The sequence below is a fragment of the Mesoplodon mirus genome (assembly GCF_964341445.2).
Source record: "Mesoplodon mirus genome assembly, chromosome: 3".
Classification (NCBI taxonomy): Eukaryota; Metazoa; Chordata; class Mammalia; order Artiodactyla; family Ziphiidae; genus Mesoplodon; species Mesoplodon mirus.
In genome coordinates this window covers 114,849,176-114,956,635 of record NC_138978.1, presented here as the reverse complement: position 1 = coordinate 114,956,635, position 107,460 = coordinate 114,849,176, and the positions used below count along the sequence as shown (strand labels likewise).

The 107,460-nt window shown below is 41.7% G+C and overlaps 3 protein-coding genes and 1 long non-coding RNA gene across 6 annotated transcripts; 3 read left to right on the top strand and 1 right to left on the bottom strand.

Annotated features, from left to right (window-relative positions):
* The first annotated feature begins 34,761 nt into the window (after nt 1-34,761).
* On the top strand, nt 34,762-88,343 carry OTUD7B (OTU deubiquitinase 7B). 2 transcript variants are annotated; one of them, XM_082613428.1, is made up of 13 exons: nt 34,970-35,055; nt 50,538-50,752; nt 64,908-65,057; nt 68,942-69,130; nt 70,995-71,222; nt 72,696-72,797; nt 74,317-74,444; nt 78,933-79,045; nt 80,715-80,842; nt 81,150-81,299; nt 81,880-81,994; nt 82,962-83,046; nt 84,278-88,343. In XM_082613428.1, the coding sequence occupies exons 3-13, from the start codon at nt 64,973-64,975 to the stop codon at nt 85,484-85,486; spliced, it is 2,532 nt and encodes an 843-aa protein (XP_082469554.1). In that variant the 5' UTR covers nt 34,970-35,055; nt 50,538-50,752; nt 64,908-64,972; the 3' UTR covers nt 85,487-88,343. The 2 variants fall into 2 exon arrangements, with proteins under 2 accessions (XP_082469555.1, XP_082469554.1); XM_082613429.1 differs by lacking the exon at nt 50,538-50,752 and having other exon boundaries at nt 34,762-35,055.
* A 3,377-nt stretch (nt 88,344-91,720) lies between these two features.
* On the top strand, nt 91,721-100,167 carry MTMR11 (myotubularin related protein 11). 2 transcript variants are annotated; one of them, XM_082614638.1, is made up of 17 exons: nt 91,721-92,033; nt 92,393-92,483; nt 92,926-93,047; nt 93,272-93,287; nt 93,955-94,097; nt 94,566-94,644; nt 94,771-94,906; nt 95,143-95,230; nt 95,390-95,478; nt 95,564-95,688; nt 96,150-96,216; nt 96,406-96,476; nt 97,012-97,178; nt 97,475-97,648; nt 98,051-98,233; nt 98,665-98,958; nt 99,261-100,167. In XM_082614638.1, the coding sequence occupies exons 1-17, from the start codon at nt 91,968-91,970 to the stop codon at nt 99,405-99,407; spliced, it is 2,058 nt and encodes a 685-aa protein (XP_082470764.1). In that variant the 5' UTR covers nt 91,721-91,967; the 3' UTR covers nt 99,408-100,167. The 2 variants fall into 2 exon arrangements, with proteins under 2 accessions (XP_082470764.1, XP_082470763.1); XM_082614637.1 differs by having other exon boundaries at nt 93,272-93,332.
* On the bottom strand, nt 97,547-100,883 carry LOC309800500. The gene is made up of 3 exons (XR_014293466.1): nt 100,841-100,883; nt 100,565-100,690; nt 97,547-97,620 (listed from the first exon to the last, which is right to left on the bottom strand). It is a non-coding gene; the product is annotated as an uncharacterized lncRNA (long non-coding RNA).
* A 91-nt stretch (nt 100,884-100,974) lies between these two features.
* Nucleotides 100,975-105,507, top strand: SF3B4 (splicing factor 3b subunit 4). The gene is made up of 6 exons (XM_082614639.1): nt 100,975-101,061; nt 101,549-101,677; nt 101,931-102,473; nt 103,007-103,213; nt 104,729-104,902; nt 105,104-105,507. Exons 1-6 carry the CDS (start codon nt 101,028-101,030, stop codon nt 105,289-105,291), a joined length of 1,275 nt encoding a protein of 424 aa, XP_082470765.1. The 5' UTR covers nt 100,975-101,027; the 3' UTR covers nt 105,292-105,507.
* The last annotated feature ends 1,953 nt before the right edge of the window (nt 105,508-107,460 follow it).

Below are 107,460 nucleotides of genomic sequence, written 5' to 3'. Positions count from 1 at the left end.
AAATTTATTTATTTAAAAAAATGTAGATTCCTGGATCCTATTACCCAGAGATTCTGACTTAATAGATCTGAGATGGGGCTGTAGAAGCTCTGCTTTTAATTAGTACTGCCTGGTAATTCTGATGGGTGAGGTCTCTGGGCCTCCTTTTGAGAAATATTGTTTCAAAATGTAGTACTAAGAGATCTCTGAATTCCTTACCATAAGGCCTCAGCTGGTGAGAAAGATGAATGTGTAAAATGACCCTTAGAAGGCAGAACAGGGTGAAATGAACGTTGGGGACCACAGGCTGGACAAAGCTTGCTGATCTTTAGCTAAATTGATGGCGCCAGTCTTGGGGGCAGTCTTCCCTGAAGTGGGTGCTGGTTCTCTGGGCAGATATATGGGAGGGGAGGGTGGGAGGAAAAAAATATATACTGCCAACAAGTAGCTAAAAAGTAACTATCTGCTTGTAACATAAGAAGAACTCTTGTAAATAACTTTTGGGTTGAAAAAAGCAAAATTGAAATTGAAGACAATACTGAGAACATTACATAGCAAATCCTATAGCATACAGAAAGTAGTATTAAAAAAAAATACATAGCTTTAGAAATGCACTTAGAAGGCTTCCCTGGTGGCACAGTGGTTAAGAATCTGCCTGCCAAGGCAGGGGACACAGGTTCGATCCCTAGTCCAGGAAGATCCCACATGCTGCAGAGCAACTAAGCCCAGGTGCCACAACTACACAGCCTGCGCTCTGGAGCCCGTGAGCCACAACTGCTGAGCCCGCGTGCCACAACTACTGAAGCCTGTGCGCCTAGAGCTGGTATTCTGCAACAAGAGAAGCCACCACAATGAGAAGCCCGCGCACCCTAACAAAGAGTAGGCCCTGCTCGCTGCAACTAGAGAAAAGCCTGCATGCAGCAGCGAAGACCCAATGCAGCCAAAAATAAATAAATTAGAAAAAACACCAAAAAAACTCTATACTGTCCAGATTACACCCAGAGTATCGACTTTTTATAATTAGCAAATATTCATGTAATTTTTTAACTAAAAAAAAGGAAAATATATGATAAGGCCTGAAATCTGTGAAATAAGATGTGAAGTCTGTTAAAGTAGATACTTATTACCCAACTTTCAAGATTTTGTTGCTGTCATCTTGTCTCTCATTCTATTTGTTCCAGAACGCATATGTTTTTATTGCCATTTTAGTGGGGTTTACACAAGGTAAACACTTGAATCCACTGTCTATAGTCTTTTTCTTCAGATTAAAAAATGAGCAATAAGATAAAAAAAGATTTTATTTTAAAAGGGAGGTGGTAGTATTTTGTGCTACTTGTTGAACATTTTGAGATCTATTCTACCACGGACAGCTAGCATACATTCTTAGAAATTGATCTTCAGTATCACTTTCATTAGATAAAATTCTGAGTTGACTGGACCATATCTGACCTAATTTTTGCTAACTCTTATTTTCTCATATATGCTTGAAAATATGCGTAACTAAAGAAAATACCTAATGTAAAAATTAACTATTGTCTTTTGTGTCTATAGGATGAATATGAGCAGTGGAAAAGCAGTTTACCATTACTTTTTAAAGGCCTGGACCACAGAGTATTTATGTAGCTTTAGTATAAATCTACCTGATGAATAATTCAATTCTAGGAATGAATTAAGACATACATGAGCTCAAATGATTCAGTTTTATGGCTGTTGTTGTTAAATTGTTGTGGGGCAAATATTTGTTAAGTAAGATGAGTTATTTCAATCAATATGAAAATCACCCTAAAGCATATCTTAATTTCACAATATTTTTCTGGATTCATTCCCTTGTGGATTATTCCATTGAAATGATTTTTCTTATATTCACCATAGCTTTATTTATGATCATAAAAATTTCAGCAGTGGAAAAATGATTGATTACATAATGATGGCTGTCCTCCTTGGAATACTGAGCAGTCATAAAAGTTATGATGAAGAACACACTTACATGGTAAATTCTCACAAGAGAACAATGTGTGAGCAAGTAGCAGGCAAAGTTATTTCATGCGGGAGGCAGTGTGATGTCATGAAAAGACACTGACTTTGAGCCCAAAGCAACCAAGGTTTCAACCTCAGCGTAACCCCCTCACAAGTTGTGTGCTTGGCTCCCTGGACCTGTGTCCCCGTCTATCCAATGGGATATTGTTAGCTACTCTGCAAGTTTATTGTGAAGATGAGAATTAAACCCCTACCTAGCACTGCCCTTGGCACACAGTGATAACATTATTTGAGCACCTACTACTATTGCAACCATAAAACAGACTTAAACCTAAGGGAGATAGTAGAAACATACAAATATGGTAACCCCAGTGCTAGGGATATGGTTGGTATGTTGCTTTTCTAGAACTGGAACCCAGGCAGTTGACAGTTCTGTGTAAGAGGATATTAGATGTTCTAAATGTCACTGTATTTTGTAAGTGAAGGCACCCATGCCACACACACCTGCACCCTGTGTTCCTCTCTCTGAGGCTTTGGCCTCAGGGACTCAGGCTGCCTTTTTCTTCCCCAATGCAACACCATTGGGCTCAATCTCTTCCAAGCCTAGCTCTGGATTGGAAGACTGTATTTATCATTCCTCCCAGACTTTTTCACTTAAAAATTTTTATTACAAACCACTTTGGGGAGTCACAAAGAGCAAACACTGGGAAATTACAAAGCACATGAAGTTCTTGTAATAGTGGCATTGGGCTATGGCACCTGCTTCTCTTTGGGATGGTAACTCAAGGGTGGAGCTTACTATAGTAAGCTGAATAATGCCCTCCGCCTGAAAGATTTTCTTATTAGCATTAGGATACTTGGAACTTGTGAACATGTCATGTTAGATGGCAAAGGGGCATTAAGGTTGCAGATGGAATTAAGGTTGCTAATCAGTAGACCTTAGTTAGCAAGAGTATTGCCGACAATAGTAGTTGGTGACTACTATAGTAGTATAGTATATTGGTGACTATAGGAGTTGCAAGGTTAAACTATTTTCAAAAAATTTTTAGACATAATGTACCCTTTTCCCCCTCTGTTGATATTACACTGATGGTGCAAAAGCAATTGTGGATAAAACTGTTAGTCCCTTAACACAAATTAAGCAAGGCACCAAACTATACTATTTGTAGTCATTATATTCTTCACTGCCAGGCAATTGCAGAAATAAAGAGGGGAGAGGGGAGGAGAGGAGAGAAGGAGCAAGGAAGAGAGGGTGGGAAAGAAAGGAAGGAGGGAAGGAAGGAAGGAAAGAAGAATAAGGAAGGAAGGAAAGAAAGAAGAAAAAAGAAAGAGGAAAGAAGGAAGAGAGAAAGCAAGGAAAGAAAGAAATGCCAGTTTCACTTAAGACTGCTGATGAAGCAGGAAATTTTATTTTATAAAACTTCGACCACTGAGTACATGTGTTTTTGATATGCTGGGTGATGAAATAGGTGAACATAAGCACTCCTGCTGTATACCATGGTATGAAGGTTGTTTTGTGGAAAAACATTTCTGCAATTGTTTGAATTGTGAGTTGAACTACCCAGTTTTTTTGTCATGGAACACCATTCTACTTGAAAGAATGTCTGACAGTCTATGGATATTGAGACATGGGTATATGGCAGGTATTTTCTCAAAAATGAGCAAAGTGAGCCCATCACTTCAAGGAAAACAACTGACCAAATTTGTTGCCAATGATAAAATCTGGGCTTTCAAACAAATACAGGAATCTGGAGAAAGTTGTATCTGCCATTGTAAACTTGACAGCTTCCCACACTTAAAGATTTTCTAATGAGATTATATTCATAAATGTAATATATTGATATTATACAATGAAGTGTGTTAACACTTGGAAGATCTGCATAATTCAGTGGCTCAGTATTTTTCAAATGACCAGTACAAAATAAGTGCAAGATAGAGTAATGGGTTTTAATGTAACAGAGTGTGAAAAATTCATTGATATGCTTTCAGATTCCATATTGCAACTAGCCTTTTAGAGACTACTACTTGTTGAGTTTTGGTGTAGTATCAAAGAAAAATATCCACAATTATTTGAAGAAACCCTTGAAATATTCCTCGTTTTTATAACTATACATCTGTGTGAGGCTGGATTTTCTTCAACTATTTTAACCTTTTAAAATAACATATCCCAACAAATTGAATGGAAAAGAGATATGAGAGAGAATCCAGATGTCTTCTATTAAACCATATATTAAAGAGATTTGCAAAAATGTAAACCATTGCCATCCTCCTCTATTTTTTTATTTTGAAAAATATAGTTATTTTTCTTAAAACGTTGTCTATGTTAACATATAATGGGTTTATTTTAAAATGAATTAATAAGTAGTTTTGACCAGATGGACAGTTGAGGTATCAGTATGGTAGCACTGTGTTCAGGAAACTCTTATTTGACTTAAAAATGGCCCCTAACTGCAAGAGTAGTGATGCTGGCAATTCAGATATGCCAAAGAGAAGCTGTAAAGTGCTTCCTTTAAGTGAAAAGTGAAAATTCTCGACTTAATAAGAAGAGAAAAAAAAGTCGTATACTGAGGTTACCAAGATCTATGATCACGTGCAACAGAAATGACACACTTACAGAGAGTTGGCCTCATCCTCGAAGTTTCTGATGTTTTCTCCAGCATTTGCTAAATAGGTAAACATTTATAGAGCTCAAAACTTATTACAAGTTATTTTAAAGGTTTGGCGGATACAGATTTTCCACTTGAACTGGTAGTGTGACCTCCAGTTAACAAAGCATCTCAGCTCATGAATCTCTCCTGCCACTCATCCTGACAAGTTGGAGAAGAAGAGGCTGCCTACAGATGGTGTTTCAACCATGTGGTTGACAGAGTCTTGGTGCTCCGGCTGGGTATCAGGCCTGAGCCTCTGAGGTGGGAGAGCAGAGTTCAGGACATTGCTCCACCAGAGACGTCCCAGCCCCAGGTAATATCAAACAGAGAAAGCTCTCCCAGAGGTCTCCATTTCAATGCTAAGACCCAGCTCCACTCAATGACCAGCAAGCTACAGTGCTGGACACCCCATGCCAAACAACGCAAGACAGGAACACAAGCCCACCCATTAGCAGAAAGGCTGCCTAAAATCATAACAAATTCACAGACACCCCAAAACACACCACCGGATGCGGTCCTGCCCACCAGAAAGACAAGATCCAGCCTCATCCACCAGAACACAGGCACCAGTCCCCTTCACCAGGAAGCCTACACAACCCACTGAACCAACCTTACCCAGTGGGGACAGACACCAAACACAACGGGAACTATGAACCTGCAACCTGTGAAAAGGAGACCCTAAACACAGTGAGTTAAGCAAAATGAGAAGACAGAGAAATACACAACAGATGAAGCAGCAAGGTAAAAACCCACCAGACCAAACAAATGAAGAGGAAATAGGCAGTCTACCTGAAAAAGAATTCAGGGTAATGATAGTGAAGATGATCCAAAATCTTGGAAAGAGAATGGAGAAAATACAAGAAACGTTTAACAAGGACCTAGAAGAACTAAAGAGCAAACAAACAATGATGAACAACACAATAAATGAAACTAAAAATTCTCTAGAAGGAATCAATAGCAGAATAACTGAGGCAGAAGAATGGATAAGTGACTTCAAAGATAAAATAGTGGAAATAACTACCGCAGAGCAGAATAAAGAAAAAAGAATGAAAAGAAGTGAGACAGTCTCAGAGATCTCTGGGACAACATTAAATGCACCAACATTTGAATTATAGGGGTCCCAGAAGAAGAAGAGAAAAAAAAGTGACTGAGAAAATATTTGAAAAGATTATAGTTGAAAACTTCCCTAATATGGGAAAAGAAATAGTCAATAAAGTACAGGAAGCTCAGGGAATCCCATACAGGATAAATCCAAGGAGAAACATGCCAAGACACATATTAATCAAACTATCAAAAATGAAATACAAAGAAAAAATATTAAAAGCAGCAAAGGAAAAGCAACAAATAACATACAAGGGAATACCCATAAGGTTTACAGCTGATTTTTCAGCAGAAATGCTGCAAGCCAGAAGGGAGTGGCAGAACATATTTAAAGTGATGAAAGGGAAAAACCTACAACCAAGATTACTCTGCCCAGCAAGGATCTTATTCAGGTTCGACAGAGAAATTAAAACATTTACAGACAAGCAAAAGCTAAGAGAATTCAGCACCACCAAACGAGCTTTACAACAAATGCTGAAGGAACTTCTCTCGGCAGGAAACACAAGAGTAGGATAAGACCTACAATAACAAACCCAAAACAATTAAGAAAATGGCAATAAGAGCATACATATCGATAACAACCTTAAATGTAAATGGATTAAATGCTCCAACCAGAAGACATAGACTGGCTGAATGGGTACAAAAACAAGACCCATATATATGCTGTCTACAAGAGACCCACTTCAGACCTAGGGACACATACAGACTGAAAGTGATGGGATGGAAAAGGATATTCCATGCAAATGGAAATGAAAAGAAAGCTGGAGTAACAATTCATATCAGATAAAATAGACTTTAAAATAAAGACTATTACAAGAGACAAAGAAGGACACTACATAATGATCAAGGAATCAATCCAAGAAGAAGAAATAACAATTGTAAATATTTATGCACCCAACATAGGAGCACCTCAATACATAAGGCAAATACTAACAGCCATAAAAGGGGAAATCGACAGTAACACAAGCATAGTAAGGGACTTCAACAGCCCACTTTCACCAATGGACAGGTCATCCAAAATGAAAGTAAATAAGGAAACACAAGCTTTAAATGATACATTAAACAATATGGACTTAATTCATATTTATAGAACATTCCATCCAAAAACAACAGAATACACTTTTTTCTCAAGTGCTCATGGAACATTCTCCAGGATAGATCATATCTTGGGTCACAAATCAAGCCCTGATAAATTAAAGAAAATTGAAATCATATGAAGTATCTTTTCCAACCACAACGCTATGAGACTAGATATCACAATTACAGGAAAAATCTGTAAAAAATATGAACACGTGGAGGCTAAAAAATACACTACTAAGTAACCAAGAGATCACTGAAGAAATCAAAGAGGAAATAAAAAAATACCTAGAAACAAATGACAATGAAAATATGATGACCCAAAACATATGGGATGCAGCAAAAGAAGTTCTAAGAGGGAAGTTTATAACAATACAATCCTACATCAAGAAACAAGAAAAAAATCTCAAATAAACAACCTAACCTTATATCTAAAGCAATTAGAGAAAGAAGAAAAAAAAAACCCCTAAAGTTAGCAGAAGGAAAGAAATCATAAAAATCAGATCAGAAATAAATGAAAAAGAAATGAAGGACACAATAGCAAAGATCAATAAAACTAAAAGCTGGGTCTTTGAGAAGACAAACAAAATTGATAAACCATTAGCCAGACTCACCAAGAAAAAAAGGGAATACACTCAAGTCAACAGAATTAGAAATGAAAAAGGAGAAGTAACAACTGATACTGCAGAAATACAAAGGATCATGAGCGATTACTACAGTAACTATATGCCAATAAAATGGACAACCTGGAAGAAATGGACAAATTCTTAAAAAAGTACAACCTTCCAAGGCTGAACCAGGAAGAAATAGAAAATATAAACAGACCAATCACAAGCACTGAAATTGAAACTGTGATTAAAAATCTTCCAGCAGGGCTTCCCTGGTGGTGCAGTGGTTGAGAGTCTGCCTGCCGATGCAGGGGACACAGGTTCGTGCCCTGGTCCGGGAAGATCCCACATGCTGCGGAGCGGCTGGGCCCGTGAGCCATGGCCGCTGAGCCTGCGCATCCGGAGCCTGTGCTCTGCAACGGGAGAGGCCACAGCAGTGAGATGCCTGCATATGGCAGGGAGAAAAAAAAAAAAATCTTCCAGCAAACAAAAGCCCAGGACCAGACGTCATCACAGGTGAATTCTATCACACATTTAGAGACGAGCTAACACCTAACCTTCTCAAACTCTTCCAAAATATAGCAGAGGGAGGGACACTCCCAAACTCATTCTATAAGGCCACCATAACCCTGATACCAAAACCAGACAAAGACGTCACAAAAAAGAGAACTACAGGCCAATATCACAGATGAATATAGATGCAAAAATCCTCAACAAAATACTAGCAAACAGAATCTAACAGCACATTAAAAGGATCACACACCATGATGTAGTGGGGTTTATCCCAGGAATGCAAGGATTCTTCAATACACACAAATCAATCAATGTGATACACCATATTAACAAATTGAAGGAGAAAAACCATATGATCATCTCAATAGATGCAGAAATAGCTTTTGACAAAACTCAACACCCATTTATGATAAAAACCCTCCAGAAAGTAAGCATAGAGAGAACTTACCTCAACAAAATAAAGGCCGTATATGACAAACTCACAACCAACATCATTCTCAATAGTGAAAAATTGAAACCATTTCCACTAAGATCAGGAACAAGACAAGGTTGCCCACCCTCACCACGATTATCCAACATAGTTTTGGAAGTTTTAGCCATAGCAATTAGAGAAGGAAAAGAAACAAAAGGAATCCAAATCAGAAAAGAAGAAGTAAAACTGTCACTGTTTGCAGATGACATGATACTATACATAGAGAATCCTAAAGATGCTACCAGGAAACTACTAGAGCTAATCAATGAATCTGGTAAAGTAGCAGGATACAAAATTAATGCACAGAAATCTCTTGCATTCCTATACACTGATGATGAAAAATCTGAAAGAGAAATTAAGGAAATGCTCCCATTTACCACTGCAACAAAAAAGAATAAAATACCTAGGGATAAACCTACCTAAGGAGACAAAAGACATGTATGCAGAAAACTATAAGACACTGATGAAAGAAATTAAAGATGATACAAATAGATGGAGAGATATACCATGTTCTTGGATTGGAAGAATCAACATTGTGAAAATGACTCTACTACCCAAAACAATCTACAGATTCAATGCAATCCCTATCAAACTACCAATGGCATTTTTTACAGAACTAGAACAAAAAATTTCACTATTTATATGGACACACAAAAGACCCCAAATAACCAAAGCAATCTTGAGAAAGAAAAACGGAGCTTCAGGAATCAGGTTCCCAGACTTCAGACTATAATACAAAGCCACAGTAATCAAGAAAGTATGGTACTGGCACAAAAACAGAAATATAGATCAATGGATCAAGATAGAAAGTCCAGAGATAAATCCATGCACATATGGTCACCTTATATTTGATAAAGGAGGCAAGAATATACAATGGGGAAAAGACAGCCTCTTCAGTAAGTGATGTTGGGAAAATTAGAACACTCCCTAACACCATACACAAAAATAAACTCAAAATGGATTAAAGACCTAAATGTAAGGCCAGACACTATACAACTCTTAGAGGAAAACATGGGCCGAACACTCTTTGAGATAAATCACAGCAACATCTTTTATGAACCACCTCCTAGAGAAATAGAAATAAAAACAAAAATAAACAAATGTGACCTAATGAAACATAAAAGTTTTTGCACAGCAAAGGAAGCCATAAACAAGATGAAAAGACAACCCTCAGAATGGGAGAAAATATTTGCAGACGAAGCAACTGACAAAGGATTAATTTCCAAAATATACAAGCAGCTCATGCAGCTCAATATTAAAAAACCAAACAACCCAATCCAAAAATGGGCAGAAGACCTAAATAGACATTTCTCCAGAGAAGACATACAGATGGCCAAGAAACACATGAAAGGATGCTCAACAACACTAATCATTAGGGAAATGCAAATCAAACTGAAATGAAGTATCACCTCACATTGGTCAGAATGGCCATCATCAAAAAATCTACAAATGATACATGCTGGAGAGGGTGTGGAGAAAAGGAACCCTCTTGCACTGTTGGTGAGAATGTAACTTGATACAGCCACTATGGAGAACAGTATGGAGATTCCTTAGAAAACTAAAAATTGAACTCCCATATGACCCAGCAATCCCACTACTGGGCATATACACTGAGAAAACCATAATTCAAAAAGAGACATGTACCACAATGTTCACTGCAGCTCTATATACAATAATCAGGATATGGAAACAATCTAAGTGTCCATCGACAGATGAATGGATAAAGAAGATGTGGCACTTATATACAATGGAGTATTACTCAGCCATAAAAAGAAATGAAATTGAGTTATTTGTAGTGAGGTGGATGGACCTAGAGACTGTCATACAGAGTGAAGTAAGTTAGAAAGAGAAAAACAAATACCATATGCTAACACATATATATGGAATCTAAAAAAAAAAGAAAGTTCTGATGAACCTAGGGGCAGGACAGGAATAAAGATGCAGACACAGAGAATGGACTTGAGGACACAGGAAGCGGGAAGGGTAAGCTGAGATGAAGTGAAAGAGTGGCATGGACATATATACACTACCAAATGTAAAATAGATAGTTAGTGGGAAGCAGCTCCATAGCACAGGGAGATCAGCTCATTGATTTGTAACCACCTAGAGGGGTAGGATAGGGAGGGTGGGAGAGAGACGACAGAGGGAGGGGTTATGGGGATATATGTATATGTGTAGCTGATTCACTTTGTTATACAGCAGAAACTGACACACCATTGTAAAGCAACTCTACTCCAATAAAGATGTTAAAATAAATACATAAATAAATTAATTAATTTAAAAAAGTAAAAAAATAAGTAGTTTTGAAATATCTCAGTTTTAATTTTTAATATGGTAAATATCAGTAGATATAACCCACATAATAAAAAAACTGTTTGAAGTCCTCAATAATTTTTTAGCGTATAGTGTTCCTGAGACCAAAAAGATTGAGAGCACTGAAACAGAAGTTTAATATGACATTTTTTTAAAAGTTTTTTTTACATGACATTTTATTGTGTGTTGCTCTTATGAAGAAAGCTGCTAAAATTAAGTATGCAATGAACCTTGTTATTACTCTAAGTCATATTGACATTTTTTAAAGGCCCCTAAGTAAATTAAAAAAATAAAATATGTTATTTTGTACAAGTCAAAGCTTGCATTTATATTTATATTTTTGGCCTAATCTAATGCCATAACAGCCCCCCAAAATTTATAGTAAAAACCTTAGGAACTTATATACAAGCATTGGAAAACAGATTTCTATATTATTCTGACAGAGTCCTATTATGCTAAAAGCCAGAGGGCTGAGCCGCTTCAAATGTTTGCAGAAATGATTTCTTTTTTTAAAGTAGCTCTGTCAGCTGGAGAACAGAAAAAGAACAAACTTGCTGAATGAGGATGGTTTGGAGTAGGCCAGAACTCCTGTCATAATTCTGTAATTGGCATTCCTGCTGCCGCTAGGAGAAACCTAATTGTGTGGGAGATCTATAAGGCTGTCATCTACATCTAACTCAAAGTGCTGATGTGAGTAATTTTTAAGTTCTAATGCAAGTATAGAACTGGTTATGACCTTAATGGAGAGCAATGACCATGTGAGATGTTGTGTTTCTTGTTATCCTGCAACAGACGTCTGCAGTTACCTAATCTGTGAACTGATCACGAGGTCTCTTCATTACGTTCCACAGACTTATTATCATCAGCACCAAACTATATATGTGAAATCCTTTTGAGAAATTAAAAGCATTTAATGGAAGAGATTTATTTTTGATAACAATATTCTTAGAGACATTTTAGTATAGTGGTTTTGGAGTTAGACTAGCAAGGCTTGAATTCTGACTTTGCCACCGATAATCATGTAACTTGAAACGAGTTTCTTTAACCCGTGTGACCCTCAGTTTTATCTGTTATAATACTTAAAATAATACTTATCTCCTGGGCTACTGTGAAGATTACTGAAATTATATTACAGCCCCTCAATAAAGTGTGCAGTAGATGATAGCTGCTGTTATTAATGATTACAATAATAATTACACTGATGGTAATTTCATACCATAATGACAGAGGTTAGGAGAGACTGAAGATATTCCATATCTTACTCCTATTATTTACCGCTGGCAAGTTCTTTGAGGCATAGAGACATCTGGGTAATGTTGATATCAGTTAAGGACATAGCTAAGATTCTTATCTTCTTCTGACCATTTCACTTAGTTGTCTGGACAGCAAGGAAAAGAATGAGGTTGGCCAGCTGGAGGAAAAAATATTTTGTCCTCAAAGGCCATGTTTAAAAGTTGCTTATTATTGTTTAGTAGACCTTTTCTGGGAAGTATCAATAGCTGTTCAAGGAAATGAGCCAGTGGAAAGGTAAAGCGGTACAATATTTTGGTCAGGCAATTCAGCAGTATGTATTAAAGATTTTTAACCCAGCATTTCTATTCTTTAGGAAATTTTTCTAAGGAAAAGAGACAAGGATGTATAAAAAGATATGTGTTTATAGATGTTCTTCACAGCATTATTTACAATAGTGAGTTGGAAACAAGTTAAAAGCCTAACAATAGAAACAGCTTATGTAAAGTATGGCTTAGTCATAGAATGAAAGAATATGTAACTGCTAAAAATCACGTTGGGTATAAAAAGCTTAGCCAGTAAACTAAATGTGTGAATCATCTGAGTATGAGACTCTAGCAAGTGGTGAGGACAATGATAAACTGGAGAGTTCGTGCACCACTCTAAGGCATTAAAATTCAAATTATAAAACAACATTTTTTGGCCAAAAAAGGGTGAAGTCTGAATTCTGCCCATAAGTTTACCAGCTTGAGACACCTACTGTTGAAGAATATTAAAATGTGGGAAAATATTCATGGCATACTTAAAAATTTTTTTACTTTACTGAAGTGTAGTTGATTTACAATGTCATGTTAATTTCTGCTGTACAGCAAAGTGATTCAGTTATACGTATACATACATTCTTTTTCGTATTATTTTCCATTATGGTTTATCACAGGATACTGAATATAGTTCCCTATGCTATACAGTAGGACCTTGCTGTTTATCCCTTCTATATCTAATAGTTTGCATTTGTTAATACCAAATACCCCATCCATCCCTCCCAAACCCACCTCTCCCTTGGCAACCACAAGTCTCTTCTCTATATCTGTGGGTCTGTTTCTGTTACCTAGATAAGTTCATTTGTGCCATATTTTAGATTCCACATAAAGTGGTATCATATGGTATTTGTCTTTCTCTCTCTTTCTTTTTTTTGGCTGCACTGTGCGGCTTGCAGGACCCTAGTTCCCTGACCAGGGATTGAACCCGCGCTCCCTGTAGTGGAAGCATGGAGTCTTAACCCCTGGACCGCCAGGGAAGTCCTGTCTTTCTCTTTCTGACTTACTTCACTTAGTATGATAATCTCTAGGTCCATCCATGTTGTTGCAAATGGCATTATTTCAATGCATGGTATACTTTTAAGTGACAAAAGCAAATAAGAAAAGTGGTATAGTAAAGGATGATTCCAATATTTTTTAAAAAACATGTTTTTATAGACCTATCCTTTTCCTGTCTGTTGGTTGGTCTTATCTATCTGGAAGAATATTTGCCAAAACAACAATAGCAAACACTTACATAGAACTTACTATTTGCCTCGGATTGTTTTGAGCACGTTATACATGTTAACTCATTTAATCCTCAGGGCAAAAATAGATTCTATCACTATCCCTATTTTATAGATGATAAAGCTGAAATGCAGAGAGGTTAAGTAATCTGCTCAAGGTCACACAGCTAGAATGTAGTAGAGATCGGATTCAAGCTAAGGCAGTAGAGTCTGGGCTCTTAACTACTATGCTATACTAACACAAAAAAGTTATGATTTCTTCTCTGAGATTTTTTTTGTGTTTTTTATTTTCTTTATGTTTTTTGGTAGTTAAAATGTCTTCCATAAAAAATATGTATTTTACATTAGAGAAATGCAGATCAAAACTACAATGAGGTATCACCTCACACCAGTCAGAAAGGCCATCATCAAAAAATCTACAAACAATAAATGCTGGAGAGGGTGTGGAGAAAAGGAACCCTCTTGCACTGTTGGTGGGAATGTAACTTGATACAGCCACTATGGAGAACAGTATGGAGATTCCTTAAAAAACTAAAAATAGAACTACCATATGACCCAGCAATCCCACTACTGGGCATATACACTGAGAAAACCATAATTCAAAAAGAGACATGTACCACAATGTTCATTGCAGCTCTATTTACAATAGTCGGGACACGGAAGCAATCTAAGCGTCCATCGACAGGTGAATGGATGAAGAAGATGTGGCACATATATACAATGGAATATTACTCAGCCATAAAAAGAAATGAAATTGAGTTATTTGTAGTGAGGTGGATGGACCTAGAGACTGTCATACAGAGTGAAGTAAGTCAGGAAGAGAAAAACAAATACTGTATGCTAACACATATTTATGGAATCTAAAAAAAAATAAAATGATTCTGATGAATCTAGGGGCAGGACAGGAATAAAGACGCAGACGTAGAGAATGGACTTGAGGACACGGGGAGGGGGAAGGGGAAGCTGGGACGAAATGAGAGAGTGGTGTAAACTTATATATACTACCAAATGTAAAATAGATAGCTAGTGGGAAGCAGCCGCATAGCATAGGGAGATCAGCTCTGTGCTTTGTGGCCATCTAGAGGGGTGGGATAGGGAGGGTGGGTGGGAGGGAGACGCAAGAGGGAGGAGATATGGGGATATATGTATAGCTGATTCACTTTGTTATAAAGCAGAAACTAACACACCATTGTAAAGCAATTATACTCCAATAAAGATGTTTAAAAATATGTATTTTATAATGAGAAAAAGCACAATATTTTATTAAAAGTGCACATTTATTGCCTAAGTGTGTGCTCCTTTTGGCTTCTCTAATTACTGTTCTCCATTAATGAAAATTAGTTTGTCTGATTTGCTGGCTGAAACCTTAGGCCCTGAGGAAATAAAAAATAGGACAGGTAAATTTTATGGAGGTGAAAGGGAAAGCACATCAGTAACAGGTTCTTTGGGACAGCAGAAGAGCATTGAGCAAGAAAGAGCAAGACTAGGTTAATGAGGAATGCAATGCGGGTGGCTATTGCTGGAGAACAGTTTTGTTTGGGCCTGCCCCTATACCTCATCTAAAATATGTTACAGTGCTCTTCCATGTCACTTAAAATTTTCATTGATGTATTTAACAAATAATCATTAAGTTCCTCCTTGCTAGACACAATTGAGCACACAATTAAAAATTGTTTAAGGAGTCTATACCTTAGTAAGTGAGATTAGGGAGTACTAGAAAATGATCACTACAGTAAAAAGATACTATGTACCTTGAGAGGTCAAAGTGGAGAGAGCTTTATTGTATTTTTCCAGCTTTATTGAGATAAAATTGATATATAACTGTATAAATTTAAGGCATACAAGGTGATGATTTGACACACTTATATGTTGCAAAATGTTTACCACAATAAGGCTAGTTAACACCTCCATCACCTCACTTAATTACCATTTGTGTGTGTGTGTGTGTGTGTGTGTGTGTGTGGTGAGAACACTTAAGATCTACTGTCTTAGCAACTTTCAAGCATATAATACAGTATTGTTAACTATAGTCACCATGCTGTACATTAAATGTGCAGGGAGAGCTTCCTTTATCCAAATTTTTTTGAGCCCCTGCCACCTATTAAGCACTGTTCTTGATACTGGGAAGATTGCAGATGACGAGACAAACACAGTTCCTGCTCTCACTGAGCTCATATTCCCACATTGAAGACAGAGAAATAATTATAACTTAGCCTAGTGTAAAGGCACAAAAAAAGAAAGAAAATGCTCCAGTTCACTTTATAACCTGGCAAAGCCAGGATATCAAAAACATACAAATTAGCACCAGAAAAGAATATTATACCCCATTTTTACTTATTAACACAGTGCAAAATCTTAAATATTAACAAATAAAGTCAATAGTGTATTTTTTTAATGAATTTATTTATTTATTTATTTATTTATCTATTTATTTATTTTTGGCTGCTTTGGGTCTTCGTTGCTGCGCATGGGCTTTCTCTAGTTGCGGGGAGCAGGAACTACTCTTCCTTGTGGTGCACGGGCTTCTCATTGCATGGCTTCTCTTGTTGTGGAGCATGGGTTCTAGGTGCATGGGCTTCAGTAGTTGTGGCTCATGGGCTCTAGAGTGTAGGCTCAGTAGTTGTGGTGCATGGGCTTAGTTGCTCTGCGGCATGTGGAATCTTCCTGGACCGGGGCTCGAACCCGTGTCCCCTGCATTGGCAGGTGGGTTCTTAAGCACTGCACCATAGGGAAGCCCAAATAGTGTATTTAAAGAATAATCCATCATGACCAAATAGGATTTATTCCACGTTTATAGAATAGTTCAATATTAGAAAGTCTATAAATATAATTCACTAGATTAATGTACTAAAAGGGGAAAGATCATTTCAGTAGATGGATAAAAAAGATTTGATAAAATCCAACACCCATTCCTGAATAAATAATACAAATTCTTAGCAAAAAAGGAATAGAAAGAAAAATTCTTAATTTGATAAAGAGTTCTTAATGTATACACAGACATTATACTTAATAGTGCAGCTTTAGAAGAATTTCCAGACAGGGGAATTCATCACTACTATTCAACATTCATTGGGAGGCAAACAAATATGAAAACATAGAACAATAAAAGGCATACAGACTGTAAAAAGAAAATTGTTTTTATTTGAAGATGACATGATGATCTACAGACAAGAAAATAAATGGGCAAACTATTTTTAAAAACACCATACACAAAAATAAACTCAAAATAGATTAAAGACCTAGATTTAAGGCCAGACACTATAAAACTCTTAGAGGAAAACATAGGAAGAACACTCTATGCCATAAATCACAGCAAGATCCTTTCTGACCCACCTCCTAGAGAAATGGAAATAAAAACAAAAATAAACAAATTGGACCTAATGAAACTTAAAAGCTTTTGCACAGCAAAGGAAACCATAAAGAAGATGAAAAGACAGCCCTCAGAATGGGAGAAAATATTTGCAAACGAAGCAACTGACAAAGGGTTAATCTCCAAAATATACAAGCAGCTCATGCAGCTCAATATCAAAAAAACAAACAACCCAATCCAAAAATGGGCAGAAGACCTAAATAGATATTTCTCCAAAGAAGACATACAGATGGCCAAGAAGCACAAGAAAAGCTGCTCAACATCACTAATTATTAGAGAAATACGAATCAAAACTACAATGAGGTATCACCTCACGCCAGTTAGAATGGGCATCATCAGAAAATCTACAAACAACAAACGTTGGAGAGGGTGTGGAGAAAAGGGAACCCTCTTGCACTGTTGGTGGGAATGTAGATTGATACAGCCACTATGGAGAACAGTATGGAGGTTCCTTAAAAAACTAAAAATAGAACTACCATACGACCCAGCAATCCCACTACTGGGCATATACCCTGAGAAACCCATAATTCAAAAAGACACATGTACCACAGTGTTCACTGCAGCTCTATTTACAATAGTAAGGACACGGAAGCAACCTAAGTGTCCATCGACAGATGAATGGATAAAGAAGATGTGGCACATATACAATGGAATATTACTCAGCCATAAAAAGAAATGAAATTGAGTTATTTGTAGCCAGGGGGATGGACCTAGAGTCTGTCCTACAGAGTGAAGTAAAGTCTATCCTACAGAGTGAAGTAAGTCAGGAAGAGAAAAACAAATACCATTTGTTAGCACATATATATGGAATTTTAAAAATATATAAAATGGTTCTGATGAACCTAGAGACAGGACAGGAATAAAGATGCAGCCATAGAGAATGGACTTGAGGACACAGGGAGGGGGAAGGGTAAGCTGGGACAAAGTGAGAGAGTGTCAATGACATATATACACTACCGAATGTAAAATAGCTAGTGGGAAGCAGCCGCAGAGCACAGGAAATCAGCTCGGTGCTTTGTGCACACCTAGAGGGGTGGGATAGGGAGGGTGGGAGGGAGACGCAAGAGGGAGGAGATATGGGGATATATGTTTATGTATAGCTGATTCACTTTGTTATAAAGCAGAAACTAACACACCATTGTAAAGCAATTATACTCCAATAAAGATGTTAAAAAAAAAAAAGAGTACCTGCCACTTGCCACAACTAGAGAAAGCCCGCACGCAGCAATGAAGACCCAATGGAGCCAAAAATAATAAATAAATTAAGTCAAATTAAATTAAAATTCAGAGACGACCATGTGGTGCAGTAAAAAGAGCAAAGACTTTGGAGAACACATTGCATTTCCTGGTTATCTGACCTAGGATGACTTACTTAAATCACTCTGATCCTCTGTTTCCTTATATGAAAAATGGGAAGCCAGAAGAATACTAATACCAAATTGCTTATCTTCAGGGACTGTGGAGCCTGAAAGAATGAATAACCTCTGCTGGAGGCAGCTGTAAATAAATGTGTTCCTAGATTTGCTTTGGGTTAAATTCTGAAACTTCTCCTGGAATCTTTAATAAGTTCTACTTATTAAAGTATCTTAATAAGTAGAACTGAGTATACTTATTAAAATACTATCTAAGCTATTTAGTAGTACAAATCTAAAGCAATCTCAAGGGATAGGGTCAAACTTCAGTTACTTCTCTGCTGGAAATAAGACTTCACCTGAGTCACAGTTCAAACATAGACCTCACACAACATTATACTAGGCCAAATGATCTTGATAGGATTTACTCCAGTGGTTACTATAGTGTAAGCCAGGCTCTTTAGAGCTTGCTGCTACCTGCTTGGTTCCTTGTGCTTAGTTTCACGGTGTCTGTGGAATTAAGGACACAGTTGACAACTGTATCCTAGAGCCTTGCCAAACCTGTTTGATTTAAACAAATAACGCTTTTGAGCAGAATGGTTATGTACAGATCACCTAATGAAAACAAGAATATCATTGAAGATTACCTACTATCTAATAACCTAATTTTTCTATCTGAAGGAATTCAACTTAAATTTCTGGTTTCATTATTTGGATATTAATATATTATTTTGGCTATTTCAGAAAGCTTTTTTTCTAGTATTTTTCCCTGTATTAAAAATGTCTGAGGACTTCCCTGGTGGCACAGTGGTTGGGAATCCGCCTGCCAATGCAGGGGACATGGGTTTGAGCCCTGGTCTGGGAAGATCCCACCTGCCGAGGTGCACCACAACTGCTGAGCCTGAGCTCTGGAGCCTGTGAGCCACAACTACTGAGCCCGTGTACCACAACTACTGAGGCCCGTGTGCTTAGAGCCCAGGCTCCGCAACAAGAAAAGCCACCACAATGAGAGGCCCGCGCACTGCAGCAAGGAGCGTCCCCCGCTCGCTGCAACTGGAGGGGGCCTGCGTGCAGCAACGAAGACCCAATGCAGCCAAAAATAAATAATAAATAAATAAAATTTGTAAATGTCTTCTGGTCTTGGCTAATTAATCATCTTAATAATTTGAACTCGTCAAATTAGTTGAGGAAGTTTCTTTTCTACTTGAAATCTCTCATGATAGAATAGAATAGAATTTATATATTTCATAGGGAAGGGATAAGGAAAAGAACTATTTCTAATTTGGAATTTTAAGAAAATGCACTTTGTCTTAGCACTTACTCTTTTAGCACTGGAGGAGACTAGTAGAGTAGTCAATTAGTTATTATAAAGAATCCTCTTTGATAAATAAAGTTGGAAATGTCCAGCTGATCACTCCTTCCTTTGTACCATTGCCCACCTTTTACTTATCTCTATACTATTGTAACTATTTATTTCCTCTGCCTCCCCTACAGAGGATAGGGATAAAGGCATAATCTTATATCCCTGGAACCAACCTATCAGGATGCCTATCACATATAGAAGGCACTCAGTACAATACTATAGAACACAATATATTTGATTTACATTATCTGAAGCCTGAAAGTTAAAGATTATTTAAGCAGGAGCTCATCACACCATTAATGGCATACACTGTATATGCATACAGTATAGCTTTGTCTAGAAATTAAATTTTTTTAATATTTTAAATTTAAATACAAATATACTTTTGATTACAAATTACAGAAAGTCAAATGGAATGAACTTAAGCAAGAAAGGGGATGTATTGGCTCGTATTGCCAAACTGAAGAAAGGGCAGGAGTCGAGTTGTTCTCATAGCTGACTGGCTCCAAGATCTTAGATATCATCCAGGGTCTCCTCATTTCTTTCTTTTCACTTTTCACCTCTACTTCTTTCTCTGTGTTGGCTTTAATCTTTTAAGTTGCTGTCACCATATTTCAAGCATAGCCTTAAGTAGCCCTGAGCTATATCCTTATGACCTCATAACCTAAGAACAATCCAACTAGAAAATTCCAGGGAGGGTCTCTGATATGTTGAACTTGGGTTATGTGTCATCTTTCTGCTAATCACTGAGGTCAAGGTGGATGGTGATGTTACATTTGAAAGAACTTGGGTCAGCAGCTCATCTCTGTGGCCAGGGAAGTGGAATATTATTATTGGCAAGTCCCTCCAATATCACATGGTTACAGTTGGAGAGAAAAAGTTCCCCGAAGAAGATAAGTACTGTTATAATCAGGCAAAATAGTAAATATTCATTGCATGGCCTATATTGCTAGTTTTCTTCTACTATTCCTTCCGATCTTCTTCCTTAGTAAAAGAATTTCTCATTTTAACTTGGCAAACGGCTACCCAGAATAAATAATATATTTACATTTATGAACTTTCTCTGCAGCTGGGTGTGGTCACATGACCAAGTTCTGGCCAATGATGTAAGCAGAACTATTGTGTGCAGTGTCCAGGAAATGTTCTAAAAGAACATGTGCTTCTTCATTTTTTTCCTCCTCCTTTTGAGGAACACTGGAAAGCTCTCACTCAAGGCCACTGTTGCTCCAGAGCTCTCCAGATCCCCTTGCAGCCCTATAAAACTCTCCCACTCTGCTTCCCCTATACTGTTTTGTTCCAAGTATGAACATAAGCCCCTGACCACATTGCCTTCTCCAATCATGTAATTCTTATGGAGGCTTCCATGTTCTTTTTTTTTTTTTGGCTGTGCTGTGCTGCATGCTGCAGGATCCCCTTTCCCCAATCAGGGATCAAACCAGTGTCGCCTGCAGTGGAAGCATGGAGTCATAACCACTAGACTGCCAGGGAAGTCCCGGCTTCCATGTTCTTATATGACTCCATGTAGCTGGCCATGCTCATTGGTCTAGGGCCAGACACAGGACTCAAACATAATATTTCACTATCCCCAACACTAGACATAATTCATTGGTCTGATGATGGGCACCAGACCCACTGTGGTTCAATAAAAGCCCTTCTTCCAGATTTTTTAACTTGGCCAGAGAAAGCTGGTCTCAGATCTTCTCTGGTGGTGAGAGCACTGTGAGACGTGTGGCTCTTGGAGTTGTTACTCCCTCTTGTGTGAAAGAAGCCAGTCTGTGCTGGGAGAGAGTAAAGCTCAAACGTAGAGGAGAGAGTAAAGCTCAAACGTAGAAAGAACTTTACTCATGATGAAGTCTGCAGAGAATCCTGGAAACATTTGAGTCCTTGGTTTCAGTCACTCCTTCCTGAGGTCGCTCATATGTTGGACCTTCCGCAACTCAGCTCAGGTTGTGGTGTTTTATAAAACTTCACTGAAGACTTGGGGTTAAAAGAAGAATTGTTGAGAGGATTAAGTGAGAAAACCATCATCAGTCTTTTAGTTTTCTGTGCCTGGCATACAATACACTCTAAAATGATAGCTGCAATTATTTCTATTTATTGAGATATTTGTTCTCAAATCGCTATATTTATGTCTTTACAATTCTTGTCATATAATGTCATTCAGGCTAAACTCCTAAAAGATCAAAAATAATTTTTCTAGCTTTTGTGAAGAACATGGAAAGCAGCATACAGATCAATATCTTTAACCCTCTTTAGTGTTCTTCATCAAGCCGTCTGTTCCTAGGCTTTATCACCTTGTACTCAAATCCCTTATCCTCTTTATTGTTCTCCTCCTATTTAAGCTAATGTCCCCTCATAAGCCTGTGAGATCCTTTATTCCCCAGAGTGCCTAGGCAATAATCAGGGACAAGCTCCTGCCAGAAAAACTGTTACCTCAGACATTATTGTTTGCTGTGGTCTCATCCTTGACACAAAAATGAAAATGGGGCCTCCCTGGTGGCGCAGTGGTTGAGAGTCCGCCTGCCGATGCAGGGGATACGGGTTCGTGCCCCGGTCTGGGAGGATCCCATATGCCGCGGAGCGGCTGGGCCCGTGAGCCATGGCCGCTGGGCCTGCGCATCCGGAGCCTGTGCTCCGCAACGGGAGAGGCCACAACAGTGAGAGGCCCGCATACCGCAAAAAGAAAAAAAAAAAAAAAATGAAAATGGCTCTGTTTGAAGGGACTTATAATTTGTGATCTAAAATAGATCATAGGGGCTTAGAAAAGCTAAGCAGGAACTAGATTTGACTTGTAAAATGGAATATTTATTCCATTGCCTTATGCAGATAAATGTTTGTGAAGTATTTTTTATTAATATGCTAAGTAGTGGTGCTCCACTGAGAAATAATTGCCTTTCATGTCTCTAGAACCCACCACTAACTGATGTGTCACAACTAGGAAGGAAATAGTTCTCAGCTAAAGTAGTTAAATTCTGTCATCACTCACTAACACGTGTAGAAGGAAGCAGGAAGTATGGATGTCACTAGGTCAGGTTACAATACCTTTCTGTATTTAAAGTCAATAGCCCTTCCTGATTCTGCTTTCACACTATACACCAGGTAAGAGAAGTCTCCCAGTCTTTTCTAGTGCCTAGTTCCCCACAGCCAGGTATCATTTAATTGTATAAACCTCTTGCCACAAAGATGGCAAACAATAAAATCTTATTGGATACTAATGTCCCTTAGCTGAGGCTCCTGCAGATAATGTTCTGGCCTTTTAGTAAAGAGACTCCTTGGGCTTTTTAGTAATAGGGCACTTTGAGGTGTTTCTTTTTTCTCTTATGTTCTTAAAAATATACCTACCATTGGACATAAGATGAATCCAATGAAATATTAGATAGCTGAATAAAACTGAAGGTAAATGGAGAGTGACTCCTGACTGACTTGCCCAGGGGACAGACTCCCATCCGTTGTTTGTGGTTTGCAGACCCTGTTTTAGAGACATGGTGATAAGATGTCATTATATGGCCTGTGGAATCTGTCTATGCCCACAAGTCTACTTTCCAATGAACTCCCAGGTGATGTACTGTTGCTGGTCTGAGAACCACATGAAGTACGTGCTCTGTTCACGTGAGCATGTGTGGACGTGGCTCTTTTACACAGTTCCAGGTACCAAGGGCTGGAGTTGCTCCCTCAGCCAGATCAGCTGCTTCAGACTTAGGCATGAGGCTTTATAGTGTTGGTTAGAGTTGAAGACTGTGGAACTAACTCTGACTCATTACTACTTCCATTCTGAGTTCCAGAAGCTGGGGCAGGGAAGCAGGAAGAATAGTTTTTTTTTAAAGAGAGAGATATGCTAGATTTTTCTTCATTTTGGAATAAGAAACTGTTGTTTCTTAACAACTGTTGAAACTGTTGAAATGACTGGGTTAGATGTTGTATTTGGTGGCAAGAGAAAGTCTAGTGTAACCACTGTGTCTATAATGTTACTGAATTTTAAATGTCCACGTTCACACCTTTTTCTCCCTTTTGCCTCTCTTCAGGAAAGCTGCTGAGTTTGCTGGCCATAGGCTTATTTTAATACATCTTATATATTCTTCATACATATTGTTGACTAATTAATAAATGGATTTCCTCATCTGAAAGTATCCATTGAGCACAAGAGCCTGGATTCCATTGGGCTGCTGCTGTCATGTCTTCTTCACTAAACCTGACCTGGGCTTAGCCCATGTTTGCTCATCTCATACCGGGGAGCTCTGGTGCTCAGTCTATTTCATTCTGTACTGGGCCCTTTTACCTCATACCTGCCTTAATCATGGTACTTGAGTTTACTGAGTTCCTGCTCTCTGACTTCATCTTCTGTTTTTGGCTCTGAATTTGCCCCTTGGACTTGATGACAAGATTTTGCTTCTCCAGATTAATAATTAACCCCTGCCAGACCTCCCTAATATAGTTTTACTCTCACCCTCTGGCTTCATTCACTCCCAGCGGCTGTGAGTAAATACCTTTCTCAAGTCCTTCTAGCCTCTGGGACCCTGCCCAAGGCTGGCCTGCCTTCCTCCTCACCCCCACTGGAAAAAAAAATCAGACATCAAAAGCCTTACAATACACTATTAGAGCAAAATAGAGCATTTCCTACTAAAAGTATATGACCCAAAGGGGGAAATCCTGAGTCACTGAAAAAAAATTGTTAGATTTTTTTTCTTTTGAGAGAAAGGAATACAAAAGAGTCGATTCATTTGCTATTGAATAAAAAGTCTTTTAATCTATGTACTTAAAAAATATGTGACTTTCCTTTTGTTAGAAGGCTGATGGAAGTGGAAAGAGGGAGACTGAGGCCAAGCAGAGGAGAAAAGGTGGGAGCAGCAGCCCCAGCAGAGACCAGATAAGGCAGACTAGGGCCAGGATCCAAGCCCTTGTTTGGAAGCTAAGAAATCAACAAGTGCGCATAATTATTTTGTTACACGAAACATGTGTAGGGAAAGTATAATTTTTAGATACAGACAATTATTTGATAGGGGTCTACTTCACCTTAGAAAAAAATTTCCAGATAAATCAGTAGCTGTAAATAAAAATCTAGGTTTGTAGTCAAGTTTTAATCAATAGCGGGGAAGCATATTTTCTCTTAAATATATAGTTCTCTAGTCCCAAGCACTTTATTTTAAATAGGGTCACTTCTAACATTCATAGGCATGGGGCAAGAGTACAGATAGAGGCCCATATACCATAAGCCTAAATATTTAAAAGTTATGCATAGAGCTAAGAAGTTATTAGATAAAATATGTTTTATCTTCCTACCTTAACAAATATATTTGCATAACAACTTGGAAGGCAAGGCTCAAATTTAGAATTATTGGACTCCTGGGGCTGTGGCCTGGGGTGGTGTGGCAGCGTGGGAGGAGCTGGCCTACTGGTGTTGGTGATCACCCTCAGGAATCTTGACCCGGAAAGAGGCCCACACAGGACCTGGAAGTGGGCTCAGGAATTCCAGATTCCCGAGCACCCAGAATGTGCTCTAGAAGTGGGTCCCAGGCTCCAGATGCGTATGTCTCCTGATTCTACAGAATCCTATGGCCATCAGAGGAAGGTTAGAATGGTACCTTTTCAAGTTCAGGGCTCAAAGCAGAGGCCCCTTGCATGAGCCCAGTGGGTGGTATAATCTGTCACCTGGGAACCACCCTTTATAATTCCTACTCTACTACAAAGCCCCTGTCTTTTGCTTCTTTTCTTGTCTACTGTCTTCCCTCCAAATACACAGAGGTTACCAACTGTTCTGCTCAGATACTAGTTTTACTAAATAGGACACAAGGATGGTATCTTCCATTATTTCTCTCTTTGTTTCCAATTCCCTCTACTAATTATCTGGGACCTTTCTTATTAGCAAAGTTAACCCAGGGGAGGAAAGAATGTGGGTGGCAATAAGTCTGGGGAAGAGACATGGCGTTTTGTTTTCACTGAGGAGAAGGCCTTAAGAATACTACTGTTCTCAGGGTTTGTGGCAGATTCCACCCCTGGGTAGAGGAGCGGTGGCCCCTGTAACAGTCACACTGGGAGGGAGGGAACACTGCTTGCTGACCACAGCTGGAGGAACAGAAAATGCACGATGGAACAGGCCTCTGAGCAGACCATTTTGAATGAAAGGAAAATGAAAAATGTCAACACCATTATCAGATAGGTATTTATTTAGTACTCATGTAGTGGGCACTGAGCACACACTGGGCCCCCGGAATACTCACAGGGAACAGGAGTCAAAAGGGAATACACATCTCTCATCAAATCATAACCCATGTTTCTGTGAAGGTTCCAGTGTTTTTGTACAGATACCAGTGAGATTCAAAGGAAACTGCCTTAAGCCCATTCTCCTGTATGGTAAGAGACCTCAGTCTCTCCTGGAATTCTGGAGGTGGGGGTGTGCCTTATGCCTTTCCTTGTTACTGATTGGTTCAATGGATGGATCGGTTCACCATCTATAGTGGGCTGTTGCTGTTTTCCACCACATTGCCCCAAGATGTGAAATGACCACTTTCATTTTCCCCAGAAAATACTCCTCGCACAGGATATTTGTGTATGTGTTAAGCTTTGCTGAAGATTTGGAGGCAATGAAGAAGTTTTATATTGCCATATTGCTTGTTCCTTTCTCTTCCCTTAAAGACGCCTTGGGAATTCCCTGGTGGTCCAGTGGTTAGTACTCTGCGCTTTCACTTCTGAGGGCTTGGGTTCAATCCCTGGTCGGGGAACTAAGATCTCGCAAGCCACACAGCACAGACAGAAAATAAATAAATAAATGAAAAAGACTCCTAATTTTCCTGATCCCCTTCCACGGGGCTCCCCTTTTATAATTTTATTTTCCTTTTTTTGTTAGAGCCAAGGACTCAGTAATGTGTCATGCCAATTTGTGGATCATCAGTTCTAGTTCCCATCCTGAGACTCAGAAGGACCAACTGAGGCTTGCAAAGGCCACCACTCCCTTCTTCCATTTCTGTGAGGGGAAACAGGCAGTGTGAAGAAATTTTTGTTTGCTATATGAATTACATCATTGCCTTTAAAAGGCAGCAGCTGTAGTCAATTTTGGTTTTAAATAACATTACATATTTTCTTTCTCAGTTTACGCAATGATCACAAAGTAAGCTACGAGCTCTTTGAATTCTTTTAGTCCCTCAGGGATGTATAGTGTCAACCACATTGACCAAAAAAAGTATTCTATAAGTATATGATAATATGATTATAATATAATAATATATGTGCAATAGAATTATAATATTTAATTTAATATTATAATATACCTATAATAATTATTATCATCATTATTATTATTGGCAGTAGGTACATTTTGCTCCAAGGATAATTGAAGGTTTTTGAACAGAGGAATGATGTGACCAGACCTTAGTTTTAGACAGGGCATGAAGGATAGTAGGAGAAGAGAGAGATGAAAGGCAAGAGACCAGTGGTGGAGTTATTTTACAGTAGCTTAGGTCAGAGGTCATGAGCTAGGATTATGGCAGTGGGAATTGGGTGAAAGGAATAGATTTAATGATTCGATGTAGAGGTATTGACAATAGATTCAGACATTAAATGAAAACTAACTTGGGTTTAAGCGGGGACACTAGTGACAAACTGAGTCTGTGGTGTAACCTAACTGTAGACGTGTGTATGTCCAGTGCTAGGGGTATCCCACAGAATAGGCCAGAGCACTGGGCTGTGCTTCAGTGTTAAGAAGTAACCACCATTATCTGAGTATTAGAAGCAGTTTGCTGCATAAGGGCCTATAAATAGTATTCATCTAGAGAAGGAGGCGAGGAGGAAACTAAAGATCAAAAGGAAGTCATGTAGGAAGCAGGAAATCAATGACAGAATGTACAGTACGGGCAGTAAGAATTGGCCCTTTCAGCTTCTTTTAGAAATGAATGTCTGTAGTCAAAGGCCACATTGTCCTTTTATAGTCTACATCACCTTCCTTTTTAAAAAATATTTATTTATTTATTTGGTTGTGCCGGGTCTTAGTTGTGGCACGTGGGCTCCTTAGTTGCGGCAGGTGGGTTCCTTAGTTGAGGCTTGAGGGCTCCTTAGCTGTGGCATGCAAACTCTTAGTTGTGGCACGCATGTGGGATCTAGTTCCCTGGCCAGGGATCGAAGCCGGGCCCCCTGCATTGGGAGTGAGGAGTCTTAACCACTGTGCCACCAGGGAAGTCCCACCTTCCTTTTTTTTTTCTGGATTAGGTGAAGGCTATGTGTCAGAGAAGGATTTGGACTTCTAATGCCTGGTCTTGCTCATGAAATCTCCTTAAAGACTATGATTGTATTTTTGCATGCCTTACACATGGTGGGTACCTAAAAATAGCAAAAGAATTCACTGAATGGTATTAATTCCCATTTTGTTGCTCCTGTAGTGGATCTAAATAAGGAGGCAAGCGTTCTGGCACTATATTCAGTATCATTTACTGGCAAGTAAGAGCAGAGCTGCCACTTGTGTGTGATCTCTGGCCCAGGGGAGGAGAAAAAGGACACTGCTTGGGGGAAGCTAGCCCACTTAAACACTGTTGCAGGGGCAGCATCCCTGATTAGCACTTGTAACCTTCTTTGAGCAGGTCTCATTTTTCAGTGCCTCAGTTTTCCTTCCTTTCTTTTCCTATAGTCAATGCTTTCTCATAATCAATGTCCCTCAGGCCTTACACTTTTCTCTTGGGTGCTCCTAGAGTACTTTACTCATCCATGGATCTCCCTAGTTCTTGGTATTGTTCTCATTTCTTCTGACCTCAGGATTTCATCTCTTCTTTGACTAGGAACGTTACCTAACATGCTAGGGTAAGGGTAACCTAAGGTAACATTTTGATGCTTTTCAAATCCAGATTTTTTTTTCCAGCAGACAAAACTATCATCCATTTACTTCTCTATGAGGAGCTGCTATGATCTGCAGGCTTGTCTACAGACCATAAGTAACATGGGAAAAACCCTAATGCTGATTCAGTTCAGTAACCTGGAAAGCGGTAGTCAGAGGGTACCTATAGTCACTCAACTATACCACTTATAGCTGGATGGTAGCTCTCCAAGTCAGGAAATAAGCACATATTTATAATTTAGAAAACATTCCTAGTGTTCAGTACACATAGAGCTCAATATGGGCCATTTGTCTCATTAAAAAAGGAGAGTTTGGTGCAGTCTCACATCTCCTATCCCTTGAATGCTCTGTCAGTTTCCAGTAGCCCGAATTTGGCCTGCCTCCCAGGGCTGACCTACTCAGGGGACAGAGTGACTTAGTCACTCCATTCCCCCGCCTTTCCTCATTGCCTCAGCCAATGTGTTGGCAGTCTAATTATTTGCTTTTCCTCCAAACCTAAGGGTGTGTCACCTGTGAGGTGGAGATGAAGCTGATCCACCTGGATGGCATTCCAATCAGGTAAGGTAGCACTTGCTCTCTTCAAAGCCTCAGGAACTGGCTTCTCTTCTTTACCTACCTGTTGCTAGGCCTCTGATGGCCTTAAACTCCCATTCTTACATCCTCAGGGGATTTGTCAGGACCAGAATAGGAACAAGCCCAAATCTTGCCAACAGCCTTGTAGTTAATGTCCTAACATAGCTCTCCTGGGGACCAGCACTTGCAATAATTGAGAGCTGATAGGTTCTATTTACAACAATGTACCTCCAGTGATCTTTACTACTTCTAGGGCCTGGAGGCAGGATCTTCTGCTTAGTATTTCCCCTAGTGTCTAATCTTAGGAACCCTTTAGAAGATGTGGGAATGTAAATGGTATCACTGAACTCTTCTCTCTTGCTGTTTTATTATTCCTAGGTTCTTAACTTAATTGATTAAATAGTTGACTGATGAGCAAATGCTTGTGAAGACTAACAGTTCAAGGCAATTGTTAGATTCCAATTGACTGGTAAAGCCATTTATAGTTTAGGATTTTATGGGAAGTCTTCAAAAGGACATGATACAGGTTGGGCCTTGAACTCTAGGGAGAAAACTTATAGACAGATGAAAGGAAGGTGGGTAGTAGCATGGTAGAGTCCTCTAACCGGCTTGCTAGTGCTGCTTGCATGTCTCTTCCCGACTCTGTGTTCAGTGACGTCATATTAGTGGCATGAAATTATCAGGAGTAGAAATATTTACACAATGGAAATTGGTAAAGGCTATAAATCAGGGCCTTTTCCACCTGGAGAGCTGGTTGTTAATATTTACCATTGATGTAAAGAAAGCAGAACACCATTGGAGAGATGGAAATTAGCAAGTCACATTCTGGAGTTAGTACTAGACTGGGGTCAGATTGTACAGGGCAGACTGAGGAATTTTGGCTTTATCCTATAGATATCGAGGAATTGTTGATGGCTCTATATTAGCTGAGATGCTTTTTGTTACAAGCAATAGAAAAACTAAGTTCAATATTGTTTAAACAATAAGGAAGACGTATTCTTATATAATAAGAATTTCAAGGAGGACGGCTGAGGGTTGGCTAATTCAGCAGTTCACCCAAGACCCAGATTCTTTTCATTTTTTTTGCTCTGCCATCCTTAGTATGTCACCTTGTCCTCCAAACAGAACAGCAGTTCCAAATCCAGCAACACTCAGCAGCAAAAGAGAATCATTTCTTATTTCTCTTTGTCTCTTTGTAGGAGCAAGCAAGTCCATCAGATTTCCTCAAATCTCACATTGGAGAGAATTTTATCATAGTCCTAAACCAAGTACTGACAAGGGGAATGGAACCCCATGATTGGTTTAGATCCATCAGTGTTTCACCCATCTCCCTCCCACTCAGCCCCCACCCCTCCACTGGAGTCAATCTCCCCTGAAGCCCATGGTCACATAGAGAAGGATGGCTGCTTAAACATGATCAGGATTCTATAAGCAAGGGAGGGGAAGGGGGATGGACAGCGGTTAAGCAAGCAACATGTTGCTACAGCTTTTGAAAAGAGAGAAAATATCAGTGAAACATTTTAGGAAGCATAATCTAGCAATGGTATGCGAGCAGATAGAAGGCCTGGAAATAGACCCAGTTATATTATTATGAGTCTAGATGTGACTCTATTATAAAATAGAGTCTGATATGTACTACCAAAGCAATGGTTCTCAACTGCCAATTCATTCATTCATTCACTCAATAGATATGTAATGAATGACTGCCATGGGTAAAGCATTATGCTAGGTACTATAGATAAAACGGTGAACATATCTGGTGGAGCTTTTTAACTGATGAATCAAATATCGATGAAATAATCTACAAGTAAATGTAAATTTATAACTTGGTTAAGTGTTATGAAGGAACCCAAGATGTTTGTTTTCTACTTTTTAAATTGAGGTAAAGTTCACATGGTGAAATGTGCAGATCTTAAGTACACAATTTGATGTACATGTGTAACAGCTACCTCATCAAGATATAGAACATTTCCATCACCTCAAAAAGTTCCCTTATGCCCCCTTTCTATTCAATCCCCACTTCCCCCCAATATGCAACCATAGTTCTTTTTTTTTCTTTAATAAATTTATTTATTTATTTTTGGCTGCCTTGGGTCTTTGTTGCTGCATGCAGGCTTTCTCTAGTTGCGGTGAGCAGGGGCTACTCTCTGTTGCTGCGCGCGGGCTTCTCATTGCGGTGGCTTCTCTTGTTGCGGAGCATGGGCTCTAGGTGCACAGGCTTCAGTAGTTCTGGCACTCGGGCTCAGTAGTTGTGGCTCGCAGGCTCTAGAGCGCAGACTCAGTAGTTGTGGTGCATGGGCTTAGTTACTCTGCAGCATGTGGGATCTTCCCGGACCAGGGCTCGAACCCATGTCCCCCTTCATTGGCAGGTGGATTCTTAACCACAGTGCCACCAGGGAAGTCCCTGCAACCACAGTTCTGATTTCTATCATCATGGTTACTTTTGCCTGTTCTTGAATTTCATATAAATGGCTTCTTTTTCTCAACAAATGATTTTAAGATTTATCCATGTTGTTGTGTTTAAAGGGAGTTCATTTCTTAAAAATTGTATTCCATTGTTTGATTAGTGTATTTGTCATTTCTCTGTTGGTAGACATCTGAGATGTTTCCAGTTTGGGTTTATTATGAATAATGTTGCTATGAACATTTACGTAAAAGCTTTTTGTGGACATCTGTTTTCATTTCTATTGGGTAAATACCTACGAGTGGAATTGCTGGGTCACAGAGTAGGAAAACGTTTCACTTTATAAGAACAGTGGATATTTTTTAAAAATATAGATTCATGGTCCTCAGTCCTAAGAATTCTGAGTTAGTCATCTGAGTTTCCTAGGCACATACGGTATGTAGTTTTTAAGACTCCACAGAACCACTGGTCTAAATTATAGTGGTTGTAGTGGAAAGGAAGTTATTTTGGTTTGATTTTCTTCTCTACCACAAAAGCATATAAATGCAAACAATTGCCGGGTGGCTTTTTTGTTTGTTTTTTGTTTTCCTGGTTAGCTGCAAAATAGCTTTCTCTGAACATTTCCCCCTACTCTATCCATTAGCCCAGGTGTTGAAATAATCTCTCCTTTTAGTTTCTCTGCTGAAAGGCAAAGCTCTGTTTTTTCTGCTCTTGCTTAAAGTGAAGTGAAAACTCAGGGAGCTCCTTGGAGTAGCCCTTAGAATTGCTAAAATGAGTAAACAGGCCTTTAGGGTGGAGGAGAACTTTGTACTGAATGGCAGATAAGGCTGTGTGGCCCTGTGTATACTGGTAGTGTTTTCTCTGCTGTTTTTACTTTCCTTCCTGTTTTTCTACCTGCCAGCAAAAAATAATCACCTGTGTTCTGACTTCCCACAATGACACTGACAGTTGCTTCTGAGCATTTAGCATAGTGACAGCCTGAATGGCTGCACATCACTACAAAAGAGGTCCCCTACTTCTAGGCAGAGAACTTGACACATAGGAATAGGGAATCACTTAATGGATTAGGGGCTGGCTGAGCTGGGACCAGGACCCAGGTGGCCTGGCTCCCAGCCCGGCTGACCACACTGCTACCCATACAGCCTGGGCTGACCCAAAACAAGCAGCCCATTGAGCAACTGCACAAACAACAATGAGTGATGGATGGTCACAGCAAGAAACAGGCACAAAGCAACTGCAACCCCATCACTTCCTGGCCCCTAAATTTCCAGGCAAGCCTATAAAGTGTGGTCACTTAAATGAGTTTGACCAGCAACTTGGCCCAGCTTTCAAATTTGGAAACTTTTTGTAGTCACTGCCAAAAGTAAAAGTCGGCCTTGTACTGAGGGGTGGAGAGGACCTTTGAACGTCATACTTGGTCATAATAAGTCTGCGGTAGTGGAGTTAAGACTAGAAAGACATAGTTAACAGATGGGCATAACCTGGTCCTGGGAGGGCCTTGGTGAAACAAGGCAGCTTTAGATTTTTGAGGCTCCTCATCTGTGGACCTTTCCTCCTACCTCAGATCTAGCTGGCAAGGGATGGGTGTGATCCACGGAGTTCTGTGACCAAGTCTCATCCTACTCCTCCTCAAATTTGCCACTGAACAGTATCCAAAATTTGTAGTCCCCACATGCTTGTCCCCCAAATGCCTCTGCCTGCCAACCTGTATTGTTGGTCCTGGATGTGCCTCATGCTAGGTACTCTGACCTGCTTGACCTTGGTATAGCCCTAGGCCCTAAATCTTCAACTCTAAATCCAGGATATTCCCAAGAGATACAGTTGTCTAGGAAGTTTCTTGTTTCAGATGTCAATTTTCTAGTCTTGAGCTGGATAATTCTAAAGTGTCTATGCTCCCCTCTTTCCCTTTAGAAACTGAAGACTTCAGAAAGTAGTGAGGGGACAGAAAAGTTGACTGTAATGTTTGTTTTTAAATAGGCCTAACGGGCACAACATTTTGAAAACGCAAACCAGTTGCCACAATGTTAGGAATCTGAATTAAAATTTAGCATTTCTTGGGCTTCCCTGGTGGCGCAGTGGTTAAGAATCCGTCTGCCAATGCAGGGGACAAGGGTTCGAGCCCTGGTCCGGGAAGATCCCACATGCCACGGAGCAACTCAGTCCGAGCGCCACAGCTACTGAGCCTGAGCGCTAGAGCCCACAAGCCACAACTATTGAAGCCCGCGTGCCTAGAGCCCGTGCCCTGCAACAACAGAAGCCACCGCAATGAGAAGCCCTCGCACCTCAACGAAGAGTAGCCCCCGCTCGCTGCAACTAGAGAAAGCCCCCATGCAGCAACGATGACCCAACACAGCCAAAAATAAATAAATAAAATAAATAAACTTTAAAAATACTTAGCATTTCTTTGGTCAGATTATAGCAGGGGCTGGCTCCGCTTTGTGTTTGTCATAAAGAGGTATTTATTAAATGGCTCTTCTTACTTGAAACTGTCCACGTTCATCTAATATTTATTCATTCAACAAATATGGAAGGTCTGCTAGTGCCAGGCAAGGCTTATGTTCCCATAGCCATAGGTCCTTGTAAATCACACAGCACATATGTGAGTTCTGCCTTATACAACACAGTTTTATGTGTTTTACTAAAGCGTAAGACCCTTGGTGCCTGGAATTATGTCTTATTCATTTTTGCGTCCCCAATATCAATGAGCACAGTGCCTCGCACGTAGTAGGGACTCAATATTTGTGAATTGAACTATGCTACAGCATAGTTGTTGTACAAGGCTGTTAAAAGGTATTACCAAAAAAGCACTACATAACTTGTTTTGCTTGCGCTAACAGTCTAAGGCAGATATGTCAATAGGGTATCATCATTATGCAAATAAATAAATACTGAGTATTTACAGAGAAAAGTATTCGATTGGCCAAAAAGTTCGTTCGGGTTTTCCCCTAACATCTTTCACTATGTTCACTGCAGGAGTGAAGGAGGGAGAGTGCTTAACTGGGTGAGATTGGTCTGGAAGAAGTGTTAATTTTCCTCCGGTCAGTCCAGAATGATCGTGTAGAGTAACTAGAATTTCAGTCTTCTCATTCTAAGTATTTTCATCCCTCTCACCTTTCTACAACTACCCCGCCTCTTTCTGCTTCTTCCCAAAGGGCTGTGTCCAACTGACTACACCTCAAAGTCTCAAGAGTCCACCCAGTAGCCCTCCAGCTCCGGTTCAAGAACTCTCCAGAACAGGAGCTTTAGGTACACGGGCCAGGAAAACACGGGGTCACGCGCGGGGCAAGCGCCAAACTGGCCGTAGCTAGGGGAGTGGCGCTAAGGGCGGGGCTGCTACGGGGTGGGGCGGGGCGGGGTGGGGCGGGAGGAGGCCCGGGGGCCGCTTGGGTGTCACCACCAACCCGCTCCGGCCGGAAACTGGCGCTTGTTTCCGGCCGGACGGCCGAAAACCACCGATCCTGAACCAGCAACCGGAGTCGAGTGTGGAGCAGGCAAAAAGCCACTGGGGGAGGCCAGTCCAGATCAGTCCCGTCTGGCTCCAGCTCCTGATCCTGTGCGGAACAACAGCCGCGGTCTCAGTCTCTGCCACCGCCTCCGCCTCCATCGTCGACGGGGGAGGGGCCGGCCGGACCCCGGGGTCACAGCAGAGGAATGAGGAGAGGCAGCCGGGCCCCGCGCTCCGCCCCGGCCTAGGGCCTTGCCCCGGGAGCCGCGAGGGTAACGGAGCCCCCGCCTTGTCACCCTCCCCCGTCTGCTCCCGCCCCTCCCGCCTCTTCAGACTCCTAAACTCTGACCCTCTGATCGCCACTGTTCCCCATCTCCTTTCTGATTATATTTCACCCTGAGCCATCTCCTCTCGGCACCCCCTCTTCGCCCTGACTGTTCCTTGCTTGGCCCCAACCTTTCCCCGGTTACTCCTCCCTTTCACCTGCGTCCCGCCTTCCCAGCCCCCCTTCCCCGTTCGTGGCCTCCCTTCCTCAGCTGTGCTGGGCAGTTTGGACGGTCCTCCCTTGTCAGCTAGACTTTCGGGGAGGGATGGTGGAGTTTTAACGTGGCTAGGAGTGCAGGGTACTACCCTCATTGTAGGATAAAGTTCATTTTAAAGTCTCAATATAAAAAAAAGGAAAAGAAAACAAGCTGTTCTCCCCTATCGATAGCCAAACTGAGGTGCTTCCAGTAATGGAGGAAGGGAGCGAAAAAGAAGTGTGTGTGTGTGTGTGTGTGTGTGTGTGTGTGAGAGAGAGAGAGAGAGAGAGAGAGAGAGAGAGAGAGAGAGAGAGAGAGAGATTGATACTAGGGCAGGCTTATGAACTTTAGAAAAAAGAAAAGTTGCCATGAGCCGATGGAAACTTTAGAAGCTGATGATGAGTAAGCCGGGGGCTGCGTGATCTCACTCCTCTTCTCATAATTACTAGGTTAACGGTGTGGCTCCGGTCGGGATGGAACGGGATTTGTTTACTGGGCCGGCGTATTTTTAGCTTGTCGGCTCACAAGGACCAGCGCTCTGAGTCTCTCTCTCCGCCTCTCTCTTCCCCTCCGTCTTTCCTTCTCTCTCTTCCTCTCTTTTTTTCTCACCTCTCCCCCCCCCCCCCCCACGGTCTAGATAGTCTCTCTGGAGCCCAGGTGGCTTCTCTGGGCACAATACAGATATAAAAATTAAGTTCAAAGAAATTTTCTGTAAGAGATTCTCCCCAGCTCTTCAGGGAGTTTTCTTTTCATGAATGCAAAGGCAAAAATTAGTTGACTTTTAGTACATATATGTATAAAATACTTTCTAGAAAATCCGAAACGGGTAATTGTTCAGTCTTTGGCTTCTCATACTGTATATTTAGATCTTAGAGGACGCAGGATCCCTTTGTCTTTCAACCTATTTCTAAAGTGGGAAAGGACAAAGTAGAGAGAAGAGGTAGTGATAAGGTGGGTCCAAAAGGGTAGCTAGTCCTAAATCTTTTAAAAACATTTTCTATACTGTATAACTTTAAAAAACAGAAACTTTCTTTCCTAATAAATGAGATTGCATTCTTGATGGCATGGAGAAGACAGCAGGGGCTTATGCTGGGTGCCTAGGGAGAATCAGACTTGTAATTAAACATTTGCTGTGCATAATTTACAAATGAATACATTATGGGCAAACAATTATACTCTTTGTCCTCATTGTTTTTCGAGCCTTTCTTTTAAAGGTTAGTAACCAACCTGCTGTGCTAGTCTATTGATATTTTGAAGGCTGGACAGAACTGTAAAATAAATGAAATTGATGTTGCTCATCTGGAAGCTGAATACCAGTCTGTTCTAATTTCCACTAGCTACCCAGCATGCCTCAGAGCACCTCCCTGAGTTAGTGGCCAGTTACTATGTACTTAGAGATTACAAATGAATACACATATTAGCTCATGCTAGGAATAATTGAAATGATAAATACGCTGAAGAGATTTTCCAAAACTGAAATAGATTAGTTTTCGATTTTTTCCATTTCGGATTATCAGCACCTTTCTACCGATAATCATCCATTAACATGAATAATTTAGAGTTGAACAGATATCCACTTTGGACAGTACGCATTCAAGCAGGAAGGAAAGATGGAAGGAAGATAGTTTCCAAACTATTACTGTTTTTGTTGTTGTTGTTGCCTGCTTTGACTTATCCCTTTCATTTAATGCCAAAGACTCCCTTGTGAAAAAAAAAAGTAAACCTTTGCCAAAGAAAGGGCTGTTTACCGACTTGTATAAGGCAGGCTGACCAGTAATGAATGTTAATTACTAGTTGGACTTTGTGTACTTAGTTACCAACAACGTGGACATTTTCCTGAAGCTTTATTTCGTTAATCTCTTTCTTTTGGGACTCCTATTGAAAATGATTTAATTTGAAGGGTAATATCTAATTTTTAAAAACCACACATGCTGTTCCAGAGTCTGTTGACTATCAGTATTGTTTTAATTTATGGGTTAGTTCATGCCAATATTAGTGATGATATCTGGCAAATTCAATTCATATCTGTATTTAGCAACTTCCCCTAGTTGAACTACACATGTTATTCCAGGGGTTAGGGGTGGGGATTGAAGGAGTGAATAAACTCTAGGAATAAGTGTAGGGCAGCCCAATAGCCCATCACTGTTTTCAGTTCTCAGAAGGCTTTGTTTGGAATTTTGAGATTCAATATATATGTAACCAAGTGAATTATGCTGGAATAACTCAGTATTAAAAATAAGTTTTCAGACTGTTACGGGGGCACTAAGTGCCACTTGTTGAAGTTTTAGAGCTCCTGAATGTCTCAAGCATGCTAAGTATGCTGGCAGAGGACTTTATAAGGGAGCACACGTTCTCCTTATGCCAGACATTCATCCCATCAAGGGAAAAATCCTGAAACAATGCTTTGAAGTGTGACTTCAGCAGTATCTTTCCTATGCAAACTTAGGAGCTGTGGAATGGCAGCCTGGAATCTTCTCAACAGCCCCTGATAAATCAGACAATTAAAATCTGTGTAACTAGAATGCAGATGCAGGACAGTTTTATCATGAATGCCTGAAATTAGTTGATTTTTTAATATGATAGAAGAAGGAAGTTGATTTTTTTTTTAAGTAATAAATGCTTGCTGCATAATGACTGAACACTCCTGTGGATAAGGCAGTTTCCAAGTGCCAGTGACAGGCTTTGGGGAGATATAAAAGATGTAAAAACAGGTGTTCTTGCCCTTGGGTCAAGGGTGATGTTGGAGAAGGCAGTATGTAAATGAGAAAGCAGACTATTATAAGCTTTAACATTTAAGAAAAAACATATAAACAAAACCAAGTTTAATGTGCTACAAATGAAGTATGTAGAGACTAGAAAATTCCAAGTAACAAATTATGAATGAAGTAAATTAGGGAAGATTTCTGAGTCAGTAAAATTTGAAATGGACTTGGGAGGCTATGGATTAGAGTCATAATGAGGCATGGGCTATGGAGTTAGATGATCTTGGTTCAACTTGTGGTTCTGCTTTTTACTAATGTGACCTTGGGCAATTTACTTCTCCATCCTTATCTATATAATAGGTGTGAGCATTCAACTAAATAAAATAGTTATTCTGTGTTAGGAGTAAAAGGAGATAAAAGATCTTCTGGGCAGAAAGTATAGAATGTGCAGTGTGCAAGGATGGTATGAATGACTAAGTTGTGTATGTGGGGAGAATAAATGAGAATGACTGGAGACAATGTGGGTTGGTCAAGTCATGGGTAGAGCAGGCGAGAGGGTGGAGGGGACTCAGAGGCCAGACTCTGTTGGGTGTTGATGAAAGGGTCAATAGAGTCATTGTAGGTCCTTGAACAAAGGATGGATTTAATGAGAAGTATTGAGCCCTCTGATCCAAGAACTCAGGGACAAGGAGTCAGGCACCGGTAAATTGTGACTCTCCTACTTCTCCTCTGGACCATCCTGGCCTAAAGAGGTCAGCCAGGAGACATAAGATTCATTGGAGAAATTTTTGTATTTACACACCTTACTCACCATGTTGAGCTCTGCTTGTGACTGTCTGATGTTGTACCAACCTGTGGGGAAGTCTCAAGGCTATGGCTGGATTCTCTTCAAGAGCTTATGGTAAGGGCAGTGTCATGTTTCCAGTGCATTGAACTTTCAGTTATCTCTGCTATTGTAAGGAGCACTAGTTTAGGTAATTCAGAACTTCAGAAAGCAATTTCTTGGTTTGAAAATGCATTATTTTAAAAACCAGACTTATTTTAGTGTTTTGGGGATCATACTGATGAAATGAATTGGCATTTCTAAGCCTGAATTACCTGATAGTGAGGAAAGTATACTGATGGTGAAGAAACGTCAGTCTTGAATTAAAGATTTTGCCTCAGAAATTCATAAAATGAAAAGTCCATATGAGGGTAATTAAGACTGGGCTATACTGAGTATGTTAATGAAGACCAATTTCTTTTCAAAATCTGTGTGTGTCCAATGGGGCCGCAGGCTGTCTGCCTTATTCCTAAGAGCTATTGGTAGAAGATGCCTATGTTGCAGCCTGAATAAGTCTTTACTCACAATATCTGGAAGAGTCCTACTGGGTGATACTGCATTGTTGAAGATTAAGCTGGCTTTTTTGAAGGACTTGGGCTTTGTAGAGGCTCTTCAGATATTAGCTCCTTTGAAAATCTATTAGATTTTTCCTCCTGAAGTAAAGTTGTTTGAAAATGTGGCCAATTTAAGAAAAAAAAAAAAAGAAAAAGGAATGAGGAGAAGTCCACACTTAAGAAGTAAACAAAAAAACCACACAGCTGTTCTCCCATCCTTGTTCTTTCAGTTGACTTGCTTTCCTTCATCCTTGCCTACCCCCAGCCTTCTCATAATCATTACCAAACTATGTGCTTGTGATGTCATGGGCACAGGATTATTATTTACCACTTAAGTCAGGAGATTGAAGTATTTCTGAGCTAAAATTCAGAGGTGGAAAAATCAGGCATCTTAATTTATACAGTTTAGTTCAGGATTATTTTTAACTGTGTTTTTTAGGATTATCGCTTATGCCTTATACTATAAGAAATAGTTTTTGATAGGAGAGACTACTAAGCTGTTATTTTTAGTGACCTGCTGTGAATTTAGTTCTACTAAGTGGTATGGAAGATTAGGAAAAATGACAGTTTTCTGCCCTTGAAGAATTTACAGCCTAGTTGGGAGTAAGGGGAATAGGAAGGAATGAATACCTTTTGAGCCTCTTTATGTCAGAGAAAATTTTAAAATGTGAAAGTGTATTATCATTTGCATAATACAGACCTCATACGATAGGTGTTTTGGGAGAAGAGTACTCAGGTACTCTTCTCATGTGTGATGTCACAGAGGAATTGTCACTTACTCCAGATCTCAAAAAAAATTGTATTAGGTACAAGAAATGAAAATGAAGCAAATAACAAAAAAAATCATTTAAATTTGGAGCTGAGAGGGATCAAACAGAAGCCTGGGCACAGGAGTGTACTTGGAATGTTCTTGGGGCAGTGATGAGACTGACCTGAGTTGCAGTGAATAGTAGTAAAACACAGGTGGTTAGGATGGTCTGGAGCTATGTTTATAGAGGGTCTTAAAAGGCGGGCTTATAAGTTTAGATCTTAAACAATGGAAAATAGCTAACCACTGAGAATTTTTTTATTAGGATTGTAATATGATGATATTGGGAAATAGATTGGCTTGGAGGGAAGGGAGATTAGCAGCTGGGATGTGTGAGGTGATAAGGCCTGAGCTAGAGTTGTGGAGGGTGGGTTAAGGAGGGGAAAGAGTGACAGAGATTGTGATGGAAAAAATTGAAATCAGTGCGGGCTGGATGTGGAAGATGATGGAGAGTGATCAATCAAACATAACGATGGCATTTTAAGCCTGGGTTTCTGAGACACTGACTGGGGTAAAGAAGTTAGGGAGGTTTCCTCATTTCTTAGGGAAATATGATGAGTTCAGTTTGAGATGTTTTGGATTTAAAATGGCAATGAAACATCCAAATGAAAGGTGTTCCAGTTGTTAGAGAAGAGCCTACAACTGGTGGGGAGGTGAGGGTTAATCATGCTTGAAAGTGTGGTTTTGCAGTTCATCAGCATAGATGTGGTAGCTGTAGCCAAGAAGATGAATAAGCTCTCTGAAGACTAGAGTTTAGGGAAAGAGCAGAAGGCCAAAGATAGTGGTACTGATAAATACTGCTATTCTCCACTCTTCAGGCCATCTTAATTGAGGTTTTCTGTCTCCTTTCATGTTTTCCGTTCCTCTGCTCCCCACTCCATCGAATATCCCTTGAATGTCTCTTGTAAGCGCTGTCTTAGGCACTAAGGAAGCAGATGAGTCAAACAAGATCTCAACCACAAGGGGGTTATGGGTCTAGTGGGAGGAGAGAGATGTGTCAGTATATAGATGGAATGAAGTGTGATAGGTATTGTGATAGAGGTATGTCGGGGGCAGAGTGGGGGCCTAAAGGTCAGTTCTGCCTTGGACATTCAGAGGTTGGAAAGTGCCTCCCAGAGGAGATGATATTTGAGCTGAGTCTTGAAAGATGAGTTAAGGATATACCCTGCAGATGAGAGAGGGAAGTACACTCCAGGCTGAGAAAACAGCATGAACAAAAGCTTAAAGGAACGAAACAGTCAGGCTTCTTCAGGTAACTTTTAAGTAATTATTATGGCTGGAGGACAGGGTTGGAGGGGAGGGAAGAGGCTGGAGAAGTAGGTAAGGCCGATCATGGACAGCTTTATCTTGTGCTACACTAAATGATAAGCCATTTAAAGGTTTTTAAGCATTGGGTGATAAAGTAAGTTTCATGTTCTAGAAAGATTATTTTGTTAGTGGTATATAGAGGGTGTATTGGAGAGGAACAAAGCAAAAGACTTTTAAAATAACTTTATTATGTTTATCAGTAATACGTTTGTTGTTGAGTGATCATGTTTGTGGAATCATGGAATCAGAACTAGAGGGACTGTTACGCTTTCTTAGTCTCCCTCATTGATTTTCAAATGGAATACCTGAGATTTACTTAGGATCACAGAAGTAGTGAAGTGATAGCTTGGTCTGGAATTCAGTCTTCAGTGGCTGTAATGTGGTAGGTGATTAATAAATGTTAGCTCACTTCTCTCATTCCCTCACAAGTCCCGTTGCAGTGTTTGTTCCATTCTGCCACACTGCATTGAGCGAGAAGACAGAAAGACTTCTGTCGTTGCACTCCATTGTCCTTTTTACTAGTCCAAAGTGAACAGTGGTATTTTCCCAGGTCTGACTGAGGAAGATCTGTCCTGAGAGTACCATGGAGAATAGGGACTTTGACCTGGGGCAGTTGGATGCCCTGGAGTGGAGTGAATAGGATGTTAGGATTCTTCAGCGATAGTGATTCAGGTGTAGAAGAATGTCAAGGTATTTGTGTTATTGTGTGTGCAGATGTATTTATCTCTCCTGCTAAGTTGCCTTCAAGTTTTCTTTTAAACTTAATTTTAAATTGTACCAATGAAACTTTGGTAAAAGAAATAAGCTATGATAAATTGGGCACCGACAAAAAGTATATCTAAAAAACAAGATTTGTCATTATACTTGGATTCTAAATCTTTCTTCCTCATGTTTTTAATTTCATTGGATTTTTATGAGGGTAAATTATTTGGGTTTAAAGTGCGAAGTGAGAGTTTGGATTTTGTGTTTTAGTCTTTTTTGCTGGAGAAGAACAGAACAGGATAGAGGACATCTTAGAGGTCCTTAGATTCCCCTGGGGAAAGTTGGGACATGAGGGGATGTGGAAGGATGGATGCCTTCCACTGGTAATTCTTCATCGAAACTTAACTGAATTATTATTTCTCTACTCCTTTCTCTGGGCTCTGTCAACATCTCCAGAGAAGGGCCTTGGATTGGATACTGTCCACTTTAGCAGAGCTGCCAATTCTTAATTCTTTCTCAAGTGGGCAAGGGTACATTTCGTTTTTGTTTATGAGTGTTTGGGGGAGGGGTGGGGAGAGAGGCGGCATAGAATAGCTACTCACAGTGAGTCTTTATCTGAACTCCTGTGTAACTGGAAGTTTCCTTGGCTTTGTTTTGGGGCAGATGACTTGGTTACAGGGCATTTAAGCTACGTGGGAAGGTGGTTCTCTCTCCCTTCAGTTATCTGACCTAGGATGGCAATAAAAACTTCCTTTCTGTCCATATATGTCAGCCTCCACCTCACTCTGTTCTAAGTGCCTTTTGTGCACACTAGGTGGGGGATCTGAAGGACCCTCTTCAGTCTAAAACTGAGCTTATCAACTGTTTGCTTAAAGTTTAGGGGAACCAACCTGCTCCTGATTATTTTTGTGTTAATGACTCCCCTATTCTTCCAGTCACCTGGCCCTTTCTTAATTAAAAAAGTTTGAATACTAAGATATTTTAAATATTTAGAAAAGTTCAGGGGAAAAAACCCTAACACAATTTTGAGCCCACAACCCAAATTTAATGGATATTAACATTTTGTCATATTTGTTTTAGATCTCTCACTGTCCTTAAGATATAAACTGTTAGGTATTAGATGTAGCCAAAGTCCTACTCTGCATCCTTATCCCCTTCTTCTTTCTTGGGAAATGAATCCTGTTCTGAATTGTTATGTATCATTCCATTTCATGTTTTATACTTTTTAAAAAAATGTGTAATATAGACACAAACAACATATAGTTTTATTTTGAAATCATAAATAGAGTCATATTGCATGTATATTTTTGCAACCTTTTCTCTCAACATTGTTTTTCACATTTGTGTACATGTAGATCTAGTTCATTTAATCACCTAATCTTGAAGCCTTTTTCCTCCACTGCCCTCCCCACTTGCCTCATGAAATAATCCTACCCATCAGAGTCCCAGTTTAAACCCTGTCTTCCATGAAAACTTTCCTGTTTTTTTTTCTCCTGCAGGCTGTGATCTTTCCTACTTCTGAATCCGCCTGTCATTTTATTGGTACTGATCTGGTAGTAGTTGTATATTCTTGTATTTTAGTTTATTTGTGCCCTTAGCATGGCTCTTCTACTATACTGTGAGCTCCTTGAGAGCAGATAAGTAGTTTCTTTAATCTTTGTATCCCTCAGGGGCTTGCCACAGTAACTTAAACATAGTAGGCATTTAGTCGCTATTAGTGACTAAATGGTTAATTAATGAATAAAAAAATAAAGACAGTCCTTTGAGTTGGTGAACTGTTTAATTATGAGCGATATAGTGGCCCTAATGAAAAATAAAGCTTATAAAGAAACATTCAGCACTGAAAATTATATAGAAATGCACATAAAAGTTGAGAGCAGTCAAGACTAACTTCCTGTAGGAGATGAGAGCAAACATTCCCTGAAAAATGAAATAGGAATTGATTGGTGATATCATTCCAATGAGGAAACTCCTGGGAATTGATCCTGATGGCATTTGAGGCAATGTGCTCCTGTGGCCAGACTCATTTCACCAGCTATCAAATTCTGCTATTGTCATCAAGGTCTTGACACCTTCACTGGAGATTTATATTGGCATTGGGAAAAAGTAGCCCATCTGTTCACCTTATAAATACTGCTGAGAAACAGGAATTCTTAGGCCTCTAAAAAAGAAAGCCTAAATAATGTACACATTAGTACATATATATGTACTTATACTTTTTTTTTTTTTTTTTTTTTTTGCTGTATGCGGGCCTCTCACTGTTGTGGCCTCTCCCGTTGGGGAGCACAGGCTCCGGACGCGCAGGCTCAGCGGCCATGGCTCACGGGCCTAGCCGCTCCGCGGCATGTGGGATCTTCCTGGACCAGGGCACGAGCCCATGTCCCCTGCATCGGCAGGTGGACTCTCAACCACTGCGCCACCAGGGAAGCCCTGTACTTATACTTTTAACAGCACCTTTTTTATTGATGAGACCAGATTGTATCTCAGCACAATATTTTTAAGCTTTTAATTCTGGAATGTGTAGTACCAGTATAACATTGTTTAGGCCTCACGGAAGCCCTTCCCTCCCCCCACCAGGAAGAAATTAAATGTTAAGTTGAACTATAATGAAATTGCAATTTTAGAGATAAAGTAAGTAAAATATCACCAATGGTTATTGCTTAAACTTATGTTTATGTTGTTATGTTAAACGGTTATTATGTTTAATGGTTATTATGTTAAATGGTTATTGCTTAAGCTTATACTTAATGGTTATTGCTTAAATTTAAACTGTGGTTAAACTTAACATGTCACGTCTTGATTTCCTATGGGGGTTCTGAAGAACATTATTATGGACCTTTCTGAGGGCTAATCCCAAATCTATTTATAATTCTAAAATGCACTTCTGAACTTTAATTTACAACCGATTATCTTTTGTAGTTATCTTTAGCTCAAATTTTTGATAAAATGTTCTTATTTCTCAGCACACATTTAGTATATTTGGGAAGGTTGTAGGGGAATGTGTGAAGGTTATAGGCCAGAGTACCTGGAAGATAAGGCTGAGATGAAAACTTATGCTGTCAGTAGCTACGTATAATTGATTGAATTGGCTTTAATGAGCTTACAGTTCCTTTGAGTGGATGACTACCCCACTATCCTTTCCTGCCCCCCTCATGTCTCGTCTCTAGTCTTGATAAGGGAGATCTGGTGGTGGGAAGAGAAAATTGCTTGTGGCCCTTGATTTTACTGATATTTGGAGACTTAACAGGGAAGAGGGTAAGAGCCCTCGCTCCTGGCATCAGATTCTTACCCATGGTTCCCCAAACAGTTCTTAGGATAAGAGCGAGGAGGAATGCAGAAGTCAGGAGAAAGAGCAAAGAAACAGAGTAGAGAGCGAGAGTTAGCAGAGGAACAGAAATGGGAAAAAGGGCTATGTATAAAAATTTAAAGAGGTTCTGTTTCCTCTCATCGTTCAAAACCGCTTAGAATTCTTTATAAACCTTGTACCTAAACTATATCAAAGTTGTATCCAGGCCACATACCTACTTGGAAAACATCATATATAGACGTCAGCTTTGAAAGTATCAGCTTTGTGTTCTAAAATAATTCTTTGAAAAGTTAGGTCATTTTAAATGAGTTGGTCTGCTAGTGCCTTTTGAATCATTAATAACTGACTTCAAAGGAAAAGAAAAGAATACTCTGAGGCTTTAGAATGAGTAAGTCTTGATATTTACATGAAGATATTCCCAAGTGAGGAATGGAGGCAAGACAGTGGGAAAATATAATGCTACTAACAAAAATATTTTGGATAGCGTGCTCTCATTTTAAAACTTTACTGCTCTAAGGAGTTCCTTTGTGAGTGTTTGCTTTTATCTTCTTTGAACCAGGAGCTCACCTGGCTGAGTGTTTGGACTCTTCATTTTCTGAAATTTTCCATCAGTACTAAGGACAGTATTATCTGATATGAAGAATACTTGGTCCCTGTTTACTGTCTAGGGATAGAGACTTCACACACTCCTCAGAATTCTGAAAATAGAATTTGAGAGTTAGACTTAAGATTTGCTGCATCCTAGTTTCTTTGGATGCCTAAAATAAATTCCTAGCTATTTGACACAAAGTGACCTCTCATTTTAATATTAAGTTCCTTCTCTCTCACATCATCTTTGTAATTTTTGGTAATATACTAGTTCATTATGGAAATTAAGATTGAAAAAAATCATCTATGCAGATTTCCCTTGATGTTTGCTGTCTGGCTGAGACTATAAATTCCTTTCTACTGAACACCTGCTGTGTACTGGAATTTGGACAAGATGCTCTAAGGAGATGCCAAGGAAGTGTTACCCAGTAAATAAACTAAACAAGTAGTAGGAGACTTGGCCCCTTGGGAATTTATATTCTGGGTTAAAATAGGACATAGTGTTATATATTTACACACACATATTTAGAAAAAAAGAAATACAGGCTATGTAGTATTATGTATAATCTCACATAGCATTTTAGAATGGAAAGGAAATTTACATATTGTCATCATTGTCTGGGTGAGGAAAATGAGGCCCAGGATATTTAAATGACTTGTTCAAGGTAGTTACCCTCAACAACAAACATTTTGTTAGATATCTGCCCTCTGAAAAGTTAGGCCTCAGGTATAGAAAGAGTTAAAGTCATCAAGAAGTTAGTAAGTTATGAAGACTGAACGTTTGCATAAAAAGATAAATAGTAATACAAAGTCATGGGCATTACGTGTCAAGTGAGGGGTACAGTTATATAGAGTTATACAGAAGTTTAGAGGGAGTGGGTAGGGAAAATTTTTACCCTTAGGATAATCTAGGCCTTAGAGAAGAGAGAAGACTGGGTAGTTACAGAGGGGAAACACTCGAAGTATGAGAACTTTGAGCTGAGTCCATCTTGCTTGGGAGGCAGAACAAGTAGACATAGTGTTTCACCTAGGAGAGCAATGAGATTAATAAAGTTGGAGAGTTAGGTAAATTGGAGAGGGCCTTAAATCTCAGGCCGGGGAGTTTGGTTTATCCTTACAGTGAAAAATTCCTGAGCAGGGAATTGTATATATAAATTAGTATTTTAGGAAAACTGATTCAGCCGTGTGGTGTGAAATGGAGGAAGAGAGAGCAGTTAGAGGACTGTTACAAAAGAGTCTCTACAGGGGTGATGGGAATGGAGAAAGGGGAGAGATTCAAGTGATTTGAAGAAAACTAAATAGAATTTGGTAACTGCTTTTATGGGAAAGGGATAGATGAGAACAATGCTCATGTTTTTATTCTGGGTTATAGCAGTAGGGGAGCTGGGTTTGGTTGGTTTCTGATCTACTCTCCAAAGGGATACCCTGGTGGAAGCAAGCACTGAGTCTAGCCCAACACTCAGATAATACTGAATGCAAAGAGTTTAAGTGGCTGGTGTGCATGCCTTGTAAGTAGTGGAACTTGGTGTAGAGCCCATTCTTTTGACTGTTGTTCAGTGCTCTTTCTGTTATATCATACGGCTTACGAGGAGGTGGGTCAGGTGGTTAAAAACACAGAGCAAATGCCTGGAAGTGAAATGGGAAGTTGAAGACCACATTATGATGAGGTTTAACCACAAGCTGTTTCAGTTCTGCATAGATTTTCCTTATATTTAGGTGCTAAATGTGTATACTTCTGTCAGGCTCATAATGTAACAGTGATCTAGGTTTCTTAGAGCTATCTTCTTCTGAGTTTCACTTCTTCACAGTCAAGGAAAAGGGTTCTTTCAGATTTTGGATTTAATTGCATATATTCTCTGACCACCAATTTTCAAGATAAAATAGTCCTTCCCCCTGCATGTAGTTAGGTTGCTTTGGTTACAAACTATAGGTGAAGTAGCCTCAAAGGCCACATTAGTCTTTTTGGAGGAGGAGAGTTTTGGACCCAAATCTTTCAAGCTTATTTACCCTGTCAGCAGTTATGAACAGTTTCCTTACACAGATCTTATTACCTAAAAAGTGCAGTAAATACTGTGAATCAATAGGGTATTTTTGCTAATGGTGTGTTTTTAGAGAATTGAATGGCCTTCTGAAGAATTCTTTACGTTTTGTTTTTAAATATGTAGTCAGGCATATTTAAGAAGTGACTCCTTCTTACTCCCTTTTTTTTCCCTTTCCTTTCCTTTTCCTTTCTACCAGGCTTTTATCTATCTGGTAACAGATACCTGCAGATGCAAAATAGCATTTTCTGGATCAGCTAACACTATGTATCTACTATAAGGGTCTGGCACTGTTATGTAATTTCATCAGCCAAGATTAAATATTCCTGGATTTTATGTTAGCTCCCTTGTAGTCAACATATTCCATGGTTTGGCTTCTACAATTCTTATCCCATTTTAATCCTTACCATGACTACTCTTCTTTTATAACTTGTGACCTGCCTGGGGAATAAAGGGAAGAAAACTTTGCTATTTAATAGTGAAGACCCTACCCTGAGCTGTACTAAGTGTTTTATATAATCACCTCATTTAATACTGATAACAATTCCGTAAGTTAGGTAGATATTCTTATACCTGCTCGCAGGTAATTCATCCAAAGTATTTATTACTATGTTAATAAAATATTAATTCACCAGAATATTTAGGCGCTGTTTAAGGTGCTGAGGGATATCACAGTGAATATCAGATGAAGTCTCTGCTAAGGCACAGAGAAGTTAAATAAGTTGCCCAAAGTCACATAGCAAGAAAGTGGCAGATCTAGGATTTAGGTATAGAACCGATGGATTCCAAAGGGAATGTCTGCAACAGTTATTATCAGTACAATATGCTGCTGTTTACATATACAACATGTTCTCTGTAATTGCACAAATCAAGCTATAAAAATAGGTGGGTTCCCCCCGTATTTCTTTTTAAAAAGGCTCTTGATGAATCTGAGAAAGAAATCTGCCTTGGTGCTGGCAAGCACACCTGCACAGTAATGCTTTTCCTCTCTTCCCCTCCCCTCTACCCACTCTCTCTGAACCCACTCATACCTGGGCATGAACTGGACAGTGAGACCTGCTTTGGCATTTGGATGTGTTTGTGCTTTGAGCACTGGTAGAGTTTTGTTTGTTTCCTTGACTTCCTTGCCTGCTTGCAAGTTCTTTCTTGTAGGACAATGATGAGTAATGTGTTGTTAACCTTGTGATGTGGTCATGCCAGTTGGAATATTTTTTTCTTTTTCCCTTGGTTCTTTCTGATGAGTATGTGACTCTTGGGTCACACTTGCTTTTCGCAGTTCATTCAAATAGAGAAGATTTTCTGTATTCAGAGGACTAGAAAATAGTCTCGAGGTTGAGAAGACTGTTAATATTCAATGTCTTCTGCCCAGCTGAAATCCAGTTTTGTTAGCATTTTAGGTTTATTCTTTAGCAAGTGTGATCCAAGAGAATACTTGTTAGATTATGGCCATTATCACCATGTGCCATATCTGGAATGAGTGGTATTCTGGAGTTAGGAGCTTAAAAACAGGCACAGGGAGTTTTTTCATGAGCATTACCTAGCAGAAAGCATTAAAAGATGCTTAAGTCTGTGAGAGTGATGAGCTAAATTCCAGTAGGAGTTGAATTCTAGGGATTAATAAGGTGGGATCAAGGCTGTAAGTGTCAAAACTATTTAGTATTGGGGATCCAGTCAATTTAGTATTTGGATTCCAGGAATATCTGGGCATGGCTCATGAGGTTAATGAGATGATTTATGTGGGTGTGTCTAGCCTAGTGCTTGATACTTGATTTGGTGCACAATAAACGTTAGTTAAATCTTAAAAAGGTACTTGAATGCTGAGTATTATCACTTTGTCTTCCTAGGGCAGCTTCCTCATCATTAACTGTTCCTTCTTTAGAAGAGTATTTGTTGAGCCTTTAACTGTGGGTAAAGCATTTGGGAAAGGGATTGGGGTAACAAAGATTTATAATATCAGATTCTTGCTGAGACTTAACATTTATAAATTGAATCAGTTAGGCCTAACATTTAAGGGGGTATTTGTGATTTTGCTTTGCTAGAGTCAACCCTTTGCTTTTTTGATAGAAATAACTTCTTGGCTCTTTGGTAGAATTAAAAATGCTTGCTTTTCAATTCCAGTTAAACTGGGTTTGATTTTTGATAGTTGCCTATGATGTTTCCTTTTATCCCCTCTCCATTTTTTTTAGTAAATAAGATAATATATTTGAAAGTGTTTTGTGAACCACAAAGCTAGTGGTTGCTATCACCACCACCATCATTACTAATAATAACATTAAAAATATTAATGGAATGGGATTCATTTTTACAGGGGTTGGTTTCCTGGATTAATTTCAAGGAGAAGAACTCAGAGGACAATGGGATATTTGTCAGGTGACTTGTGTACTAATTGATTCCTTTTGTAGTTTTTGTGGAAGGGAGAAGGAGAAGCAGAGACCTGACACCCTGAAAACTTGGCCTGGTGCTATGTCTTCGTGAAGGGTTACCTATACTACTTTGATGTGCTCTGTGGTGGCAAGAAAATTTAACAGGATTTATCATCTGTTTGACCGTAGAGGCTTATAGTACATTTTACTGGAAGCATCTGTCTACATAGAAAACAACTCATCCCAGTTTATTGGTAAGATCAACCACATTCCTATATTATGGATCTTATAATGAATAACAAAATTATGTTGGTCCAGGATAGTATCTGCCTGGCCTCCCAGTGTAGGAAGACTGAGGAAACAGTGCCTTTGACCAAAATATTTGGTTAGGTGTTATCATTAAAAGCCTTTACAGTCGACTTCTGATGATTGGTGTTCTTAGAGAAGAACATGTGATTTTTATAATCCAAAAGAGGAACTTGTTCAGTAAATTTTGAAAAGACCTCTTACTTTTAAAAATTTCCTTGCCATCCTTTTCTGTCTCTAGTGCCTGGCACTCAGTAAATCTTTGTTGAATAAAGGAAGTTAGCTGATACCGATCTTAGGGTTTTCTCTGGAACCAGCCCATTAGATGAACTTCTAGAAAGCAGGGATAATGCCTTATTAGTTGATGCATGATGTGTCCCCTCCACTTAGCAGACTGCCTGGCACTGAGCGGGTCCTTCATAAGTGCTTATTGAATGATTGAGTCAGGAGGTTAAAGTTTTCATAAGGGGAGAGTTGCGTGACCTCGGTGCTGCTGTGCTGATGGTGGCCCTTCCTAAGAGGAAGAAGAAATGTAACTTTTCTGCAAATAAACGTGAATAAATGTGAATGCGAGGAAAGTGGTTGCTTTGATGCTTCCAGGCATTTTACATTTTTGGACAAGGAGAAGTAATGTGTTAAAGGTTGGTGCTTTCTCTCTTGGTTTTTATGTTTTATTCTGTTCAAAATTTAGTTATTGCTGTGATTTCTTAACGTATGAGAAGTGTATTATAGCTTCAAACTATCAATAGAAAAGAAAAAGAAAAAATCTCTCCCTATGTCATACATAATTTTATAATTTTATAAAACTTAAATTTTACAGAACTTCAGACCTTAGGGATATAGGCTAGAAGAATACAGTATTTTCAAATCCATTTATATTTTTAGTGGTGACGATCAAAACAAAAATGATGATTTGAGCATGTTTTCATGATCTTCTTTATAGATGATTTCCCTTATCCAATATGGTTTGCTTAAGTGATTAAACTTCCCAGGTACACATTTTTTTCTTTGATATACATCTGTAGAAGTAAGAGATTTATCTGGGTGGCAGGAGGAAAAGACGTTTTCATATATCAATCCACAGTGCAGATTACATGGAGAATTGAAAGTTATCAATATATATGAAGTCAAGTGAAGATTTCTGGGATGGGAGTTAACAGATTTATGTTCTACACACAGTTTTCTCGCTAGTTAGCTGTGTGGCTTTGGGCAAGTCACTTAATCTCACTCACCTGGTTCTCAGTGTTCTTATCTGTAACTTGAGGGCATGGAATGAAATGATCTCTGATATCCTAGTTCTAAAGTCCATAATTCTAGAGTGCCAAACAAGGAAAATAGACTGACTTTCTGTACCTTACCACCAGCCTTGTTCCACATAAGACCTGAATGTGAAATGTTAATTATGTACATATTAGAAGGGTATAACCTATATTCCCAGGTAGACTAGACTTGTCAGATTGTATTATATGCTTGTAACTAATTTTACGTGCATAAATATGAGGCTTGCTTGCTTTTTTAAAAAATAAATTTGTTTGTTTGTTTGTTTGTTTGTTTATTTTTGGCTACATTGGGTCTTTGTTGCTGTGCGCAGGCTTTCTCTCGTTGTGCCGAGCGGGGGCTACTCTTCGTTGCGTTGCGTTGCGCGGACTTCTCATTGCTGTGGCTTCTCGTGTTGTGGAGCATGGGCTCTAGGCACGTGGGCTTCAGTAGTTGTGGCGCACGGGCTTAGTTGCCCTGTGGCATGTGGGTTCTTCCTGGATCAGGGATCGAACCCGTGTCCCCTTCATTGGCAGATGGATTCTTAACCACTGTGCCACCAGAGGCTTGCTTGCTTTTAAAAGAGAAATTATTATCACAAAAGGTACAACCTATACAAGTGAAAGAGACCCAAATAATGCTCAGGATACCCTGGGTTGGAGTTTCTGCTTCTTAACTCTAACGTGGAAATAGAAATAGGTGTGTGTTGGCAGGATTGCTGGGGGATGGGGGGTGTGGCTAGAAGACAGTGTGGGTGAATGTGGATAGTAGTTATAAAAGCAAAGTATTAAAGAGTTCTTCAGCTTGTGGACTTTGCATGGCTAGACTGATTTCATTTTGCTCTAAATCCCTGGAGAACTGATATGAACCCTGTATTCAAATTCAGAATATGTAGGTCCAAGCTCCTTGCTATCTGGGTATCACTCAAGCTTTGTAAGCTTCTCTCTGTGTATGTGTTTTCCATCAGAAAAGAAGGGATTAAAAATCTCAAAGGGTATATAATTTTTAAAATTGTTATTAAATGAGGCCATATTTGTGAAAGTGCTTTAAAAACAAAAAATTACAGTGAAAGAGAAGCTATTCTTAGTGAACAGACAGCTGTACAAATGTATTTGTTCATATAGACCTTTATTTTACATATCTGTGGGGTGAATGGTGACATTTGAAACCCGTGAATATTCACCAGCCTATTTTAGGTATAGATGAGCTCTTAGTTAACCACACACATGGACTACCATGAATAATTTAGAACCACAGATATTTGTTGGGCATCTACTATGTGCCAAGCAGTTTGTTAGGCCTGTTTAGAATTTTTAAAAGTATAAAAGAAAGGTGCCAAGCTCAAGGACCTTAATTCTACCTAGAATGTATCCTGTCCTCCAGCCTTACACATCCTAAAGACTAAGTTTGAGAAACTTCCCTAACCCATCAAGGTGAACTACTTGCTCCCAAGACCTCTTCCTACCCCTCTGGGCACTAAAACGTGTTTAGATTTCTCACAGCAGACTGGAGTGCCTTGAAGGTAGGACTCTGGCTTCTCCTTCATTTGTATCCCCAGGCTGTGGTGGACCCGGCTTGGTAAATTTTGAATGAATGACTGTTAGTCAAATTGGCGAGGTAAATATCCGGAAGGCCAACTAATATGATAAGGCAGTATATGATAACAGCAAGTGCCAGTGAATTTTTCACATATTGTACCTATGGGAGTTCAGTGAGGTTTAGATATAGCCAGGAAAGATGGAACAGTGGAACTTGCAGATGGAGAATTAAAAATAATAATAATAATAATAAAAAGTGTCTTTCTTTGAACTGAATTATATCATTTTATAAAAGGCAAATTACATTTTCTAATTGAGGCTTTTATAAAAATTAGTAGTTGTATGCTGAAGGAAGTTAATTTATCAGAAGGAATTTACAAAGTGAATTAATTTCCTGTGGATAACTAATCTCAGATAGGATAGTAATTGGAATTTTTTTCCCTTCTGCTATTTCTTCCCTTGAATGGAAGTTCTGTAATTGACAGTGAAATGACCAGTAGTTAGGAATCAAGAAGGGGAGAGAAGGTTGTCAGCTACTGAATATTTGAGGGTTGATTCTAGAGAGATAGTGTGTTTTGCTATTAGACTAGCTTCTGTTGATTTGTAGTATTTATTTTTCTCTCATGTCTAAAGTTCAGTAATGAGAATTTTTAAAAATAAATTTATGTATTTATATATTTTTTATTTTTGGCTGCATTGGGTCTTCATTGCTGTGCGGGCTTTCTCTAGTTGCGGTGAGCGGGGGCTACTCTTTGTTGTGGTGCACGGGCTTTACATTGTGGTGGCTTCTCTTGTTGAGGAGCACGGGCTCTAGGTGCACAGGCTTCAGTAGCTGTGGCATGCGGGCTCAGTAGTTTTGGCTCGTGGGCTCTAGAGCACAGGCTCAGTAGTAATGGCACACCAGCTTAGTTGCTCTGCAGCATGTGGGATCTTCCTGGACCAGGCTTGAACCCATGTCCCCTGCACTGGCAGGTGGATTCTTAATCACTGCACCACCAGGGAAGTCCTATTTTTAAGGGCTCAGTAGAACTTTTGTTTTTACAGGCTATTCTTTTAAAAGTTGAACTTATTGAGAATCAAACCTTGGGCTATCCTTGACCTTAGCTGAAAGGAAAAAGAAAAAATTCATTGTGTGTGGCAAATAGACATACTGGTCTGGATCTAAAAAAAATAAACATTAACATGGTTTCTGTTTAAGTTACTCTTGTGCCAATATTATAATAGGCTTTCTCTGTGACTGTCTCTGCCCTTATTTTTCCAAAGGTCACTTCCATTGTACAAGCCTTCCAAATTATTAAATTTCCCAAATAACTGTAATCCAGGGAGCCTTTTATCAGTAGCACCGAAAAGACAAATACCAGTTCATAAGGAGTTCTCTGTGAACTTCTGTCTCATTTGTATATTAGCATTTGGCTATTTATGGGATTTGTCTCTTAGAAATTTATTTTGCTGTTTGTAGCCTGATAAAAACTAGAAACTTTTTTTTGCAGTATGCGTGCCTCTTACTGTTGTGGCCTCTCCCGTTGCGGAGCACAGGCTCCAGACGCGCAGGCTCAGCGGCCATGGCTCACGGGCCCAGCTGCTGCACGGCATGTGGGATCTTCCCGGACCGGGGCAAGAACCCGAGTCCCGTGCATTGGCAGGCGGACTCTCAACCACTGCGCTGCCAGGGAAGCCCCAAACTAGAAACTTTTGAAAAGAAATAGATAAGTCTTGTTCTGACTCATACACATAACCAGTTGTAGTGATAAAGTCCAGGGGCCAATTCTTGAGTCCTTACTGGTGTGTATACACAATAGCATTGTTTTGGGAGTGGTAACTTATATGATCGGGTTAAGTTTTTTTCTCTTAAGTTTGTTTTTGGGGGAGAAAATAGACATTACCCAAGTATACACTGTAGTGGAGGTAGAAAACATCTCAGAATTGTGCAGGGTGAGTAGGATTATTCCTTCCAATAATCAAAAAAATAGACATTGTGCATGAGATTAGGTGAATATTATAGAGTCTTTGAATCTGGAATGAGGAGAGTAGTAAGGTGGGGAGATAGGGCTGGTAGATAAAGGCATTAGAATTTCGGTCAATATGTGTGAAATTGCTGTTCCTGGAGATCTGGGGATGAAGGAGCTCTTTAGCTATGTCTGTACCTCTAGGAGAGGACAGACATTTTTCTTTTGCTCTTTTTTTTGAGGGACCATCTGGTAGAGGATGCAAGTAAGGGAGTTCCCTTTACGACGTTTTCTTGAGGACTTGAGGAGTTGAAAGACACTGAAATGGGAGTCATAGAGCATGTACAATGTGTATATGTTAAGACTGTGCCTTGGAAACAGTTGTAGGACTGGAGGGTTTGGAGAAGTAGGGGGAGCTTCTGAAGGAGAGATACAGAGGCTGTGTTGGGCATACAGTGGAGTGAGGCAGAGGCAAGAAAGCAACTGACATGTTTTGAGGACTTACTGTGTGCTAGGCACTGCCCTAAAGGCTTTTCATATCTTAAGTTATTTAATCCTAACGAGAGGTCTGAAGTGTAGGTATTTCCCCCAATTTAACATGAAGGAACAGAGGCACAGAACAGTCATATTACTTACCCATGATTGCATCACCGTTAGTAGTAGATCAGGGATTTGAACCTAGATCTGTCTGAATCCAGAGCCTATTCTCTCTCTCCAGGTGGAGTTGAAAGGAGTTGAAGCAGTGAGGGTGGACTTTCACATGGTGGACTGCCTGTGTTTGCTCAGTCCTCCTCCCTGGACTAAGTGTGATTTAGTGCAAGTGTCTGGTCTTGGGAGTCAGATTGGCTGGACTCATAAAGATTCTGGTTCTACCACTTTTTCAAACTGTATAACCTTGGGTAGATTATCTAACCTTTGTGAGCTTTAGCATCTCCATCTATAATATGGAGTTAACAATACAGACAAACCTCTAAGAGTTGTTTGGAAGTTTAAATGAAAACAATGTCTAAAACTTTAACACATATTACTTCCTTTTCCTTCTTTTCTTCCATTTAGACCCATCTTATTATCTCTGGGTTATAACATTTAGTGATATATAGGTCTCTTTAGTATGGAACTTGGTCAATTATTTTTTTTTCTAAGAAGGTTATATTCTGTTTCTTTCACTTGGAAGGATGTATGTTAATTAAAAACAATCTGCCAATACAGTCTTTCATCTCTCCCGCCCACCTAGTCAAGAATTGTGTGAAAGTCTAAGGGTTTCTGTCCCTTCTCTTTCTCCCTGTCTGGATTCCTTGGGACTGACATCATAGACGTGGAGGAGTTGCTGACCTTTGAAAATTCTTGACAGTCTTGAATGTTGTGGTTTTCCAGTGAGTTTGGGGAGGAGTTGGAGAGTACTCAGACACAGCTGTAATGCATCAGTGGGACCAGGAGAGTGGGTATAGTGTGAGAATGTGGACACTTCGGGGGATGTTGTAGATGAGAGAATGTAGGGTCAGTAGTTTCTCACGCATTTTAACATAGCTGTATTATCTACAGTCAGTATTTAATTTTAAGTCACTTTTCTCTGTTACTACGTAGTTGGGCACTCAGATCATGCAGACTGGTTTTAATATTAGTCTGAGCTAAATGTTTAGGGAGAGAAATCTGTTGCACATAAGATCATATTACAATCTTAAGCAAATGTGTTTGAGATGAGCAGCGTTTACAATACTGTAAACACTTTGAGATGACTTGCCTGTTTACAACACTGATTATCTGATTATCGACAATACTGTTTTGTGTGTGTGTGTTTAGTGGGATACTGTACAAGTAGAATTCAGATCATCTGAACAAAAATTGAATACCTACCAGGTGCTTGGATGCTAGGAATACAGGATGAACAAGACAAGATTCCTGCCCTCAAATTGCTCATGGTTTAGTGGGGAGACAGACATGTAAATAAACACAAATACTGTGCAGTGTGATAAAGAATATGATAGAGGTAGAGTACAAGATGTAACACCAAGGAGGAAGCAGGCACTTTAGCTTGAGAAGCCAGGGAAGATTTTGCAGATGAGGTAGTACTTAAGTTAGCCTTAAAGAAGAAATAAGAATTCACCTGTTAGGCCAGGAGTCATTCCAGGCAGAGGGAACAACATTCACAAAGGAACTGAAATGTGAAGCACGTAGTATATGCTTGGGGAACTACCAGTACAAGGAGGGGAATGATGGGAGGTAGATAAGGCTGGAGGGTTAGGTAGAGCTAGATCATGAAGGGCCTCGTTTGTCATGTATAGGAATTTGGATATTAAGCTTTAGTCACTGAGGATCCAGTAAAGAATTCAGAGCAGTGGGATATAATACTATCATATTTGTATTTTAGATTGATCAGCCTCTACAAGCAACCACTGTGAAAAGTGGCTGGAGAGAGGAAGAGGGAGAAATTAGGAAGCTACTTACTGGGGTCCAGGTTATGAACATCTGAAGGTGTTGGATGGATTTGAGAATTTTTTAAGGTTAAAATTAGTAAACCTTAGTAAAGGACTATTTGTGAGCGAGAATAAGGCACAAGAGAAATCCGGGGTGGTTCCCAGGCTTGTGACTTGAGTGATAGGAGGGATGGTGGTACCACTTGCTAGAAGAGACAATACCAGAAGAAGAATAGCTTCTTCTTCAAAGGGTGGGGGACAGAGATAGAGAATGGGCTCATGTTTTTATGTGCTGAGCTTGAAGTGCCTATGGGATTCCTGGGTGAGTTGGAAAGAGTCGGGGACTACGAATGCATTTTTAAAAATTAATGAATGCATTAATTAATTTTTGGCTGCATTGGGTCTTCGTTGCTGCGCACGGCCTTTCTCTAGTTGCGTTGAGCGGGGGCTACTCTTCGTTGTGGTGTGTGGGCTTCTCATTGTGGTGGCTTCTCTTGTTGTGGAGCATGGGCTCTAGGTACACGGGCTTCAGTAGTTGCAGCACATGGACTCAGTAGTTGTGGCTCATGGGCTCTAGAGCGCAGGCTCAGTAGTTGTGGCACATGGGCTTAGTTGCTCCACGGCATGTGGGATCTTCCTGGGCCAGGGCTTGAGCACCACTGCACCACCAGGGAAGTCCCTACAAAGAGATACTTTAGATAAGCAGTAAGGAGGATGATGTTAATCTTATCTATAAGACAGTGGTGCCATTGTCTTTCTATAGACGCCCATTTTAGTAGGTCGAGGACTGACCATAAGGTGAGAAAGTAGCATCAGTGACTGTAGTCTAATTTAAGGAGTTTTGCAGGGAAGAAGAGAATAGCAGCCAGCAGGTAGGGCAGAGGAGGAAACCTGAAGGAACTCCTCTTGCTTCGTTTCATTATTTTTTCTGTGAAGTCAGAGGGAAGGTCATCTACCAGGAGTAAGGGAGGTAATAAGGTTTTGGTGGGAGGCTCAGAGAGAATGGCAAAGGTGTGGGGTAGTAGCTGAGAAGACTGGTGAGGTACCAAAGTCAAGCAAAAGACTGCAGTGTTTCATTGAAAGGAATGAGATGGAACACCATATATCTGTAGTCACGTTGCTCTGTAGTATTATGTGATCTTGTCTTGTGCAGTAGCCCTATTTAGTAGCAGAGAAGTTGAATGTGGGGTCCATCCAGGTTGGGCCAATGAAATGGAAGGGTAAGGATAGGTTTTTACAGGAAAATAAAGTCATCACTCATTGTGTTTATGTTCAGGTAGGTAAGAAGGAACAAAGTGGAATCTATCTGTTTTTCTCAGTCTTCTCCACTCTCATCCTAGTCTAGCTCACCATCATCTCTTTTCCAGTAGTTTTCTAAACAAGTCTCCCTAAATCCACTTGTGTTCCCTACAAACTGTTCTTCCCACTGCAACCAGGGTGATCTTTTTTTCCCCTTCCATCTATAATTTCTTTTTTTTTTACGTCTTTATTGGAGTATAATTGCTTTACAATGGTGTGTTGGTTTCTGCTTTATAACAAAGTGAAACAGTTATACATATACACATGTTCCCATCTCTCTTCCCTCTTGCGTCTCCCTCCCTCCCACCCTCCCTATCCCACCCCTCTAGGTGGTCACAAAGCACCCGAGCCAGGGTGATCTTTTAATGATTTAAATCTGATCATGTCCTATCCCTGCCTACAACCCTTCAAAGCCTTCTCATTACTTTTAGGATAAAATCTCAATTTTCATTAGGGTCCACTAGGCCCTTTCTTCATCCTCATTTTGCACCATTTTCACTTCTGTGTTCCTCCTTGCCACAGAACATTGATATTGTTTCCTCTGCTAAGAGCATTCTTTCTTTCTTAGTGTGTCTCCAATGCCTACTCGTTCGTCAGTTCTTAGGTGTAATGTCACTTTCTTGGGAAAGCTTTTCCTGACTCCCTATAGGCTGTAACACTCCTCCCCCCAATATTTTTCCCTATTATGATTATAATTGTGAATTTTTTTGTTTTTTTCCCTCCATACTGGAAGCTTTGTGAGGATAGAGATTATGTCTAGTTCATGGTTGTGTTCCTAGTCCTGACCGTAGTGCCTGACACAGAGTAGGCACTCCATGAATTTTTGTTGAATCAGTGAATAAGGTGGTTAAGGAATTGGATGTCTTAGTCTGAGGTGAGGATGTCTTGAGGTGAGATAGCAGGTTTAGTAGTAAGGAAGAGCTGGAGGGAGATGAGGTTGTAGCCAGAGTAAGATGTTGGGAGTTGAAGATTTAGAGGTGGAATGGTTTCAGGGCATGGCAGGGTCCAGGACTGAGTTGTTGAAGTGGAGATGGAGGTCTTTGCATTTGATGAGATTATGAAACTCTAAGGCAGAAATGTTGGATGGATTATGCAGGTGGGGGTTGAAATTGCTCAGGAAGGTGGTAGGATTTGAAGTGAGGAAAATATAAGGCAGGTGTCTAAGTCATTAATAAACACTGAGAGATAGGCACAGCCCTTTCCTATGGTGAAAGAATTGAATGGATAAGAATCAGTGCAGTTCTGGGAATCAGTAATGACTTAGTCCCTAGGGAAGCATCATAGTACAGTAGAGAGAGCATGTGTTCAAAATATCTGGGTTCAGACTTTGGGTAACCCACCTGACTTTTCAAACCTTATACCTTTCTTTACTTGTAAACTGGGAATAATAAGCCTGCTCTAGGGGTTTTGTTGTTAATGAATAAGATAGTGTTTTGAAAGTGCTTACTTAATATTAACTTGTTAGTTTTTATTCTTGATTGCTGTCATCACTTCAAGAGGGCATGAAAGTGTGGAAGTAGGGATGAGAGGCAAAGATAGCAGCAGAAGTGAATTTTGAACAAGGTACATGACTTGATTTATTCCACTTGTTGAGTTTGTACTGTAGGGTCAGCATAAACAGTTATGAATGAATACAGGTAAAAGCAAGTATTGATATAAGGAAGAATTTAGTAAAAGAAAAAAAAGGCACTGGCTGGCTTATGATAACATTGCAGTGTTGACCTACAACAAATTTTTATGGAAAGAAATGCTTTATCTGTTCCTTTTCCATGAAAATTCCATCATTCCTGGGAGTAGATTTTATTGTTCTAGAGAAGACATCAAGGACCATTATGTGAGAGAGAGAGGGGGGCTGGTGATTTAGTTTAAAAAAGCATTTTCTAACAATTAGAGCTGTGCAACAATAAAATGGACATTGTGGCAAAGAAATGAGTCTCCATCAGAGCTTGTATTCATGTGGAGACTGGATGATTTATCTGTCAGAGATGTAATAGAAGGATTCTTGCATTGGGGCAGATATTGGTTTAAATAATCGCTAAAGTCCCACCAATTGGAAGGTTGGAGGATGTTGACTCCAGTTTAGATTTGTCTAAACACCATTCAATCAACAAATATTTGAGTACCTCTTCTGTTTCATTTGAAAGTTTGAAAGCCAGTGTTTTGTTTTCTTTTTTTTTCCTTCCTGTGTGCTGAGAGTCAAGGACTGTGAGTCTTAGTCATTACCTTGGATAGTCCCATTTGGAATTTAAGAAGCTCAAGCCAGGTGTTGGTAGTGACGTAACAAAAACTGCAGTCCTCACCTGTTGGGTGGGGTTAGGGTGGAGTCCATGGCATGCACCTGGATACATCAAATATAAGAATGGGCTGCCAAGAAGTTTGGTTTAGTGCTTCGAATTTTTGAGCAAGTCATTCTAGATAATGTTGGACCTTGAAATTATTTATTTATTAATTTTTCAGATGACTTACTCAGAATTAATTCTTTTTTTTGGAAATTATTTTTAAAAAATATTTTTTAAAAGAATATCCTACTACGTTGGCATATGAGGTCTATGATGCCATGACATTGATGGTTTTCATTGGCTTCTCTCACTCAAAAGCCTCTGGCTGGCTGGGAAATTGCCTATAAGCCTGTGGCTTAATCAACTTCTCACTTCTGCTGAGTACCTTTTTGTTGATTGTTATTTGTGTACTTACTGTATATTCCCCACATCCTTTCAGTAAGTTATTAGAGTGGCTTTACCAAGTTCCTTTTCATGTTTTTTTAAGAGAGAAGGTTGAAATTCATTTTGCATCTGTGCTCTTGGTTTTGGATTATTCATGTGTTTAAGTTATTTGGGCTGCTACCATGCCCTGTGATCTAAGACAGTGACTAAAATGGGCTTGAAGAAGGAATTCTTGTCTGTATTAGAGGAAAGGGAAACCACTCATTCATCTGTGAATTTTGAAGGAATTTAATTCTTAAGTATTTTATCTGAGGAACTAAATTGTTTAAAAACAACAACATTTTGAATTTGAGGTATCTTAGGCCAGAAGTTCTTTATGTAATGGTAGTCTTTTCTGACAGTTGTGATATTAAAATGGAAGTAAATTAGACATTGGTAATATGCAGACCAAAAGAGAATGTAAGGATCATAAGTTTCTGAGGTGTAGTGAAGTAAAGACGTTCATTTTTTAAACCTGGGAAGGATCTTAGAAGTCATCGAATCCAAGTCTAGGATATACAAGACGCAACTGACACCCTGTAAGTAATTTGACCAAAGTCACCCAGCTAATATATATAAGTGTAGGTAGAACTCTTCTGATATATGGGTTGTGGAAGTGACAGTATGTTGATGTCTCTTTAGAAAGGAGAGTTTGTAAAACTTTGAGAGATGGATTGGGACTGGGACAGACCATTAGAAATAGTGGGGTGATGTGAAAGATGAAGTACCCTTGAATTTCTCTTCTTTTTATTTTTTTTTAAATTTATTTTTGTTTTTATTTATTACTTACTTATTTTTGGCTGTGTTGGATCTTCATTTCTGGGTGCGGGCTCTGTCTAGTTGTGGTGAGCGGGGTCTACTCCTCGTTGTGGTGCGTGGGCTTCTCACAGCGGTGGCTTCTCTTGTTGTGGAGCACGGGCTTTAGGCGCGCATGCTTCAGTAGTTGCAGCTTGCAGGCTGAGTAGTTGTGGCTCGCAGGCTCTAGAGTGAAGGCTCAGTAGTGGTGGCGCACAGGCTTAGTTGCTCGATGGCATGTGGGATCTTCCCGGACCAGGGATCGAACCCATGTCCCCTGCATTGGCAGGCGGATTCTTAACCACAGCGCCACCAGGGAAGTCCCACCCTCACATTTCTGATCTTCTGAGTTAAACCTCAAATTGATTTGTTTGGTGGTGGCTGATGTGGAGGTTCAGTTAGTCATTTAATCATTTATTCATCAGGCATTTATTGACTGTCGACAGTAATGTAGATGCTGTGCTAGACGTTGCGGCTACAAATAGGAATTAAACATGTCCCTCTGCTCCTGGACCTCTTGTACTCATGGAACAGTATGAGAAGGAATGCTTTCTATTTTGCCATCTCTCTCCAAAAAAAAAATTCTACATGAAGTTATTAAGTTAGTGGCCTACTGGTTTTATAACCCACAAATCACTGCTGTTTATTTACCTTACTATTTCTAAGGAATTTAGCTAATTAGGATCTGATGATCACACCACTAAAGAATCTGTGTCTTGGGGTCAGGGGAGGTGTGATGAAAAAGTACCTGAGAATCACCCTTAGAGTTTAGGTTGTTTAGAAGGAGATGCTTCTGAAGAGACAGTCACCTGAGCCACCCTGTTGCCTTTGAGAACTCTACACTTTCGGCATTCCTCCAAAGCAGGGGACTGGTGGGTGTGGTGGGGCAGGTATGTGCCTGGTGACTTTACCAACAAGTCCTCTTTTACAGAGAACTGTAAACCTGTCTGAAGTGGCAGATTTTGGTGAGAAGTTGTTCTTCACTCGGTTATTGCTCCCTCCTCTGGGACTGCTAACTTCAGAGGAATGTGGATTGGTGCCAGGCAGACAGGTCAGGGACATAGTTTCTGCCAAAGTCAAGTCTGAAAGAAGCGATCTTTTTCAGGTGAACTTACTTGGTGGTCATTTGTCCTGAGTGGAGAAAGGCATGTTTCCTGGGTTCATGAAGTTAGTGGACAAAGATTGACCTTTGTTATGAACCTTTGGGATCTCCACTCTGCTTTGCATAATCACAGATTGTTTTATTTTGAGTAGTCTTATTTAAAAAAAATTTTTTGGCCACGCTGCTCAGCTTGTGGGATCTTAGTTCCCCGACCAGGCATTGAACCTATGCCCCCTGCAGTGGAAGCGCAGCGTCCTAACCATTGGACCGCCAGGGAAGTCCCTATTTTGAGTAAGTTTAGATATCAGTTTGCTCCTTCCATTTCCTCAGAGTACTAGACAGCTCTAAAGTTATTCAGTGTATAGTATTCATTCATTCATTCAGTAAAATGTTTGCTGAGAGCCGTGTGCCAAGCACTGTGCCAAGGGATACATGCTGGGGATACATTAGTGGACAAAACACACAAGCTCTGTACTTTGAAGAAACTTTTATGTTGGAGGAGGAGGCTAGACAGCAACCAACTAAAATAATTTCAGGGTATATCAAGTGCCAAGAAGGAAATAAACAGGCGCTATGTAAGAGAATAATGCAGGTGGGGAATTCTTCAGGGTGGTAGTCTGTTGCTTCCTTCCATTAGTTTGGATAAGCAAACTGATGGGTAGAAATGTAATACTCTAGAAAGGTAGAGGAAGAGCATTATTTGGAGTGGTATTATGGTTTTGTGGTTAATGTAGTAGTTAAGAAATTAATATAGGTGAAGTGGGTGAACTGTATGTAATGGGTGGTAACTAGACTTGTGATGGTGATCACTGTAGTGTTTATAGATGTTGAACTGTAATGCTAGACACCTGAAACTTATATAATAAAAGGAAAAAAAACTAATGTTAATGAGAAATTAGGAAACTAAATGTTACTCTTTATAATAAATTCTACTGAAATGAATGAGCTAGGATAATTAGTTTCCCCTTTTGGTTAGGAAGCTGCTGACATTGGGCTATGATCATCCCATTCCAGTGTAATTTGGGCCTTATGTGTTTATTTGCTCCTCAGGTGGAGGCCTGAATTTTGATCTATGTCCTCCCTACATCAGCTGCCTGGAAGTACTTAATGATCACATGACCCTGGACATGGACGCTGTCCTGTCCGACTTTGTCCGTTCCACAGGAGCAGAGCCAGGGTTGGCCCGAGATCTCCTGGAAGGTAAGGAGCCTTTGGGGGAGAATGAGAAGAGAGAAAATAAGATGTGATATTTATTGTTAGGATGATTTGGAACATTTAAGGTGATCAGAAAGACACTTTGTGTATGGTAGGCCTTACATTTAAGTTACTTCTCATAATCTACCTTGTGCATGACCCACCATAATTTTAAAATGCAAAATTCCCTTTTCACCTTGAATTTTTGGGTAGCTTTCTCCACTGTCAATTTAAGCTCAGGTAATGCAAGTGAAATTTGATATTAGTCCACTAAAACCATAATTTTAGATCTGTAAGACTTCCTTTTTATGTATAAATGATTAGATTTTCATATTTGGGATCATTCATGTTTTTTATCTTTCCTTCCCTAACTTGTATGGGTCATTCTATATAGAGTGGATTAATTTAATGTTTTCATTTAGCTGCTTTTGTTTACTTATTTCTGTATGTATATGTAAGTGTGAATGTTCTAGATTTTAAGGTCCTTTAGGCTTGGCATCATGTCAGTAGGATTCTTTGTTTGGAGTCATAGTTAACAGATGCTTTTTGGTGAAAATATATAATGACGCAAATAGGTGAGCCTGTGGGGGAAGGAGCAAGTTCTTAGCACACATAGGTAATTTTCTAGGTTTTCAGCCCTTAGTAAGGTGTGGCAATACGACATTTACTTAGGCACCTGTGAGAATAGTGTTGGTTTGGAAACGGAAGATCAGGGTTTAAATTCTAGTTTGCTAATTCAGTATGGCTTTGCCCTTAACTTGTATTTTCAGTTTCATCTCCTACTACCTTCTCCCACAGTTTCTGTGCTCCAGCCAGGCCTGACCTGTTTCCTTTCCCTGATCATATTAAGTTGTCTCCTAAGTTTGCAGTGTCCTTTCCTCCATTATTCTCTTGAAATTCTCCTCATCCTTCCAGATTCAGCTCAAATGCCTTCTCTTCCTCTTGTAACATGTGTTGAACACTTCTATGTGTTCAATATGTGTGAGGCACTTGAAATATATTACTTTATTCTCACAACCATTCTGCAAAATATGTTTTATTATCCCAGTATTACAGCTTAAAAACTGAGGTCCAAGAAGTTAAGTAGGATTTGAACCTAGGCAATCTGGTTTCAGAGTCTGGCTTTTAACAAGTGTGTTACAAGTTAATTCTTGCATGTCGTCTCTCTTTCTCTCACACACACCCATGTGCACACACACTCATACTATGAAAGAAAAGTTGAGGGTGCTGTGGAAGTTTAAGAGAGAAACCTAATTTGAATATAGAGTGCAGAAAGGCTTTTTCTGAAGAAGTGACATGTGAACTGAACACAGAAGGATGCACAGGAGTAGCAAGACAAAGGGTTGTAGCACAGAGTGTTTATGTAAAGAAAAGTAGCTTATACAAGGACCTTGAGGTGGGAGAGAGTTTGGCACTGATAGTGAGCGAGGTAGGAAGAGTAGTACAAGAAAGAGTGGTAGGAAGCTGGTTAGATAAGCAGGAAGCAGAATATGGGGGGCCTTTGTAGGCCATGGTAAGGTTTGTGCATTTCAGTGTGTTCGGTGGGAAGCTGGTGAAGGATTTTAATCAGGGGAGTGAAATGATTGGGTTTGAGTTTCTGAACAGTGTACTGATAAAAGATATGGAACTGATTGGAAGGTGGCCAGAGATGAAGTGGTAAAATCAGTTACGAATGTTGCCATAGTTCAGGTGAGAGGTGATGGTGACTTGGACTACAGTGGTAACAGCAGAGTGAGAAGTGGGTAGATTTAAGGTATAATTTAGAAAGAGAACCAAAGGACCTGATCCTCATTTTCTGTCTCCATCTTTCTGTCTCTTGCTTTTTCCTTTGAAAGTTAACTCTGGTTGTAGTGTAAAGAACAAATTATAGAGGGGAGGGACTAAGAGTAGAGAGACTAGGGAGCCCCCTCCCAAAAGACCAGGTGAAAATATGAGGACCTGAATTGGGGTAGTGACAATAAAAATGGACAAGAGAGAATAGATTTGAGAAATGTTCCAAGGGTACAAACAACCTTGAGAACTCAGTAGATAGTGAGGGAAGAGGAGGAGTGGGGTCTGAGGAATGGTGAAGAGCTGAAATGACTGTAGTTTCTGGCCTGGAGGGGTTGTGATGCCATTACTGATTTAGGGACTGTAGAAGAAGGAGAAGAAGCAACCTTTAGGAGGGAAGATGATGGACGTACAGTAGACATGTTGACTGTTAGGAGGACCTGATTTTAAGGACTTTAGCAGACAGTTGGAGATAACTATCCAGTGCTCAAGACAAATCATTTATTCATTCATTGGTTCAGAACAAAAGTCCTCCATTCTTTAACAAATATTTATTGAGTACCTATTATGCACTAGGTTCTAGATGCTTGAACAAAACAAAACAAGCAAAAATCTCTGCCCTTACATTCTAGCCTGAGAGATCGTCAATGAACAATAAACATGATAACCAAGTAAATTGTAAAGTACATAGTATAAGGTGTTAGATGCTGTGGAAAATGGTAAGGGGAATGATGAGGTAGGTTGTGATTTTTAGTTGGGTAGTCAGGGTAGGCCTTATTAAGAGTGTGACATTTGAGCAAATATCTGAAGGAGATGAGGAATTGTGTAGATATATTTGAGAAAGAGCCTTCTAGGCAGTAGGAATAGTTGGTGGAAAGGCTGTAGGTGGGAGCAGTCTTAGCACGTTTCTGGGAACAGCAAAGAGGCCAGTATGACTGACGCAGAGTCCAGAGTGAGCAAAGGGAGTTGGAGCAGGTGGTGAATCTAATGGCTCAGAAGTAAATTCATCTGGCGTGGATGATTAATACAGCTTAACTGGAGAATTATAATTATAACAAGAAGCATAACAGCAATGGCAGTAAATACATATATAATGCTTTCTGTATGCCAAGCACTGTTTTGAGTGCTTTCAGTTAATTTAATCTTCTTAACAACCCTATGTGGTATCACCTCCACTTTCATAGCCAGGGAAGTTGAAGCACAGAGGAAAGGTTAGAAAAGTAGGCTAGGTCATAGAAAGCCTTGAACGTCAGACAAAGGAGGCTAAACTTTATTCTGTAGGCAGTGGTAAGCCACTAAAAATTTGATTATGGAACTGAAATGATCAGAATTGTGCTGTAGAAAGATTAATCTCATGGGATCCTTTAGAGTAGATTGGAGGTGGGACACTAGGAATATAGTGATATAGGAATTGAATTAAGGTGGTGACAAATGGAATAGAACAGAAAGAAGTGTGAACAATTATGCAATATGTTATTTATTGACTAATTTAACTGGAGAAAGCAACTGAAAAATCTGCTGTGACAACTGTATCCTTCGGGTGTTTTCTTCAGCAGAGTAGTGATTCTTACATTTGAGGGGAATTAACAATTCCCTTTGATAACCTGATGGCAGCTATCAGCTCTTTCTTTAGAAAAACGCACATACCTATAACTTTGTATACAGTTTCAGGTGGTTTAGGACACCCCAGAGCACATCTAGGCTCAGAACTCTCTGGATCTCAGAATTAGGAGACCTGGGCTTCAGTCCAGCTGAGGGCCTGGTGTGAACTACCCATGACTTTGGGCAAGTAACTCTACTTCTTTAGGCTTCATTTCCTTTATCTGTAAAATGAGGTTACTAGGTCTCCAAGGGCCCTTTCAGTTCAGAGAGACAAATTCTGTATGCACACGGGGCTTTCTTAGGAAATAGACAATAAGTAAACAAAGAAGTTGTGGTATTCCAGATCGAAGTGTTATGAAGGAAATTAAAGTAGGGGAAGGAAAAGGAGAATGACTGAAGTGCACATGAGTATATGCTCGCTGGTTTTGATAAGATGCTTAGAATGATGGTTCTGTATCTTTCCTCAATTTTTCTATACTCTCAGTGCCCAATTCACTTTTTGCTTTGTGTCCTGACAGGAAAGAATTGGGATGTGAGCGCCGCCCTCAGTGATTTTGAACAGCTACGTCAGGTCCATGCTGGGAACCTGCCTCCACCCTTTAGTGAGGGGAGTGGTGGCTCCAGGACCCCTGAGAAAGGGTTTTCTGATAGAGAGTCTACTCGCCCTCCCCGACCCACCCTACAGCGGCAGGATGACATCGTTCAAGGTATTCGGGTGCTGAGGGCTGTTTCCGTATGCGGAGTAGAAAGAAAGGGAGGCAGCTGCTGACCAGTCAGAGAATTTAGTGATCTTTTGGAGATGATTCCTTTCCTCCCCCACCTCCCCAGCCAAATGATCAGAGGTGACCTCAGTCTGTCCAGATGCTGGGACCCCTCACTTTCTGCATCTTGAGTGCCATCCTGTATAAATGCCTTCTTCAAAGAGATAGAGGAAGAAGAATAACGATCTAATTGTTGAGATAAGGTACACATAAAGATAGAATTCAAAGGATCACTATCATCTACCCCTTTGGAGGACATTTTGTTAATATTTATTAGTATCTGTCAAAATTTTTAAATGCATGTATACTCTATCTCAGCAATTTTGTTTCTAGGAATTTATCATATATGTGTTGTGTGTGTGTGTCTGTGTGTGGTGTGTATCCTTTTAAATAAATACATACATACCTAATTCATAAATAGACACAAAGACATGTAGTGTAAAGCTTGAAAGTTAAAGCTTGAAGACAACTTTTAATTATCCATTAGTAGAGGAGTGGTTAAATAAATTGTAATCATCCATATTATGGAATACTTGGCAGCCTTTAGAAAGAATTAAGTAGATCTTGATGTGCTATTTTGGAAAAATCTCTAAAATCTATTGAGAAAGGTAAGATGCAGAACAGTATATATAGCATGTTCCTGTTTATGTTTTTAAAAATTATTATAAAAGTTATTTGTGCTTCTATGTGCATAAAAAATTCTAGGAATTCCCTGGTGGTCCAGTGGTTAGGACTGCGTGCTTCCACTGCAGGGAGGCATGGGTTCAATCGCTGGTTGGGGAATTAAGACACGGCACGGCAAAAAAATTCTAGAAGGATACAAAACGTCGCCTCTGGGGAAGGGATCAGGAATTTTGAATGAGAGGGACATTTCTTTGTAACACTTCAAACCTTTTGGTAGTATTTTGATTTTTTACCATGGGCATGTGGTACTTTTAAAATACCTTTAAGAAGAGTTTAAAAAATAACACTATAAAATAACTTTACACTACTTACTTTATGCATCATCCCTGGCAGATATTGGATTAAGACCTGATACCCAATATAATTTTTAGCTCTTTCTGATAGTCATTATATAACTCAAGCCATGCAAATGAATTTTAATACTATGCTGAGCAAATTATGATCACACTGGAATATCTGCTGGAGAATTATAAGTGCCATGTATTCAAAACAAATGAACTAATTTGGGGCACTATCTATATTACCGCCTTCCTCTGTAGTATGTTAAGTAAGAATTGACTGTACCTATGAATTTCTGATAAATATGAGTATCAAGAAAAGTTGTAGTAAATAATGTAAATAAAGTTATTGATGGTAGATAAGAAAGCTCCTGAATGTGTAAGATTTGTCATTAATTTTCTATAACGGAAATCCTTTTCTACATTCTCCAAGGCCCTGAAAATTATCAGAGCGATTATTTGACTCAATGTAGCCAAATGAAACTCCATTTCCCTTATTCCGTCTTCCTCCCACCAAGCAATGACTAAGTTGCCAAATGAAGGGTCCCTATTATGTTGGGAAATGGAAGTGGAAGAAGACAGTGTCGTGGAGAGAAGTTCAGGCAAAAGGGTAGAAAGAGGAATTTATATTTGGTGCTAATGTGAGTGCCTGTGAAAATGCCACTTTCTATGTTTCTCCAACTGTATTTGGCATGAGAAAGAGGGTCATGAAATTTGGTAGCCAGTTAGACTTACAGTTTTTCCCTGACTGGAAACCTTGTCAAGAGGTTTCCACTCATCACCTCATGAGTGGAAAGTTTTCTGAGTGGGTTGTGTTTGTTCTAAGGTGACTCCATTTCTCATTGCAGAAAAACGCCTGTCTAGGGGCATCTCCCACGCCAGCTCCAGCATTGTTTCCCTGGCCCGGTCCCATGTCTCCTCCAATGGTGGGGGTGGGGGGAGCAGTGAGCACCCCCTGGAAATGCCCATCTGTGCCTTCCAGCTTCCAGATCTCACTGTGTACAATGAAGACTTTCGCAGCTTCATAGAGAGAGACCTCATTGAGCAGTCCATGCTGGTTGCCTTGGAGCAGGCAGGTCAGTGAGCACTTCCTTTCCCATGCTCTTCCCTCTGCTCTCCACCTCTAGGCAGCCACGCGGAGGGGCTGGGCTTGACAAGCAGCTTCTAGTCTAAGCCTGTGATCTGATTGATTTCAGTCAAACTCGGCAGTCAGTCAGAGAGACATATACTGAGCTAGGTGCTTCTTCAAGTTAAAGAAAGGACACAAATAAGACACTTTCCTCTGGAAATTTCCTGTTTGATTGAAAGGAAACCAGATACACATGTGAAAGGCCTACAGATCAATACCTAAAAATCAATACATGAAAAAAATACAAATGAATTATAATTGGCTCTGGAACACCTTATGGACAGAAAGAACCAATGCTGTAGATGATGCACAGTGGTGATTAAACTAAGTCACATTTATTTATACGAACCTTTCCCAAAAGATTTATTTACCTTTACAATTGTTTGTCTTAAATTATATTTAAAATTTGTTAGTATGATGGGGTGAGGCAGCTGAGAATTCTGGGAAAGCTAGTCAGTTATTAAAAACCTCCCATGGAAGAAGAATTGGGTGTGGGAGGTGGGGGCACAGAAAGGAAGGTCTTGCTTTTCATTTTGTGCCCTTCTATACTAATCGTGTGCATCTATTTACAATTTTTTAAGTAGTAAGCATTTATCTGACTGCTGTGTTTTAGGCCAGTTTTTCTTTCAGTAGACTGTCCAGTAATTCAAAACAACTTTTAAGTATCATTCATAAAATATTTTCCTTATATAAGTAATGGATCAGCAATTGTAGGATGACTACAGAATTGAGACTCATTTTCTTGGGTATTTTAAGTACTTTGTCTTATTGCTCATGTCTTTAAAGTCGTACCACATACATGGTGACATGCTTACTGTCATATATGCAGATGATACTTGCATGACACTTTGAATATACGTGTTGGGTTGTTTTTCTTTTACTGATGATGGATTTGTGCTGACCTTGCTTGCTACAGTGTCTGCTGGTCTCCTGACCAGAGTGAAGAAATCAGAGCCAGACCAAGTAGCCAACACAGATTTCGACCTATGACCTAGGCCTCATCATCCAGCCCAGGGTTGTTCAATCTTAGCACTACTGACACCTAAGACCAGATGATTCTTTGTTGTGTGAGCTGCCTTGTGCATTATATTGTGTTTAGCAGCCTTCCTGGCCTCTACCCACTAGATGGCAGTAGCATCCCCCCACCACTTGTGACAACCAAACATATTTCCAGACGTTGCCAAATGTCCCTTTGGGGACGAAATTGTCCCTGCTTAAGAACCACTGATCTAACCAGTTGTGCTCACCAGATTCTGATGAACCAGATATAAGTGAAGAAGATACACAGAGTAATAGAGTGATGGTTTGATTTTAGATAGGCTTCCTAGAGGAGGCAAATTTGGAGTCTGTTTTAGAAATAGGGAAGTAGGGAGAACTTTATGCATCATCTGCTCCTCTCCTTTTCCTCCTGTTTCTGTAGGGCGTTTGAACTGGTGGGTGAGTGTGGACCCCACCTGTCAGAGGCTCCTTCCTTTGGCAACTACTGGAGATGGAAACTGCCTCCTGCACGCAGCCTCTCTTGGTGAGTCTTGAAAATGGCCCTTCATTCCCTCATAGAAAGGAAGCAGTAGTTAAATCTCATGTGAAGGACTTGATCCAACTATTCTTGATCTCACACAGAAGTGATGGCTCAGAGCAAGGCTATGTGTGTGTGTGTGCGTGCACGCTCACTGGCGCAGGAGGAGATGGAAGAGAGCCCTGCCCTGGTTTTTCAGTCTTGCTGAGAAATCGTATGGAGTACATAGGATTTAGCACAAGTCCCACTCTGAGAACTGGCCCCCAGAAGTAATGCGCAGCAGTAAGCAAGCAGTATACTCTACGTGTATGCATATAATTCCACTAAGTATTTATTCTTTTGGTATATAAAAAAGATATGTTTTCATCAGTCCCCTGTGAAACTTGTTTATTATTATTTTTTAATGTATGTCTAATCTAGAATAATGTATTTTTCTTTTTCTTTCTTTTTTTCTTCCAGTTTTATTGATATAATTGACATACAGCACTGTATAAGTTTTATACAGCATAGTGATTTGACTTACATGCATTATGAGATGATTACAGTAAGTTTAGTGGACATTCATCATCTCACGGATACAAAATTAAAGAGATAGAAAAAATTCTTTTTTCCTTGTGATGAGAACTTTTAGGATTTACTCTCTTAACAACTTTCATATATAATGTACATCAGTGTAATTATATTTATCATGTTGTGCATTGCGCCCCTAGTACTCAATAGTCTTGTAAATGGAACTTTGTACCTTTTAACTACCTTCATCCAATTCCCCCTGCCTCTGGTAACCACAAATCTGTTCTCTTTTTCTATGAGTTTGTTTTTGAAGTATAATTGACCTACAACACTGTTATACCCTGGCACACAACATGGCGATTCAGTATTTCTATATATTTCAAAATGATCAGCATGTTAAGTGTAGTTACCATACAAAAATATTACATAATTATTGACTTGTTTTCTTTAAATTGTTATACCTATTTATAATTCAATATATTATTTGCCTTAGCTTTTAAAAAAAGTCCCCATTTTCCAACCACCCCTCAAGCTTTGATGCTGATTGCCATGTGCCAGACCCATCTTATCTGCTGCTACTCTGTATTTTACTTTATTTATTTTTAAAAATTTGATTTTAATTGGCCGCACCACGAGGCTTATGGGATTTTAGTTCCCCGACCAGGGATGGAACCCAGGCCCTTGGCAGTGAGAGCGAGGAGTCCTAACCACTAGGTGGCCAGGGAATTCCCACTCTGTATTTTAATTTGTTAGACTTGGTATCACGAGTAAAGGCGTCTTGTCAGGAGTTTGAAGGATGTGGTATATACCCCACTTTCAGGTTCTCAAAGTTTCTGAACCTCCAGAATAGGAACATCTTTTCTTTCTTGATTACCTTTCCCCCAAGTCACAGCAGGGGTTTCTCTGAACCTGGGCTTCAGCCTGATTTCCTTCATGCCAGGGTCTGTGTATCATAATTAATAAGTGGAGTTGAGTCAAGGTAGGGTGTCTTAACCATCATGTTTTCTTGCCATAGGGATGTGGGGTTTCCATGATCGGGACTTGATGCTACGGAAAGCTTTGTATGCACTAATGGAGAAGGGAGCGGAGAAGGAAGCATTAAAACGGCGCTGGAGGTGGCAGCAAACTCAGCAGAATAAAGAGGTGAGGGAGCTTGGGCAGGAGAACCTTGTTTCCCAAAGTTACCTAGGGGAAATGCTCAGTGCCTACCAGTAGGAAATGTCTCCTACTTAGGTGCTTAGGTCAGTGTTACTCCTCTTGTAATCCTGGAAATGGTTGAAAATTCAGATACCACCATAGGGTACATGCCTTCTGATAGAGTTATGAGAACTGGTGTGGGGAAGTGGAGACTTGTAGAGGAGGTATCTAACGTTGTGCTTTTCTACCCGATAGGCACTCAATAAGCCTTTAGTGGCAGTGTTTTTTGCAAAATGAAATACGACAAGCTCATAGGATTTTTGTGTTGTTTTGTTTTTTTGCTTATAATAAGGCTAGACCAATTTTTAAGGACTTATGTTTTCAACCATTATAGAAATGTTAATGCATAAAAATAGTTTTGGCCATATATACCGTTTGTTTTTCGTATGTTCAGTTTATCTGTTAAAAAATTGTAAAGGCATGAGTTTGAATGGTACTTCTTAGAAGTTCAGCAGATGTTGAGTTGAGTTTAATTGGTACTTCTCAGGGGTTTAGTAAATGTTGAGGCTGCTTTCGTATAAGAAAGCAACACTGGGAAGTTCCCTGGTGGTCCAGTTGTTAGGACTCTGGCGGTTTCACTGCCATGGCCCAGGTTCAGTCCCCACCACCACGACGCAGCCAAAAAAAAAAAAAAAAACAGAAAAAAAGCAACACTGGACTGTTTGTACTTTCCACCCCTATAAACGGGCTGGGCAAAATATGGCCTGTAGGGCTTCCCTGGTGGCGCAGTGGTTGAGAGTCCGCCTGCCGATGCAGGGGACGCGCGGGTTCGTGCCCCGGTCCGGGAGGATCCCACGTGCCGCAGAGCGGCTGGGCCTGTGAGCCTGCGCGTCTGGAGCCTGCGCGTCCTGAGCCTGTGCTCTGCAACGGGAGAGGCCACAACGGTGAGAGGCCTGCGTACCGCAAAAAAAAAAAAAAAAAAATATGGCCTGTGGGTCAAATCCCACCAACTGTTTTGTTAAAAAAATATTTTTATTGGAACACGGCCTCCCCAACTCAATTCATTTACATGTGTTTGTGCTACAGCAGCAGAATATAGAAGCTGCACATTGCCCCACTGCAAAGCCTAAAATATTTCCTGTCTGGCCCTTTACAGAAAAAAGTTTGCCAATTCCCTTCCCTTTAATAATGACGTTATACAGTTAAATAAAGATAATGAGTCTTCCTATTTCCTTTTGCCCTGGTTCTCTGTCTTCTGTGTTTATCTCCTGCTCTTCATATATCTTTTTTATTTTTGCCATGTATATAAAGCTGGGTATTTCTGGCATTAATATGGGAATATCTCTTCAGAAACTTAATTTCCAGCTTCTTTTCCCTCTCTTTTTATTGCTCTATCATAACTGGCCATAATATAGAACTAACAGATTTTTGTTTGTTTCAGTTATTAGAATTTTATGTTCTCAAGATTTGAAATATGGAAGTAGAATGTGTTATGTTTCTTTCTCAAAAATAAAGAACTCAACCTTAAAATTAGGATGATATTAAGATCAGAATCCGGTCTTTGATCAGCCAGTCTGCCCCAGAAGATTCCTGAGGGAAAGAAATGCACAGGGGCAAGGCCAAGTAAACAGCATTCTTTTTTTTTTTTTTTTAAATTAATTAATTTATTTTTGGCTGTGTTGGGTCTTCATTTCTGTGCGAGGGCTTTCTCCAGTTGTGGCAAGCGGGGGCCACCTTTCATCGCAGTGCGCGGGCCTCTCACCGTTGTGGCCTCCCTTGTTGCGGAGCACAGGCTCCGGACGCACAGGCTCAGCGGCTATGGCTCACGGGCCCAGCCGCTCCGCGGCACGTGGGATCCTCCCAGACCAGGGCTCGAACCCGCGTCCCCTGCACCAGCAGGCAGACTCTCAACCACTGCACCACCAGGGAAGCCCCAAACAGCATTCTTTATTGACATCAAACCCCCTGGCAGTCTGGTGAGCTGAGCTGGACTATGTGGAGAGCTTTTTTTGCCTGAGCTAGAGCTAGCCTAGAGTTTGCCTTCCTCATTGTTGAATTCAGGCTATATCTGAACCTTAGATTTGACCACTTTAGAGACAGGAAAACACCAAACCAGATCATGCCAGCTAGTAAAGTAGACATGAGAGCCACAGTCAGAGGATAGGTAGGCCCAATTCCAGCTATATTAAGCTGTTATAGTTACTATTTTAAAGGTGAGGTTAGATTATGATGGTATTTAGCCAGGAGACCCAGAAATACTCAAGTCCTGTTCTTGATCAGCCATCTATTCCCTCTCAAAGTCCTCAAATGGAAATACATGCCTGGAGGATAGTAGATATTGAAGGAGCGATCTTTTTACTCCTTTTGCTCAGCACATTGAAAGTTCCATATGGAAACGAGATAATTGTTTTAGCTCAGACCATTCATAGCATTATAGTGGGGTGGGGAAGTGGGTGACGGACTGGGGAGCTACTTTTAGCCAGTACCAAACACCAAACAAACTAAATTGGTTTTGATTTCCCAGGCCTCCTTGTTTTGTTGTTAAAAATGGTGGTAAAACACAGTAAGAACATTTTCAGCCTAGGAGGGTACACCACCTAGTGGCTGTGTGTATAAAAACAGCAAACAAAAATAGGTGAGAGCAAGAGGGAGACAGATCCTCATGAATGTGTATCAGGGACCATTTATCAGAGTGACCAGAGCACCCCATATATAACCTGTGCATTGTTCTTTTGTATTTTTAGTTGAAAAAATCTGTGATAGAATTTTACACATTGAAAATAGCTTTGTCTTTTTTTTTATTGTTAAAGTAAAATGTGGTCACAATAGCTCTTTAATTCCTGTTAAATTTGTTCTGATACCTCTCATGTTTGCAGTGTGATTCTTTCTACTATGTCAATGTGTGTTTAAAGTATAAACTCATTTTAACACTTATATAGGCCAAATATAATTAATAATATAGAATTTCTTCCAAATCATCATATACATCCTAAAGCCAATATGGTATTTTAAGATTGTTTGTACTACTCCTTCCGCTCCTTTAATAAAAATTAATAGTTTTACTGAGCATGTATTTACTGATTACTGATCACATAGTAGGTACTAGGCATATTGCATAAAAACATGGTCCTGGTTCTTAGGAGTAGTAGTAGGAGATGGACATGTAAATACATAATTGCAACAAATTAACAGGTTATGACTTCTATGATAGAAGTCTACATAGCAGTTGAGGAGGAAGGGCACAAAGGAAGGAGTGAGTGGTTGATGTACCAGGGAGATTTAGGAAGGGCTTCATAGAGGAGTGATACTTGAGTTCTTTTCTGACAGTTGAGAAATTATTCACCAGGTGGATATGGAGTGGGCTGCTCCAGGCAGAAGGCACAACCTAGACAAAAGCTCAGAAGTATAAAACAACACAGTGCATTCAAGGAACTATGACTAATTAAACAGTATTAGAGAAGTGGGTTGGGAGCCAGGAAGTGGAGTCTATGCTATGCTTAAGGAGTTTGAACTGTATCTAATAGGTAACGACAGGTCTTAAAAGAATTTGTAGCAGTAAGCAAACATCATCAGATTTTAATTTTAGAAAAATCTTTCTGGTAGCATTGTAGAAAATGGATCATAAGAATGTATGACTGGAAGTAGTAAAACCAATTAAGGGTCCATTGCAGTAGTTCATGCTTAATAATTGTTGACTAAAGGATCCAGGTATGGGATGGGTGAAAGGAGAGGAGTCGTAGATAACCCCCTGGTTTCTAGTTGGGTGTTTGGGTGATAGTGTTGTTTACAAAGGTAGGAAAACAGGAAGAGAGCGTTTTTGAAGAGGTAGAAGTTCAGTTTTGACTGCACAGAGTTTGAGGTAGTCATGGGCTGGTGGCAGTCTTCAGTAGGCAGCTGGATGTGAACATAGAAATTAAGAGGAAATTTGGGCTGGAGAAGAAGGTTTTTGAATCCTGAGCATGTAGATAGCAGTAGATGAGATTATAGTAGTAGAAAAGATAACCTAGAAAGAACCAAGGCTAAAATCATTGACGCAACATCAATATTTTTGAGGTAGACAGTTCAGAGAGGTAAGAGAGAGTAGTGTTGTGTGAGCTAAGCGAAAAGAAAGTTTGAGGAGATCAAATGCCACATGAAGGCTAAGAAAGATGAGAACTGAAGAGTTTGCTGAATTTGGCAATTAGAAGGTAATTGTCTTTGCTAGAGTCAGTTAGGTGAAGTAGTTTGTGGGGGTGAGGGAGGGGGCATAGGCTGGAGGGCAGATACAGAAGCTAGACTGCAGTGGGTCAGAAAAGAATGGAAGTGTGAGCGATCATAGACATTCTTTCATGGATCCTGACTATAAAAGGGAGAAGAGATTGGACTTTGTAGTACAAATTGTTAGCCAAGTGGTAAGAGAATAGGGAGTGGAGTAACACGAGTGAGTTGGAATGGCTATTGCCTCTTGAACCTAGCCTCTAATTGCTTGATATTCCTTACCTGTCTTTCACACAGTCGGGGCTGGTATACACAGAGGATGAGTGGCAGAAGGAATGGAATGAGCTGATCAAGCTTGCCTCAAGTGAACCCCGCATGCATCTAGGTACCAATGGAGCCAACTGTGGTGGGTAAGTATGTCTAACTGGAGGAGCAGGAAATAATCTTTGCTGAGTCCTCAGTGTCCAAAGAGCTCTGTGCTAAGAGGATGTTAGAAGGAGAGGAAAGAAGCCATGGCAAGGGCACAGAAGGGTGTAACAGCATGGTACGTACTAGGAAATACAGGTAGTTCAGCGTTACCAGAATATAGAGTATGTGGCGCAGAATAGTAGATGAGGCTAGGCAGTCCAGATTTGTGTGTGCCATGCTAAGGAATTAAAATTGTATTCTATCCAGACTTTGGGAAACTGCAGGACAAATGACCTGGTTTCCTCAATAAATAAAGACAAAGAAAAAGGGAGAAAGAACCTAAGTTTAAAGACACTTTAGAGACACATCAACCAGCTGGAATATATGGACATTTATAAGACAGTTGGGGAAATGTGAATAATGTCTACATTATTGTTAAGTTTTTAAAGTGTGGTATTGATGGTATTGTGGCCGTTTTTAAAAGGAGTCCTTTATTTTTTAGAGATTGAAACTGAAGTATTCATGGATGAAATTATATGATGTCTAGGATTTGCTCCAGAATAATCTGGTGGGGTGGCATGGGTGTGGGGGCCATCCCTAGGAAAATATATCAAGGTCTAGGTGAAACAAGATTGACCATGTGTTCATAATCGTTGAGGCTGGGTGATGGATACATGAGAGTTTAGTATAATATTCTTTCTAGTTTTGAATATGTTAAAATTTTAAATTTTTCTATAGTTAGAAAGTTAAAAAAAACTATAACCTATCCAAACTTTATTGGACATAAGAATAATCTGGGAGGATTGTTTAAAATGCAGATTTTTGGACTTCCACCCTAAGGAAGTCCAGTTGAGTTGGACTGAGGTGAGGCCCAGAAATCTGCATTTGTAGCAAGCACCCAATGTTGAATAACATTGCTTTAGGGGGCAGGAAGCCACTAAATTGTGAGTTTGTGAGTGACGGGAGCAAATTCCTGTATTTGAGCACACTGACAGCAGAGTGGATGATGAAGCGAAGGGGAGTAGTAGTAATGGGTGTGAGCAAGAGTGGTGGGTTGCAGATAGGCCAGAGGAGACAGTTACAAGAGACACTTAAAAGATGGAATTGGTCAAGCCAGGTGATTAATTGAAGATGAAATATAAAGAACAGTAAATATTTCACAGATTTCTGATTAGGCTACTAAGCAGATGGGTGAGGCTGTTCTTCCAGTAAGTGAACATAGAAGGAGGGATTTTTGTTTCTTTCCTGTTGTGTTTTGTTTTGTCCTTTTTTGATAGGACACGGTGAGTGTGATGTGTGGGTGGTTGTGGTGTGTAAAGTGATAAGCAGGATGAAGCTACGCAGCTGTACACTGAGCTACTGGACAAAGAATTGGGGAAGGTTGTTGAACAAGATGGGTATTAAGAGAGGGATTACATGCCGATTCCTAACACTACTCTTGAACCTTCATATTTCTTTTCTTGTATTTCCCCATCTGTGAAACGGAAGTAGAAACAGTCATGGTAGCATAAAATAATCAGCTGTGTGTGTGGCAGCCTTAAGACTGGAAAACAAGGAAGGGACGTTGTTTTTTCCTCTTTGCAGAGCTGGTCTTCATGAGTCTCTTGCTTTGTTTTCTTCCCTCTCCCTTCCACTGCACCCCTTCCACTCTCTCGCCTCCTGCAACTCTAGGGTGGAGAGTTCAGAAGAGCCTGTGTATGAGAGCCTAGAAGAATTCCATGTTTTCGTCCTTGCCCACGTGCTTAGGAGGCCCATAGTCGTTGTGGCAGACACCATGCTGAGGGACTCTGGAGGGGAAGGTGAGTCAGTCAGTCCTCACTCTACCCTGAGCAGCCCTATTTGCAGAGCCTTGGGCTAAGCACTGGAAGGAAGGCAGGAAAGGGGTTATATAGACCCTTGGGAAAAAAACAAGGTATAAATTAGAACAAGGCAAAATTCTCATGAGATTCAGAGTAAAGCAGCTGAGGTTAATTGATGTGGCTTCTTAGGAAAGAATTATTAAACATGGGTTGGAATGAGAGGGGGCTCAATTGGCAGAGTGGGGTGGAGGGATTTCCCACTAGGCAAGAATATAGCCTTAATAATAATCTCCATGGTTTCCTGCAGCATTCGCCCCTATTCCCTTTGGGGGAATCTATCTGCCCTTGGAGGTTCCAGCCAGCCAGTGTCACCGCTCCCCTCTGGTGCTCGCCTACGATCAGGCCCACTTTTCTGCACTTGTGTCCATGGAACAGAAGGAGAATGCCAAGGAACAAGGTGTGGAATGCAATGTCTGTGTCTCTGGTGTCTTTTGGTCTGCTTTATTTTCGCTTCGAAAAACTGAAATGAGAGAGAATGTAGGAGGAAAGAATTAAGTGACATGCAAGCTCAGACAGTGCATGCTGATACTGTTTTACTAAGCTATAAGATATACAGAGGTTTTAAAACTAAGAAAAAAAAAGGTTTGGAGAAAAACACAGCCTGTATTCCCTGCTCTGGAGTAAAGAGCTAATACAGTAAGGTCATAGTACCTTCCAAATGATGCTTTGCTATATTTGTCTTGATAATGACTTTGAATTCCCTGAATCTCTGTTAACTGGCAAGAACATCATGGGTGCTAGCTGACTGGTGGGAAGTCATGGAGATCAGTGGCCTAAATTGTATGCTGGGTTACAAGGGAAAACCTCCCTGTTAAGTTTTTAAATGCTAAGGTAATTCACATGTTACGCACTGAGAAGTGACTGCAGTTAGAGACCTTTGGTATGGTTCAGCCTCCTTTTCACTGAAGTCAGTCTGTGTTCAGTTGCCTTCCTCTCTCCTCAAGGAGACTCCTTGATCATGTTTCTTTCCTTCCCAGCTGTGATCCCACTTACAGATTCAGAGCATAAGCTGCTGCCCTTGCACTTTGCTGTGGACCCTGGAAAGGGCTGGGAGTGGGGCAAAGATGACAATGACAATGTCCGATTGGCCAGGTGAGGCAAGCCTAGCCTTTCTGTCTGCTTTGTAGCTGCGATCTCTTCCACATACGATGTCCGATGTCCGTCTCCTGGGGACTTTTCCTCAGCTCAGAGGCAAAGACAGTCGCATCCTAGTTCCAGTGTCTTTGGGAAGATGGAGAGGAGGGAGACAGATTGGGCACCAGGACTCTTGCAGCTGCCTTTTCTCCCTGTGAAAGACAAGGGAATCCTGGGATCTCCTTATAGTATGAGGAGTGTTCTTGCAGAATCCCCAAAACAGTGATCAGAAAATCAAGATAATCAAATCACACTTCTTCTCCCAGCCCAAATGAGAAGGGTTTTTTAAATAGCTGACCAAAACAGTTTGCTCTGGGCTTTTGCCTTTCTGGAACTTAAACAGCAAGAAAAATATGTTCTCCGCCCTCCTGCCACCTCCCAGAAGTTGGCTTCCTCCTGCCTCCAAACTTCCTGTAAGAGCTTATGAATATAAAAGCTCCTCCCTTACCTCTTAGCCAGTGCCGCCTTCTTCGGGCTCCTAAAACTGAACCCAACTGGGACGGTTTGATTTAAAAACCCAGCGCTTATGGCTTTTTAAATAAGTTCTCACCTAATTATGAAAAGCTCCTTCAGAGTAATACTTACAGCAACGACAATAATAGTGGCTGCTGTTTAGGAAGTATTTCCTGGTTTCCAGACACTGTGCTGGGCCCTTTTCAAATACTATTTTAACCTTCACAGCAACCTTGCAGGATAGATATTATTATCTATACCCATTATCAACCCCTCCCTGAGTTTCAGGGAGGTTGAAGTGACTTGCTCAAGGTCATAAAGCTTAGTAATTGGTGGAGCCCTAATTCAAACTCAGTCCTGTCTGAGTTCCCAGCCATGTAGCCCTCTCCCACCCTACCTCCCAAATGGATCACACTGCTCTGCCTTTTAAAGGTCACAGTATTTTGAAATTCTTTTTTTCTCCTTTTCACAGTGTAATCCTGTCCCTAGAGGTCAAATTGCATCTGCTGCATGGCTACATGAATGTGAAGTGGATCCCAGTGTCCTCGGATGCACAGGTGAGGACTTCTCCCACCCAACCCTTGCATGTCCTCATTTTCATGTCAGGGAGAACAAGGAAATCTGGTGGTGGTTCCTTCTGAGTCTCTTCTGAGTAGTGGCTTATGATTCAAGGTTAGGAATAACTAGAAAATATCAGATAAATTCCAAACACTTTTTCTTGCCTTTCTACCTGTTAGTGCCCTTTGTTTTCTATATCTTCTCACCGGCCAGGCTCTTCTTTCTGACACTAAAACACATTCTTCAAGAAAAGTTTTCTGAACTTTTTGGTGAACTTGAGATTGTTATTACTTTGTTCCAAGCCCTCTGTACATAGACCTCTGCGTTGGGCACCAGAGGAGACAGAATAGCTTAAAGAGCTCCTGATACAGTAGGTTCTGAGGATGTTATAATTATCCATAGAACAGGAACACAGGAGCAAGGGCCAACTGGTGGACTCCAGTGCTGAATGTCTAGAACTTGAGGGGATGCAGAATGGTTAAGACTTGGGGTGGTTATTCAAGACTTCCTTGAGATTGATTTTGAGCAGAATTTGGCATAGAGAAATTTATAATAAAGGCCATTCTAGTGTCTATAGAATATTCTCCCTCCTCACCCAGAGGCCATATATTTGTATAGTTGCTCATTGTTCTAGAAGAGCAAAATCCAGGCTTCATTTTGGTATCTCCTTATTACAGAAGGGCATCAAATTGCCGGGGGTGAGATAAAAGTTAGATATTAGATACCTCTTTCCCTGGTTCATGGGAGAGCTGATGAGCTGGGGAAGGACAGTGCCCTCCTGGGTGACCCTTCTCCTGTCATGACAGCAACCCTTCTCTGGAACTAGGCAGTCACTCCAAGGAAGGAGTTCATAGGGATGTTACCACTCCTCTTCCACATGGCTAATTCCTATAGCAACAGCTGCAGGGAGCCCCGTGAGCCAGATGGATGGGCTGGAGGTACCTGGGGGCTTCCCTCAACCCAGACCAATGGGATAACTGTCAGTCACGTTCTTTTTTTTTTTTTTAATTAAAAATCATTTTTTTATTGAAGTATAGCTGATTTACAATGTGGTGCCAATCTCTGCTTTACAGCAGAGTGATTCAGTTATCCACATATACACATTCTTTTTTAATATTCTTTTCCATTATGGTTTATCACGGGATATTGAATATAGTTCTCTGTGCTATACAGTAGGACCTTGTTGTTTATCCATCCTATATCTGTCAGCCACGTTCTTGTCTCTTCCAGGCTCCCCTGGCCCAGCCTGAGTCCCCGACAGCCTCAGCTGGAGATGAGCCCCGGTCCACTCCTGAGTCTGGGGAATCAGACAAGGAGTCAGTTGGCAGCAGTTCTGCCAGCAATGAGGGCAGCAAGCGGAAAGAGAAGTCAAAACGAGATCGGGAAAAGGACAAGAAAAGAGCAGATTCTGTGGCTAACAAACTGGGCAGCTTTGGCAAAACCTTGGGCAGCAAGCTCAAGAAGAACATGGGAGGCCTGATGCACAGCAAGGGTTCTAAGCCTGGAGGGATGGGAACAGGGTCGGGGGTAAGCAGTGGCACTGAGACACTGGAGAAGAAGAAGAAAAACTCACTGAAGAGTTGGAAGGGTGGCAAGGAGGAGGCAGCTGGGGATGGGCCTGTAACTGAGAAGCCCACATCTGAGTCTGTTGGTAATGGAGGGAGCAAGTATAGCCAGGAGGTGATGCAAAGCCTGAGCATTTTGAGGATTGCAATGCAAGGGGAGGGAAAGTTTATTTTTGTTGGAACCCTGAAGATGGGTCACCGTCACCAATATCAGGAGGAGATGATCCAACGCTACCTTTCTGATGCTGAGGAGAGATTCCTGGCAGAGCAGAAGCAGAAGGAGGCAGAGAGGAAGATCATGAATGGAGGGGTAGGGAGTGGGCCTCCTCCAGCCAAAAAGCCAGAGCCAGATGGCGGGGAGGAGCTGCTGACTGCCCCTCCAGCAGAGTCCAAGGCGGTGGCATTGTCTACTGGCTACCCTGGTGGCTTTACTATCCCTCGGCCTTCTGGGGGTGGAGTCCACTGCCAGGAGCCCCGGAGGCAGATGGCAGGGGGGCCATGTGGGGGGGGCCTGCCACCATATGCCACCTTCCCCAGACAGTGCCCTCCTGGGCGACCCTACCCCCATCAGGACAGCATCCCTTCTCTGGAGCCAGGCAGTCACTCCAAGGATGGAGTTCACAGGGGTGCATTGTTACCACCCCACTTCCGCGTGGCTGATTCCTATAGCAACGGCTACAGAGAGCCCCCTGAGCCAGATGGATGGGCTGGAGGTCCCCGGGGGCTTCCCCCAACCCAGACCAAATGCAAACAACCGAACTGCAGCTTCTATGGACACCCTGAGACAAACAACTTCTGCTCCTGCTGTTACAGGGAAGAACTGAGGAGACGGGAACGTGAACCGGGTGGGGAGCTGCTGGTGCACAGGTTCTGAATGGGGAAACCCTGGAGGGCAAGGGGGCTAAACAAAGAAAGTTAAGCTCAATTAATTGGCTCATAAGACCCAGCCCCCATGTTGATGGGGCAAATGCAGTAATGTTTGTGTGAGCCTGGCCAGAAACTTTTAAGTGTGTATGCTCTGGAGAGCTGCCAGGCTGGCAAGAGCAGGTCAGGGCTGGATGGTGCCTCAAGGGCTGTACTGGTCCTTTGCCCATCTTGACTTAATGGTACTGAGGAGGTACAAGGGGGGAAAGATGGTAATTCTGTGTCATAACCCCTTGGGTCCATCCCAGGACCTAAGGGAAAGTGTAAGGGAAGATTTGATGTGAGGGGGTGGGGAGGTGGGCAGAAGTCTGGGGGAGGAACTGGCAAAGGAGGTTCTCAGTCAATAAAAGAAAAAACAGACCAAAGTTCTTTTAGGTTGGAAAAAAGCACATGGTGGTGGAGTTGGGAGTGTGGAGGGAAACTGGGAAATTAGTCAAATTTGCTATTGAGTTGAATTAAGGTAGAAATTTAGTGTTGGATAAATTTTTCCTCCTGAAGGATCTGGAAAGACAAGGCAGTAACGTGTGCTTATGGATGCTTATTAGGAGGGGGCTGGCTTAAATCAGTTTAGTGAGATGGGAAAGGGAGGAACTTAAAAGGGGAATCTTCTTCCTCTTGAGTTTGATTTCCTTCTAAACAGCTATCTGTCATCCCTTCTAGTTCGAGAGGAGATTGCCAATTGCCCCCTATCTTTTTCTCATCCTTTTTGAGGGCTGAGCTAAAAAGGTTGTGATTTTTTTTAAGACTTTAATTTTATTATAAAACAACAACAACAAAAGTTCCCTCTGGGGAAGGCAAGAGAATGATAAGAGCAGCTGTGTGTGTGGAATTTTCTCCAGGTGAATTGGTGCACAGGTGATCTTTTTTTAACTACTAGCAATAACCACATATTGGGGTTTGAGTGCGCCTTGGGAGGGGGGTGGGAGGAGGACAGACTTTTGGCCAGACTGTTTCAAACAAAACCAAAAACCTAAATAGAGCACTACCATCCTCTGCTGCTGTGTTTCTGTAGAAAGCAACTTATTTTTTGGAATTTTTTTTTTTTAAAGAAAAGAAACAAAAAGACCCCAGCAAGCAAAAACATTTTAAAAAATATTTTTTTTCCCTCCTATTTAAGTGATTCTTTCTCCTTCCTCTCTACTTTTGGAGAATGAACTTAACGTCCCGGCTTCTTTTGTTAAGCCATAGCTGACCTTAATCTGTGGTTAGTTTATTAAAATAATAAAAATACTTTGTAAGAAGAGATATTTTTGATAATAGGACTGATGTTGAAACTTGGGGTAGGGTTAGGGGCAATTTATAAAAAGGTAGAGAAATATATTTTAGTGAACTATAACCACAGATCACAGATTACTCCCAATGAGCTGATCTGTCTTTGGATTTCCCCCTCCCCCCCCGCCCCCCCATCCTTTTCCCCAGAGGGTGGGAGTGGGTCTGTGGACACAGTAGGGGGGAGCTCCTTTGCATTTTGCACAAAGCACAAGTCTGGACAGCCTATGCTCTGGCCAGCACCATTTCTAAGAGCTTTAAACTGGAGGACCTATCCTGGGCCAATTTTCCCTTTTTGAATTTTTTTTTTTCTGGGGGAAAAAAAACTCAACTATGCAATTGTATACACTCCTGGGTGCATATGAGGAAGGGGAATAAGTGTACTTAAGTGTCCAGAGTGTTAATTGGGGCTATTTTTCTGTATTTGGATTTCTCTTTTGAGGTATGTACTCATAAACCATCCTGTGGAATGTAATCCCCACATTTGATCCAAGGCAGACATGGGCTGGGTGTGTGTGTTAGGGGGAATCGTTTTTGCCCTGTGTTGCTTCTGCCCAATCAGGAAAGTTGTCATCCCATCTCCCCGTTGGTAACAAAGCCAGCCAAGACTGTCCTATTCATTGGAACTGCTCACAATTTAGAAAGTTTCCTTTCTCCTCAACAAACTTGAAAAGTCACTTATTTTCTAAATCTGATTGTTGATTTAATAATTTCCATGGCTGTTAATTCTTAGGCTTTTATTTGAAAACAAACCTGGTGTTAAGGAAGCAATGAGGTCAAAGGAGATAGGTTCCAAAGGAGGGTGGAGGGTATGTATATATTTCTGGGCAGGACTGGGACTAGTGTGAGACAAGCACGCCCCTCAGGTTCAAAACTTAAGGAGATACCAAAAACTTAGTAATCAAGATAAATACTGTTTTAATGCAGTATTTTAAAAAATTAATGCAAAAAATCCATGATGAGCAAAATATCAGAATCTTAAAAAAGACAGAATCCAACAGGACTGGGGTTAGAGTGAGGGAAGGAACACTGAATTGAGCAAGTACGGGTTGAATCCTGTCTTTATTTAAAATTTTGATACTTTATTCATTGTGGATTTTTTTACATTAGTTTTGATTTTCAAAATATACTGTGTTAAAATAGTATCTTGGTTACTGGGTTTTGGGGCACCCCTTAAATTTTGTGCCCAAAGTGAGTGCCTTGCTCACCTTACCCTGTTTCCGGGGTTAGAACAACACTGGTGAGACCACCACCTTATGATCTTCGTCCCCTAACATGCACCCAAACAACAGGTGGCTCAAGCTCACACCGAGAATCTGCGTAGCTCACCTAGCTTTCCCATAGGCATCCATCTATATCATAGGATTTTGGCCTGGACCAATAGAAATGGAAACAGACCAGGGATTTTCCCAGAGAATAAAACCAGGAAAGTTGATTCTCCACTGGACTGCTGTGTTTGGATTTGACCTGTTATTAGATTCTAGTTAATACTTCTGTTTTTAAAAACTGAGGACAAATGAACAAAAACGGAAACCTTGTGTCATGTTTGCTTTTGTTCTGATTTATAAATGAACCAATCCCAATTGCTCTTGACTTCTTTTCAAATAAAAACGGTGGAAATTCTGGTGGGTGGCCTAGGGGTGAATATGGTAAAATAGGGCTTTATTTAGGCCCTTAGCTTTTTCATTAAGAAATAATTTTTTTTTAAATTTGGGAAGGTAACTATTTATTGACACATTAAGAAAAAAAAAAAAAAACCACCCTCTCTATTCTAAAGATGAGGGACCCTGAGTCAGTGGATGTTTTTCCATAGGGATGAGTAAAGTTTGTTTTGCTTCATCCTTTGAGAGGGCTGTGGAATGGGAGGGTGGTGAAAAAATAATGCCTGCAAAATGAAGACAGACTCTGGTTGGTTTATGGTATTTGGGGAGGATGAGGGGGTGGAAGAGGCAAGCTCATGCAACTACTGCGTTGGGGAAAAGGGAGGAGAAGGGTACATGATGTGCACTCAAAATGAGCCAAATTCCTTAGTTAAGGAGGGTGTGGGTGAAGGGGGGAGGCAGACCCCTCAACCCTGGTTGAGGGATGATATCTCTCAGGCTTAAATAAGTGCACCTAGTTCCTTTAATCCAGGCACTGGGGTACCTACTGAGGTTTTAATTGGAGAGGGAAGATTTTTCAGGGCTCTTATTTTTCCCCTTTTGATTTAAGACAGTGCTACCCCTCCACCCTACGTTCTCCATCTCAGCCCTGATGGAGCAAGTATACTATAGGAGAGGCCTCCAGATTCCTCCTTTAATCTGTGCTATTTTTATTGAGAGTTACAAGATTTAACCAAACGTTTTTTCCCCTCACACTGGATTCTACAACAAAAGTAAAAGATTATATTAAAAGTTTTTTTTTTTTTTTTTTTTTTTTAAAGATTCAGTCTCTTTATGGAGTGCGGATGGTGTTTAACTCAGTGCTGTACAGGGCCTGGAGGGAAGTTCCTTCCCCCTCCTGTTGGCTGTTTCTTCTCAAGTGAAACTAAACCTCACAGACCAACACAACAGAAATTAGCAATGACTTTTTGTTGTATATTTGGGAATGATACAGAGCTGGAAAGAATGGAGCTGGTTCTGAATGACTTCTAAGAACCTAGCTTTTGCTATTCTTACTACTTTCTAAACAGCCACATGTCCAAGGTTCAATCACATTTTATCTTTCCCAATAAAGGAGGTTCAGAGATAACTGTCCCCAGTTACTCGGACACCTCTGGACTCTGTGTCCTCTTCTAAGGAGTCAGTGCCCCAGACACACAACCACAGGTGAGAAGACAGAATCAGAAGCCCCTTCTCGGCCTGGAATCACCTGCACCCCAGATTTTTCTAATTTCGTTTTCCCTCCAGGCCCTTCAACAACAGATTCAGTGACTCATGTAGGCAGTCTGTCTCTTTCACTCTGTAGATACCTGGTCTGCAAATTACAGGCTGTTTTGCCCGCTGAACTTAAGTTGACTAGCAAAATATCGTGACATCCCCCATGGAGACTTTCTCCACGCCACCTCCCTTCACCAGCCACTTGGGTAAGGGGCAGTAGAAAAGAGAAAGGGAAGCTGGCTGACAGTGGCGCAGAGAGGAGTGGGGGTGGGGAGGACCTTGGCCTCTTTTCTGTGCTTATAACTGGATCTGTGACTCATCTTGTGAGTCACTCAGCTCCACCTCCTTCCTCTAGCTGCCCCTCCCAGCAGCCTTCACTCCTGGCACAAACCTGCAACCAGACCAGGATTCTGAAAATGGAAAAATCTGATACAGCCCCTTGCCTCTTCATCCTTCCTTTCATCCACTAAACCTCTACTGGGTGTGTGTAGAATGGACAGAGGGGGTCCTCCTGCTACTTAACCCTCAGCTGCTGCCCCCTTTGCATTCCTGGTGAGGCGCTGATCCAAGTCACCCATCTATTTTCTGCCTCTGACCTTCCACCATTTCCCTGATGTTTTTTCTCTGTATTCCTCTGCTGCTCCTACACCTCAAGTATTAAAGAATAGAATGAGGCTCTTGAATGAAGGGTGGTGGGGAGAAGGAAAGTGGATGATGGATTTTTAAATTGTGGTGCACAGCTCTTCCTATTGCCACAGACCTTGGGAAATATTTTCTTCCCCCCAAGAGATTGAGGCTGATGGAATGCAGGTGGGGGTGGCGGGGCTTGGTAGCTTTTAAGACTTCTAGAATCAGGCTTCTGGGCTACCTTCCTAGCAGGTGTATGCCTCTGTTCCAGACTGACTCCCTGCCTCAGAATATCTTCACTATTTCCACAGTTGCAGCCAAGACAGGGAACTTTTAAAGCTGAGGCCGGAAGGGTGTGTGTGCTGGGGTGGGGGAACAGAGAGTTGTCACTGGAAAACGGGGGCCCCCACCTAAGAATTGCTGCCTCTGTACAAACTCAATAAAACAGCAGCTCATGAATTCATTACTTTGTATTTTATTTTCTGTCTTTTTCATACTTAAAGTTAGATTTTTGCACTCCTACCCCGTCACCATTGCCTACAGTTCCTTTACTTCCCTCCTAGTGCCCTCCCCACCCATCTTTGCTTCTTGGGTTGCAAGAGGGAGGGTGGGGGGAAGGGACTGTTGCACTTAACAGAGGTTTCCAATCCTCAGCCTTCAAAGTCCTTAACATGAATCATTAACTTGGAGATCTGATGTCTGGGCTGGAGGGAGGGCTCCTGTACCTGGAATGGGCTCTAGTTTCCAGCTGGTTGGTTGTGTGCGTGTGTGTGTGTGTGTGCGTGTGTGCGTGTGTGTGTGTGTGTGTGTGGGATTAAGTGGTAAGATCTTTTCCTTGAGCCTCCCACCCCCACCACTAGAACTTGCATGTAAACATACCTGTACCTGTGTCTGTATCCTGCAGATGTTTCAATTTCTCTCCCTACTTTTCCACTGGACCCTTCACATGAGATATATTTCGTGCTCTCTGGAGAAGGATACACAAAAACACTTTAACTCACCCCCCTCCCTAATTCCCTCCCCACGCAAAAATATCCTGACGGCCAATTTCCATTAATAAATTTTTTCTCAACCACTTCTGTTAAGTCTGTAAGGGGAGGCAGCAAGGAAGTCTGCACTACTTTAACATTCCCCCCACCCCCACCCCCTTTAAGAAAATAAAAATACAAAACCAGCTTCCCAGGGAAGCCATCAGTGAGAGTCCAGGGAAATGGCCCAGTGATTCCAGTTTAATACTTGGCACTGCTGCTCCCCTCAAACAGTCTCCAATGCTCACGAACAGGAAGACAACAGGATCTGGGTTTGGGGTAAAGCGGGGAATCTGGGTATTTTCTCACTTCCCTATTTTTTCCTCACCTTTCTTAGGCTCCTCCACTTCCTCTCCACTTTTCTAAAATTGTGTGTATTCTCCTTTAAGGGGCTGGGCATCTCTCCCGCCCTCTCCAGAGTCGACTGAAGTTTCCGAGGAGCCTTCTCTAGCTGGGCTGGACACACCTTTCAAAAGACCCCAAAGCGTGCTCCTTGCACCTCAAATGCTCCTTTCCCTTGAATCTTCCTCCTGCCCCTCTCCCTGACTTCCCTCCTCCCATCTACAAGATTCAGCCTGTCCCCAAGGGGCTTGAGCATCCTCGAGGTTTCCCACCCTTGACCGCTCCATCCCCGGATGGAGCCAGAGAAATGTGGTGGGGGGGCCGGGGCCAGAGTTTCAACGTCGCCCCCCAGAAGGAGGAGCCAGAGATGGGGGTAAGGAGAGGAAATGGGCTTGCGCGAGGGGGGCGTTGGCAACAGGGTGTGAATGGGGATGGTGTGGAGAAAGAGGGAAGAAAAGGATCTAGAGGAGGAGGAGGGTGTGTCTCATATCAACCTCAGTTGATGGAGCTTGGTCTTTTTTGCAGTTTCAAGTTCATTGTCTCATTATCCATTAACCAGCCCCTCCCTTAACTATCTGCCAACCCCCCCCCCCGCCCCGTGCTGAGCTCCCCACAGCCACTGATCTCAGTTTATCCTGAGTGTCTGAGGGTAGGCCTCCAGAGGTGGTTGCTGAAGTAACCCCAGACCCCAGGATTGGAGAGGCCTAGGGATTAACCCTACACTCTTCGCAGCTCTCCGGACCAAAGTCTGTCCAGGGGAGTGGGATGCCAGAGCCCAGGAGTCATCAGCTTGGCAGCTGCCTGGCCTCTGGATGCCTCTCAGGTAATAATGCCCTTCCAATACTTCTGATCTCCAAAGACTCCTCCAAATTTCATGCTCCTCAGACCTTGTTTCAAACCTCATCAAAGGTACCTCTGTACTCTTCTCCTGGCTCAAAGTGCTTCTGCCTGAGGTTTGCTCTCTTCTCTGTCCAGGGCTGGCTGGCAGCTTGGACCTTGATGGTCCCTCTGTTTCCTTGACCCTGTTACTCCTCTCCTCATTTACTTATTCAATAAATATTTGAGTGCCTACTATGTCCCAGGCACTTTCTAGGCTCTAGAGTAAAAGAATATAAATTCTCTCCTCCTAAGCTTTCATTCTAGCGGGGTTAGGGGAGGATCTTAATCTTCCCTCTTTAGATCCTCCTGTCTGAGAGGAGTGGGTGTATACAAGTGTGGTCAGCACTGGGAACAGTCATAACCTGGCTTCCCTTCTTGCCCTGCAGGGGAGCAGATCCTAGCATGGGCCCCAGGGGTGAGGAAAGGGCTGGAACCTGAACTGCCTGGAACCCTGATCTGCAGCAACCTGAGGGTCACCTTCCAGCCCTGTGGATGGCAGCGGAGTGAGGTGAGAAGGTAGGGCAGTGCAAAGGACAACTAGTGGGAAGTGGGTAGGTGAGTCTAGAAGACGTAGACAGGAAGTGACAAAGTGAGAGTTATGCTGAAGGGCTGTCTTCTGAGAGTATCAGGGATTGTCCATGGGGACCATCTCTAGGGAGGTTAGGGCTGCCAAGGTAGGACAAAGAATGAGACTTCAGATGTCTTTAGCATCAGTTCATGTGCTTCCTCTAGGAGACTCCCCTGAGCAGTGAGTATGATTTTTCCCTGGCCAACATTGGGCGATTAGAGGCTGGTAAGTGTGGGAGCTTGGTGAAGGGGCTCACTGGGGGTGTCGGAACCCCTCCTCATCCTTCCTTTATTTTCAGAGGACAGCCTGAGTGGATGGAGTGGGATGGGCTGGAGGAGTTCCTCCTAGAGGGACCCTGATCCATGGCTATACCGCTCTCTAGCTCTTTTTTTTTTTTTTTTTAACATCTTTATTGGAGTATAATTGCTTTACAATGGTGTTAGTTTCTGCTTTATAACAAAGTGAATCAGTTATACATATACATGTTCCCATATCTCTTCCCTCTTGCGTCTCCCTCCCTCCCACCCTCCCTATCCCACCCCTCTAGGTGGTCACAAAGCTCCAAGCTGATCTCCCTGTGCTATGCGGCTGCTTCCCACCAGCTATCTATTTTACGTTTGGTACTGTATATATGTCCATGCCACTCTCTCGCTTTGTCACAGCTTACCCTTCCCCCTCCCCATATCCTCAAGTCCATTCTCTAGTAGGTCTGTGTCTTTATTCCCATCTTACCCCTAGGTTCTTCATGATTTTTTTTTTCTTAGATTCCATATATATGTGTTAGCATATGGTATTTGTTTTTCTCTTTCTGACTTACTTCACTCCGCTCTCTAACTCTTGACTTTAGTGAATGGCCTGTCCCGAGTCCAGCTCCTCCGTCCAGGGTCCCTGCTTAAATTTATCCCTGAGGAGATTCTGATTCATGGCCAAGACTTCCGGCTACTCCGAGTTGGTTTTGAGGCTGGAGGACTAGAGCCACAGGCCTTTCAGGTAAGAGGCCTCCAGCCCAAGGACCCCTCTTCCCCTTAGAACCTTGGCATCCTTTCCCTGGAAATTCCCAATAGTCCCGTCTCCCAAGATCCCTCTCGTCATTCTCTCTGCTTCTCTTCTCAAGGAGTGACTAAAGTGATAGTATAATGAGAGTAAAGGCCTGAATTCTAGCCCAGCTCTGCCAATTATCAGGAGTGTAACTGCAGACAACTTTCTTCCTTTGAAAAACAGGGAGGGTTGCATAAGATTATCCCCAAGATTCCTCCCAGAATTACCATTCTGTCATTCTGTGGTCCTAAACGTGTTCCCCTGACTCCAGTCCCCATGACCTGTGGAAGCTCCCTTCGTTAGGGATTGCCTTCGCTTTTCTTCTCTATTGGCAGCAAAGACAGTGGAGCAACACATGAGCCCTATTTCCTTCTTTCACTTCAGTCTGAGACAAAGGATGGGATGTCCTTTCTTCTACAGGTGACCATGGCCATTGTCCAAGCCAGAGCTCAGAACAGTCAAGCCCAGCAGTATGCAGGGATAACCCTGAGCAAGGCTGGTAAGTGTGGGGGCTTTAGGATAAGGAAAGGGTAGAGTCTGAAAAAGCAGAAGCTGGCTGAAGACAAAAGAGCTGAGCTGGCTCTGGTTCTTCTTCCTCCTCCTCTGTGCCTCCCTCCTGCCCTAGGCCAGAGTTCTGGTTCCAGAAAACCACCTATTCCCCTCTTGGAGACATCAGAAGACTGGGAGATTGAGCGGAAAAAGCAGGGGGCCAGGGGCTGGAGGGTCAGCACTGTGAATGAGAGGTTCGACGTAGCCACCAGGTGATCCCCCAGTCCACCCAATCCCTCCTGCACCCTCAATCTTCCCACACTTCTCTGATCCTCTAAAACTAGGACTTCCCACAAACTCCAGCCTTCTAGGACATCCGCAAAGCTATCCCCTTTAACTCCTAGATCTCTAAACTTGAGATCCCTTGGAATGATCCCCTCCTAAGCAGCTTCCTTGTAATAAAAGGAGGTCACTGAGCCAAGCTGTGACATAACTCTCAATTTCACAGCCTCCCCCGTTACTTCTGGGTCCCTAACCGAACTCTGGACAGTGAGGTCAGGAGAGCATTTGGCCACTTCCATCAGGGCCGTGGACCGGTCAGTGTGAGGGTGAGGGTAACGGTTGGGAATTAGAGGGTCATGGGAGGTTATGGGTCATTGTGGAGGGAGGGGATCCTTGTGAGGTCAGCGTGGGGGCAAGGGTAGGGTGGGGCTAGGAGTTTCTCCCTCAATGATCCTTCTCTCATCCACGTGAAGCGCCTGTCCTGGCATCACCCTGGGGGTAGTGATCTTCTCCGCTGTGGTGGCTTCTATACAGCCAGTGACCCCAACAAGGATGATATCAGGTGAGGGGAGGTTTGATGAGAAGAATCAAGCGTTAGATATTCAGGGCAGACTCCTTCCCTTACTTTCTGACTCTCTCCCCTCCAGAGTAGTGGAGTCGATGCTCCAGGCTGGGCATTCAGACGTTGTCCTGGTAGACACTATGGATGAGCTCCCCAGTCTTGCAGATGTCCAACTTGCCCACCTGAGACTGAGGGCCCTCTGCCTGCCTGGTGAGATAAACTTTGACCCCTTACCCCATCTCTAGGTCTGCTGACCCTAACCTGGTTTACCCTTTTTGCCTGCTGTGGATGAGTACCCCTTCAACCCAATGATCCTTAGTTTTCTACTCAACTCCCATCTCCCACAGACTTACTGATTTCCTGTCTTCTTGACCCCGAGATATTCTTTTTTTTAAACAGCTTTATTGAGATATAATTTATGTACCATAAAATTCACCCTTCACCCATCTTAAGTGTACAATTCAATACATTTCATTATATTTACAATGTTGTACAACCATCGCCACAACTTAATTGTAGAAACCTCATAGCCATTTATAGCTACTTCTCATTCCTATCCCCAGACCTAAGCAACCACTACCCAACTTCTTATTAACCCTCCTTCATTCTGGATCCTGAACCCCCAGCTCTCCTGATCTCTTTGCCCTTCTGACTCCTCTGCTCTCTCTCAGATTCATCTGTGGCTGAGGATAAATGGCTCTCAGCTCTGGATGGAACACGATGGTTGGACTACGTCAGGTACTCCCTCTGACTCCTAAATGGTCTTCCATTAACTCTTCTCCTTGGTTCCCCAAGAAGACTGTTATTTGTTGCTCCTTAGAAGGAGAGGGGGCAGGAATTAGGAGTCTGTCTCTATTGTATCCCCTGACCCATCATTCCCTTCCTCCAGGCTTGTTCTCCCCCTCTCTTCCTCACCCACCCCTCCAGGTCTTGTCTTCGAAAGGCCAGTGACATCTCAGTCTTAGTGACATCCAGGGTTCGCTCTGTAGTACTTCAAGGTGAGTTTCTTGGGCCAACCCACTCCATTCCTCGCTTTTTTTCTTTACTCATCTGACTGGATTCTGCTCAGGGAGGGAGACCTATAAAGCTTCCTTGTCCCCTCTCAGTGCTAGCACCCTCTCATTTTGCTAGGAACTACCCATCAGCTCTAACTCATCCTTCAGTGCTACCTCTGCCTCCCCAGTAAGCTTGTGGTCCCTAACAGAGGGGTTCTCAGCCCTCTGTTCCTGTCCTTCCATCAGTGGATGGGGATTGGGGTTGGGGTGGGAAGGAAAATGTGGAAGCTGGTTGGACATTTATGCTTCTGCTTCCTACATGTGAAGCTGGGTATTTCTATCTCGGTGGAGTGTATGAAGTGAATCACTCAAAGTCTTTGTTTTCTCTTCACTTTTATGTGCCCTCTCAATCCTACCTACCCCAAACTTTCCCCCTCTGTGCTGCTCACTTCCTCTTGCCATGTTTCTTTTTCTCACTCTCTTCTGCCCTAGTTTCTTGGCCTTCCTTCTTTGTCCCTTATCCCTCTTTATCACCCAGAGCGCGGTGATCGTGATTTCAATGGCCTCCTCTCTTCACTCGTCCAGCTGCTTTCAGCCCCTGAAGCCCGAACACTGCTTGGCTTCCAATCACTAGTGCAGCGAGAGTGGGTGGCAGCTGGACATCCTTTCCTGACCCGACTTGGGGGAACTGGGGCCAGTGAAGAGGTGAGAATGTTTGGGGAGGGTACTGGGAGAGTATTATTAAGAAGTACAGGGATGAGAAAATTAAATAGTAAAATCCATCGGAGGTGAATTAGGTCCAATGGGTTCTGAGATTGGGCTAAGCTTGAAGGGAGACCCAGATGAGTGAGGGACCACAACCCCCTACCTCAACTGAGATTTCCACTCCCTGACCTCCTTAGTGTCCTCTGTTCCTGTGCCCCTCATTCTCTGTTATTTTGTCATCCTCCCCATTTAGGTCCCCATAACCCCTTCCAACCTCTTAATTTCCCTCTTCTCAGGCCCCAGTGTTTCTCCTCTTCCTTGATTGCGTCTGGCAGCTCCTCCAGCAGTCTCCAGCTGAGTTTGAATTCTCTGAGTTCTTCCTTCTTGCTCTTCATGACAGCGTCAGGGTTCCTGATACCCTTACATTCTTGAGAGACACTCCCTGGGAGCGTGGAAAGCAGAGTGGACAGGTCAGTGAGTTCCATTTTTGACTTGTCTTTTTTTTCCCCCATTAAGAAGAACTCTCTGGGAGTTCCCTGGTGGACTACTGGTTAGGATTTTGGGCTTTCACTCCCGTGGTCCAGGTTCAATCCCTGGCTGGGGAACTGAGATCCTGCAAGCTGTGCAGTGCGCCCGCCCCCCCCACCAAAAAAACCCAAAAAACCCCACTACTCTCTGAAGTTTAGTCTTGATTATGAAAAGTGAGGTCTGTGGATGGGAAAGGGGGAGGTTGGTGCTCACTTTCAGGACTGGACTTTCACCCTATATCTGATTCTTAAGAGATGAGAATTTCATGATTTCTCTCTAGACTTGGGAGAAGGATTATATATTTTTGCTTGTTTAACCATCCTTTTCTTGTTTCCTCTATCCAGTTCAACACCTATACACAAGTCTATACTGCAGGGTACTCCCAGCCCCCAGCTGGGAACTCTGTTAACCCACAGCTATCTGTCTGGGACTGGGACTTACGCTACAGCAAGGAACAGATACTACAATTCCATAATCTTGGCTATGACCCAGAATACTGCCCAGATTCATGGCTCCCTAGACAGCAGGTGAGGTGTCTAAAGTTCCTAAATTCTTCTGACTCTCTCACAGGCTCATCTCACTAGATGAGAAGTGAAGACAGTGTCTGAGTTCCTCACTCCTCTTCTGTTAGCTGTCATTTATAGTCCCTGACTGTGCCCAGGAAGACAGAAATCCTAAAGTTAACATAGGCATCTTTTTTGTCCTCCTCATCCTTATTAGTCTTCCTGTCTCATGCAAACATTTTTATGTTTCCCTAAAATCAACGTTAATCAGTCCTGAAGCCTAGTCTGAAGGCTAATAAGGAGAGCAGATAAAGAGTTCTCAGGTAGAGGCTTGTAATTTGATTACACGTGCAGTGTTGAGTGGGTGGCAGCTGGACATTCCTTCCTGACCCAGTTTGGGGAAACTGGGGTCATCAGTTTTCCAGGTTGCCAGTTGATTTCCCTTTCCTCCTTAGCCAAGCTTCATGGTTCCTGGGCCCCCCAGTTCTGTGTGGCTCTTCTCTAGAGGGGCCCTGACCCCCCTGAATCAGCTCTGTCCTTGGCGGGACAGTCCCTCCCTGCTGGCAGTCTCTTCTCGTTGGCTCCCTCGACCTGCTATCTCCTCTGAAAGCCTGGCTGATCAGGAGTGGGGGCTCCCCTCACATTGGGGAGCTTGCCCTTTACCCCCGGGGCTGCTGCTGCCTGGATATCTGGGACCCCAAATCAGGCTCTGGAGACGCTGCTACCTGAGGGGAAGGCCTGAGGTCCAGGTGAGAAGGAAAAACAGGGACTGGGAGTGGGAGAAGGGGCCTGACTGCTGAACCAGAAGTTCTAGGAGAAACCAGATGTTTCCAGGAGCTGGAAAGGGAAAGAGCTGGGGGTCTGGGAGGTGAGGTACCATTCTTGTTGGTATCAAAGTGGATAGGTCTGGGAGTGTGGGGAAACTGCTTGCGACTAATATCAAGTGGAAACTAGGGCATAGTTGGAGGGGGAAAGAGAATTAAGGATGCCAGGAGCAGAGAGCTACAGCTAAAATAATATTCCTCTCTGCCTCTCTTCACCCCCTCCCCAGATGGGACTCTCAGCTCCCACGATCTCTGGCCTTCAGGCTGAGCTAGCCCATCTTCAGGAGTTATTAAGGAAATGGACACCAAGAATATGTCCTGAGGATCACTCCAAGAAAAGAAATCCAAATACCGTTCTCTCCCAGTCCCGTTGAAATTGCTGACTTTCTCATGGGCAGGGCAGAGGGTGGTCTGGGGTGAGGGAGAGTTTTGTCTAATCCTTCAATTTTTCTTACCTGGTCTTTCTGCCTCAGCTTTCATACACCAGCCCTTAAACAAGCTCACTGACTTGAGTTTCCATTGCAGATGGGTGGTGCTAACCGTATCCAACTCTTACCCTGCCCTGTTTGGTTTAAATAGTTTCTTGTGATTTGAAGAATTAAGAAACAAAAACAAACAAAAACAATCCAGAATATGATCGCATCTTTTTTTCAGGGCAATGCCATCCCTTTTGGATGGAAATTTTGGATACTGAGCTGGTAAATTGTGAGATCAGAGACACCATTTATCAGTGTCAACAAGATGGCCTACAGACCTCCTTCTCACCTCCTCTTGCTGCTCCTTTAATTCCGATTTCTACTTCTTCCTTTACAGTTTTCTATGGGTATGGGAGACACCCTGTCTCTTCCAATTGTATATATATTTTTTTGTTGTTGTTGCGGTACGCGGGCCTCTCACTGTTGTGGCCTCTCCCGTTGCGGAGCACAGGCTCCGGACGCGCAGGCTCAGAGGCCATGGCTCACGGGCCCAGCCGCTCCGCAGCATGTGGGATCCTCCCGGACTGGGGCACGAACCCGCGCGTCCCCTGCATCGGCAGGCGGACTCTCAACCACTGAGCCACCAGGGAAGCCCCCAATTGTATATTTTTGTCGTGACATTTCTATTTAAGGAGTTCATTAAAGCACAGTATTTATACACGCTGCTGGTATTGTTTCTTGTGTCTGAATAAAGGAACCTAGGTAAGAGAGTGGTGGTGGGGGTGGGCGAAGGGGGTGTGACCCAAGAGAGGAAGGTACCGACCATATTATTGCTAAGGAAATAAGCGGATGGGTCAGGGGAGGCTCTGCAGAATTCACAGGCAATTTGGGTTCTCCCTTCCGTGCAGATGGGGCAAAACACACTCAGAGGTTGCTGGGCGTCAGGGTGCGCGCTCTGGACGTTGAGACGGAGGACTCTGGGCTTCTGTGTCAACCACCCTTCAGCTTTGCTATCACTCCACCTCTGAGCCTCAGGTTCCCCTCACTCTCTATGCAATAACGCCTAGGCGAGCTCAGACCTTCCGCAATCCCCTCGCTGAGGAAAAACGAAATACCTCAAGCCCAGGCCGGGGCTGTGAGGCCGCATCTGTCCAAAGGCTGCGGGTCGGGGTGGACAGCTGCCTCCACGCCTTGCGTTGGGGGGTTCCTCAGCACACCCTTCTCTGGGAAACGAAAGAAGGCTACAAAATACATGAAAAGTGAAGTTTTGTTCTCTCAGCTCTTGAATTGACATTTTCGGGAGCAGTGTGACCCTTTAACGTCTAGCACTGCCTTAGGAGGGTCTGAGCGTTTCCGTTCGCCCGCCCCGCCCTGACAACTCCCAGACGCACTTCAAACACCGTCACCTCCGCCGCTTCAAGTTTCAGCTGCTCCTAAGATGGCCGCGGCCGCTTCCGGCTCCTCCCCTGACTAGGGCCCGCCCACCGCCTCTAAGTCAGCTTTCGCCCCGGAAGTGGAAGTTGTGACTGAGGTCAGGGGGCGGGATCGTTGTCTGGAGACGGCGGGAGCTCTTTCACCATGGCGGCCGGGCCGATCTCCGAGCGGAACCAGGGTGACTGGAGGGGACAAGCCCGGAATGAACTCAGGGAGTTTGGGAGGCCCCGATTAGGGTCAGCAGTGTTTCCTCCGGGGAGGGAGATTGACCGTTCCGAAGGGTGCCAGACCTGCCCCGATGTCTGCTGGGGACGGGATGGATGGGTGCAGGTTGAGGCCTGTAGGTGTGCTGCTATGTCCAATCCCCTGCTGCCTTCCCACTCAAAAAAAAAAAAGAAAAGAAAAGAAAAGAAAAAGAAAAATTACGAAGTGAATTTGCACTATAACTCTAAGTTAGACTTAAGAAGGTTATCTATTTTCTGGAAAGGAGGAGGTGTAAGGGCTTAAGCTAACGTCTTTTTTTTTTTTTTTTTTTTTTTCTCTCTTTCCCTCTTTGCTCCTATACCCTGTCTCAACCCCCAAATCCCCCGCCTGGTTCCATCTTCATGTTCCCGTCCCCTCCCTACTTCCTCTCATCTCTGCCCTAACCTAATCCTGTCCTCCAGATGCCACTGTGTATGTGGGGGGCCTCGATGAGAAGGTTAGCGAACCACTGCTGTGGGAGCTATTTCTCCAGGCAGGGCCAGTAGTCAACACCCACATGCCAAAGGATAGAGTCACTGGTCAGCACCAAGGTGAGTACATGGCAAGAATTGCAGTTATGTTTTGAGGGGACAGGCTGCTCCAGGAGGCCCCCAGCAGTATTCATAACTGTCTTGGAATGAGCAAACTAAGGATTTTTTTCTCTTAAGCCTAACTCACAGTTTGTTTCTGGAACCATTCTCAGTTGAAGTGAGATTATTATTGCTTGTTCTTTGTGCTTCAGAAGGCAAATGAGTTATACCTCATTTTGAATCACTTGTTAACCTCTTCTTTCCACTCCCCCAGGCTATGGCTTTGTGGAATTCTTGAGTGAGGAAGATGCTGACTATGCCATTAAGATCATGAACATGATCAAACTCTATGGGAAACCAATACGGGTGAACAAGGCATCAGCTCACAACAAAAACCTGGATGTGGGGGCCAACATTTTCATTGGGAACCTGGACCCAGAGATCGATGAGAAGTTGCTTTATGATACTTTTAGCGCCTTTGGGGTCATCTTACAAACCCCCAAGATTATGCGGGACCCTGACACAGGCAACTCCAAAGGTTATGCCTTTATTAATTTTGCTTCATTTGATGCTTCGGATGCAGCGATTGAGGCCATGAATGGGCAGTACCTCTGTAACCGCCCAATCACCGTGTCCTATGCTTTCAAGAAGGACTCCAAGGGTGAACGCCATGGCTCAGCCGCTGAACGACTTCTGGCAGCACAGAACCCACTCTCCCAGGCTGACCGCCCTCATCAGCTGTTTGCAGATGCACCCCCTCCACCCTCTGCTCCGAATCCTGTGGTATCATCACTGGGGTCTGGGCTTCCTCCACCAGGTAAAGCTTTTGATAAAAAATATGTTTGGGGGCTTCCTTGGTGGCGCAGTGGTTGAGAGTCCGCCTGCCGATGCAGGGGACACGGGTTCGTGCCCTGGTCCGGGAAGATCCCACATGCCGTGCAGCGGCTAGGCCCGTGAGCCATGGCTGCTGAGCCTGTGCGTCCGGAGCCTGTGCTCCGCAACGGGAGAGGCCACAACAGTGAGAGGCCCGTACCGCAAAAATATATATATATATGTTTGTCTTGGGTTGGGGGGCTGGCAGGTAGGGAGAAGGAGAAAGAACCTGGAAAGGGAAGGACATTGAGTCAGTAAGTGATAAGAAAGGGATTGAGGGGTGATGATTGTGGAGGGAAGCAAGTTGTTGAGTTTCTCCAGAAGGTGTTGTTTGAGTCATCTAGCATTGCTTCTGACTTTAGAGAGCTGGGAGGAGGGGGAAAGAGCTCATCATTCCTGGAGAGGCCAGATTGGAACAGGCTCTCTAAAGGCACTCTCTTCTCACTGTCGTTAACTCTTTTTACATTTTCTCTATAGGCATGCCTCCTCCTGGCTCCTTCCCACCCCCAGTACCGCCTCCTGGAGCCCTTCCACCTGGGATACCCCCAGCCATGCCCCCACCACCTATGCCTCCTGGAGCTGGAGGACATGGCCCCCCATCAGCAGGAACCCCAGGGGCTGGACATCCTGGACATGGACACTCACATCCTCACCCATTCCCACCGGGTGGGATGCCCCATCCAGGTGAGTGTTCTTTGCTGGGAAGGAGAGGGATGAGCTTGGTAGAGGAGCTCTATCACCACTTATGCTGCTGCTCTTTGTCCTTCAGCAATAATAAATAGTCCCAGAGTTCTCCTTTCTTTCAGACATTCTTTTGTAAAAGTAAATACAAGATACTTTACTCTGTTTACTGTAACAACTACCACCCTGTCTTCATTTCTTATTTCAGTTTTACCAAAGAGTATAACTATACTTGCTATTTTTTGTTTCCTTAACTTTTACTTCCATTCTCTCCTCTGAATTCCACCCAAAAGCAGTGACCTAATTGCCAGGTCTAGGGGACACTTCTGCTCCTTATCTGGTTTGACCTTTGCTATACTTGAAACTGGCCATGTCCTCCTGTTCGAAAATCTTGTCTCTTTTGATTTTTCTGGATTCTCCATCTATCTCTGAATCCTCAATCTCATCCACCTTAATAGGCTCCTTTTTCTCTGCTTGTACCTAGGTTTTTGTGTTTGGCTCTCTTTTCTGCATAGTTCCATTATTTGTACACTGATGCCTCCGAGATCTGTATCTCTGTTCCATGGTTATTAACATTCCATACCCTTAATCTTGCTGTTTAATGGGCAGCTCCATTCTTCTGCCCTTCCCCTTCAAACTTATTCTTTCTCCAGTTTTCTTTGTTTTCAGGTGCTTGATTCAGAAATCTAGGAGTTATGTTTGACTATTCCCTGTCACCCCACTCGTAATACCAAGTCTTATTTATATCTGGCATCGACCTCCACTGCCAGTGCCCTAGTTCAGGCTCTCATATCCTCATTATTTCACACCTAATTTATTGTAGTAATATCCTGACACTTTGACTCTAATTATCTCTACCTTTCATCGACTTCCACAGGGTAATTTTTCTAAAATACAGATGTTCACACACCCTTGCTCAAAATTCTTCTGTTGCTCCCTTTTATCTACAGAGTGAAACCCAAACTCACTGCCGTAGCATTCTAGGCTTTTCACCATCTGACTCCTGCCCCTTACTCCTATGACTGCGCGCTGCTCCTGATTACTGAGTTACTGGATTTCCTTTCACATACTATGCTTTTGATCATGCACGTGCTTTGCACATGCTAATCTTTTCTGCCTGGAATGTTCTGTTCCCATTCTGCTGTCCACCTGAAAAATTCCTTTTCATCCTTTAGAATTAGACCTTCGCTCAGACAGCATCTTTGTTACCTTCGCAAATCCTACTCCGTAGAATAATCGCGCCATTTGTTATGTACTGTTGCAGCACTACTACAGTGCCTAAATCATGGAAGGAGCAAGTGAGCTGCAGGGGGCAGCGAGTTGATTGGGTAGTTGGTTGGTTGGTTCTCTTGGAATGGAGTCAAGGAGAAGGGCACTTTTTACCAGCCTTATTTTCCATGCTCTTCTTCCTGATGTCACTTGCTTCTCCATTTTCTTCTCTTCCTGTCTCGTTTCCTTTGCCCTCTTGTCTAACTTCCTTTTGTCTCCTTTCTCTTTGTGTCTGTTTTGTTCTCATAGGGATGTCTCAGATGCAGCTGGCCCACCATGGCCCTCATGGCTTAGGACACCCCCATGCTGGGCCCCCTGGCTCTGGGGGGCAGCCACCACCCCGACCACCACCTGGAATGCCTCATCCTGGACCTCCTCCAATGGGCATGCCCCCCCGAGGGCCTCCGTTCGGCTCTCCCATGGGTGAGTAGGCTCTAGCCACCTCCCTCATCCTCACGTGGCATTCTTGCAGCTTCTTTTGTCACACCTCTTATCCACTGCACTTCCTTATTTTTCTTTCTTAGATTTCTTTTCACTGTCTCCCTGTCTGTCCTCTCTGCATTGTCCCAGTGTGAACTGTCTCCTGTTTCTTGTTTTTACTAAGTTTTCCTTTTCTTCCTGTAGGTCACCCAGGTCCTATGCCTCCGCATGGTATGCGTGGACCTCCTCCGCTGATGCCCCCCCATGGATACACTGGCCCTCCACGACCTCCACCCTACGGCTACCAGCGGGGGCCCCTCCCTCCACCCAGACCTACTCCCCGGCCTCCAGTTCCCCCTCGAGGCCCACTTCGAGGCCCTCTCCCTCAGTGATTTCTCATTGCCTTTCCTCTTGTTATAGCCTCCCAATATCTGTTCACTTCCTTGGACCAATCAGAGTTGCTGTAGCTCCCAGGGGCCAAGGCGCTAATCCCTCTCCGGCCTCCTTTTGTAAGTGTAATTTTTTTCACAGGAGGTTTTATTTTTTTCTGTGTTGGTCCTAAGTGTTTTGCAAATGCACAGAGAAAATAAAACTAAACTCCTTGTTTATTCTTTGTGGTGTTTAACTTGGCAAAATAACTTCTTTTTCTCTAAGAAGAGGCGTATATTGGGAGAAGAATGGTAAGGTGGGAGTGAGGGTGTTTGTTCCATGTTTTAAGGGCTTATTCTGTAATGTGCTGTTGCGGTTGCTGGACTGCTGTGTACTACAGCAGTTGTTTCCTTACATCAAGCTTATACACAAGATGGAGACCCAGTATCCATGGCATTGGTTATTGTGAGTATTAAGTGAGAACAGAAGTAAAGTTCCTGGAGATACGATGGCAAAAATATAAAGTAACGTGCACAAGGCTATTCATTGCCGCAGTATTTGTAATAACAGTAGATCAGAAACACCTCACGTATCCATCAGTAAGGGAATGGTGGAATAAACTGGTAAATCTATACAGTAGAGTACTGAGCAGCAGTAAAAAAGGAATGAGGGAGACTCTACATTACTGTTTGGAGAGAGCTCCAGGATATGTTAAGTGAAGAAACTAACATGCAGAACAGAATGTATAGTGTGTTTCCTTATCTGAGGGGTGACACGTAATATATACATTTGTCTATATTTTAAAAATGGAAGGATAAACCAAAGACTAATGGAAGTTGTTACCACTAGGGGAAGGGAAGGGATATGGAGGAAACTGGATTTCTCTGAGTGTACTATGTTAGTGTGGTTTTCTTTGGAACCATATAAATGGCTTAAATGATTGCAAAACAATTGAAATGGGACAGTAGGAGCTCAGTAAGCCGTCATTTTCTTTCATTCTTCATACCACCAGGTATCTTGGGTAAGGGATTTGTATCTTATTCCTATTTTTTCCTCATTCTCAGTCCTTCCAGACCTGATTTCCATCATATTTAAATCTGTGCTCAGACTTTCAGTAACTAGAGCAGTAACTAGACCAAATCCAATGGCCTATTCTGTTCTTTGCCACATTTAATCCTGTTATATCACCCCCTTCTCTGAAGCTCTTATGTAACCACGAACTAAACTCTAGGAAAGAAAAGGTGAGCCTAGCTCTCTTGTTCTTTTGCATCATTCTCATTCATGTAACATGGTACATACAAGGGCTCCGTGCTGGTGGCCGCTGAAGATGCAAAGATGAGCAAGGCGGTTCTGCTGTCTGATCATTACCAAGGGCGTACACTGACACATAGGAAACAAAATATTTTGGGGACCGTAAGGAAGGGTATCTAACCTGGCATGATAGTCCATGAAAACTTCCTGGAAAAAAAAGTGATACTTGAATATAATCTTAAAGGAAGGTTAGAAGCTTCTCAGACAAAGATGAAGGGAAGCTCATTGCAGGTGGATGGGATGTTTCTGAGCAGAAGCGGAGATTGACGAGTAGCATGATATATAATTCGCTAAAGCTAATAACACTGTTCGGTGCTGGAGGCAGGAGGAGGTCAGAGGCAGTTAGGGAGCTCCCAAAGATCAGTGCTTCTCAGCCCTTTTTCACATCAGGGCACAGAACCATTTCAAACAACACAGGTAAAGAGAGGAGGGTTCTTCAGGCTTGAGGCTCTTGGCTTAAGAATTCTAGCTATTCCAGGCTCTGCCTAGCAGTCCAAAGTGCTGAGGGAATTAATAACTGAGCATCATTGTCAAGGCACACTGGTTGGGAAGTTGCTATCCATGATGGGAAGCCACAGTAGGGATTTAAGCAAGGGGATGACAAATTGGTGTTTTAGAACCATGGTTGCACTGTAGAAAGTAGATATGGGGGGAGATGAAGACTGGGGGCAAGGTCACAAGTTATGCATCTGGCAACAATTCAGGTGAGAGATGAGGGCTAAGTGAGGGCTGTGACAGAAGTAGGGAAGAAAAGGGAGAGATGCAGTGGGGAGATATTTAAAAGGCAAATTAGGACTTGGTATTAGATTGGATACAGTGAATGAAGGGGAGGGTGGCATCAAGGATGAGAGTATGCAGCAGGAAGAATTTAGGGGGGCAGG

Excerpts from the sequence above, each read along its gene's own strand:
- MTMR11 (XM_082614637.1), top strand. The coding sequence starts at position 91,968 with ATGTGGTGGGGGGGCCGGGGCCAGAGTTTCAACGTCGCCCCCCAGAAG. Across the intron at positions 92,484-92,925 it reads GGCCTCTGGATGCCTCTCAG|GGGAGCAGATCCTAGCATGG; the intron begins GTAATAATGCCC and ends CTTGCCCTGCAG. Across the intron at positions 94,098-94,565 it reads TAGAGCCACAGGCCTTTCAG|GTGACCATGGCCATTGTCCA; the intron begins GTAAGAGGCCTC and ends TTTCTTCTACAG.
- OTUD7B (XM_082613429.1), top strand. The coding sequence starts at position 64,973 with ATGACCCTGGACATGGACGCTGTCCTGTCCGACTTTGTCCGTTCCACA. Across the intron at positions 65,058-68,941 it reads GGCCCGAGATCTCCTGGAAG|GAAAGAATTGGGATGTGAGC; the intron begins GTAAGGAGCCTT and ends GTGTCCTGACAG. Across the intron at positions 83,047-84,277 it reads CAGTGTCCTCGGATGCACAG|GCTCCCCTGGCCCAGCCTGA; the intron begins GTGAGGACTTCT and ends TGTCTCTTCCAG.
- SF3B4 (XM_082614639.1), top strand. The coding sequence starts at position 101,028 with ATGGCGGCCGGGCCGATCTCCGAGCGGAACCAGG. Across the intron at positions 101,062-101,548 it reads GATCTCCGAGCGGAACCAGG|ATGCCACTGTGTATGTGGGG; the intron begins GTGACTGGAGGG and ends CCTGTCCTCCAG. Across the intron at positions 103,214-104,728 it reads GGGTGGGATGCCCCATCCAG|GGATGTCTCAGATGCAGCTG; the intron begins GTGAGTGTTCTT and ends TTGTTCTCATAG.